The sequence below is a fragment of the Ranitomeya imitator genome, chromosome 3 (genome assembly GCF_032444005.1).
Source record: "Ranitomeya imitator isolate aRanImi1 chromosome 3, aRanImi1.pri, whole genome shotgun sequence".
Lineage (NCBI taxonomy): Eukaryota > Metazoa > Chordata > Amphibia > Anura > Dendrobatidae > Ranitomeya > Ranitomeya imitator.
The window spans coordinates 584,730,848-584,875,026 of record NC_091284.1 but is presented as its reverse complement, the minus strand read 5'-3'; the positions used below and the strand labels follow the sequence as shown (position 1 = coordinate 584,875,026).

The 144,179-nt window shown below is 44.9% G+C and overlaps 1 protein-coding gene across 1 annotated transcript; it reads left to right on the top strand.

Moving 5' to 3' along the window:
• Positions 1-66,713: 66,713 nt before the first annotated feature.
• Positions 66,714-124,694, top strand: DNAJC3 (DnaJ heat shock protein family (Hsp40) member C3). Its single transcript, XM_069758037.1, has 12 exons — positions 66,714-66,887; positions 70,220-70,330; positions 70,684-70,808; positions 71,108-71,182; positions 86,774-86,926; positions 87,674-87,855; positions 93,434-93,553; positions 99,152-99,257; positions 102,327-102,447; positions 119,370-119,502; positions 121,866-122,014; positions 122,354-124,694. Exons 1-12 carry the CDS (start codon positions 66,806-66,808, stop codon positions 122,506-122,508), a joined length of 1,512 nt encoding a protein of 503 aa, XP_069614138.1. The 5' UTR covers positions 66,714-66,805; the 3' UTR covers positions 122,509-124,694.
• The last annotated feature ends 19,485 nt before the right edge of the window (positions 124,695-144,179 follow it).

Genomic DNA, 144,179 nt, shown 5'->3' with positions numbered 1-144,179 from the left:
ATCACTAGGACAGGGCTGCAGTGTGATCATGAGCTTACACTATAGGGTGCGTCAATAGGACAGGGCTGCAGTGTGACCATGAGCTTACACTATAGGGTGTGTCAATAGGACAGGGCTGCAGTGTGACCATGAGCTTACACTATAGTGTGTGTCACTAGGACAGGGCTGAGTGTGACCATGAGCTTACACTATAGGGTGCGTCACTAGGACAAGGCTGCAGTGTGATAATGAGCTTACACTATAGGGTGCGTCACTAGGACAAGGCTGCAGTGTGATCATGAGCTTACACTATAGGGTGCGTCACTAGGACAGGTCTGCAGTGTGATCATGAGCTTACACTATAGGGTGCATCACTAGGACAGGGCTGCAGTGTGATCATGAGCTTACACTATAGGGTGCGTCACTAGGACAAGGCCGCAGTGTGATCATGAGCTTACACTATAGGGTGCGTCACTAGGACAGGGCAGCAGTGTGATCATGAGCTTACACTATAGGGTGCGTCACTAGGACAGGGCTGCAGTGTGATCATGAGCTTACACTATAGGGTGCATCACTAGGACAGGGCTGCAGTGTGATCATGAGCTTACACTATAGGGTGTGTCACTAGGACAAGGCTGCAGTGTGATCATGAGCTTACACTATAGGGTGCGTCACTAGGACAGGGCAGCAGTGTGATCATGAGCTTACACTATAGGGTGCGTCACTAGGACAGGGCTGAGTGTGATAATGAGCTTACACAATAGGGTGCGTCACTAGGACAGGGCTGCAGTGTGATCATGAGCTTACACTATAGGGTGCGTCACTAGGACAAGGCCGCAGTGTGATCATGAGCTTACACTATAGGGTGCGTCACTAGGACAGGGCAGCAGTGTGATCATGAGCTTACACTATAGGGTGTGTCACTAGGACAGGGCTGCAGTGTGATCATGAGCTTACACTATAGGGTGCATCACTAGGACAGGGCTGCAGTGTGATCATGAGCTTACACTATAGGGTGTGTCACTAGGACAAGGCTGCAGTGTGATCATGAGCTTACACTATAGGGTGCGTCACTAGGACAGGGCAGCAGTGTGATCATGAGCTTACACTATAGGGTGCGTCACTAGGACAGGGCAGCAGTGTGATCATGAGCTTACACTATAGGGTGCGTCAATAGGACAGGGCTGCAGTGTGATCATGAGCTTACACTATAGGGTGCGTCACTAGGACAGGGCAGCAGTGTGATCATGAGCTTACACTATAGGGTGCGTCACTAGGACAGGGCTGCAGTGTGATCATGAGCTTACACTACAGGGTGCATCACTAGGACAGGGCTGCAGTGTGATCATGAGCTTACACTATAGGGTGTGTCACTACGACAAGGCTGCAGTGTGATCATGAGCTTACACTATAGGGTGCGTCACTAGGACAGGGCAGCAGTGTGATCATGAGCTTACACTATAGGGTGCGTCACTAGGACAGGGCTGCAGTGTGATCATGAGCTTACACTATAGGGTGCGTCACTAGGACAAGGCCGCAGTGTGATCATGAGCTTACACTATAGGGTGCGTCACTAGGACAGGGCAGCAGTGTGATCATGAGCTTACACTATAGGGTGCGTCACTAGGACAGGGCTGCAGTGTGATCATGAGCTTACACTATAGGGTGCATCACAAGGACAGGGCTGCAGTTTGATCATGAGCTTACACTATAGGGTGTGTCACTAGGACAAGGCTGCAGTGTGATCATGAGCTTACACTATAGGGTGCGTCACTAGGACAGGGCAGCAGTGTGATCATGAGCTTACACTATAGGGTGCGTCACTAGGACAGGGCAGCAGTGTGATCATGAGCTTACACTATAGGGTGCGTCAATAGGACAGGGCTGCAGTGTGATCATGAGCTTACACTATAGGGTGCGTCACTAGGACAGGGCAGCAGTGTGATCATGAGCTTACACTATAGGGTGCGTCACTAGGACAGGGCAGCAGTGTGATCATGAGCTTACACTATAGGGTGCGTCACTAGGACAGGGCTGCAGTGTGATCATGAGCTTACACTATAGGGTGCATCACTAGGACAGGGCTGCAGTGTGATCATGAGCTTACACTATAGGGTGCGTCAATAGGACAGGGCTGCAGTGTGATCATGAGCTTACACTATAGGGTGCGTCACTAGGACAGGGCAGCAGTGTGATCATGAGCTTACACTATAGGGTGCGTTACTAGGACAGGGCAGCAGTGTGATCATGAGCTTACACTATAGGGTGCGTCACTAGGACAGGGCTGCAGTGTGATCATGAGCTTACACTATAGGGTGCGTCACTAGGACAGGGCTGCAGTGTGATCATGAGCTTACACTATAGGGTGCGTCAATAGGACAGGGCTGCAGTGTGACCATGAGCTTACACTATAGGGTGCGTCACTAGGACAGGGCTGCAGTGTGACAATGAGCTTACACTATAGGGTGCGTCAATAGGACAGGGCTGCAGTGTGATCATGAGCTTACACTATAGGGTGCGTCACTAGGACAGGGCAGCAGTGTGATCATGAGCTTACACTATAGGGTGCGTCACTATGACAGGTCTGCAGTGTGATCATGAGCTTACACTATAGGGTGCGTCACTAGGACAAGGCTGCAGTGTGATAATGAGCTTACACTATAGGGTGCGTCAATAGGACAGGCCTGCAGTGTGATCATGAGCTTACACTATAGGGTGCGTCACTAGGACAGGGCAGCAGTGTGATCATGAGCTTACACTATAGGATGCGTCACTAGGACAGGTCTGCAGTGTGATCATGAGCTTACACTATAGGGTGCATCACTAGGACAGGGCTGCAGTGTGATCATGAGCTTACACTATAGGGTGCGTCAATAGGACAGGGCTGCAGTGTGACCATGAGCTTACACTATAGGGTGTGTCAATAGGACAGGGCTGCAGTGTGACCATGAGCTTACACTATAGTGTGTGTCACTAGGACAGGGCTGAGTGTGACCATGAGCTTACACTATAGGGTGCGTCACTAGGACAAGGCTGCAGTGTGATCATGAGCTTACACTATAGGGTGTGTCACTAGGACAAGGCTGCAGTGTGATGAGCTTACACTATAGGGTGCGTCACTAGGACAAGGCTGCAGTGTGATCATGAGCTTACACTATAGGGTGCGTCACTAGGACAGGTCTGCAGTGTGATCATGAGCTTACACTATAGGGTGCATCACTAGGACAGGGCTGCAGTGTGATCATGAGCTTACACTATAGGGTGCATCACTAGGACAAGGCCGCAGTGTGATCATGAGCTTACACTATAGGGTGCGTCACTAGGACAGGGCAGCAGTGTGATCATGAGCTTACACTATAGGGTGCGTCACTAGGACAGGGCTGCAGTGTGATCATGAGCTTACACTATAGGGTGCATCACTAGGACAGGGCTGCAGTGTGATCATGAGCTTACACTATAGGGTGCGTCACTAGGACAGGGCAGCAGTGTGATCATGAGCTTACACTATAGGGTGCGTCACTAGGACAGGGCAGCAGTGTGATCATGAGCTTACACTATAGGGTGCGTCACTAGGACAGGGCTGCAGTGTGATCATGAGCTTACACTATAGGGTGCATCACTAGGACAGGGCAGCAGTGTGATCATGAGCTTACACTATAGGGTGCGTCACTAGGACAGGGCAGCAGTGTGATCATGAGCTTACACTATAGGGTGCGTCACTAGGACAGGGCAGCAGTGTGATCATGAGCTTACACTATAGGGTGCGTCACTAGGACAGGGCTGCAGTGTGATCATGAGCTTACACTATAGGGTGCGTCACTAGGACAAGGCCGCAGTGTGATCATGAGCTTACACTATAGGGTGCGTCACTAGGACAGGGCAGCAGTGTGATCATGAGCTTACACTATAGGGTGTGTCACTAGGACAGGGCTGCAGTGTGATCATGAGCTTACACTATAGGGTGCATCACTAGGACAGGGCTGCAGTGTGATCATGAGCTTACACTATAGGGTGTGTCACTAGGACAAGGCTGCAGTGTGATCATGAGCTTACACCCTAGAGTGCGTCACTAGGACAGGGCAGCAGTGTGATCATGATCTTACACTATAGGGTGCGTCACTAGGACAGGGTAGCAGTGTGATCATGAGCTTACACTATAGGGTGCGTCAATAGGACAGGGCTGCAGTGTGATCATGAGCTTACACTATAGGGTGCGTCACTAGGACACGGCAGCAGTGTGATCATGAGCTTACACTATAGGGTGCGTCACTAGGACAGGGCAGCAGTGTGATCATGAGCTTACACTATAGGGTGCGTCACTAGGACAGGGCTGCAGTGTGATCATGAGCTTACACTATAAGGTGCGTCACTAGGACAGGGCAGCAGTGTGATCATGAGCTTACACTATAGGGTGTGTCACTAGGACAGGGCTGCAGTGTGATCATGAGCTTACACTATAGGGTGCGTCACTAGGACAAGGCCGCAGTGTGATCATGAGCTTACACTATAGGGTGCGTCACTAGGACAGGGCAGCAGTGTGATCATGAGCTTACACTATAGGGTGCGTCACTAGGACAGGGCTGCAGTGTGATCATGAGCTTACACTATAGGGTGCGTCACTAGGACAAGGCCGCAGTGTGATCATGAGCTTACACTATAGGGTGCGTCACTAGGACAGGGCAGCAGTGTGATCATGAGCTTACACTATAGGGTGTGTCACTAGGACAGGGCTGCAGTGTGATCATGAGCTTACACTATAGGGTGCGTCACTAGGACAAGGCCGCGGTGTGATCATGAGCTTACACTATAGGGCGCGTCACTAGGACAGGGCAGCAGTGTGATCATGAGCTTACACTATAGGGTGTGTCACTAGGACAGGGCTGCAGTGTGATCATGAGCTTACACTATAGGGTGTATCACTAGGACAGGGCTGCAGTGTGATCATGAGCTTACACTATAGGGTGTGTCACTAGGACAAGGCTGCAGTGTGATCATGAGCTTACACTATAGGGTGCGTCACTAGGACAGGGCAGCAGTGTGATCATGAGCTTACACTATAGGGTGCGTCACTAGGACAGGGCAGCAGTGTGATCATGAGCTTACACTATAGGGTGCGTCAATAGGACAGGGCTGCAGTGTGATCATGAGCTTACACTATAGGGTGCGTCACTAGGACAGGGCAGCAGTGTGATCATGAGCTTACACTATAGGGTGCGTCACTAGGACAGGGCAGCAGTGTGATCATGAGCTTACACTATAGGGTGCGTCACTAGGACAGGGCTGCAGTGTGATCATGAGCTTACACTATAGGGTGCATCACTAGGACAGGGCTGCAGTGTGATCATGAGCTTACACTATAGGGTGCGTCAATAGGACAGGGCTGCAGTGTGATCATGAGCTTACACTATAGGGTGCGTCACTAGGACAGGGCAGCAGTGTGATCATGAGCTTACACTATAGGGTGCGTCACTAGGACAGGGCAGCAGTGTGATCATGAGCTTACACTATAGGGTGCGTCACTAGGACAGGGCTGCAGTGTGATCATGAGCTTACACTATAGGGTGCATCACTAGGACAGGGCTGCAGTGTGATCATGAGCTTACACTATAGGGTGCGTCAATAGGACAGGGCTGCAGTGTGATCATGATCTTACACTATAGGGTGCGTCACTAGGACAGGGCAGCAGTGTGATCATGAGCTTACACTATAGGGTGCGTCACTAGGACAGGTCTGCAGTGTGATCATGAGCTTACACTATAGGGTGCATCACTAGGACAGGGCTGCAGTGTGATCATGAGCTTACACTATAGGGTGCGTCAATAGGACAGGGCTGCAGTGTGACCATGAGCTTACACTATAGGGTGCGTCAATAGGACAGGGCTGCAGTGTGACCATGAGCTTACACTATAGGGTGTGTCACTAGGACAGGGCTGCAGTGTGATCATGAGCTTACACTATAGTGTGTGTCACTAGGACAGGGCTGAGTGTGACCATGAGCTTACACTATAGGGTGCGTCACTAGGACAAGGCTGCAGTGTGATCATAAGCTTACACTATAGGGTGTAAACGATTTCCAAAAAGGTGCTTTATTCTGCCATACAAAGTTACAACGTTTCGGCCAAGGTGGCCTTTGTCAAGTATACAAAGCATCAAAAGTGGCCATCTTAAATAGTGTGGAGCCCACATGGGCACCAATCACCATCGAGGGGCGGCCTTTATTAAATCTACATACAAATAAAATATGTGCACAAATAATAAACATCATAACGTCCTAAGAACAATAACAAATCCTCCTCAATAATAAACACAATGGTTGACATAGAAAATCACAGATCGGGGTATAATATATTTACACAGCCCAGTAACTGTTTTTGTTGTTCCGTTGTCATGGCATAGATCCACCCAATCATCGGATCTTCATAGAGCACAACCCTTTTCTTCTCCAATCGCTGTGCTTCAAAGAAAAGGCGCACAATGTACAGTCACCCAATCAGCTAACTCGCGCTGGAAGGTGTGTCACCCACCCTAAGACGCCGGCGCGTGCGCACAGAAAGCACCGCTCGATGGTGATTGGTGCCCATGTGGGCTCCACACTATTTAAGATGGCCACTTTTGATACTTTGTATACTTGACAAAGGCCACCTTGGCCGAAACGTTGTAACTTTGTATGGCAGAATAAAGCACCTTTTTGGAAATCGTTTTCACCTGAGATGGATGCTGCTCTCTTTTCTTCTTTGAGTTTTCCTGGTCTGATTGGATCCTTGGACTTTGGAGCGTGCATCCTTCAAGCCGAGTGCTGATGGTTGAATTTACCTACTTTACACTATAGGGTGTGTCACTAGGACAAGGCTGCAGTGTGATAATGAGCTTACACTATAGGGTGCGTCACTAGGACAAGGCTGCAGTGTGATCATGAGCTTACACTATAGGGTGCGTCACTAGGACAGGTCTGCAGTGTGATCATGAGCTTACACTATAGGGTGCATCACTAGGACAGGGCTGCAGTGTGATCATGAGCTTACACTATAGGGTGCGTCACTAGGACAGGGCCGCAGTGTAATCATGAGCTTACACTATAGGGTGCGTCACTAGGACAGGGCTGCAGTGTGACCATGAGCTTACACTATAGGGTGCGTCACTAGGACAAGGCTGCAGTGTGATCATGAGCTTTCACTATAGGGTACGTCACTAGGACAGGTCTGCAGTGTGATCATGAGCTTACACTATAGGGTGCGTCACAAGGACAGGGCTGCAGTGTGATCATGAGCTTACACTATAGGGTGCGTCACTAGGACAGGGCTGCAGTGTGACCATGAGCTTACACTATAGGGTGCGTCACTAGGACAAGGCCGCAGTGTAATCATGAGCTTACACTATAGGGTTCGTCACTAGGACAGGTCTGCAGTGTGATCATGAGCTTACACTATAGAGTGCGTCACTAGGACAGGGCTGCAGTGTGACCATGAGCTTACACTATAGGGTACGTCACTAGGACAGGGCTGCAGTGTGATCATGAGCTTACACTATAGGGTTCGTCACTAGGACAGGGCTGCAGTGTGAACATGAGCTTACACTATAGGGTACGTCACTAGGATAGGGCTGAGTGTGACCATGAGCTTACACTATAGTGTGGGTCAATAGGACAGGGCTGCAGTGTGAACATGAGCTTACACAATAGTGTGCGTCACTAGGATAGGGCTGAGTGTGACCATGAGCTTACACTATAGGGTGCGTCACTAGGACAGGGCTGAGTGTGATCATGAGCTTACACTATAGGGTGCGTCACTAGGACAGGGCTGCAGTGTGATCATGAGCTTACACTATAGGGTGCATCACTAGGACAGGGCTGCAGTGTGATCATGAGCTTACACTATAGGGTGCGTCACTAGGACAGGGCAGCAGTGTGATCATGAGCTTACACTATAGGGTGCGTCACTAGGACAGGGCAGCAGTGTGATCATGAGCTTACACTATAGGGTGCGTCACTAGGACAGGGCTGCAGTGTGATCATGAGCTTACACTATAGGGTGCATCACTAGGACAGGGCAGCAGTGTGATCATGAGCTTACACTATAGGGTGCGTCACTAGGACAGGGCAGCAGTGTGATCATGAGCTTACACTATAGGGTGCGTCACTAGGACAGGGCAGCAGTGTGATCATGAGCTTACACTATAGGGTGCGTCACTAGGACAGGGCTGCAGTGTGATCATGAGCTTACACTATAGGGTGCGTCACTAGGACAAGGCCGCAGTGTGATCATGAGCTTACACTATAGGGTGCGTCACTAGGACAGGGCAGCAGTGTGATCATGAGCTTACACTATAGGGTGTGTCACTAGGACAGGGCTGCAGTGTGATCATGAGCTTACACTATAGGGTGCATCACTAGGACAGGGCTGCAGTGTGATCATGAGCTTACACTATAGGGTGTGTCACTAGGACAAGGCTGCAGTGTGATCATGAGCTTACACCCTAGGGTGCGTCACTAGGACAGGGCAGCAGTGTGATCATGAGCTTACACTATAGGGTGCGTCACTAGGACAGGGTAGCAGTGTGATCATGAGCTTACACTATAGGGTGCGTCAATAGGACAGGGCTGCAGTGTGATCATGAGCTTACACTATAGGGTGCGTCACTAGGACAGGGCAGCAGTGTGATCATGAGCTTACACTATAGGGTGCGTCACTAGGACAGGGCAGCAGTGTGATCATGAGCTTACACTATAGGGTGCGTCACTAGGACAGGGCTGCAGTGTGATCATGAGCTTACACTATAAGGTGCGTCACTAGGACAGGGCAGCAGTGTGATCATGAGCTTACACTATAGGGTGTGTCACTAGGACAGGGCTGCAGTGTGATCATGAGCTTACACTATAGGGTGCGTCACTAGGACAAGGCCGCAGTGTGATCATGAGCTTACACTATAGGGTGCGTCACTAGGACAGGGCAGCAGTGTGATCATGAGCTTACACTATAGGGTGCGTCACTAGGACAGGGCTGCAGTGTGATCATGAGCTTACACTATAGGGTGCGTCACTAGGACAAGGCCGCAGTGTGATCATGAGCTTACACTATAGGGTGCGTCACTAGGACAGGGCAGCAGTGTGATCATGAGCTTACACTATAGGGTGTGTCACTAGGACAGGGCTGCAGTGTGATCATGAGCTTACACTATAGGGTGCGTCACTAGGACAAGGCCGCGGTGTGATCATGAGCTTACACTATAGGGTGCGTCACTAGGACAGGGCAGCAGTGTGATCATGAGCTTACACTATAGGGTGTGTCACTAGGACAGGGCTGCAGTGTGATCATGAGCTTACACTATAGGGTGTATCACTAGGACAGGGCTGCAGTGTGATCATGAGCTTACACTATAGGGTGTGTCACTAGGACAAGGCTGCAGTGTGATCATGAGCTTACACTATAGGGTGCGTCACTAGGACAGGGCAGCAGTGTGATCATGAGCTTACACTATAGGGTGCGTCACTAGGACAGGGCAGCAGTGTGATCATGAGCTTACACTATAGGGTGCGTCAATAGGACAGGGCTGCAGTGTGATCATGAGCTTACACTATAGGGTGCGTCACTAGGACAGGGCAGCAGTGTGATCATGAGCTTACACTATAGGGTGCGTCACTAGGACAGGGCAGCAGTGTGATCATGAGCTTACACTATAGGGTGCGTCACTAGGACAGGGCTGCAGTGTGATCATGAGCTTACACTATAGGGTGCATCACTAGGACAGGGCTGCAGTGTGATCATGAGCTTACACTATAGGGTGCGTCAATAGGACAGGGCTGCAGTGTGATCATGAGCTTACACTATAGGGTGCGTCACTAGGACAGGGCAGCAGTGTGATCATGAGCTTACACTATAGGGTGCGTCACTAGGACAGGGCAGCAGTGTGATCATGAGCTTACACTATAGGGTGCGTCACTAGGACAGGGCTGCAGTGTGATCATGAGCTTACACTATAGGGTGCATCACTAGGACAGGGCTGCAGTGTGATCATGAGCTTACACTATAGGGTGCTTCAATAGGACAGGGCTGCAGTGTGATCATGATCTTACACTATAGGGTGCGTCACTAGGACAGGGCAGCAGTGTGATCATGAGCTTACACTATAGGGTGCGTCACTAGGACAGGTCTGCAGTGTGATCATGAGCTTACACTATAGGGTGCATCACTAGGACAGGGCTGCAGTGTGATCATGAGCTTACACTATAGGGTGCGTCAATAGGACAGGGCTGCAGTGTGACCATGAGCTTACACTATAGGGTGCGTCAATAGGACAGGGCTGCAGTGTGACCATGAGCTTACACTATAGGGTGTGTCACTAGGACAGGGCTGCAGTGTGATCATGAGCTTACACTATAGTGTGTGTCACTAGGACAGGGCTGAGTGTGACCATGAGCTTACACTATAGGGTGCGTCACTAGGACAAGGCTGCAGTGTGATCATAAGCTTACACTATAGGGTGTAAACGATTTCCAAAAAGGTGCTTTATTCTGCCATACAAAGTTACAACGTTTCGGCCAAGGTGGCCTTTGTCAAGTATACAAAGCATCAAAAGTGGCCATCTTAAATAGTGTGGAGCCCACATGGGCACCAATCACCATCGAGGGGCGGCCTTTATTAAATCTACATACAAATAAAATATGTGCACAAATAATAAACATCATAACGTCCTAAGAACAATAACAAATCCTCCTCAATAATAAACACAATGGTTGACATAGAAAATCACAGATCGGGGTATAATATATTTACACAGCCCAGTAACTGTTTTTGTTGTTCCGTTGTCATGGCATAGATCCACCCAATCATCGGATCTTCATAGAGCACAACCCTTTTCTTCTCCAATCGCTGTGCTTCAAAGAAAAGGCGCACAATGTACAGTCACCCAATCAGCTAACTCGCGCTGGAAGGTGTGTCACCCACCCTAAGACGCCGGCGCGTGCGCACAGAAAGCACCGCTCGATGGTGATTGGTGCCCATGTGGGCTCCACACTATTTAAGATGGCCACTTTTGATACTTTGTATACTTGACAAAGGCCACCTTGGCCGAAACGTTGTAACTTTGTATGGCAGAATAAAGCACCTTTTTGGAAATCGTTTTCACCTGAGATGGATGCTGCTCTCTTTTCTTCTTTGAGTTTTCCTGGTCTGATTGGATCCTTGGACTTTGGAGCATGCATCCTTCAAGCCGAGTGCTGATGGTTGAATTTACCTACTTTACACTATAGGGTGCGTCACTAGGACAAGGCTGCAGTGTGATCATGAGCTTACACTATAGGGTGCGTCACTAGGACAGGTCTGCAGTGTGATCATGAGCTTACACTATAGGGTGCATCACTAGGACAGGGCTGCAGTGTGATCATGAGCTTACACTATAGGGTGCGTCACTAGGACAGGGCCGCAGTGTAATCATGAGCTTACACTATAGGGTGCGTCACTAGGACAGGGCTGCAGTGTGACCATGAGCTTACACTATAGGGTGCGTCACTAGGACAAGGCTGCAGTGTGATCATGAGCTTTCACTATAGGGTACGTCACTAGGACAGGTCTGCAGTGTGATCATGAGCTTACACTATAGGGTGCGTCACAAGGACAGGGCTGCAGTGTGACCATGAGCTTACACTATAGGGTGCGTCACTAGGACAAGGCCGCAGTGTAATCATGAGCTTACACTATAGGGTTCGTCACTAGGACAGGTCTGCAGTGTGATCATGAGCTTACACTATAGAGTGCGTCACTAGGACAGGGCTGCAGTGTGACCATGAGCTTACACTATAGGGTACGTCACTAGGACAGGGCTGCAGTGTGATCATGAGCTTACACTATAGGGTTCGTCACTAGGACAGGGCTGCAGTGTGAACATGAGCTTACACTATAGGGTACGTCACTAGGATAGGGCTGAGTGTGACCATGAGCTTACACTATAGTGTGGGTCAATAGGACAGGGCTGCAGTGTGAACATGAGCTTACACAATAGTGTGCGTCACTAGGATAGGGCTGAGTGTGACCATGAGCTTACACTATAGGGTGCGTCACTAGGACAGGGCTGAGTGTGATCATGAGCTTACACTATAGGGTGCGTCACTAGGACAGGGCTGCAGTGTGACCATGAGCTTACACTATAGGGTGCGTCACTAGGACAAGGCTGCAGTGTGATCATGAGCTTACACTATAGGGTACGTCACTAGGACAGGTCTGCAGTGTGATCATGAGCTTACACTATAGGGTGCGTCACTAGGACAGGGCTGCAGTGTGATCATGAGCTTACACTATAGGGTGCGTCACTAGGACAGGGCTGCAGTGTGACCATGAGCTTACACTATAGGGTGCGTCACTAGGACAAGGCCGCAGTGTAATCATGAGCTTACACTATAGGGTTCGTCACTAGGACAGGTCTGCAGTGTGATCATGAGCTTACACTATACAGTGCATCACTAGGACAGGGCTGCAGTGTGACCATGAGCTTACACTATAGGGTACGTCACTAGGACAGGGCTGCAGTTTGATCATGAGCTTACACTATAGGGTGCGTCACTAGGACAGGGCCGTAGTGTGATCATGAGCTTACACTATAGGGTTCGTCACTAGGACAGGGCCGCAGTGTGATCATGAGCTTACACTATAGGATGTGTCACTAGGACAGGGCTGCAGTGTGATCATGAGCTTACACTATAGGGTGCGTCACTAGGACAGGGCTGCAGTGTGATCATGAGCTTACACTATAGGGTGCACCACTAGGACAGGGCTGCAGTGTGACCATGAGATTACACTATAGGGTGTCACTAGGACAGGGCTGCAGTGTGACCATGAGCTTACACCATAGGGTACGTCACTAGGACAGGGCTGCAGTGTGATCATGAGCTTACACTATAGGGTGCGTCACTAGGGCAGGGCTGCAGTGTGATCATGAGCTTACACTATAGGGTGCGCCACTAGGACAGGGTTGCAGTGTGACCATGAGCTTACACTATAGGGTGCGTCACTAGAACAGGGTTGAGGTTACACTTTAGTGTACGTCACTAGGACAGCGCTGCAGTGTGAACATGAGCTTACACTATAGTGTGGGTCACTGGGACAGGGCTGCAGTGTGACCATGAGCTTACACTATAGGGTGCGTCACTAGGACAGGGCTGCAGTGTGAACATGAGCTTACACTATAGGGTGCGTCACTAGGATAGGGCTGCAGTGTGAACATGAGCTTACACTATAGGGTACGTCACTAGGACAGGGCTGCAGTGTGATCATGAGCTTACACTATAGGGTGCGTCACTAGGACAGGGCTGCAGTGTGAACATGAGCTTACACTATAGGGTGCGTCACTAGGATAGGGCTGCAGTGTGAACATGAGCTTATGGAGCGTCCCCAAACGCAGGGCCGCGGGGTACTCGGTCCGGGGTTGTCACGGTGGCTAGACCCGGTCCGTGACCCTGCTAAGGGGCGTCCAATGAAAGGTGATGGTGCGTGGTGTAAGGTGCGAGGAATAACGAGGACGCAGGGTTGCAGTCTCTTTACCTTTTTACTGAAGGCTTCGGGGTCCGAAATCCAGAGCACTGCTAACAGGGCTGGCTGAGACCGGCCGGTCCGAAGGCACATCCAGAGTTCCCTTTGCAGGTGGGAATCAGTGTCTACCTTCTAGCACCTGTGTGTTGTAGTCCTTCCCTGCTGAGCACCACGGGATAGTCCTCACAACTGTCGTACCTGTTCTTTCTCTCTCCATCCCCCAGATAATATGGCTGGGACGCACCTTGTTGTGAATTCTGTTGTTGGGCTCCCTCCTGTGGTCATGAATGGTACTTCGGCTGGTTCTGTCCATGGACTTCCTCTGGTAGGTGTTTCTGAGTTTCACAGGTGACGAGGTTAATTCGTTAGCTGCTGCTCTATTTAACTCCACTTAGAGCTTTGCTCCATGCCACCTGTCAATGTTCCAGTATTGGTCTGTTCACTCCTGGATCATTCTTGTGACATGTCTTCCCATCAGAAGCTAAGTTCCAGCTTGTATTTCTTTGGTTTGCTATTTTTCTGTCCAGCTTGCTATTTCATTTGTTGTCTTGCTTGCTGGAAGCTCTGGGACGCAGAGGGAGCGTGGAGGGTCTTTTTGCGCCCTCTGCGTGGTCTTTTTGTAGGTTTTTGTGCTGACCACAAAGTAACCTTTCCTATCCTCGGTCTGTTCAGTAAGTCGGGCCTCACTTTGCTAAATCTACTTCATCTCTGTGTTTGTATTTTCATCTTTACTCACAGTCATTATATGTGGGGGCTGCCTTTTCCTTTGGGGAATTTCTCTGAGGCAAGGTAGGCTTTATTTTTCTATCTTCAGGGCTAGCTAGTTTCTTAGGCTGTGCCGAGTTGCATGGGGAGCGTTAGGCGCAATCCACGGATATTTCTAGTGTGTTTGATAGGTTTAGGGATTGCGGTCAGCAGAGTTCCCACGTCCCAGAGCTCGTCCTTATTATCAGTAACTATCAAGTCATTCCGTGTGCTCTTAACCACCAGGTCCATTATTGTCCTGACCACCAGGTCATAACAGCACCTGTATGACAGGTAGGCCTGGAGTTATTCTGGGACTCTAGAGACACCCCTCTCCCACAATTGTCTCCTATGTCCGTTTAGGTGATTTAGGTCAGACAGCCAACCTGTAATTAACTGTCCTACCGCTGTTTGAAGTAATGCGTGGAGTCTGTTACTTCCTCGGTGCTCCGGCCACGCGCCTCAGAAGGATGTTGCCACAGTCTTAGGGACATGAATCCTTCTGGTTCTATCTCCTTCGTACTATGATCCCGCTTCTCACTTCTCCACAATATACTTTGCTTCGTGTCTTTCCTTGAGATGCCACCGCAAGGTAGTGCAGGCGCGGCTCCGTAACAATCTGTACTTTCTGCTAGGTACCTGCCAGGTTCCCACTTCTGACAGGTCCTCCATGGAGCTCTTCCTGGCTGCGTTCTCCCTAACTTCCTGTCCAACCCCCAGTTTTACCAGAGTGTCAGGAGTGGCCTAATACATAGAGCCTTTTGCTCCCCCTGGTGGCCGGAGTGTGAAGTGTAATGTGTGACTGTGATACCTGGTCAGGTGAACTCCTTTAGTGCAATCAGACATAACATCACTCCCCTTAGTGGCAGAGCGACATTACTGCAACGACCAGGACTCTGGGGCGCTGCACTTACACTATAAGGTGCGTCACTAGGACAGGGCTGCAGTGTGAACATGAGCTTGTACTATAGGGTGTATCACTAGGATAGGGCTGCAGTGTGACCATGAGCTTACACTATAGTTTGTGTCACTAGGACAGGGCTGTAGTGTGAACATGAGCTTACACTATAGGGTGTGTCACTAGGACAGTGCAGCAGTGTGAACATGAGCTTACACTATAGGGTGTCACTAGGATAGGGCTGCAGTGTGATCATGAGCTTACACTATAGGGTGCGTTACTAGGACAGGGCAGCAGTGTGATCATGAGCTTACACTATAGGGTGCGTCACTAGGACAGGGCTGCAGTGTGATCATGAGCTTACACTATAGGGTGCGTCACTAGGACAGGGCTGCAGTGTGATCATGAGCTTACACTATAGGGTGCGTCAATAGGACAGGGCTGCAGTGTGACCATGAGCTTACACTATAGGGTGCGTCACTAGGACAGGGCTGCAGTGTAATCATGAGCTTACACTATAGGGTGCGTCACTAGGACAGGGCTGCAGTGTGACCATGAGCTTACACTATAGGGTGCGTCACTAGGACAAGGCTGCAGTGTGATCATGAGCTTTCACTATAGGGTACGTCACTAGGACAGGTCTGCAGTGTGATCATGAGCTTACACTATAGGGTGCGTCACAAGGACAGGGCTGCAGTGTGATCATGAGCTTACACTATAGGGTGCGTCACTAGGACAGGCCTGCAGTGTGATCATGAGCTTACACTATAGGGTGCGTCACTAGGACAGGGCAGCAGTGTGATCATGAGCTTACACTATAGGGTTCGTCACTAGGACAGGTCTGCAGTGTGATCATGAGCTTACACTATAGGGTGCATCACTAGGACAGGGCTGCAGTGTGACCATGAGCTTACACTATAGGGTACGTCACTAGGACAGGGCTGCAGTGTGATCATGAGCTTACACTATAGGGTTCGTCACTAGGACAGGGCTGCAGTGTGAACATGAGCTTACACTATAGGGTACGTCACTAGGATAGGGCTGAGTGTGACCATGAGCTTACACTATAGTGTGGGTCAATAGGACAGGGCTGCAGTGTGAACATGAGCTTACACAATAGTGTGCGTCACTAGGATAGGGCTGAGTGTGACCATGAGCTTACACTATAGGGTGCGTCACTAGGACAGGGCTGAGTGTGATCATGAGCTTACACTATAGGGTGCGTCACTAGGACAGGGCTGCAGTGTGATCATGAGCTTACACTATAGGGTGCATCACTAGGACAGGGCTGCAGTGTGATCATGAGCTTACACTATAGGGTGCGTCACTAGGACAGGGCAGCAGTGTGATCATGAGCTTACACTATAGGGTGCGTCACTAGGACAGGGCAGCAGTGTGATCATGAGCTTACACTATAGGGTGCGTCACTAGGACAGGGCTGCAGTGTGATCATGAGCTTACACTATAGGGTGCATCACTAGGACAGGGCAGCAGTGTGATCATGAGCTTACACTATAGGGTGCGTCTCTAGGACAGGGCAGCAGTGTGATCATGAGCTTACACTATAGGGTGCGTCACTAGGACAGGGCAGCAGTGTGATCATGAGCTTACACTATAGGGTGCGTCACTAGGACAGGGCTGCAGTGTGATCATGAGCTTACACTATAGGGTGCGTCACTAGGACAAGGCCGCAGTGTGATCATGAGCTTACACTATAGGGTGCGTCACTAGGACAGGGCAGCAGTGTGATCATGAGCTTACACTATAGGGTGTGTCACTAGGACAGGGCTGCAGTGTGATCATGAGCTTACACTATAGGGTGCATCACTAGGACAGGGCTGCAGTGTGATCATGAGCTTACACTATAGGGTGTGTCACTAGGACAAGGCTGCAGTGTGATCATGAGCTTGCACCCTAGGGTGCGTCACTAGGACAGGGCAGCAGTGTGATCATGAGCTTACACTATAGGGTGCGTCACTAGGACAGGGTAGCAGTGTGATCATGAGCTTACACTATAGGGTGCGTCAATAGGACAGGGCTGCAGTGTGATCATGAGCTTACACTATAGGGTGCGTCACTAGGACAGGGCAGCAGTGTGATCATGAGCTTACACTATAGGGTGCGTCACTAGGACAGGGCAGCAGTGTGATCATGAGCTTACACTATAGGGTGCGTCACTAGGACAGGGCTGCAGTGTGATCATGAGCTTACACTATAAGGTGCGTCACTAGGACAGGGCAGCAGTGTGATCATGAGCTTACACTATAGGGTGTGTCACTAGGACAGGGCTGCAGTGTGATCATGAGCTTACACTATAGGGTGCGTCACTAGGACAAGGCCGCAGTGTGATCATGAGCTTACACTATAGGGTGCGTCACTAGGACAGGGCAGCAGTGTGATCATGAGCTTACACTATAGGGTGCGTCACTAGGACAGGGCTGCAGTGTGATCATGAGCTTACACTATAGGGTGCGTCACTAGGACAAGGCCGCAGTGTGATCATGAGCTTACACTATAGGGTGCGTCACTAGGACAGGGCAGCAGTGTGATCATGAGCTTACACTATAGGGTGTGTCACTAGGACAGGGCTGCAGTGTGATCATGAGCTTACACTATAGGGTGCGTCACTAGGACAAGGCCGCGGTGTGATCATGAGCTTACACTATAGGGTGCGTCACTAGGACAGGGCAGCAGTGTGATCATGAGCTTACACTATAGGGTGTGTCACTAGGACAGGGCTGCAGTGTGATCATGAGCTTACACTATAGGGTGTATCACTAGGACAGGGCTGCAGTGTGATCATGAGCTTACACTATAGGGTGTGTCACTAGGACAAGGCTGCAGTGTGATCATGAGCTTACACTATAGGGTGCGTCACTAGGACAGGGCAGCAGTGTGATCATGAGCTTACACTATAGGGTGCGTCACTAGGACAGGGCAGCAGTGTGATCATGAGCTTACACTATAGGGTGCGTCAATAGGACAGGGCTGCAGTGTGATCATGAGCTTACACTATAGGGTGCGTCACTAGGACAGGGCAGCAGTGTGATCATGAGCTTACACTATAGGGTGCGTCACTAGGACAGGGCAGCAGTGTGATCATGAGCTTACACTATAGGGTGCGTCACTAGGACAGGGCTGCAGTGTGATCATGAGCTTACACTATAGGGTGCATCACTAGGACAGGGCTGCAGTGTGATCATGAGCTTACACTATAGGGTGCGTCAATAGGACAGGGCTGCAGTGTGATCATGAGCTTACACTATAGGGTGCGTCACTAGGACAGGGCAGCAGTGTGATCATGAGCTTACACTATAGGGTGCGTCACTAGGACAGGGCAGCAGTGTGATCATGAGCTTACACTATAGGGTGCGTCACTAGGACAGGGCTGCAGTGTGATCATGAGCTTACACTATAGGGTGCATCACTAGGACAGGGCTGCAGTGTGATCATGAGCTTACACTATAGGGTGCGTCAATAGGACAGGGCTGCAGTGTGATCATGATCTTACACTATAGGGTGCGTCACTAGGACAGGGCAGCAGTGTGATCATGAGCTTACACTATAGGGTGCGTCACTAGGACAGGTCTGCAGTGTGATCATGAGCTTACACTATAGGGTGCATCACTAGGACAGGGCTGCAGTGTGATCATGAGCTTACACTATAGGGTGCGTCAATAGGACAGGGCTGCAGTGTGACCATGAGCTTACACTATAGGGTGCGTCAATAGGACAGGGCTGCAGTGTGACCATGAGCTTACACTATAGGGTGTGTCACTAGGACAGGGCTGCAGTGTGATCATGAGCTTACACTATAGTGTGTGTCACTAGGACAGGGCTGAGTGTGACCATGAGCTTACACTATAGGGTGCGTCACTAGGACAAGGCTGCAGTGTGATCATAAGCTTACACTATAGGGTGTAAACGATTTCCAAAAAGGTGCTTTATTCTGCCATACAAAGTTACAACGTTTCGGCCAAGGTGGCCTTTGTCAAGTATACAAAGCATCAAAAGTGGCCATCTTAAATAGTGTGGAGCCCACATGGGCACCAATCACCATCGAGGGGCGGCCTTTATTAAATCTACATACAAATAAAATATGTGCACAAATAATAAACATCATAACGTCCTAAGAACAATAACAAATCCTCCTCAATAATAAACACAATGGTTGACATATAAAATCACAGATCGGGGTATAATATATTTACACAGCCCAGTAACTGTTTTTGTTGTTCCGTTGTCATGGCATAGATCCACCCAATCATCGGATCTTCATAGAGCACAACCCTTTTCTTCTCCAATCGCTGTGCTTCAAAGAAAAGGCGCACAATGTACAGTCACCCAATCAGCTAACTCGCGCTGGAAGGTGTGTCACCCACCCTAAGACGCCGGCGCGTGCGCACAGAAAGCACCGCTCGATGGTGATTGGTGCCCATGTGGGCTCCACACTATTTAAGATGGCCACTTTTGATACTTTGTATACTTGACAAAGGCCACCTTGGCCGAAACGTTGTAACTTTGTATGGCAGAATAAAGCACCTTTTTGGAAATCGTTTTCACCTGAGATGGATGCTGCTCTCTTTTCTTCTTTGAGTTTTCCTGGTCTGATTGGATCCTTGGACTTTGGAGCATGCATCCTTCAAGCCGAGTGCTGATGGTTGAATTTACCTACTTTACACTATAGGGTGTGTCACTAGGACAAGGCTGCAGTGTGATAATGAGCTTACACTATAGGGTGCGTCACTAGGACAAGGCTGCAGTGTGATCATGAGCTTACACTATAGGGTGCGTCACTAGGACAGGTCTGCAGTGTGATCATGAGCTTACACTATAGGGTGCATCACTAGGACAGGGCTGCAGTGTGATCATGAGCTTACACTATAGGGTGCGTCACTAGGACAGGGCCGCAGTGTAATCATGAGCTTACACTATAGGGTGCGTCACTAGGACAGGGCTGCAGTGTGACCATGAGCTTACACTATAGGGTGCGTCACTAGGACAAGGCTGCAGTGTGATCATGAGCTTTCACTATAGGGTACGTCACTAGGACAGGTCTGCAGTGTGATCATGAGCTTACACTATAGGGTGCGTCACAAGGACAGGGCTGCAGTGTGACCATGAGCTTACACTATAGGGTGCGTCACTAGGACAAGGCCGCAGTGTAATCATGAGCTTACACTATAGGGTTCGTCACTAGGACAGGTCTGCAGTGTGATCATGAGCTTACACTATAGAGTGCGTCACTAGGACAGGGCTGCAGTGTGACCATGAGCTTACACTATAGGGTACGTCACTAGGACAGGGCTGCAGTGTGATCATGAGCTTACACTATAGGGTTCGTCACTAGGACAGGGCTGCAGTGTGAACATGAGCTTACACTATAGGGTACGTCACTAGGATAGGGCTGAGTGTGACCATGAGCTTACACTATAGTGTGGGTCAATAGGACAGGGCTGCAGTGTGAACATGAGCTTACACAATAGTGTGCGTCACTAGGATAGGGCTGAGTGTGACCATGAGCTTACACTATAGGGTGCGTCACTAGGACAGGGCTGAGTGTGATCATGAGCTTACACTATAGGGTGCGTCACTAGGACAGGGCTGCAGTGTGACCATGAGCTTACACTATAGGGTGCGTCACTAGGACAAGGCTGCAGTGTGATCATGAGCTTACACTATAGGGTATGTCACTAGGACAGGTCTGCAGTGTGATCATGAGCTTACACTATAGGGTGCGTCACTAGGACAGGGCTGCAGTGTGATCATGAGCTTACACTATAGGGTGCGTCACTAGGACAGGGCTGCAGTGTGACCATGAGCTTACACTATAGGGTGCGTCACTAGGACAAGGCCGCAGTGTAATCATGAGCTTACACTATAGGGTTCGTCACTAGGACAGGTCTGCAGTGTGATCATGAGCTTACACTATACAGTGCATCACTAGGACAGGGCTGCAGTGTGACCATGAGCTTACACTATAGGGTACGTCACTAGGACAGGGCTGCAGTTTGATCATGAGCTTACACTATAGGGTGCGTCACTAGGACAGGGCCGTAGTGTGATCATGAGCTTACACTATAGGGTTCGTCACTAGGACAGGGCCGCAGTGTGATCATGAGCTTACACTATAGGATGTGTCACTAGGACAGGGCTGCAGTGTGATCATGAGCTTACACTATAGGGTGCGTCACTAGGACAGGGCTGCAGTGTGATCATGAGCTTACACTATAGGGTGCACCACTAGGACAGGGCTGCAGTGTGACCATGAGATTACACTATAGGGTGTCACTAGGACAGGGCTGCAGTGTGACCATGAGCTTACACCATAGGGTACGTCACTAGGACAGGGCTGCAGTGTGATCATGAGCTTACACTATAGGGTGCGTCACTAGGGCAGGGCTGCAGTGTGATCATGAGCTTACACTATAGGGTGCGCCACTAGGACAGGGTTGCAGTGTGACCATGAGCTTACACTATAGGGTGCGTCACTAGAACAGGGTTGAGGTTACACTTTAGTGTACGTCACTAGGACAGCGCTGCAGTGTGAACATGAGCTTACACTATAGTGTGGGTCACTGGGACAGGGCTGCAGTGTGACCATGAGCTTACACTATAGGGTGCGTCACTAGGACAGGGCTGCAGTGTGAACATGAGCTTACACTATAGGGTGCGTCACTAGGATAGGGCTGCAGTGTGAACATGAGCTTACACTATAGGGTACGTCACTAGGACAGGGCTGCAGTGTGATCATGAGCTTACACTATAGGGTGCGTCACTAGGACAGGGCTGCAGTGTGAACATGAGCTTACACTATAGGGTGCGTCACTAGGATAGGGCTGCAGTGTGAACATGAGCTTATGGAGCGTCCCCAAACGCAGGGCCGCGGGGTACTCGGTCCGGGGTTGTCACGGTGGCTAGACCCGGTCCGTGACCCTGCTAAGGGGCGTCCAATGAAAGGTGATGGTGCGTGGTGTAAGGTGCGAGGAATAACGAGGACGCAGGGTTGCAGTCTCTTTACCTTTTTACTGAAGGCTTCGGGGTCCGAAATCCAGAGCACTGCTAACAGGGCTGGCTGAGACCGGCCGGTCCGAAGGCACATCCAGAGTTCCCTTTGCAGGTGGGAATCAGTGTCTACCTTCTAGCACCTGTGTGTTGTAGTCCTTCCCTGCTGAGCACCACGGGATAGTCCTCACAACTGTCGTACCTGTTCTTTCTCTCTCCATCCCCCAGATAATATGGCTGGGACGCACCTTGTTGTGAATTCTGTTGTTGGGCTCCCTCCTGTGGTCATGAATGGTACTTCGGCTGGTTCTGTCCATGGACTTCCTCTGGTAGGTGTTTCTGAGTTTCACAGGTGACGAGGTTAATTCGTTAGCTGCTGCTCTATTTAACTCCACTTAGAGCTTTGCTCCATGCCACCTGTCAATGTTCCAGTATTGGTCTGTTCACTCCTGGATCATTCTTGTGACATGTCTTCCCATCAGAAGCTAAGTTCCAGCTTGTATTTCTTTGGTTTGCTATTTTTCTGTCCAGCTTGCTATTTCATTTGTTGTCTTGCTTGCTGGAAGCTCTGGGACGCAGAGGGAGCGTGGAGGGTCTTTTTGCGCCCTCTGCGTGGTCTTTTTGTAGGTTTTTGTGCTGACCACAAAGTAACCTTTCCTATCCTCGGTCTGTTCAGTAAGTCGGGCCTCACTTTGCTAAATCTACTTCATCTCTGTGTTTGTATTTTCATCTTTACTCACAGTCATTATATGTGGGGGCTGCCTTTTCCTTTGGGGAATTTCTCTGAGGCAAGGTAGGCTTTATTTTTCTATCTTCAGGGCTAGCTAGTTTCTTAGGCTGTGCCGAGTTGCATGGGGAGCGTTAGGCGCAATCCACGGATATTTCTAGTGTGTTTGATAGGTTTAGGGATTGCGGTCAGCAGAGTTCCCACGTCCCAGAGCTCGTCCTTATTATCAGTAACTATCAAGTCATTCCGTGTGCTCTTAACCACCAGGTCCATTATTGTCCTGACCACCAGGTCATAACAGCACCTGTATGACAGGTAGGCCTGGAGTTATTCTGGGACTCTAGAGACACCCCTCTCCCACAATTGTCTCCTATGTCCGTTTAGGTGATTTAGGTCAGACAGCCAACCTGTAATTAACTGTCCTACCGCTGTTTGAAGTAATGCGTGGAGTCTGTTACTTCCTCGGTGCTCCGGCCACGCGCCTCAGAAGGATGTTGCCACAGTCTTAGGGACACGAATCCTTCTGGTTCTATCTCCTTCGTACTATGATCCCGCTTCTCACTTCTCCACAATATACTTTGCTTCGTGTCTTTCCTTGAGATGCCACCGCAAGGTAGTGCAGGCGCGGCTCCGTAACAATCTGTACTTTCTGCTAGGTACCTGCCAGGTTCCCACTTCTGACAGGTCCTCCATGGAGCTCTTCCTGGCTGCGTTCTCCCTAACTTCCTGTCCAACCCCCAGTTTTACCAGAGTGTCAGGAGTGGCCTAATACATAGAGCCTTTTGCTCCCCCTGGTGGCCGGAGTGTGAAGTGTAATGTGTGACTGTGATACCTGGTCAGGTGAACTCCTTTAGTGCAATCAGACATAACATCACTCCCCTTAGTGGCAGAGCGACATTACTGCAACGACCAGGACTCTGGGGCGCTGCACTTACACTATAAGGTGCGTCACTAGGACAGGGCTGCAGTGTGAACATGAGCTTGTACTATAGGGTGTATCACTAGGATAGGGCTGCAGTGTGACCATGAGCTTACACTATAGTTTGTGTCACTAGGACAGGGCTGTAGTGTGAACATGAGCTTACACTATAGGGTGTGTCACTAGGACAGTGCAGCAGTGTGAACATGAGCTTACACTATAGGGTGTCACTAGGATAGGGCTGCAGTGTGATCATGAGCTTACACTATAGGGTGCGTTACTAGGACAGGGCAGCAGTGTGATCATGAGCTTACACTATAGGGTGCGTCACTAGGACAGGGCTGCAGTGTGATCATGAGCTTACACTATAGGGTGCGTCACTAGGACAGGGCTGCAGTGTGATCATGAGCTTACACTATAGGGTGCGTCAATAGGACAGGGCTGCAGTGTGACCATGAGCTTACACTATAGGGTGCGTCACTAGGACAGGGCTGCAGTGTAATCATGAGCTTACACTATAGGGTGCGTCACTAGGACAGGGCTGCAGTGTGACCATGAGCTTACACTATAGGGTGCGTCACTAGGACAAGGCTGCAGTGTGATCATGAGCTTTCACTATAGGGTACGTCACTAGGACAGGTCTGCAGTGTGATCATGAGCTTACACTATAGGGTGCGTCACAAGGACAGGGCTGCAGTGTGATCATGAGCTTACACTATAGGGTGCGTCACTAGGACAGGCCTGCAGTGTGATCATGAGCTTACACTATAGGGTGCGTCACTAGGACAGGGCAGCAGTGTGATCATGAGCTTACACTATAGGGTTCGTCACTAGGACAGGTCTGCAGTGTGATCATGAGCTTACACTATAGGGTGCATCACTAGGACAGGGCTGCAGTGTGACCATGAGCTTACACTATAGGGTACGTCACTAGGACAGGGCTGCAGTGTGATCATGAGCTTACACTATAGGGTTCGTCACTAGGATAGGGCTGCAGTGTGAACATGAGCTTACACTATAGGGTGTGTCACTATGACAGGGCTGCAGTGTGAACATGAGCTTACACTATAGGGTGTGTCACTAGGACAGGGCTGCAGTGTGACCATGAGCTTACACTATAGGGTACGTCACTAGGATAGGGCTGCAGTGTGAACATGAGCTTACACTATAGGGTGTGTCACTATGACAGGGCTGCAGTGTGAACATGAGCTTACACTATAGGGTGTGTCACTAGGACAGGGCTGCAGTGTGACCATGAGCTTACAGTATAGTATGCGTCACTAGGACAGGGCTACAGTTTGACCATTAGCTTACACTATAGGGTGTGTCACTAGGTTAGGGCTGAGTGTGAACATGAGCTTACACTATAGGGTGTGTTACTAGGACAGGGCTGCAGTGTGAACATGAGCTTACACTATAGGGTGTGTCACTAGGTTAGGGCTGAGTGTGAACATGAGCTTACACTATAGGGTGTGTCACTAGGACAGGGCTGCAGTGTGAACATGAGCTTACACTATAGGGTGTGTTACTAGGACAGGGCTGCAGTGTGATCATGAGCTTACACTATAGGGTGTGTCACTAGGACAGGGCTGCAGTGTGAACATGAGCTTACACTATAGGGTGTGTCACTAGGTTAGGGCTGAGTGTGAACATGAGCTTACACTATAGGGTGTGTCACTAGGACAGGGCTGCAGTGTGATCATGAGCTTACACTGTAGGGTGTGTCACTAGGACAGGGCTGCAGTGTGACCATGAGCTTACAGTATAGTATGCGTCACTAGGACAGGGCTACAGTTTGACCATGAGCTTACACTATAGGGTGTGTCACTAGGTTAGGGCTGAGTGTGAACATGAGCTTACACTATAGGGTGTGTTACTAGGACAGGGCTGCAGTGTGAACATGAGTTTACACTATAGGGTGTGTCACTAGGTTAGGGCTGAGTGTGAACATGAGCTTACACTATAGGGTGTGTCACTAGGACAGGGCTGCAGTGTGAACATGAGCTTACACTATAGGGTGTGTTACTAGGACAGGGCTGCAGTGTGATCATGAGCTTACACTATAGGGTGTGTCACTAGGACAGGGCTGCAGTGTGAACATGAGCTTACACTATAGGGTGTCACTAGGTTAGGGCTGAGTGTGAACATGAGCTTACACTATAGGGTGTGTCACTAGGTTAGGGCTGAGTGTGAACATGAGCTTACACTATAGGGTGTGTCACTAGGTTAGGGCTGAGTGTGAACATGAGTTTACACTATAGGGTGTGTCACTAGGACAGGGCTGCAGTGTGAACATGAGCTTACACTACAGGGGGCATCACTAGGACAGGGCTGCAGTGTGAACATGAGCTTACACTACAGGGGGCATCACTAGGACAGGGCTGCAGTGTGAACATGAGCTTACACTATAGGGTGCTTCATTAGGTCAGGGCTGCAGTGTGATCATGAGCTTACACTATAGGGTGTGTCACTAGTACAGGGTTGAGTGTGATCATGAGCTTACACTATAGGGTGTGTCAATAGTACAGGGCTGAGTGTGAACATGAGTTTACACTATAGGGTGTGTCACTAGGACAAGGCTGCAGTGTGACCATGAGCTTACACTATAGTGTGCGTCACTAGGACAGGACTGCAGTGTAAACATGAGCTTACAGTATAGGGTGCTTCACTAGGACAGGGCTGCAGTGTGAACATGAGCTTACACTATAGTGTGCGTCACTAGGACAGGACTGCAGTGTAAACATGAGCTTACACTATAGTGTGCGTCACTAGGACAGGACTGCAGTGTAAACATGAGCTTACAGTATAGGGTGCTTCACTAGGACAAGGCTGCAGTGTGACCATGAGCTTACACTATAGGATGTCACTAGGACAGGGCTGAGTGTGACCATGAGCTTACACTATAGTGTTCGTCACTAGGACAGGGCTGAGTGTGATCATGAGCTTACACTATAGTGTTCATCACTAGGACAGGTCTGCAGTGTGATCATTAGCTTACACTATAGTGTTCGTCACTAGGACAGGGCTGAGTGTGATCATGAGCTTACACTATAGGGTGTCACTAGGACAGGTCTGCAGTGTGATCATTAGCTTACACTATAGTGTTCGTCACTAGGACAGGGCTGAGTGTGATCATGAGCTTACACTATAGTCTATAGTAAACAAACAAGTCCTCAATTAACAAGTCCTCAATTAATAAGAACGCCAATAATCAGGGGCCAACACTTCCTACTAGTTTAACAACACAACTTTATTTTTCATGCACCATGTTCAAGTAATATGGTGCAGAAAAAAAAAATTTGGAAGTTGACACGAAATTTAGTAAAACTGTAATAGTTTATTAATTTGCACAAAACATGATTAAAATGTTCAGGAACATGCAAATAATGGAAAAATGGAGGTTGAATGAAGGATCACTACTGAGAACTGACATATACGGCAGACAATTTTGAATATAGCAGTACTTAATAATAAAATATAACCAATATGTGAATGTCAAATTGTTTGCATGAGTAGAAATAAATATCAACACCAAAATGTTATGTAAAGTGTTTACTGCCGAAAAAATCATGTGCAGGCATTTAGTACGGAGGACAGAGAATGAACTTCAATCCAATATTGCAGCCAGCGGGTAAGGAAAGGGTGAATCAAAAACCCCACCTCCATGGCTGAAGATTGTTCCCTCCAAATTCAGGTGACAGTGTCCCTTTAATGCCAGAACTATTAGAATTAGCCACCAGATGGTGCTATAAAAATTGAAAAAGATGAGCTTGAAGTATATTTGCTGCCAAGATCAAGCCAACACAGCTGTAAGAGCGTCTCATATATTGATCCTAAGTTACATTCTTCAGACAATGATGTTTAGGCTGTATAAATATTTTAAAATACGATATCTTATCAGAATATATACTTACAGTACAGACCAACAGTTTGGACACACCTCATTTAAAGGTTTTTCTGTAGTTTCATGACTATGAAAATTGTACATTCACACTGAAGGCATCAAAACTATGAATTAACACATGTGGAATTATATACTTAACAAAAATGTGTGAAACAACTGAAATTATGTCATATATTCTAGGTTCTTCAAAGTAGCCACTTTTTGCTTTGATGACTGCTTTTCACACTCTTGGCATTCTCTTGATGAGCTTCAAGAGGTGGTCACCGGAAATGGTTTTCACTTCACAGGTGTGCCCTGTCAGGTTTAATAAGTGGGATTTCTTGCCTTATAAATGGGGTTGGGACCATCAGTTGTATTGAGCAGAAGTCTGGTGGATACAAATCTGATAGTTCTACTGAATAGACTGTTAGAATTTGTATTATCGCACGAGAAAAGCAGCTAAGTAAAGAAAAACGAGTGGCCATTATTACTTTAAGAAATGAAGGTCAGTCAGTCTGAAAAATTGGGAAAACTTTGAAAGTGTCCCCATGTACAGTTGCAAAAACCATCAAGTGCTACAAAGAAACTGGCTCACATGAGGACCGCCCCAGGAAAGGAAGACCAAGGGTCACCTCTGCTTCTGAGGATAAGTTTATCCGAGTCACCAGCCTCAGAAATCGCAGGGTAACAGCAGCTCAGATTAGAGATCAGGTCAATGCCACACAGAGTTCTTGCAGCAGACACATCTCTACAACAACTGTTAAGAGGAAACTTTGTGCAGCAGGCCTTCATGGTAAAACAGCTGCTAGGAAACCACTGCTAAGAACAGGCAACAAGCAGAAGAGACTTGTTTGGGCTAAAGAACACAAGGAATGGACATTAGACCAGTGGAAATCTGTGCTTTGGTCTTATGAGTCCAAATTTGAGATCTTTTGTTCCAACCATCGTGTCTTTGTGCGACGCAGAAAAGGTGAACGGATGGACTCTACATGCCTGGTTCCCACAGTGAAGCACGGAGGAGGAGGTGTGATGGTGTGGGGGCGCTTTGCTGGTGATACTGTTGGGGATTTATTGAAAATTGAAGGCATACTGAACCAGCATGGCTACCACAGCATCTTGCAGCGGCATACTATTCCATCCAGTTTGCGTTTATTTGGACCATCATTTATTTTTCAACAGGACATGACCCCAAACACACCTCCAGGCTGTGTAAGGACTATTTGACCAAGAAGGAGAGTGATGGGGTGCTACGCCAAAGTCACCAGACCTGAACCCAATCGAGATGGTTTGGGGTGAGCTTGAAAGCAGAGTGAAGGCAAAAGGGCCAAAAAGTGCTAAGCATCTCTGGGAACTCCTTCAAGATTGTTGGAAGACGATTTCCGGTGACTACCTCTTGAAGCTCATCAAGAGAATGCCAATAGTGTGCAAAGCAGTCATCAAAGCAAAAGGTGGCTACTTTGAAGAACCTAGAATATAAGACATAATTTCAGTTGTTTCACACTTTTTTATTAAGTATATAATTCCACATGTGTTAATTCATAGTTTTGATGCCTTCAGTGTGAATTTATAATTTTCATAGTCATGTCAATGCAGAAAAATCTTTAAATGAGAAGGTGTGTCCAAACTTTTGGTCTGTACTGTGTTAATACATAAAACAGCCCGAATTGTGCCCTGCAAGCTTGAAAATGCAAGTGGCTGATAAGATTAATAAATACCGTAGGATTTTAAACGCCGCAAATGATAATTACCTGGATATCTCTGTGCCCGCTGCTTGTGTTGCTGTCAGGACCTAAACCTCCCGCCTGGACTCATGGAGTCGGTTTCTAACCGTTGTGCAGACACATGGACATTTGTGGCCTGCTGGAGGTCATTTTGCAAGGCTCTGACAGTACTCCTCCTGTTAATCCTTGCACAAAGGCTGAGGTAGCGGTCCTGCTGCTGGGTTGTTGCCCTCCTACGGCCCCTTCCACTTCTCCTGGTATACTGGCCTGTCTCCTGGTGGCGCCTCCAGCCTCTGGATACTACGCTGACTGACACAGCAAACCTTGCCACAGCTCGCATTGATGTGCCATCCTAAATGAGCTGCACTACCTGAGCCACTTGTGTGGGTTGTAGAGTCCGTCTCATGCTACCACGAGTGTGAAAGCACAACCAACATTCAAAAGTGACCAAAACATCAGCCAGAAAGCATTGGTACTGAGATGTGGTCTGTGCTCCCCAGCTGCAGAACCACTCCTTTATTGTGTCTTGATAATTGCCAATAATTTCCATGTATTGTCTATTCCATTTGCACAACAGCATGTGAAATTGATTGTTAGACTGTGTTACTTCCTAAGTGGACAGTTTGAGGTCTCAAAAGTTTGATTTACTTGGGGTTACAGTATATTCTGTTGTATAAGTGTTCTCTTTTTTTTTGAGCAGTGTACTTCAGGCTCAATAATTTACTTTTTCAATTGTTTGAGCTATATCACCATCTAGTGGCTAATTTTAATAGTGATGGCAATAAATGACGCATTCGTAAATTATTTTTTCTGCACTAAGCACTTTACTTTAAATATTTTGGTTGATATTAGTTTCTACTCATACAAACAATTTGCCATTCACATATTGGTTGTTACTAATTACTGCTATATTCAAATTTGTCTGCCATACATGTCATTACTTAGTAGTGATACTTCATTCAACCTCCATTTTTCCAGTATTTGCATGTTCCTGAACATTTTAATCATGTTTTGTATAAATTAATAAACTATTATAGTTTTAGTAAATTTCGTGTCAACTTCCAAAAATTTTTATCTGCACCACATTTTTTGAACATGGTGCATGAAAAATAAGGTTGTGTTGTTAAACTAGTAAGAATTGTTGGCCCTTGATTATGGGCGTTCTTTTTGATTGAGGACTTGTTTGATTTAACTATAGTGTAAGCTCATGGTCACACTGCAGCCCTGTCCTAGTGATGCACCCTATAGTGTAAGCTCATGATCACTCTGCAGCCCTGTCCTAGTGACGCACCCTATAGTGTAAGCTCATGTTCACACTGCAGCCCTGTCCTAGTGATGCACCCTATAGTGTAAGCTCATGATCACTCTGCAGCCCTGTCCTAGTGACGCACCCTATAGTGTAAGCTCATGATCACTCTGCAGCCCTGTCCTAGTGACGCACCCTATAGTGTAAGCTCATGTTCACACTGCAGCCCTGTCCTAGTAACGCACCCTATAGTGTAAGCTCATGATCACACTGCAGACCTGTCCTAGTGACGCACCCTATAGTGTAAGCTCATGTTCACACTCCAGCCCTGTCCTAGTGACACCCTATAGTGTAAGCTCATGATCACACTGCAGCCCTGTCCTAGTGACGCACCCTATAGTGTAAGCTCATGTTCACACTCCAGCCCTGTCCTAGTGACACCCTATAGTGTAAGCTCATGATCACACTGCAGCCCTGTCCTAGTGACGCACCCTATAGTGTAAGCTCATGTTCACACTGCAGCCCTGTCCTAGTGATGCACCCTATAGTGTAAGCTCATGATCACTCTGCAGCCCTGTCCTAGTGACGCACCCTATAGTGTAAGCTCATGTTCACACTGCAGCCCTGTCCTAGTAACGCACCCTATAGTGTAAGCTCATGATCACACTGCAGACCTGTCCTAGTGACGCACCCTATAGTGTAAGCTCATGTTCACACTCCAGCCCTGTCCTAGTGACGCACACTATAGTGTAAGCTCATGTTCACACTGCAGCCCTGTCCTAGTGACACCCTATAGTGTAAGCTCATGTTCACACTGCAGCCCTGTCCTAGTGACACCCTATAGTGTAAGCTCATGTTCACACTGCAGCCCTGTCCTAGTGACACCCTATAGTGTAAGCTCATGTTCACACTGCAGCCCTGTCCTAGTGACACCCTATAGTGTAAGCTCATGATCACACTGTAGACCTGTCCAAATGACACCCCATAGTGTAAGCTCATGTTCACACTGCAGCCCGGTCCTACTGACACCCTATAGTGTAAGCTCATGTTTACACTGCAGCCCTGTCCTAGTGACACCCTATGGTGTAAGCTCATGTTCACACTGCAGCCCTATCCTAGTGACCCCCCATAGTGTAAGTTCATGGTCACACTGCAGCCCTGTCCTAGTGACACACCCTATAGTGTAAGCTCAGTTTCACACTGCAGCCCTGTCCTCACTTGTTTATTTTCACCAGGTAAACCAATATAGCTGCACAAAATTTAGAAATAAACATTTCTGACATGCAAAAACAAAACCCCCAAAATTAGTGCCCAATATAGCCACCTTTCTTTCTGGAGACACTCACCAGCCTTCCATCCATAGATTCTGTCAGTTGCTTGATCTGTTTACGATCAACATTGCGTGCAGCAGCCACCACAGCCTCCAAGACACTGTTCCGAGAGGTGTACTGTTTTCCCTCCCTGTAGATCTCACATTTTATGAGGGACCACAAGTTCTCTATGGGGTTCATATCAGGTGGACAAGGGGGCCATGTCATTATTTTTTCTTCTTTGAGACCTTTACTGGCCAGCCACGCTGTGGAGTAGTTGGAGGCATGTGATGGAGCATTGTCCTGCATGAAAATCATGTTTTTCTTGAACGATACCGACTTCTTCCTGTACCACTGCCTGAAGAAGTTGTCTTCCAGAAACTGGCAGTAGGTCTGGGAGTTGAGCTTCACTCCATCCTCAACCCGAAAAGGTCCCACAAGTTCATCTTTGATGATACCAGCCCATACCAGTACCTCACCTCCACCTTGCTGGCGTCTGAGTCGGAGTGGAGCTCTCTGCCCTTTACTGATCCAGCCTCTGGCCCATCCATCTGGCCCATCAAGAGTCACTCTCATTTCATCAGTCCATAAAACCTTTGAAAAGTCAGTCTTAAGATATTTCTTGGCCCAGTCTTGACGTTTTATCTTATGTTTCTTGTTCAAACATGGTAGTTTTTCAGCCTTCCTTACCTTGGCCATGTCCCTGAGTATTGCACACCTTGTGATTTTTGTTACTCCAGTAATGATGCAGCTCTGAAATATGGCAAAACTGGTGGCAAATGGCATTTTGGCAGCTTTACGCTTGATTTTCCTCAATTCATGGGCAGTTATTTTGCGCCTTTTTTGCCCAACACGCTTCTTGCGACCCTGTTGGCTATTTGCCATGAAACGCTAGATTGTTCGGTGATCACGCTTCAAAAGTTTGGCAATTTCAAGACTGCTGCATCCCTCTGCAAGACATCTCACAATTTTGGACTTTTCAGAGCCAGTCAAATCTCATTTTGCCAAAGGAAAGGAATTTGCCTAATAATTAAGCACACGTTATATAGGGTTTTGATGTCATTAGACAACACCCCTCCTCATTACAGAGATGTGCATCACCTGATTTACTTAATTGGTAGTTGGCTCTCAAGCCTGAACAGCTTGGAGTAGGACAACATGTATAAAAAGTATCATGTGATCAAAGTACAACTTGCCTAATAATTCTGCACACAGTGTATGACAAATGGTAGTGCAACTCTAGAGCAGCTGTGACATGCTGCGCCGTGACGTGCCAGAGCGAGGATGACGTCAGCGCGCTAGCATTTAGAAGTGGAACCTCGGGGTCCAGAGCAAAATCACCAGGGCAATGGGAGAGAGATAAGTATCTTTTTTTTAATTATTATGTGTATGTGATGTGAGTACTGTATATGGCAGGCTATATGGGGCTCACACTGTATACAAGAGGCTATGTGCGGGCTCATACTGTGTGCAGGGGGCTATATGTTGGCTCATACTGTATAAAGGATTTTATGTTCAGGTTCATAATGTATATAGGGGGCTATGTGCAGGTTCATACTGTATTCAGGAGGCTATGTGGGGGATCATACTGTATATAGGAGGCTATATGGGAGCTCATACTGTATATAGTGCTCCATACAGTATAATGGGCCATACAAAATAATGGGCCCATATAATGTTTCACACAGTATGATGGGCCCCATGTAGTGCTACTCTCAAAAATATATATATAAAGTACGAGGTATACGGCTTAAATCATAAAGTAGACCTCAAAAAATATATAAAACAACTATTTATTGTTAAAATCAAGGCGACGAACCCAACCCTAAGTGACCAATAAACACAAACAAACCAAAAAGCACAAAAACACGTGCTATAAAAACATACTTGAGCTAATGGGGATGGCTATATACCCCTAGTCCGAAAACTAGATGCTCCCCTACCTAGCTGCGGAGGTTGACACCCTAGGGGGAACGTACTGGCGCCCCCGCTCAGCGATGACTATCCCTAGGGTCCCTGGTGTGCCCTATATCACTAGATGTTCACCTCTACCCAGCAGCTAAAGGGTCCTCTGGTACTATACAGAGATCGACTACATTAGGGAAAACCTATACCCCAAAATTCACAAGGAAAATGTAAATGATAGACACTAATGACGGTAGGTGACATGCCAATATTCATATAACAGATGGTATCGTAAAAATAGCTGGACTAAAAGCAGGTAGCTGCCAAAAATAGGGTATAATTGCTACCAGACAAAAACAACTCGTTCATATTCACTGGAGCATCCTCAATAGGTATCCCTGATGTAACACCAATTGCTATGTCATCTCAAAAATATTAATATATAGAAAAACTGTCGGTACTCATCTGCTGGCATGTCAGCACTGCCGCCATCTTAAAAAGAACGCCTCAATGCGTTTCGCCTGCCACGGCTCTTCAGGAGGCCAGATACGATGATAGGTAGTGTCACTTATGATGAATGATAACATAAACGCCCAGTCTCACCTTCCCTCCTTATATAGCTGCCGTCAGTCATGCTTCCCCACGGTGCTGTCTTGCCACTTCCTGTGGCGTGCCCCCAGATGCACTGCGCATGTCAGAGTCGACCTGCGCACTTCAGGGCACCAGCCGTTGCCCACTGCGCAGACATACCGGCCCGGGTCCTGGATAGAGGAACACATGTCTATTACTGCGCATGTCCGTAACGATCTGCGCACTCAGGGCATATACTGCAGCCTACTGCGCAGTCATCTTCCCGTGCGTCCTGGACAGGACCCATGTAGTGCTCCATACAGTATAATGGCCCCATATTTGCTCCATACAATATAATGGGCCCCATATGTTTCTCCATACAGCATATAATGGGCCCATATAGTGTTCCATAAAATATATAATGGCCCCATATATTGTTCCATACAGTATAATGGCCCCATATATTGCTCCATACAGTATAATGGCCCATATATTGCTCCATACAGTATAATGGCCCCATATTTACTCCATACAATATAATGGGCCCCATATGTTTCTCCATATAGTATATAATGGCCCCATATAGTGTTCCATACAATATATAATGGCCCCATATATTCCATACAGTATAATGGCCCATATATTGCTCCATACAGTATAATGGCCCCATGTATTGTTCCATACAGTATAATGGCCCCATATATTGTTCCTCACAGTATAATGGCCCCATATATTGTTCCATACAGTATAATGGCCCCATATATTGTTCCTCACAGTATAATGGGCCCCATGTAGTGCTCCATACAATATAATGGCCCCATATTTGCTCCATACAATATAATGGGCCCCATATGTTTCTCCATACAGCATATAATGGCCCCATATATTGTTCCACACAGTATAATGGCCCCATATATTGCTCCATACAGTATAATGGCCCCAAATATTGCTACATACATAAAAAAAATAATCAAATATTCACCTCTCCTCATTCTCTGCTGCTGCAGCATCTTCTGATAAAAAAAGAACACACGTTTTTATGATTTTTGCTAGGACACAGGGTCAGCAAAACAACATGAACATGAGAACAGCCCCATAGACAATAATGGGTTTGTGTTCTACCCTTGAAAATCACAGCAAACAGACATCTGAATGAGGCCTAAAGAGCCGTAAACATTCAGTATATGTCATTGTGGATTATTAAATACCGGAATTAAGGAAAGTTCATGGTAATATGGAAGGCAATCAAATGAATAGTTAGCAAATTAGGTTTGTCTACAATGTATTTTGCTAGGTTCATATCTGTTCCAGAACTTCAGTCCTGTTGCATAAATCTTCTCACACTGGTGCCAACACTAAATCCTAGTTTCCCTTCTTGGTAAAGTCTCTGTTGTCCCTGCAGACTTGGCGATCTTCTGCATTACTCCATGCAGCCAGAAGGAACTTCTCTCTTTACTCCTTGTTTCCGTTTTCCTAGCAGGATGTCAGCGACGTTCTTGTAAATTATGATGGTGGTACAGCAGGCGGGATAACTTGGGGGCAATTTTCTTGTAGAAGTCATTTTAGGCTTTTTTTCCTTTAAGACAGAAGAAATAAAACTATTAACTCTTGTTCTAAGGTCTGACTGCGAGCTCTGACCCTCCCCGGCTATTTGTTAGGGGGACTCCAGGCTACGGGACCACACGGCAATGCTGTTTTATTGCAGAGTTCCTGCAGATTTGTGCCACTGAATTCCAATATATGAAAACTGCTGCAAAAGTCAAATCCCACCCAATTAAGGGGGAAGAGCCGGGTAATTAGCCACATGTGTCTTTACTGAGCCCACAGTTGTTACCCATCTTTTGTAGGAAGCTGAAGGCCCACAGTGGGTTGCGCCATCGCAAGAAAGCCCGAGGTGACAACCTTCCTGGCTGCTGTAAAAATTGGTCACATGGTCAAGTTATGGCACATACATAGATTAGTAAAAGTGGGAAATGGTTGCGCAACCGAATGGCATACAGAGGGTACGGAAAGTATTCAGACCCCTTTACATTTGTCACTCTTTGTTTCATTGCAGCCATTTGGCAAATTTAAAAAAGTTCATTTTTTTCATATTAATGTACACTGTGCACCCCATCTTGACTGAGAAAAACAAATGTAGTAATTTTTGCAAATTTAATAAAGAAAAACTGAAATATGACATGGTCATAATAAGTATTCATACCCTTTGCTCAGCCACTCATATTTAAGTCACATGGAAATTATGGAAATTAATCAATTTATGAAATTAAAATCTATCGGTGGCTATTGCAATGCACAGCATTAGTTTGTGAAACAGAACATGTAGTTAAAGGGTCTGTCTCATCAGTGCATTCCCTGACCATAAGCTTTAGGGCAGATGTCAGCAGAATATGGGCATAGTATATGGACTTCCCCCTCTCAGGAATCCTTCCCCCAGATTTGCTATGGCTACATACCACTGCAAACAGCTAAAGAGATTTGAGGCAGACTATTAACAAGAGGAGTTTTCCCATACAGGTCCTTCTCAAAAAATTAGCATATAGTGTTAAATTTCATTATTTACCATAATGTAATGATTACAATTAAACTTTCATATATTATAGATTCATTATCCACCAACTGAAATTTGTCAGGTCTTTTATTGTTTTAATACTGATGATTTTGGCATACAACTCCTGATAACCCAAAAAACCTGTCTCAATAAATTAGCATATTTCACCCATCCAATCAAATAAAAGTGTTTTTTAATAACAAACAAAAAAACCAACAAATAATAATGTTCAGTTATGCACTCAATACTTGGTCGGGAATCCTTTGGCAGAAATGACTGCTTCAATGCGGCGTGGCATGGAGGCAATCAGCCTGTGACACTGCTGAGATGTTATGGAGGCCCAGGATGCTTCAATAGCGGCCTTAAGCTCATCCAGAGTGTTGAGTCTTGCGTCTCTCAACTTTCTCTTCACAATATCCCACAGATTCTCTATGGGGTTCAGGTCAGGAGAGTTGGCAGGCCAATTGAGCACAGTAATACCATGGTCAGTAAACCATTTACCAGTGGTTTTGGCACTGTGAGCAGGTGCCAGGTCGTGCTGAAAAATGAAATCTTCATCTCCATAAAGCATTTCAGCCGATGGAAGCATGAAGTGCTCCAAAATCTCCTGATAGCTAGCTGCATTGACCCTGCCCTTGATGAAACACAGTGGACCAACACCAGCAGCTGACATGGCACCCCACACCATCACTGACTGTGGGTACTTGACACTGGACTTCAGGCATTTTGGCATTTCCTTCTCCCCAGTCTTCCTCCAGACTCTGGCACCTTGATTTCCGAATGACATGCAAAATTTGCTTTCATCAGAAAAAAGTACTTGGGACCACTTAGCAACAGTCCAGTGCTGCTTCTCTGTAGCCCAGGTCAGGCGCCTCTGCCGCTGTTTATGGTTCAAAAGTGGCTTTACCTGGGGAATGCGGCACCTGTAGCCCATTTCCTGCACACGCCTGTGCACGGTGGCTCTGGATGTTTCCACACCAGACTCAGTCCACTGCTTCCTCAGGTTCCCCAAGGTCTGGAATCGGTCCTTCTCCACAATCTTCCTCAGGGTCCGGTCTCCTCTTCTCGTTGTACAGCGTTTTCTGCCACATTGTTTCCTTCCAACAGACTTACCATTGAGGTGCCTTGATACAGCACTCTGGGAACAGCCTATTTGTTGAGAAATTTCTTTCTGGGTCTTACCCTCTTGCTTGAGGGTGTCAATGATGGCCTTCTTGACATCTGTCAGGTCGCTAGTCTTACCCATGATGGGGGTTTTGAGTAATGAACCAGGCAGGGAGTTTATAAAAGCCTCAGGTATCTTTTGCATGTGTTTAGAGTTAATTAGTTGATTCAGAAGATTAGGGTAATAGGTCGTTTAGAGAACCTTTTCTTGATATGCTAATTTATTGAGACAGGTTTTTTGGGTTATCAGGAGTTGTATGCCAAAATCATCAGTATTAAAACAATAAAAGACCTGACAAATTTCAGTTGGTGGATAATGAATCTATAATATATGAAAGTTTAATTGTAATCATTACATTATGGTAAATAATGAAATTTAACACTATATGCTAATTTTTTGAGAAGGACCTGTATATTTATGTCATATCCATAAAACATTCTATAAATGTCTGATAGGAGCAGGTCCCAGACGTGAAAACCGCATCAGACCTGGGGAACTATGATGGAGAGATGGCCATTCACTGTTGTGGAAGTCCAAAAAGATCTGAGCACTCAGCCTTGTGTTTGGTTATTTTCATAGACCTTGACAAGAGCGGCAGGGTACATATGAAGCCAGTGCTGCACCCCATTCCTCCTGAAGCAATTATGTGGCGGATTCGAGACCCCTGGGCTATTGATTTGAGGCTTCCTGAATGGTTTGACCCCCACATCATTCTATTGTATTAGAGATGTTGTACCCTCCCAAGAAAAGTTCAGAGGAAAATACAGTACCTTCAGCAAAAGTGCTGGTTGAGTCGGATGTCGATTTCTGTGCCACTTGGTTTGTTGTCTCTTAGGGCAGGCCGCAGAGCAAAAACATAATCCATTGCGCAAGCCGAAGTCAGGGCAGGCTGCAGAGCAAAAACATAATTGGAAGCAAGCAGAGGTCAGGGCAGGCGGCAGAGCAACAACATAACCGGAAGCAAGCAGAGGTCAGGGCAGGCGGCAGAGCACAAACATAACCGGAAACAAGCAGAGGTCAGGGCAGGCGGCAGAGCAAAAACAATCCATTGAGCAAGCTGAAGTCAGGGCAGGCGGCAGAGCAAAAACATAATCCATTGCGCAAGCCGAAGTCAGGGCAGGCGGCAGAGCAAAAACATAACTGGAAGCAAGCAGAGGTCAGGGCAGGCGGCAGAGCAAAAATATAACCCATTGAGCAAGCAGAGGTCAGGGCAGGCGGCAGAGCAAAAACATAACCGGATGCAAGCAGAAGTCAGGGCAGGCGGCAGAGCAAAAACAATCCATTGAGCAAGCTGAAGTCAGGGCAGGCGGCAGAGCAAAAACATAATCCATTGCGCAAGCCGAAGTCAGGGCAGGCGGCAGAGCAAAAACATAACTGGAAGCAAGCAGAGGTCAGGGCAGGCGGCAGAGCAAAAACATAACCCATTGAGCAAGCAGAGGTCAGGGCAGGCGGCAGAGCAAAAACATAACCGGAAGCAAGCAGAGGTCAGGGCAGGCGGCAGAGCAAAAACATAACTGGAAACAAGCAGAGGTCAGGGCAGGCGGCAGAGCAAAAACATAATCCATAGAGCAATCCATAGTCAAAACCAGAAAATCTGTCTGAGCAGCAGCCGTACAGAAGATGTTATGGTGGGCATGCTGCAAACCACTTGCCACTACAGTCTCCTCTCACTAAATGATATTGGGCTGCAACTTTCTCTTCCCAGGAGAATGACATTCCTGGTGCTTGGAAGGTTGCCCTTATTTCTCTCTTGTAGGTCAAGCGTACTTCCTGAAAGCTCATCAGCATGGCTTGCATGTTACTTCTAGCAGCATAGCTGATGTTTGGCACAGAATTGTAGGCTTGATTAGGAGTCACCTTAATACGCGGTGGATAGGAGTAAGGCATACTGAAGACTTTACGTGTTTGAGGTAACGTTGGCTTCTTCCAGGTAGATGGACTCCTGGGCAACGTGGCTGTTTTCTGTACTTCACCTAATGTTTTGGTGAGTTTCAGGCATTTCCTCATATCCTCTGGCTCTGCACTGATGTTTGCTGCAGGTTGTAGTGGTGACCCTTTCAGTTTTACAGATTGACCTGTTTCAGGTGGTGGACTTTTCAGTCTCATATATCGGCCCATTTCCTGTTCTGGTGTTTTGAACAAGCATTTAAAAAATTGCACGATATGATTAAGTGCTGCCATCAGATATCCAGTAAAGCCAGTTTGCCTTTGGTGGTGTTCAGGCCTCTGGCTGTATGGGGATGTCCTGGCATGTGGAAGACGTCTCCGTGGTTGGATCTTTCCTCCAGCTACGGGTGCAGCCATTAGGCTGCTTTCCCCTCCACACACACAAGGTATGTGTGGATGGTAGAAAACGCTCCCAAACAAAGAAATTAAGTAATAAAAACTAAAATAAAAGAAAAAAGTATGATACAACTCTCTGGATTAGTGCTCAGCTCTCCTCTCTACCTCTGTTTGCCTCGCACTGACCGTTCTTGCTGAACATTCCATGACTCGTGGACAACGCTTCTGTGATGTTATAAAGCCGAACATAGCAACGGGGTCTAATATAGGAAAGCTAGTTATGTTACCCATGGCAGACACTCCAATACCAGCGGTCACAGTACGACTAGGGGTCAGCTGGATGAAATGTATAAAAACTTTCTAGAGCACAAGTTATTGCTTTAAGTAACTGTCTGATTTCTTTTTACCTGTTTACAGGTAAATATTTCTATTTCATATTTTCAAACTTGTATAATTCTGCAGCTTCATATGAGATCCAATGTGATCTGTATATTGTCAGCTGCTTACTCACTTCCTGGTAACACGGATCACTCATGATGCGCATGGATTTATCTGAATTATTTCATCTTGTTTTAGAATAAATGTTAAACAATATATTTTTTCCATATAATTGGTTCAGGTCAATCTGTTTTAATTTCTCTGTAATTTCAAGTAGTGATCGAAAAATAAATAACCACAAGTGTGAACGTAGTCTAGAATGTACAAATTGTCCAGAGTCACTCTTGGGCCATGTTCACGCATGCAAAAGTGCTGTATTTTGTCCATAGGTATTCGCAGCAAAAGAATCAAAACTTTTAATTGCGTTTTTTTTGTGCAGTTTTTTTCGAGTGCATTTTTTAGTAAAGGAATGCCTCAATTCCACAATTGGAGACTTCACTGCAATTTTGCATGTGTTTTTATGCTATCCAGATATGGCTATAATGAGAAAGAAAAAAAAAGCATCAAAAAGTTCAAAGTTCTGCTGCATCATTAGTCACTGTATGTAGTACAGCTTAGGGAGCAATAAATACAGTGAAAAGAAGTAAAGACAACAAAAAAAGTTGTTAGGAGGAGCCAGGTACAGAGTGATGGCGGCACGCACATTTAATTAAAGGCACATGGCACAGCACAGGGGCTGACACTGACAGCTTGGGGCTCCTGTGTAATGTCTGGGTCCCCTCCTTTTATGACGAGAAAGCTATGTATATATAAATATATATACAGGGTGGGTCATTTATATGGTGCGGCATTGCGCCTACTGTTTGTGTTGGGGAACACTCGCTCGGCAGCGGATTAATGTAGTGAGGTATGTTTTTTTCACATAAAACAGTCCATACGGTTTTTTTAAACATCATAAACCACTCCTTGAGCCAGGTTGCATATCACCGACTTAAACATAGTCCATTATTTCATCACGTATGGCCAGTGGCGTAACTAGAGTCTCATGGGCCCCTGTGCAAGAGTTGGACCGGGGCCCCCCATCCTGAATAAATTGTGTGTATATAGAGTACACTGTGTGCAGAATTATTAGGCAAGTTGTCGTACTCCAAGATGTTCAGGCTTGAGAGCCAACTACCAGTTATGTAAATCAGGTGATGTGCATCTCTGTAATGAGGAGGGGTGTTGTCTAATGACATCAAAACCCTATATAAGGTGTGCCTATTAGGCAACTTACTTTCCTTTGGCAAAATGGGAGATTTGACGGGCTCTGAAAAGTCCAAAATTGTGAGATGTCTTTCTGAGGGATGCAGCAGTCTTGAAATTGCCAAAGTTTTGAAGCGTGATCACCGAACAATCAAGCGTTTCATGGCAAATAGCCAACAGGGTCGCAAGAAGCGTGTTGGGCAAAAAAGGCGCAAAATAACTGCCCATGAATTGAGGAAAATCAAGCGTGAAGCTGCCAAGATGCCATTTGCCACCAGTTTTGCCATATTTCAGAGCTGCAACGTTACTGGAGTATCAAAAAGCAAAAGGTGTGCGATACTCAGGGACATGGCCAAGGTAAGGAAGGCAGAAAAACGACCACGTTTGAACAAGAAACATAAGATAAAACCTCAAGACTGAGCCAAGAAATATCTTAAGACTGACTTTTTAAAGGTTTTATGGACTGATGAAATGAGAGTGACTCTTGATGGGCCAGAGGCTGGATCAGTAAATGGCAGAGAGCTCCACTCCGACTCAGACGCCAGCAAGGTGGAGGTGGGGTACTGGTATGGGCTGGTATCATCAAAGATGAACTTGTGGGACCTTTTTGGGTTGAGGATGGAGTGAAGCTCAACTCCCAGACCTACTGCCAGTTCCTGGAATACAACTTCTTCAAGCAGTAGTACAGGAAGAAGTCGGTATCGTTCAAGAAAAATATGATTTTCATGCAGGACAATGCTCCGTCACATGCCTCCAACTACTCCACAGCGTGGCTGGCCAGTAAAGGTCTCAAAGAAGAAAAAATAATGACATGGCCACCTCTCGGAACAGTGTCTGGGAGGGCTGTGGTGGCTGCTGCACGCAATGTTGATCGTAAACAGATCAAGCAACTGACAGAATCTATGGATGGAAGGCTGTTGATTGTCATCATAAAGAAAGGTGGCTATATTGGGCACTAATTTTTGGGGGTTTTGCTTTTGCATGTCAGAAATGTTTATTTCTAAATTTTGTGCCGTTATATTGGTTTACCTGGTGAAAATATATAAGTGAAATGAGAATATATTTGTTTTTTATTAAGCTGCCTAATAATTCTGCACAGTAATAGTAACCTCAACAAACAGATATCCTCTTAAGATAGCCAAATCTAAAAAAAAAAAAAACACTGTAACTTCCAAAGATATTAAGCTTTGATGTTCATGAGTCTTTTGGGTTGATTGAGAACATAGTTGTTGATCAATAATAAAAATAATCCTCTAAAATACAACTTGCCTAATAATTCTGCACACAGCGTGTTTCTATCTATATATATATATATATATATATATAAATATATATATATATATATACTGTACAGACCACAAGTTTGAACACACCTTCTCATTTAAAGATTTTTCTGTATTTTCATGACTATGAAGATTGTACATTCACACTGAAGGCATCAAAACTATTAAATAACACATGTGGAATTATATACTTAACAAAAAAGTGTGAAACAACTGAAATTATCTCTTATATTCTAGGTTCTTCAAAGTAGCCACCTTTTACTTTGATTACTGCTTTGCACACTCTTGCCATTCTCTTGATGAGCTTCAAGAGGTAGTCAGGGGAATGGTCTTTCAACAATCTTGAAGGAGTTCCCAGAGATGCTTAGCACTTGTTGGCCCTTTTGCCTTCACTCTGCGGTCCAGCTCACCCCAAACCATCCCGATTGGGTTCAGGTCCGGTGACTGTGGAGGCCAGGTCATCTGGAGTAGCACCCCATCACTCTCCTTCTTGGTCAAATAGCCATTACACAGCCTGGAGGTGTGTTTGGGGTCATTGTCCTGTTGAAAAATAAATAATGGTCCAACTAAACGCAAACCGGATGGAATAGCATGCCGCTGCAAGATGCTGTGGTAGCCATGCTGGTCCAGTATGCCTTCAATTTTGAATAAATCCCCAAAGCACCCCCACACCATCACACCTCCTCCTCCTACATGCTTCACAGTGGAGCATCTTATGGGGCCAACATTTACCTTTGTGCAGCATTATACGGGGCATATTTTTTGTATGGAGCATCTTATGGGGTCCATCATGAACTGTATGGAGCATTATATGGGGCTCCTGATTCAATATGGATATTCAAAAACATTTAACCTACTGATGTCTCAATTAATTTTACTTTTATTGGTATCTATTTTTATTTTTGAAATTTACCAGTAGCTGCTGCATTTCCCGCCCTAGGCATATACTCGAGTCAATAAGTTTTGCCAGTTTTTTGTTGCAAAATTAGGGGTCTCGGCTTATACTTGGGTCGGCTTATACTCGAGTATATATGGGTATATACCAGAATGGGGTCAGGATAAGGCACATATATACCAGGATGGAGGGTGCATATATATAATTTATTCAGGATGGCAGGGGGTCCAGTCCAAGTCTTGCATCGGGGACCATCATACTCTAGTTGCGCCACTGACTGTATGTATAGGTGTATATCATATATATATATATATATATATATATATATATATATATATATATATATATATATATATGTGTGTATATATATATATACAGTACAGACCAAAAGTTTGGACACACCTTCTCATTCAAAGATTATTCTGTCTGTATTTTCATGACTATGAAAATTGTACATTTACACAAAAGGCATCAAAACTATGAATTAACTCATGTGGAATTATATACTTAACAAAAAAGTGTGAAACAACTGAAATTGTCTTATATTTTAGGTTTTTCAAAGTAGCCACCTTTTGCTTTGATTACTGCTTTGCACACTCTTGGCATTCTCTTGCTGAGCTTCAAGAGGTAGTCACCGGGAATGGTCTTCCAACAGTCTTGAAGGTGTTCCCAGAGATGCTTAGCACTTGTTGGCCCTTTTGCCTTCACTCTGCGGTCCAGCTCACCACAAACCATCTCGATTGGGTTCAGGTGTGGTGACTGTGGAGGCCAGGTGAGCAGGCGTAGCACCCCATCACTCTCCTAATTGGTCAAATAGCCCTTACACAGCCTGGAGGTGTGTTTGGGGTCATTGTCCTGTTGAAAAATAAATGATGGTCCAACTAAACGCAAACCTGATGGAATAGCATGCCGCTGCAAGATGCTGTGTTAGCCATGCTGGTTCAGTATGCCTTCAATTTTGAATAAATCCCCAACAGTGTCACCGGCAAATCACCCCTTACAATATCACACCTCCTCCTCTATGCTTCACGGTGGGAACCAGGCATGTAGAGTCCATCCGTTCACCTTTTCTGCGTTGCACAAAGACACGGTGGTTGGAACTAAAGATCTCAAATTTGGAATTATAAGCCCGAGCATAACCATATCATTATGGGCTTACAGCTCAGAGAACCTGTGCGACATATACTTGCCATATCATAATTGTGCCTCAAAGTGCATCCTGAAGCGCACACACAGCGCCCCCTAGCTGTAACAGGGGTCACTGCTTCACAATGGATACACCTAAATAATATGGGAATGGTTGGTGATATCAACTTCCTGTTTGTAGCACATTAGTTTATGGGAGGGGATAAACATTTCAAGATGGTTGATAACCATGGCGGCCATTTTGAAGTCAGCTATTTTGGATCCAACTTCATTTCTTCTAATGGGAAGAGGGTCATGTGACATCAAACGTCATGAGAATTTCACAAGAAAAACAATGGTGTGCTTGGTTTTAACATTACAAGGGTTAAAAGTTGACCAGCAATTTCTCATTTTTCCAACACCATTTTATTTTAGGGACCACATCTCATTTGAAGTCATTTTGAGGGGTCTATATGATAGAAAATACCCAAGTGTGACACCATTCTAAAAACTGCACCCCTCAAGATGCTCAAAACCACATTCAAGACGTTTATTAACCCTTCAGGTGTTTCACAGGAATTTTTGGAATGTTTAAATAAAAATTAACATTTAACTTTTTTCACAAAAAATTTACTTCAGCTCCAATTTGTTTTATTTTACCAAGGGTATCAGGAGAAAATGGACCCCAAACGTTGTTGTACAATTTGTCCTGAGTACGCCGATACCCCGTATGTGGAGGTAAACCACTGTTTGGGCGCATGACAGAGCTCGGAACCGAAGGAGCGCCATTTGACTTTTCAATGCAAAATTGACTGGAATTGAGATGGGACGCCACGTTTCGTTTGGAGAGCCACTGATGTGCCAAAACATTGAAACACCCCACAAGTGACACCATTTTGGAAATTAGACCCCCTAAGGAACTTATCTAGAGGTGTGGTGAGCACTTTGACCCACCAAGTGCTTCACAGAAGTTTATAATGCAGAACCGTAAAAATAAAAAATCATTTTTTTTCACAAAAATTATCTTTTCGCCCCCAATTTTTTATTTTCCCAATGGTAAGAGAAGAAATTGGACCACAAAAGTTGTTGTACAATTTGTCCTGAGTATGCTGATACCCCATATGTGGGGGTAAACCACTGTTTGGGCACATGGGAGAAGGAACTTATCTAGAGGTGTGGTGAGCACTTTGACCCACCAAGGGCTTCACAGAAGTTTATAATGTAGAGCCGTAAAAATAAAGCAAAAATGTTTTCCCACAAAAATTATTTTTTAGCCCCCAGTTTTGTATTTTCCCGAGGGTAACAGGAGAAATTGGACCCCAAAAGTTGTTGTCCAATTTGTCCTGAGTGCACTGATACCCCATATGTAGGGGGTGGGGGGGAACCACCGTTTAGGCGCATGGGAGGGCTCGGAAGGGAAGGAGCGCCATTTGAAATGCAGACTTAGATGGAATGGTCGGCAGACGTCACATTGCGTTTGCAGAGCCCCTAATGTACCTAAACAGTAGAAACCCCCCACAAGTGACCCCATATTGGAAACTAGACCCCCCAAGGAACTTTTCTAGATGTGTTGTGAGAACTTTGAGCCCCCAAGTGTTTCACTGCAGTTTATAACGCAGAGCGGTGAAAAAAAAAAAGGTCCCCCCAAAATTATTTTTTAGCCCCCAGTTTTGTATTTTCCCGAGGGTAACAGGAGAAATTGGACCCCAAAAGTTGTTGTCTAATTTGTCCTGAGTGCGCTGATACCCCATATGTGGGTGTAAACTCCTGTTTGGGCACAAGGGAGAGCTCGGAAGGGAAGGAGCACTGTTTTACTTTTTCAAAGCAGAATTGGCTGGAATTGAGATCGGACGCCATGTCGCATTTGGAGAGCCCCTGATGTGCCTAAACAGTGGAAACCCCCCAATTATAACTGAAACCCTAATCCAAACACACCCCTAACCCTAACGGTAACCCTAACCACACCCCTAACCCTGACACACCCCTAACCCTAATCCCAACCCTAATCCCAACCGTAAATGTAATCTAAACCCTAACCCTAACTTTAGCCCCAACCCTAACTGTAGCCTTAACCCTAACCCCAACCCTAGCCCCAACCCTAACCCTAATGGGAAAATGGAAATAAATACATTTTTTTAATTTTTAAATTTTTTCCCTAACTAAGGGGGTGATGAAGGGGGGTTTGATTTACTTTTATAGCGGGTTTTTTAGCGGATTTTTATGATTGGCAGCCGTCACACACTGAAAGACGCTTTTTATTGCAAAAAATATTTTTTGCGTTACCACATTTTGAGAGCTATAATTTTTCCATATTTGAGTCCACAGAGTCATGTGAGGTCTTGTTTTTTGCGGGACGAGTTGACGTTTTTATTGGTAACATTTTCGGGCACGTGTCATTTTTTTATCGCTTTTTATTCTGATTTTTGTGAGGCAGAATAACCAAAAACCAGCCATTCATGAATTTCTTTTGGGGGAGGCGTTTATACCGTTCGGCTCTGAGCAGGCACTTGGTAAGCCACCTCCCCCCCTGCAGGACCCGGATGCGACTCTGGTAGATATCATCCCGGGTAGACCCCAGATCACCTTCCGTAGAGGACGGTCTTTGAAAGATCGACTTGTACACAGCCATTATAAAAGACCTAAACAGGAAGGAACCTGGCTTGATAGACGTATCAATGGTACGTTTAGGTGCGGAAACTGTTCATTTTGTGATTACCGTATATACTCGAGTATAAGCCGAGATTTTCAGCCCAAATTTTTGGGCTGAAAGTGCCCCTCTCGGCTTATACTCGAGTCAATGTGGGTGGCAGGGTCGGCGGGTGAGGGCGCTGAGGTATACTTACCTAGTCCCAGCGATCCTCGCGCTGTCCCTGCCGTCCCACGGGCTTCTGTGCTGCAGCTTCTTCCCCTCTTCAGCGGTCACGTGGGACCGCTCATTAGAGATATGAATAAGCGGCTCCACCTCCCATAGGGGCGGAGCCGCCTATTCATTCCTCTAATCAGCGGTGCCGGTGACCGCTGACAGGAAGAGCTGCGGCACCGAAGACCAGGCAGAGGGACAGCGCGAGGATCGCCAGGACTAGGTAAGTATAGCATATTCACCTGTCCTCGTTCCAGCCGCCGGGCGCCGCTCCATCTTCCCGGCCGGCGCCTCCATCTTCCCGGCGTCTGCGCTCTGACTGTTCAGGCAGAGGGCGCGATGACGCATACAGTGTGCGCGGCGCCCTCTGCCTGATCAGTCAGAGCAGAGACGCCGGGAAGATGGAGGCGCCGGAACGAGACGCCGGGAGCTGCAATCAAGGGAGGTGAGTATGTGTTTTTTTTTTTTATTGCAGCAGCGGCGGCAGAGATTTCTATGGGGCACAATGAACGGTGCAGAGCACCGTATATGGCACAGCAATGGGGCACAATGAACGGTGCAGAGCACCGTATATGGCACAGCAATGGGGCACAATGAACGGTGCAGATCACCGTATATGGCACAGCAATGGGGCACAATGAACGGTGCAGAGCACCGTATATGGGCACAGATATGGGGCACAATGAACGGTGCAGAGCACCGTATATGGGCACAGATATGGAGCACAATGAACGGTGCAGAGCACCGTATATGGCACAGCAATGGGGCACAATGAACGGTGCAGAGCACCGTATATGGCACAGCAATGGGGCACAATGAACGGTGCAGAGCACTGTATATGGCACAGCAATGGGGCACAATGAACGGTGCAGAGCACCGTATATGGCACAGCTATGGGGCACAATGAATGGTGCAGAGCACTATATGGGGCACAGCTATGGGGAAATAATGAACGGTGCAGAGCACTATATGGCACAGCTATGGGGAAATAATGATCTATTTTTATTTTTGAAATTCACCGGTAAATGCTGCATTTCCACCCTAGGCTTATACTCGAGTCAATAAGTTTTCCCAGTTTTTTGTGGCAAAATTAGGGGGGTCGGCTTATACTCGGGTCGGCTTATACTCGAGTATATACGGTATATAGCACCATGTAAGAGCTTTATTAGTGCATATAATGGGAGACACTTTTTTTGCAGGGACTTTGCTAATTGTAAGACCACTGGTGTGGTCTATATGGCTACGTGTACATGCCCGAAAAACTATATAGGGAAGACCAAAAGAGAACTGAGAAGGAGGATCGGGGAACACCTGGGAGATATCAAGAATGGTAGAGACACTCCCGTAGCACATCACATCTGGGAGATACACCAGGGTGACATTAAGGCTCTCTCTTTCTGTGTTCTGGAAGTGATAAAACAAAATGGTAGGAGAGGTGACTGGGATAGGGTTATCCTGCAAAAGGAAACCCAGTGGATATTTAGGATGGAGTCAGTGGTCTCGGGAGGACTTAATGAGCGGCTAACCTATGGTTGCTTTGTGTGAATTGTTTTCGTCAGGTTCCGTTTTTGCTCTCCTTCTCCCTTGGTATGAATGAGACAGCGTTGCAGACCTAGTAGACAGCTTAGAGCAAACTAGATAAGGACATAGGAGTTTGATGCTTAAAGGGACACTGTCACCTGAATTTGGAGGGAACAATCTTCAGCCATGGAGGCGGGGTTTTGGGGTTTTTGATCCACCCTTTCCTTACCCGCTGGCTGCAATATTGGATTGAAGTTCAGTCTCTGTGCTCCGTAGTAGATGCCTGCACAAGACAATCTTGCCTTGCGCAGGCGTGTACTATGGAGGACAGAGAATGAACTTCAATCCAATATTGCAGCCAGCATGCAGCCAGCGGGTAAGGAAAGGGTGAATCAAAAAACTCAAAACCCCGCCTCCATGGCTGAAGATTGTTCCCTCCAAATTCAGGTGACAGTGTCCCTTTAATATGTATACTCCGGATTATCAGTATATAATGGATTTAGGATAATATGGTTGTGGGTAGAGTTGAGCGACCTTGACCTTTTTAGAGTCGAGCCGGGTTTCGCGAAACCCGACTATCTCAAAAGTCGGGTCGAGTGAAATCGGCCGATTATGACGTAAAGTCGGGATCGACCGAAACACGAAACCCAATGCAAGTCAATGGGGCAGCATAGTCGGCAGTGAGTGGGGGCCAGGAAAACACCTAGAGTGCCCATTTTAATGTCAAAACCATCCATTCTTCTTAATGAAGCTTGTCAAGCGTAATTTACCTTATAATAATTGGATGGCATTTGAAATTGGGGGTCATTTGGCTAAAGTTGTGGTGGGTAGGGCTGGTTCAAGTAATTAGTGGGCCCAGGAAATCTGGACCACGTCACGGCAGTGGAGCAGGGAGAGGTAAGTATTTCAACTTTGCAAGTGCTGTGAACCTGAGCAAGCAGGGGGGGCCCACTCGTTGGCATTGGCACTGGCACAGGGCCCCTCAAAGTACAGCGGTGTGTTTGCACGGCAGGGGCGCCTCCCACCGGCAGCAACACTTTTGCGTACTATGAGAGGCCCTGTGCCAGTGACGTCGCCAACTAGTATTCCTCCCCCCCACCTGATGAAGGAACCTGCACTTTCATCTGCACCTTCCTCTTTGTCCCCGTGTAAGGTGGTATGGTATGCGGGAAGAGCAACCTGACTTTCAGCAGGGTCACAATGTTGTTGTGTAGCGTGCACGGGGAATGTTGCGTTATGGGTCAATGTACCAGCAGACTCATCTATCACTGGCTGGGCAATGGGCAGGATGAGGAGGAAACACAGATATAGGCCCAAAGAATAAAGTTGGCTAAATGCAGTTCAAAATTGGTAACACAGGAATAACCAGGGGGCATTGCAGTGGAGGACAACTGGAATGAGAGGCTGACACAGAGAGTAGGCCCAAATCAGTAAGTAGTCGAAATGCAGTTCAAAATTGGCAACCGTAGTAAACAGGCGGCACAGCTTTGTTCAGTGGAGGAGAACAGCAAGGAGTGGCAGACACCGATAGTAGGCCCCAACCCAACTAGTAGGCAAAATGCAGTCTAACATTAACAACTACTTAACGAGCGCCTGAAAACGGAATTTCAGGACAGGAAACCAGGAGAACAGCAAGGAGTGGCAGACACCGATAGTATGCCCCAAACCAACTAGTACGCCAAATGCAGTTGTTCCGTTTAACCACAATTTAATGAGAGCCTGAAGATAGAAGTTCAGGAAAGGCAACCTGGAGAACACCTTGGAGTGGAACACACCATCTCTCTACACCCCATACCCAATTTGTAGGCCTAATGCAGTGTAGCTTCCAAGAACTACTAAACGAGAGCCGGAAGATCGAAGCTCAGGAAAGGCAACCTGGAGAACACCTTGGAGTGGAACACTCCATCTCTCTACACCCCATACCCAATTTGTAGGCCTAATGCAGTGTAGTTTCCAACAACTACTAAACGAGAGCATGAAGATCGAAGCATTGGCGTGGAAACCTGGGGAACACCTTGGAGTGGAACACACCATCTCTCTACACCCCATACCCAATTTGTAGGCCTAATGCAGTGTAGTTTCCAAGAACTACTAAACGAGAGCCGGAAGATCGAAGCTCAGGAAAGGCAACCTGGAAAACACCTTGGAGTGGAACACACCATCTCTCTACACCCCATACCCAATTTGTAGGCCTAATGCAGCGTAGTTTCCAACAACTACTAAACGAGAGCATGATGATCGAAGCATTGGCGAGGAAACCTGGGGAACACCTTGGAGTGGAACACACCATCTCTCTACAGTGGAACACACCATCTCTCTACACCCCATACCCAATTTGTAGGCCTAATGCAGCGTAGTTTCCAACAACTACTAAACGAGAGCCGGAAGATCGAAGCTCAGGAAAGGCAACCTGGGGAACACCTTGGAGTGGAACACACCATCTCTCTACACCCCATACCCAATTTGTAGGCCCAATGCAGCGTAGTTTCCAACAACTACTAAACGAGAGCCGGAAGATCGAAGCTCAGGAAAGGCAACCTGGGGAACACCTTGGAGTGTAACAAACCCTCTCTCTACACCACGGAAGGGCTGATTCTTAGGAAGGAAGGCTGTCGGAAAGAAGCAGGGCGCGTCCGAGGGTGATTATATTCTTATTAGGTATATACTCACCCTCGGACGCGCCCTGCTTCTTTATTTGTAATGAATGTTTATTTGCAATGTGGTTTTGACTTACTCTATTTTTTTGGTAAATAATGATTTTATTATTTTCATTGTTTTGCATCTTCTTGGCAATAATATAAAGAAGACGCGACAGGACAACACTCGGTGGATGCCATATCTGTGTTTAAAATTGAAAAAACCTTTCAGTTAACTACTTGCAGGAGAAAGTTATTGTAGCTGGTGGCCATTTTTAGTACTGTACCAGATTTTTGTTGTATGTGTTTGTTTTTAATGTTAAAATGTCTGCATTTGATATCTCTCCAGTATTTTCTTTTTTATAAGCAAAATACTTATTTTTATATTTTCTGATGTTGGTTCCAGGGGTACACGGGCAGCAGTGGTGTGGTCAGTGGAGGCCTAGTGGAAGGGGTGACCGCAGACAGGCATCGAAGGCCTAAAATAATAACACATGGCTGTAGGCAATTTTAAATTGGTTCCAGGGGTACACGGGCAGCAGTGGTGTGGTCAGTGGAGGCCTAGTGGAAGGAGTGACCGCAGACAGGCATCGAAGGCCTAAAATAATAACACATGACTGTAGGCAATTCTAAATTGGTTACAGGGGTACACGGGCAGCAGTGCCCTGGTCAGTGTAGTAGTAGTTGAAAGAATGGACCGCAGACAGGCATCGAAGGCCTAAAATAAAAAAATTGGGCTGGCTGTAGGCAATTTTAAATTGGTTCCAGGGGTACACGGGCAGCAGTGGTGTGGTCAGTGGAGGCCTAGTGGAAGGAGTCACCGCAGACAGGCATCGAAGGCCTAAAATAATAACACATGGCTGTAGGCAATTTTAAATTGGTTCCAGGGGTACACGGGCAGCAGTGCCCTGGTCAGTGTAGTAGTAGTTGAAAGAATGGACCGCAGACAGGCATCGAAGGCCTAAAATAAAAAAATTGGGCTGGCTGTAGGCAATTTTAAATTGGTTCCAGGGGTACACGGGCAGCAGTGGTGTGGTCAGTGGAGGCCTAGTGGAAGGAGTGACCGCAGACAGGCATCGAAGGCCTAAAATAATAACACATGGCTGTAGGCAATTTTAAATTGGTTCCAGGGGTACACGGGCAGCAGTGCCCTGGTCAGTGTAGTAGTAGTTGAAAGAATGGACCGCAGACAGGCATCGAAGGCCTAAAATAAAAAAATTGGGCTGGCTGTAGGCAATTTTAAATTGGTTCCAGGGGTACACGGGCAGCAGTGGTGTGGTCAGTGGAGGCCTAGTGGAAGGAGTGACCGCAGACAGGCATCGAAGGCCTAAAATAATAACACATGGCTGTAGGCAATTTTAAATTGGTTCCAGGGGTACACGGGCAGCAGTGGTGTGGTCAGTGGAGGCCTAGTGGAAGGAGTGACCGCAGACAGGCATCGAAGGCCTAAAATAATAACACATGGCTGTAGGCAATTTTAAATTGGTTCCAGGGGTACACGGGCAGCAGTGGTGTGGTCAGTGGAGGCCTAGTGGAAGGAGTGACCGCAGACAGGCATCGAAGGCCTAAAATAATAACACATGGCTGTAGGCAATTTTAAATTGGTTCCAGGGGTACACGGGCAGCAGTGCCCTGGTCAGTGTAGTAGTAGTTGAAAGAATGGACCGCAGACAGGCATCGAAGGCCTAAAATAAAAAAATTGGGCTGGCTGTAGGCAATTTTAAATTGGTTCCAGGGGTACACGGGCAGCAGTGGTGTGGTCAGTGGAGGCCTAGTGGAAGGAGTGACCGCAGACAGGCATCGAAGGCCTAAAATAATAACACATGGCTGTAGGCAATTTTAAATTGGTTCCAGGGGTACACGGGCAGCAGTGGTGTGGTCAGTGGAGGCCTAGTGGAAGGAGTGACCGCAGACAGGCATCGAAGGCCTAAAATAATAACACATGGCTGTAGGCAATTTTAAATTGGTTCCAGGGGTACACGGGCAGCAGTGGTGTGGTCAGTGGAGGCCTAGTGGAAGGAGTGACCGCAGACAGGCATCGAAGGCCTAAAATAATAACACATGGCTGTAGGCAATTCTAAATTGGTTACAGGGGTACACGGGCAGCAGTGGTGTGGTCAGTGGAGGCCTAGTGGAAGGAGTGACCGCAGACAGGCATCGAAGGCCTAAAATAATAACACATGGCTGTAGGCAATTTTAAATTGGTTTCAGGGGTACACGGGCAGCAGTGGTGTGGTCAGTGGAGGCCTAGTGGAAGGAGTGACCACAGACAGGCATCGAAGGCCTAACATAACAAAAATGTCAATACAATGGTATTGTCAGTGGCAGGCATTGAAGGATGTCAGCGCATAGACTAAACATTGGTGGAGCTGTGAGATAATTTTGCAAGTGGTAGAGCACTGTTTGAGCTGGGGTGGGGGGAAACTGTCTTGTGGCCGGCGGTACAGGCCCAGGGCCCCTCATATTACAACGGTGTGTCTGACGTTGGGTGCGCACCACCACCGCCAGAGACACTTTATTGTACTAGGAGGGACCCAGTGGCAGTGCCGTCGACCAAAAGCGGGCTCACCCACCTCTTCAGACAAACTGCACTCTCACGGGTGCTGTCACCAAGTGTCGATACCACGGCCCCGTGTGGGGAGTTTGGCCATTTAGTGAGGTGTAAACATGTCGTATGCTGGACAATCAGGTGCAGAAAATTACGAGATTGGAAAAGGCATTCAGAATAGTCCACAGGCAAGACCTTTTCATAGGAAAGCTAGGTGTCAGCCGGGCAAGGTGGGGCAAAAGATTTCGAAATCCAGTTGTGGTTCATTTTAATGAAGGTTAGAACATCTACATTTTGGGTAGCCAGACGAGTCCTTTTTTCTGTTAGTATTGAACCTGCAGCACTGAATACTCTTTCTGATAGGACACTAGCTGCCGGGCAAGCAAGCTCCTGCAATGCATATTCTGCCAATTCTGGCCAGGTGTCTAATTTTGATGCCCAGTAATCAAATGGGAATGACGGTTGAGGGAGAACATCGATAAGGGATGAAAAATAGTTTGTAACCATACTGGACAAATGTTGTCTCCTGTCACTTTGAATTGATGCTGCAGTACCTGTCCTGTCTGCGGTCATAGCAAAATCACTCCACAACCTGGTCAGAAAACCCCTCTGGCCAACGCCACTTCTGATTTCTGCCCCTCTAACTCCTCTGGTCTGCTGGCCCCTGCAGCTCGTGTGAGAACGATCACGGGCGCTGTGTGCAGGGAATGCCAGAAGCAAACGGTCAACAAGAGTTGATTGTTTGGTTGCTAATATTAGTTCCAAGTTCTCATGTGGCATTATATTTTGCAATTTGCCTTTATAGCGAGGATCAAGGAGGCAGGCCAACCAGTAATCGTCATCATTCATCATTTTAGTTATGCGTGTGTCCCTTTTGAGGATACGTAAGGCATAATCCGCCATGTGGGCCAAAGTTCCACTTCTCAAATCTGCGGTTGTGCTTGGTTGAGGGGCAGTTTCAGGCAAATCAACGTCACTTGTGTCCCTCAAAAAACCAGAACCCGGCCTTGCCGCGCCACCAATTTCCAGTGGCCCCGGAAAAGCTTCCTCATTAAAAATATAATCATCCCCATCATCCTCCTCCTCCTCTTCGCCCGCTACCTCGTCCTGTACACTGCCCTGGCCAGACAATGGCTGACTGTCATCAAGGCTTTCCTCTTCCTCAGCTGCAGACGCCTGATCCTTTATGTGCGTCAAACTTTGCATCAGCAGACGCATTAGGGGGATGCTCATGCTTATTATGGCGTTGTCTGCACTAACCAGCCGTGTGCATTCCTCAAAACACTGAAGGACTTGACACATGTCTTGAATCTTCGACCACTGCACACCTGACAACTCCATGTCTGCCATCCTACTGCCTGCCCGTGTATGTGTATCCTCCCACAAAAACATAACAGCCCGCCTCTGTTCACACAGTCTCTGAAGCATGTGCAGTGTTGAGTTCCACCTTGTTGCAACGTCTATGATTAGGCGATGCTGGGGAAGGTTCAAAGAACGCTGATAGGTCTGCATACGGCTGGAGTGTACGGGCGAACGGCGGATATGTGAGCAAAGTCCACGCACTTTGAGGAGCAGGTCGGATAACCCCGGATAACTTTTCAGGAAGCACTGCACCACCAGGTTTAAGGTGTGAGCCAGGCAAGGAATGTGTTTCAGTTGGGAAAGGGAGATGGCAGCCATGAAATTCCTTCCGTTATCACTCACTACCTTGCCTGCCTCAAGATCTACAGTGCCCAGCCACGACTGCGTTTCTTTCTGCAAGAACTCGGACAGAACTTCCGCGGTGTGTCTCTTGTCGCCCAAACACTTCATAGCCAATACAGCCTGCTGACGTTTGCCAGTAGCTGCCCCATAATGGGAGACCTGGTGTGCAACAGTGGCAGCTGCGGATGGAGTGGTTGTGCGACTGCGGTCTGTGGACGAGCTCTCGCTTCTGCAGGAGGACGAAGAGGAGGAGGAGGGGGTGCGAACGGCTACAGGCAATTGTTTCCTAGACCGTGGGCTAGGCAGAACTGTCCCAAACTTGCTGTCCCCTGTATCCACCACATTTACCCAGTGTGCCGTGATGGACACGTAACGTCCCTGGCCATGCCTACTGGTCCATGCATCTGTTGTCAGGTGCACCTTTGTGCTCACAGATTGCCTGAGTGCATGGACGATGCGCTCTTTAACATGCTGGTGGAGGGCTGGGATGGCTTTTCTGGAAAAAAAGTGTCGACTGGGTAGCTCGTAGCGTGGTACAGCGTAGTCCATCAGGGCTTTGAAAGCTTCGCTTTCAACTAACCGGTAGGGCATCATCTCTAACGAGATTAGTCTAGCTATGTGTGCGTTCAAACCCTGTGTACGCGGATGCGAGGCTAAGTACTTCCTTTTTCTAACCATAGTCTCATGTAGGGTGAGCTGGACTGGAGAGCTGGAGATCGTGGAACTAGCGGGGGTGCCGGTGGACATGGCAGACTGAGAGACGGTGGGAGATGGTATTGTTGCCACCGGTGCCCTAGATGCAGTGTTTCCTACTACGAAACTGGTGATTCCCTGACCCTGACGGCTTTGGCCTGGCAAAGAAACCTGCACAGATACTGCAGGTGGTGCGGAAAATGGTGGCCCTACACTGCCGGAAGGGATGTTGCGTTGATGACTAGCTTCATTGGCCGAGGGTGCTACAACCTTAAGGGACGTTTGGTAGTTAGTCCAGGCTTGCAAATGCATGGTGGTTAAATGTCTATGCATGCAACTTGTATTGAGACTTTTCAGATTCTGTCCTCTGCTTAAGGTAGTTGAACATTTTTGACAGATGACTTTGCGCTGATCAATTGGATGTTGTTTAAAAAAATGCCAGACTGCACTCTTTCTAGCATCGGATACCTTTTCAGGCATTGCAGACTGAGCTTTAACCGGATGGCCACGCTGTCCTCCAACAGGTTTTAGCTTTGCCACGCGTTTTGGGCAAGATACGGGCCCGGCAGATGGAACCTGTTGCGATGTTGATGCCTGCTGCGGCCCCTCCTCCTCCGCTTCAGAACTGCTACCGCCTGCACCCTGTTCCCCCAATGGCTGCCAATCGGGGTCAAGAACTGGGTCATCTATTACCTCTTCTTGTAGCTCGTGTGCAACTTCGTCTGTGTCACCGTGTCGGTCGGTGGTATAGCGTTCGTGATGGGGCAACATAGTCTCATCAGGGTCTGATTCTTGATCAGCACCCTGCGAGGGCAATGTTGTGGTCTGAGTCAAAGGACCAGCATAGTAGTCTGGCTGTGGCTGTGCATCAGTGCACTCCATGTCAGATTCAACTTGTAATGGGCATGGACTGTTAACTGCTTCACTTTCTAAGCCAGGGACGGTATGTGTAAAGAGCTCCATGGAGTAACCCGTTGTGTCGCCTGCTGCATTCTTCTCTGTTGTTGTTTTTGCTGAAGAGGACAAGGAAGCGACTTGTCCCTGACCGTGAACATCCACTAACGACGCGCTGCTTTGACATTTACCAGTTTCATGAGAGGAGGCAAAAGAGCTAGAGGCTGAGTCAGCAAGATAAGCCAAAACTTGCTCTTGCTGCTCCGGCTTTAAAAGCGGTTTTCCTACTCCCAGAAAAGGGAGCGTTCGAGGCCTTGTGTAGCCAGACGACGAACCTGGCTCCACAGCTCCAGACTTAGGTGCAATATTTTTTTTCCCACGACCAGCTGATGCTCCACCACTACCACTACCCTCATTACCAGCTGACAATGAACGCCCCCGGCCACGACCTCTTCCACCATACTTCCTCATTGTTTTAAAAACGTAAACAAACTAACGGTATTTGTTGCTGTCACACAAATTACACGGGGAGAATTTAGAAAACAAATAAAACAAAAAAAGGCTTTCTATGGCCCACTGAGTGAGAGATGACGCACACAGGAGTCAGGAGTGGCACACAAGCCCAGAGGCCAATATTTATCTCCCACTGATTGATGTAGTGATTTTTTCAGGTAGATTTTGGAACCCAAATCAAGCTAAAAAAAATAATAGGCTTTCTATGGCCCACAATTGGAGAGAGAGAGAGAGAGAGAGAGAGAGAGAGATGGCACACCCAGGAGTCAAGACTGGCACACAAGCAGAAAGGGCAATATTAATCTCCCACTGATTAGTTTTTTTTTGTTTGTTTTTTTCAGGGAGACTTTAGGAAAAAAAAATAGAATAAAATGATTTTTTCAGGAAGAATTTAGAAACCAAATAAAATAAAATGATTTTTTCAGGGAGAATTTAGAAAACAAATAAAACAAAAAAAGGCTTTCTATGGCCCACTGAGTGAGAGATGACGCACACAGGAGTCAGGAGTGGCACACAAGCCCAGAGGCCAATATTTATCTCCCACTGATTGATGTAGTGATTTTTTCAGGTAGATTTTGGAACCCAAATCAAGCTAAAAAAAATAATAGGCTTTCTATGGCCCACAATTGGAGAGAGAGAGAGAGATGGCACACCCAGGAGTCAAGACTGGCACACAAGCAGAAAGGGCTATATTAATCTCCCACTGATTTGTTTTTTTTTTTTTTTTTTCAGGGAGACTTTAGGAAAAAAAAAAAATAGAATAAAATGATTTTTTCAGGAAGAATTTAGAAACCAAATAAAATAAAATGATTTTTTCAGGGAGAATTTAGAAAACAAATAAAACAAAAAAAGGCTTTCTATGGCCCACTGAGTGAGAGATGACGCACACAGGAGTCAGGAGTGGCACACAAGCCCAGAGGCCAATATTTATCTCCCACTGATTGATGTAGTGATTTTTTCAGGTAGATTTTGGAACCCAAATCAAGCTAAAAAAATAATAGGCTTTCTATGGCCCACAATTGGAGAGAGAGAGAGAGAGATGGCACACCCAGGAGTCAAGACTGGCACACAAGCAGAAAGGGCAATATTAATCTCCCACTGATTTGTTTTTTTTTTTTTTTTTTTCAGGGAGACTTTAGGGAAAAAAAAATAGAATAAAATGATTTTTTCAGGAAGAATTTAGAAACCAAATAAAATAAAATGATTTTTTCAGGGAGAATTTAGAAAACAAATAAAACAAAAAAAGGCTTTCTATGGCCCACTGAGTGAGAGATGACGCACACAGGAGTCAGGAGTGGCACACAAGCCCAGAGGCCAATATTTATCTCCCACTTTTTTTTTTTTGTTCCAGGGAAAATTTATAAACCCAATAAAAAAAATAATAAATAGGCTTTCTATGGCCCACTATCTGAGAGACAGAGAGAGATGGCACGCTTAGGACTGGCACACAAGCCCAAAGGCCAATATTAATCTCCCTTTTTTTTTGTAAGGGAGAATTTATAAAACCAAAAAAAAATAAATAAATAGGCTTTCTATGGCCCACTATTTGTGAGAGAGATGGCACGCTCAGGACTGGCACACAAGCCCAGAGGCCAATATTAATCTCCCACTTTTTTTTTTTTTTCCAGTGAAAATTTATAAACCCAATAAAAAAAAAAATAAAAATAAATAGGCTTTCTATGGCCCACTATCTGAGAGAGAGAGATGGCACGCTTAGGACTGGCACACAAGCCCAAAGGCCAATATTAATCTCCCACTGATTGATTTATTGATTTTTTCAGGTAGAATTTAGAACCCAAATAAAGCAAAAAAAAAAAAAAAAAAATGGGCTTTCTATGGCCCACTGAGTGAGTGATGATGCACACAGGAGTCAGGAGTGGCACACAAGCCCTGAGGCCAATATTTTTCTCCCACTGATTGATGTAGTGATTTTTTCAGGTTGATTTTATAACCCAAATCAAGCAAAAAATAAATAGGCTTTCTATGGCCCACTGAGTGAGAGATGACACAGACAGGGATGGCACTCTAGCAGAAATTTCAATCTTAATCTCCCACAAAAAAAAAAAAAAAAAAAAAACAGGGACTGTCCTACAATTACTATCTCCCTGCAGTAATCTCAGCCAGGTATGGCAGGCAGCAATAAGGAGTGGACTGATGCACAAATTAAATAAAAAGTGTGTACAAACCAAAAAGATAGCTGTGCAGAAAGGAAGGAACAAGAGGATTTGTGCTTTGAAAAAAGCAGTTGGTTTGCACAGCGGCGTACACACAGCAATGCAGCTATCAGGGAGCCTTCTAGGGCAGCCCAATGAGCTACAGCGCTGAGGGGAAAAAAAAAAATGTAGCTTCCACTGTCCCTGCACACCGAAGGTGGTGTTGGGCAGTGGAAATCGCTACAGCACAAGCGGTTTGGTGGTTAATGGACCCTGCCTAACGCTATCCCTGCTTCTGACGAAGCGGCAGCAACCTCTCCCTAAGCTCAGATCAGCAGCAGTAACATGGCGGTCGGCGGGAACTCCCCTTTATAGCCCCTGTGACGCCGCAGACAGCAAGCCAATCACTGCAATGCCCTTCTCTAAGATGGTGGGGACCAGGACCTATGTCATCACGCTGCCCACACTCTGCGTTTACCTTCATTGGCTGAGAAATGGCGCTTTTCGCGTCATTGAAACGCGACTTTGGCGCGAAAGTCGCGTACCGCATGGCCGACCCCGCACAGGGGTCGGATCGGGTTTCATGAAACCCGACTTTGCCAAAAGTCGGCGACTTTTGAAAATGAACGACCCGTTTCGCTCAACCCTAGTTGTGGGTGTTGGGTTTCGCTGACTGACACCATATGTTATTGCATACTTACCATGTGTGTGCACGTTGGTCCCCTATTCAGAGGGCACTTTCCCTAATATTAATATCTCGTGGTGTCGCTATATGCATGATTCTGACAAGAGCATATCTGTATGTACTGTTACTTTTAAATATATGTAATGCGCCTCCATAGAAATTCATAAGATTTAATGTTGGTGCGCACTGTAGTTTACTACCATTTCAGTATTTGGGTGATATTTGGAGGCCCACTATAAATGTGTACGAGAAATGTGTCACACACGGATGGGAATATGGTACCGGGAACCAATTTGACTTGCGGATGTGATCGCTCTGTGCGATTTTCACACGGAGCCTAACTGTGGTACAGGCCGCTGTATCTAATGGGGCCGAGTGGAGTTGTCCGCGATATAATGTAGGCGGATAACACATATGTGGCTGTGGAATCAGTGGTCAGACCTATATGGTCTTCTAAGCGGCACCTGTATAGTTGAAATATGCCAGTCCGCCATGCTTTGATCACGCTGAGTGTGCTGGAAACAAGGCGGAGCATGGTCGGATGATGGACGTGAGCGCTATTTATTATGGGCGGAGTTTTCAGCCGGTGTCACGGCACTTGTGCAGTAGTCTTCGGGACGTAACACGATCCACAAGAAAATGGCGCCCCAGCACATGCGCAGTTGGAAATCTGGTAATTAGACCTCTAGGGTCAGAAACCTGCGCGTGCGCAGAGAGGAGAGGACGCCGAGAGGCAGGAATAATGGCGGCCATAACGCTGAATCAGATAGTCCGGAGCCCGGTAACCAACCCCACGTCTGGGACATTTTTAGAGCAGTACATACAGGTAGGAATGAGCCCTTTAATTCTTTATCTTAAAGGTGGGGTCTATTTAATGGTGGTTTTGCCAGTGTATTCCCTGCACCTGCAACCAGGCACAGCATGCATCTCCGATGTGATTCAACCACACGGAACTCTATTTTCCCATATGCCTCCTGAGGAACCACATCATGGGGGGGAAACGCGTAGAGGCGAAACTTGAACACAGATAAGTGTATCAGGTTTTTTAATTGTTTTTTGCTTTTTGTTTTTTTCACCATTTGTGCATTTGTAACCAGTATACATGTATATATGAGTACTTGACCATCTGTGATACAACTTTAAACTGTACCTGCTAGTCACTAGGTATATCCTAGCTATTGCTGGTTTAAGTGTTTTCAAACAATCTTGATATTGCTCTATGGTCTGACCGAGTTACAGGGGTTCGTCACTACAGGCACCACCCGTGTACAGAATCCCTAATTTTTGCAGGGATTCAGTGAGGGTGAGCAGGGGCAGCCGCCGAGGAGCGGGGGCGCCATTTGCGTTCAAGAGGGTGCCAACCCCCGCTGATAGGCAGGGATGTTCGGCTAGGGACTTTATAGGGTGTACTAGCCTTAGGATTAGGCCGGGGACACACACAACGTATAAAAAATCGGTCCGTTTTTGACGGACGAGAATCGCACAAATTTTTACAAAACAGTGATCCGAGTGCAGTGCGAGGATGCGATTTTCTCGCATCAAATGATCCGTGTGACATCCGTATGGCATCCGTACTGCGTGTTTTTATCGCAGGCTTGCAAAACCAACATACGCCAATACAAGGGATCCATGTGTCAAAAAAAAACAAACATATATACTGTCTATATATATATATATATATATATATGTCAGTAGACACATATATGTATATATATTAATATTTCATCCAGCGCGATATAGCAGAAAGCCGGTAATTCAATTGCCGGCTTCTGCTTTCTCCTTCCTAAAACCCGACATGATTTGAGACCTGGTTTACATACAGTAAACCATGTCTTCTCCCCATTTTTTTTGCATATTCCACACTACTAATGTCAGTAGTGTGTCTATGCAAAATTTGGCCGTTCTAGCTATTAAATTAAGGGGTTAAATGGCGGAAAAAATTGGCGTGGGCTCCCACACAATTTTCTCCGCCAGAGTAGTAAAGCCAGTGACTGAGGGCAGATATTAATAGCCTGGAGAGGGTCCATGGTTATTGGCCCCCCCCCCCTCGGCTAAAAATATCTGCCCCCAGCCACCCCAGAAAAGGCACATCTGGAAGATGCGCCTATTCTGGCACTTGGCCACTCTCTTCCCATTCCCGTGTAGCAGTGGGATATGGGGTAATGAAGGGTTAATGCCACCTTGCTATTGTAAGGTGACATTAAGCCTAATTAATAATGGAGAGGCGTCAATTATGACACCTATCCATTATTAATCCAATTGAATGAAAGGGTTAAATAAAAGACAAACACATTATTTAAAATTATTTTAATGAAATAAAAACAATGGTTGTTGGAGTATTTTATTCTACGCCCAATCCAGTCACTGAAGACCCTCGTTCTGTAAGTAAAAAAACATAATAAACCAACAATATCCTTACCCTCCGCAGATCTGTAACGTCCAACGATGTAAATCCATCTGAAGGGGTTAAAATATTTTGCTGCTCCTTGCTGCAAAACCCCGGGGAATGAGTCTAAATATAGATCAATGATCTATATTTAGCTTCATTTGCGGTGAGGCGCCCTCTGCTGGCTGTTCATAGATCGTGGGAACTTTCCTAGAAAACCTGGGAGCTTTCTATGTAAGTTCCCACGATCTATGAACAGCCAGCAGAGGGCGCCTCACCGCAAATGAAGCTAAATATAGATCATTGATCTATATTTAGACTCATTCCCCGGGGTTTTGCAGCAAGGAGCAGCCTGCATTAGCGGAACTGTTGGTTTATTATGTTTTTTTACTTACAGAATGAGGGTCTTCAGTGACTGGATTGGGCGTAGAATAAAATACTCCAACAACCATTGTTTTTATTTCATTAAAATAATTTTAAATAATGTGTTTGTCTTTTATTTAACCCTTTCATTCAATTGGATTAATAATGGATAGGTGTCATAATTGACGCCTCTCCATTATTAATTAGGCTTAATGTCACCTTACAATAGCAAGGTGGCATTAACCCTTCATTACCCCATATCCCACCGCTACACGGGAATGGGAAGAGAGTGGCCAAGTGCCAGAATAGGCGCATCTTCCAGATGTGCCTTTTGTGGGGTGGCTGGGGGCAGATGTTTTTAGCCAGGGGGGGGCCAATAACCGTGGACCCTCTCCAGGCTATTAATATCTGCCCTCAGTCACTGGCTTTACTACTCTGGCGGAGAAAATTGTGCGGGAGCCCACGCCAATTTTTTCCGCCATTTAACCCCTTAATTTAATAGCTAGAACGGCCAAATTTTGCATAGACACACTACTGACATTAGTAGTGTGGAATATGCAAAAAAAATGGGGAGAAGACATGGTTTACTGTATGTAAACCATGTCTCAAATCATGTCGGGTTTTAGGAAGGAGAAAGCAAAAGCCGGTAATTGAATTACCGGCTTTAAAGCTGTCTAGCGCTGGAACAAATATTAATATATATATATATATATATATATATATATATGTGTCTCACTGACATATATATGTATCTACACCTATTCTATGTGTACACATTTATTCGACCTATTCTATTCTAAGCTGTCAGTGTGATTTTACTGTACACCACACTGAATTGCCGGCTTTTCTCTCTAACAGCGCTGCGTATTCCTCGCAAGTCACACTGCTGGTCCGTGTGTGATCCGTATTTTTGGGGCTTCCATAGACTTTCATTGGCGATTCTCGGCCGCGAAACGCTGACAATCGCAGCATGCTGCGATTTCAGTCGGATCCTGAATACGGCCGAGAAAATATCGGATGATGGGAGCTGCCCCATAGATTAACATTGGGACGAGTGCTATGCGATTTTTTATCGCATTGCACTCGTCCGTATTACGGTCTAGTGTGACCCCGGCCTTAGGCGGTGTATAAAAGTGTATAGGGCTTTGTACGGTCAGACCAGTTGTTTTGTTGGTGAATTACCACCTGGCATTTGTTTGGTGTGTTTATTATTATTCTTTGGGCCCTAGGCTGTGGGCTATTAGCATTGGTAGGGGTATAGCATTCCCACGTGGTTATAGGGACTTATAGGGTTTGAAGGGTCAGCCGAAGAGGAGCGGGGGCGCCATATTGCGTTCAAGAGGGTGCCAACCTCCGCAGACGGGCAGGGAGTATCTTAGGGACGTATAGTATTTGTATTTCGTCCATTTACCCCTACCCTTTGCCCTTGATTTTTCGGGCCAGGTTTTTTATTGACCCACTCCCACTACAAGGGGTTTGGGTGTTGCGTCAGTTTTTAATCCCAGTTTGTTTAAATAAAGTTATTAGATATATTAGTTTTTTCGTTTTCTTTGTTACATACTAATTTGGACTATCAGACAGTGTACTTTTTTCTGATATTTCGTTCTGCCAACAACTTAAGACATGGGCCTCGGATAAGTTGGCTGATCAGTCAACATCTTTCAAGGATGTCACGCAGGAATCGGTGGAGAGATATCGTGCTAGCCTAGCTCAAATGTTTAATGACCTTGGCTTCAGTAACCAAATAAACGTTCAACGGACACTGCTCGCCTGCTCTTTTGTTGAAGGCAATCTTGCCTTGCGCAGGCGTGTACTTAGGACACAGCTTGAACTTCAACCCAATATTGCGGCCAGCATGCAGCCGGCGGGTAAGGAAAGGGTTAATCAAACACCCGAAAACTCCGCCCATGTAACCGCAAATCGGTCCGCCAAATTCAGGTGACAGGTTCCCTTTAAATGATTGGCCGCACCACGATACACTTGGGACGCTCCCTGTAAGAACAGAGCACCGAACACTACACCAGCTGTTCCTGCAGCCCCGGCGGGAAATGTCTGTCAGTGATTGTAATGGAAACCTGCTGCTGCCGCCAGCAATACCGTATTCCCGGCGCACAGCGGCGTGACCACAGTGCACAAAGCGGAACATCCTGCTCCATGGCGCCTCATTGAGGGCCGCCTGTGCACTGCACCAGCACAAGGGCAGCGCTCGGCCATGACGTCGGCACACGTCGGTAGTATGAGCCGGAGGAGGCGTGATTTGCTCAGCAAAGTAACGTGCCGGAAGCTGGGTAGAGGGCGGGGCTACACGCTTAGCTCCTCCCCTCTCAGCGGCCAACGCTCCACGTTCTCCAATAGGAGAAGAGGGGTGGGGCTATTGGCTTTCCGTCCAATTGCAGCTCACCACGACCAGGGCTCAACTTACTGGGAACTAGTTGAAGTGGAGCAGGACAGATCCCTGTCAGTGACCCGGGGACAAGCGGTGTCCGTGCGCTGTGCAGACATGGTGGCCCCCAGCGCCTGCGCCCACAAGCTGCTGTCCTTCTTCCCCTTCCTGCTTGTCTTGTTTGATCTACAGTATGAAGGTAAGAGGAGAGGCTGTCCTTCCACTGGGCCGTGCGGTCCTGTTACCCGCAGGCTGGTATGGTACGGTCCTGACCTGCCCGGCTGGGCTCCCCATGGACCCTCCACATTACTGTGTCTGTACTCCAGTGGTAGTGCCTAAGGCATCCAGTAGGGTCTGTACCCCAGGGGCATTGTCACTGCCGTCCAGCAGCGTCAGTGCGTCGGGGACCGTGCCGTCCAGCAGCGTCAGTGCGTCGGGGACCGTGCCATCCAGCAGCGTCAGTGCGTCGGGGACCGTGCCGTCCAGCAGCGTCAGTGCGTCGGGGACCGTGCCGTCCAGCAGCGTCGGGGACCGTGCCATCCAGCAGCGTCAGTGCGTCGGGGACCGTGCCGTCCAGCAGCGTCAGTGCGTCGGGGACCGTGCCATCCAGCAGCGTCAGTGCGTCGGGGACCGTGCCGTCCAGCAGCGTCAGTGCGTCGGGGACCGTGCCGTCCAGCAGCGTCGGGGACCGTGCCATCCAGCAGCGTCAGTGCGTCGGGGACCGTGCCGTCCAGCAGCGTCAGTGCGTCGGGGACCGTGCCATCCAGCAGCGTCAGTGCGTCGGGGGCCGTGCCGTCCAGCAGCGTCAGTGCGTCGGGGGCCGTGCCGTCCAGCAGCGTCAGTGCGTCTGGGACCGTGCCGTCCAGCAGCGTCAGTGCGTCGGGGACCGTGCCGTCCAGCAGCGTCAGTGCGTCGGGGACCGTGCCGTCCAGCAGCGTCAGTGCGTCGGGGACCGTGCCGTCCAGCAGCGTCAGTGCGTCTGGGACCGTGCCGTCCAGCAGCGTCAGTGCGTCGGGGGCCGTGCCGTCCAGCAGCGTCAGTGCGTCGGGGGCCGTGCCGTCCAGCAGCGTCAGTGCGTCGGGGGCCGTGCCGTCCAGCAGCGTCAGTGCGTCGGGGGCCGTGCCGTCCAGCAGCGTCGGGGGCCGTGCCGTCCAGCAGCGTCAGTGCGTCGGGGACCGTGCCGTCCAGCAGCGTCAGTGCGTCGGGGGCCGTGCCGTCCAGCAGCGTCAGTGCGTCGGGGGCTGTGCCGTCCAGCAGCGTCAGTGACCGTGCCGTCCAGCAGCGTCGGGGGCCGTGCCGTCCAGCAGCGTCAGTGCGTCGGGGACCGTGCCGTCCAGCAGCGTCAGTGCGTCGGGGGCCGTGCCGTCCAGCAGCGTCAGTGACCGTGCCGTCCAGCAGCGTCAGTGCGTCGGGGGCCGTGCCGTCCAGCAGCGTCAGTGCGTCGGGGGCCGTGCCGTCCAGCAGCGTCAGTGCGTCGGGGGCCGTGCCGTCCAGCAGCGTCAGTGCGTCGGGGGCCGTGCCGTCCAGCAGCGTCAGTGCGTCGGGGGCCGTGCCGTCCTGCAGCGTCAGTGCGTCGGGGGCCGTGCCGTCCAGCAGCGTCAGTACATGGGGGGGCCCCCATGTCCCACACACACTCGTTCACTTACCTATCTCAAAAGGCTGACAATGAGCCGTGTGCCCTCACAGCCGCCTCTCGCCCGCACAGCCGCCTCTCGCTTCCACCATTAGTGGTTTTGATCGGCTACTGAGACACTTGCACTGGGGTACACCTGCCACCCAGCTTTCCACACACCTGATGGGTACTCTTCTTGCGCTCTGACGTACACAGGGTAACCCAACCACGCTACACTCTTCCTATTCAGGGTTTGTTGGTGCATTTAGAGCAGCAAAGACCAAACTTATTACATTTTAGATTTAGTGTACAAAAATAGTACAGTGCTTAAAAAGGTTACAAAAGATGAAATAATAAAAAAGCCGCACATAGAAGTAAAAAAATAAATTAAAATTAATAGGGATAAACTACAGATACGTCCAATAAATTGGATCTGTGAGCGTTCTTGGCGGAGGTAGAACACTGCGGGAAATACTCATTGCTTCTCCTGGGCTCTGACAATTAAATTTGGTAATGAGATGTTATAAAGGGTCTCACGGGACCCCTCACTCCTCCCTTTACGGAGGTAACAGAGGGAGAGCTGATTAGATTCAATTCCAATCCAGTTTTAGGCCATATTTCTACTGTCGGCCACATTTGTCCACAGGATCCTCGTAGAGAAACAATATGGCCGTCGTCTTGCCGAGCATCCTTCAAGCAATCTATACATGCCACACAATAATATATCCATAACTCGCCAAGATAATGCATGCCTGTGAGTTGCCAGGTACCAAAACTTTTGCAAGTTTTCCCACAGATGCAAACATGTTCCCTGATTATGGATATATCCACGGATTGTGTCAAATTTGGATTTTATAGACACGGCTGGAAAATATTGTACTTCCATTGTCATGTGAGAGCTCTGATCTTCTGGCAGATGTCTACTCCATGGTTTGATTACCACCTCTTCGTTATTGTGAATAGTTGTAATAGTTTTGCTGGGGGTGTTAGTACTCGTGTAGCAGCCCGCAGGTACTGGAAGTGTAATGCCGCTAATGAGAAGATTTCTCGGTGCCCATATGCCAGTTGTTAGCTTCTGCCTGTGTGTACAAGGGGTAGTTCTTACCTACGCAGCGATACCGCCCTGCCAACCCTTGGAGATATTGGGTGTCATTAATTATAGAAAGCATATCTTGTTTTACTGACGCCGTGCGTTCAGGCTGGTGAGAAGTGAAGTGACCAATTCTGTAATGAGAACCTGCTAAAAACATGAAAGTCTTTTACATTATCTTCAGCTTAACTGAAAGAAATGTTAACAAGAAATGGAAAGAGCAGTAATTTGCCGAATACCAAAGTGGCTTTAGTGCAAAAATGTCTTTGAGATGGGAAGTGTTGGCTAGGCCATGGAGGAGGCGCAGCGTATGTGTATTCTATGTTAGCAATAATAGCGTATAAGCCAGGGAGAGTCCTGGTGTGTACACCAAGCACATCCAGAGCCCTATTCACTAGGGAAGGGCAGAATGTCTTTGTTTTTGGCAGTCGCGTATCTACAGTCTGACCTGTGGACAGCAGGGTAAAGAGAAGCTGGGGAGAATGATATATAGATTTGTGGGAAAAGATTCTGTATATTTAGTATTTTATTTAGTGACATCCCTGGTGTTTGTGTGTATGAGTCCAGTGGGCGGTCCTACTCAGTGATTGACAGCTGTCTCTGCATGCAGTCATACAGGGAGGACGGTCAGTCACTGTGTAGGCCCCAACAGGGATTTCAATAAATGAAATACAAGCTTTACTGATATCCTGCCTGCCGATCGGATACCACATGTCAGGAAACACCAGTATAGATTGTAATAATGGTGGCAGTGTGGGGCTTCCGGAGCAGAGGCCATGTCCTCCAGCACCATGATTAACATGCAATGTGCTAATATCCTCTCACACAGGTGTGCAATGCGGAATAAACGCAGATGTCGACCAACACCTTGAAATGGGGAAGAAGTTGTTAGCGGCTGGACAACTTGCCGATGCGTTATCCCATTTCCACTCCGCTATCGGTGAGTATTGGGCAGATGATGGAGCTAGTGCTGTCGATGGTGACCATACGTGTCACAAGGGGTTGTTTAACAGATTTGTTGTGGCACATACTAATATCGAAGTCTTACAGGTTCTCCTGCCCTTCCCCTGGTGCGCCTCTGGTAATTGTACTTGGTCCATTCTAGTGGTGTCTGAGCGTGTTCTCCACTCCTCCACGTGACCTCCGTGGTGGATCTTTACTCGTTACCAATGAGGCCTCATATATTCCGCTGCCCACGTATCGCACTTGCTCTATACTATGGCTTAGAATCATTTCAGAGTGTTGTTGGATTTCAGCTCCGTGTTTTGCTGTAATTCTTTGTTTTCTTTTTAGATGGTGATCCAGATAACTACCTCGCATACTACAGAAGAGCGACTGCGTACCTGGCCATGGGCAAATCAAAAGCCGCGATTCCTGACTTGAGTCGAGTGATTGAGCTGAAACCAGACTTTACCTCAGTACGTACCGCCATACTGAGCTGCAGGGCAGGAGATACGGCCTCCTCCTGCGTATTCTTCACAAGGCTTTCCTCAAATATGTGACACAGAGCTAGGGAGTATTCAAGTACTGGTGGATGTGACCGAAATGAGATGTGGACACTGGTCAGCCAACGTGCATATTACACCACTACAGTACATTTATATTGACACCTTAGTTTCTAGTTAGAATTTTAATTAGGATCACTTGGGACTTTGACTAAAAGTAATCTATTTTTTTTTAATCTACTTTTTTTTTTTTTTTTTTTTTTTTTTTAAAGGCAAGATTACAGAGAGGACAATTACTACTGAAACAAGGGAAGTTGGATGAAGCAGAAGAGGACTTTAAAAAAGTGGTACGTCTATTCCTAAATACGGAGGTTTATCAGGGTTTAAAAAAAAAAAAAAAAAAAAAAAAGCATGACTGCTTTCCTCCAAAAAATGGCAACTTTCCTGTCCATGGCTTTTGTGCAGTATTGCAGTTCCCTCTATGGCAGTACTAGGCACAGACCATGGATAGTGGTATTTATTGTTTTGGGGGGAAAAGCAGCCATATTTTTCTACTTCTATACAAAATTTTTTGAAGAGGTCCTTTCACCAGATTTTTCTTTTATTTTATTCCCTCTGTTCCCCTGAGTATTCAGGATTTTTGTTACTTGCTATACAGTTCTAGAAATATAGGGACTTTTCACTTAGTGGAAATTTTATGGCCTTTACAAGGGACTCACAGGGTAATAATGATGTAGAACAGCCTAAAAAATGCCCCAGAGAATCCTGTGAGCTATGCCCCCTTGGTTAAGACAATAAAAATTAGCAATATATTAAAAAAAATAAAACCACAGGGGAGCAGTAGGAATATAGTAACAGCAAAAACTGGACCTTCTGGCGACAGTTCCATCCTATTTAACCAGTTTAAGACCAGACCATTTACTTAAAATCTGTTTTATTTTGTTAGCACGCTTTATTTTCCCCTGTAACTGGAGCAGGGATATTAGCCCAAGTTACAGGGAAAGCTCAGCCATTTGCCTGCATTGCAGAGCTGATAGGTTCTCCTACAACGGAGCAGCTTTCACACCCTCGCTATATACAGTGATCACTATCTACTGATAAAGCAGCGGTGTCAGAGCTTCCTAGTCGGTATATACAGCGTTTGTTCAGCGCGGTGTACACGGTCATAGAGAAGGTAATAAACCCTCTCTGCATTCTCTATGGAGTCCGACTGTGTCTAACATTCGGCTGCCACAACTGCACAATCTTTTGCAGCTGCTATTTAGGGCATCACTGCAGAGTCGATTGCAGATTGCTCAGATGTTTATAGTCTATTGGCGTTCATGAAGTAATTAAAGGGAGTTTGTCAGCACAGAATAATTGTTCAAACCCAGTACAGGAGCTCAGTGCATGCTTGGCGTGACCAAACATTTGGGTGCACCTTCCCACTTACCGTGTATACAGTACTTGTGTATAAGCTGAGTTTTTCAGCACAGGGGGGATAAGGAGCCATGCATACAATGACTGGGGGGGATAAGGAGCCATGCATACAAGGACGGGGGAGGGGGGGAAGGAGCCATGCATACAGGACGGGGGAGGGGGGGAAGGAGCCATGCATACAAGGATGAGGGGGGGAGATGAGCCATGCATACAAGGACTGGGGGGATAAGGAGCCATGCATACAAGGACAGGGGGGATAAGGAGCCATGAATACAAGGACAGGGGGGATAAGGAGCCACGCATACAAGAACGGGGGATAAGGAGCCATGAATACAAGGACAGGGGGGATAAGGAGCCATGAATACAGGGATGGGGGAGCCATGCATACCAGGATAGGGGGGATAGGGGCCATGCATACAAGGACGGGGGGGGGGGATAAGGAGCCATGTATACCAGAATGGGGAATAGGCGACAAATGCATACCCAGCTTATACTGGAGTCAATACGTTTTCCCAGTTTTTTGTGGTAAATTTAGGGGTCTTTGCTTATACTCGGTCGACTTTTATACATGACTATATACGGTACTTGTTTCCCATTTTGTGCTGTCTATATAATGCCAGAGCTGTCAATCAAAGAAGATGGGGCAGTTGAGATGGAGGGGAGAAAAACAAGTAGTTGGGAAGGTGCAATGAAATGTTTGGCCATGTCATGATGCATCGGGAACCTGTATTTGGTTTACAGTCATTGTGTTATGGCAGACTCCATTTAAAGGGCTATTATCTGCACAGAATGACTGCTCAACCAAGTACAGGTTCTCGGTGCATCATGGATCATGGCAGGGCCAATCATTTATATACACCTTCCCACCTGCATGGTTACCATTTATCACCACACTTATCTGGCCTTATGAAGCCAGAGCTGTCAACCAAAGAAGATTGGGGTGGAGATGGTGGGAAGGTGTAATTAAATTGGTTACACCTTTTGTGCACCCTGCTCCTATATTTTGCCTGCACAAATAACTTTTTGGAGACCCTTTAACCTCCCCAAACCTGCAGTACAAGTTATCCTGGGCTCAGTGTTAAAATCCTACAGGGTGTTGTAATGTTAATGTGAAGTTTGCTTTTACAATAGAAGAACAGAATACTTGGATCTCCTACCAACTCTTATCATTGCTGAAGATCTTTGAGATAAGGGCATGATAAAGCCTTTTCTGTCAGTTATGCTATTGCTGGGCCTTGTAATCAGCCTGTAGGAAATGTACTGGGAGCCTATGAAGGTTTGTCAAATTATTATTGTCTATTTTAGATTTCGCCTGCATTGTTCCATTGAATAAACGCAGGTATAAATATAGTTTTCAGACTATAGGAAGCACAAGGGTTTCACTAAAAAAAAGAAAATCTATTAATCTGTTATTCATGAATAGGTGAATATTAGAATAGCCTAAGTATTATTAATACCATAGTTATTACAATCAGAGGGCAGATAACAATCCTGAGACAGAACTAGCATTACGGGCTGCCGAGATGCACTGATCCAGCTGTTGAAACTGGTGACTAAGACCCTGGCTGATCATAAAGGTGGCGGCGAGGGACGGACTGTAAAGGTACCTTCACACTCAGCAACTTTGCAAAGAGAACTAGAAGTCCAGAACTTTATTTCGTCGCCAGGTCGGCGTGTATCGTCATGTTTGACATCAAAAGCAACGACGCCTGCAATGTTTTACATGGAGCTAACAACCAGCGAGAACGATAAGTGAGTCGCCGTTACGTCACTGGATCGCTCCTGCATCGTTCTGGAGTTGCTGTGTTTGACGTCTTTACAGCGACCTAAACAGCGACGCTGCAGCGATCTAGTTTAGGTCGACTCGTTGTCTATATCGCTGCAGCGCCATTGAGTGTGATGGTACCTTAAAGGGAACCTGTCGCCCCGAAAATCGCGGGTGAGGTAAGCCCACCGGCATTAGGGGCTTATCTACAGCATTCTGTAATGCTGTAGATAAGCCCCCGATGTTACCTGAAAGAGGAGAAAAAGACGTTAGATTATACTCACCCATAGTAACATAGTTAGTAAGTAAGGCCGAAAAAAGACATTTGTCCATCCAGTTCAGCCTATATTCCATCATAATAAATCCCCAGATCTACGTCCTTCTACAGAACCTAATAATTGTATGATACAATATTGTTCTGCTCCAGGAAGACATCCAGGCCTCTCTTGAACCCCTCGACTGAGTTCGCCATCACCACCTCCTCAGGCAAGCAATTCCAGATTCTCACTGCCCTAACAGTAAAGAATCCTCTTCTATGTTGGTGGAAAAACCTTCTCTCCTCCAGACGCAAAGAATGCCCCCTTGTGCCCGTCACCTTCCTTGGTATAAACAGATCCTCAGCGAGATATTTGTATTGTCCCCTTATATACTTATACATGGTTATTAGATCGCCCCTCAGTCGTCTTTTTTCTAGACTAAATAATCCTAATTTCGCTAATCTATCTGGGTATTGTAGTTCTCCCATCCCCTTTATTAATTTTGTTGCCCTCCTTTGTACTCTCTCTAGTTCCATTATATCCTTCCTGAGCACCGGTGCCCAAAACTGGACACAGTACTCCATGTGCGGTCTAACTAGGGATTTGTACAGAGGCAGTATAATGCTCTCATCATGTGTATCCAGACCTCTTTTAATGCACCCCATGATCCTGTTTGCCTTGGCAGCTGCTGCCTGGCACTGGCTGCTCCAGGTAAGTTTATCATTAACTAGGATCCCCAAGTCCTTCTCCCTGTCAGATTTACCCAGTGGTTTCCCATTCAGTGTGTAATGGTGATATTGATTCCTTCTTCCCATGTGTATAACCTTACATTTATCATTGTTAAACCTCATCTGCCACCTTTCAGCCCAAGTTTCCAACTTATCCAGATCCATCTGTAGCAGAATACTATCTTCTCTTGTATTAACTGCTTTACATAGTTTTGTATCATCTGCAAATATCGATATTTTACTGTGTAAACCTTCTACCAGATCATTAATGAATATGTTGAAGAGAACAGGTCCCAATACTGACCCCTGCGGTACCCCACTGGTCACAGCGACCCAGTTAGAGACTATACCATTTATAACCACCCTCTGCTTTCTATCACTAAGCCAGTTACTAACCCATTTACACACATTTTCCCCCAGACCAAGCATTCTCATTTTGTGTACCAACCTCTTGTGCGGCACGGTATCAAACGCTTTGGAAAAATCGAGATATACCACGCCCAATGACTCACCGTGGTCCAGCCTATATCTTACCTCTTCATAAAAACTGATTAGATTGGTTTGACAGGAGCGATTTCTCATAAACCCATGCTGATATGGAGTTAAACAGTTATTCTCATTGAGATAATCCAGAATAACATCTCTCAGAAACCCTTCAAATATTTTACCAACAATAGAGGTTAGACTTACTGGCCTATAATTTCCAGGTTCACTTTTAGAGCCCTTTTTGAATATTGGCACCACATTTGCTATGCGCCAGTCCTGCGGAACAGACCCTGTCACAATAGAGTCCCTAAAAATAAGAAATAATGGTTTATCTATTACATTACTTAGTTCTCTTAGTACTCGTGGGTGTATGCCATCCGGACCCGGAGATTTATCTATTTTGATCTTATTTAGCCGGTTTCGCACCTCTTCTTGGGTTAGATTGGTGACCCTTAATATAGGGTTTTCATTGTTTCTTGGGATTTCACCTAGCATTTCATTTTCCACCGTGAATACCGTGGAGAAGAAGGTGTTTAATATGTTAGCTTTTTCCTCGTCATCTACAACCATTCTTTCCTCACTATTTTTTAAGGGGCCTACATTTTCAGTTTTTATTCTTTTACTATTGATATAGTTGAAGAACAGTTTGGGATTAGTTTTACTCTCCTTAGCAATGTGCTTCTCTGTTTCCTTTTTGGCAGCTTTAATTAGTTTTTTAGATCAAGTATTTTTCTCCCTATAGTTTTTTAGAGCTTCAATGGTGCCATCCTGCTTTAGTAGTGCAAATGCTTTCTTTTTACTGTTAATTGCCTGTCTTACGTCTTTGTTTAGCCACATTGGGTTTTTCCTATTTCTAGTCCTTTTATTCCCACAAGGTATAAACCGCTTACACTGCCTATTTAGGATGTTCTTAAACATTTCCCATTTATTATCTGTATTCTTATTTCTGAGGATATTGTCCCAGTCTACCAGATTAAGGGCATCTCTAAGCTGGTCAAACTTTGCCTTCTTAAAGTTCAATGTTTTTGTGACTCCCTGACAAGTCCCCCTAGTGAAAGACAGGTGAAACTGTACAATATTGTGGTCGCTATTTCCTAGATGCCCGACCACCTGCAGATTTGTTATTCTGTCAGGTCTATTAGATAGTATTAGGTCTAAAAGTGCTGCTCCTCTGGTTGGATTCTGCACCAATTGTGAAAGATAATTTTTCTTGGTTATTAGCAGAAACCTGTTGCCTTTATGGGTTTCACAGGTTTCTGTTTCCCAGGGGCAGTCCCGCTGCTGGTCCGGTCGGATGGGCATCTCTGGTACGGTCCGGCGCCTCCCATCTTCATTCCATGACGTCCTCTTCTGATCTTCAGCCACGGCTCCGGCGCAGGCGTACTTTGTCTGCCCTGTTGAGGAAAGGTCAGAGGGGCCCGGCGCCTGCGCACTGCAGTGCTTTGAGCAAAAGATTTTTTTTTTCTTTTACTTTTGATCCAAAGTTTATGGTAATCCTCTTAGATTCCCCTTTTAAAATTGTGAAAGGTTTACCAAATTGTTTTTATTTCTTTTCTTTAAGAAGTTGGGTTACGACTTGTCTGGCTGTTATTTTAATTTCCACTCCACTTTCCTAAATGAATGCTAAATCGGCCAAGTAATCTATATAACAAGACACATGCAACTAACTTATTGTATATTCTGGTGATCGTGGCATTGTCAGTGCCTTTATGATGGGCTGGACGGTATGTGTTGCTTTTACAGTAATTTCTGATTACTCTGTATTTGGTTCCTCATACGTTGTCTGGTTAATAATACATGATAAACTCCGGGAATGCGAGTTACATTCTTTTTATTTGGTGTATACTAGTATTACTTTATATAGTCTGCTATACTAATGGTTAATCAATCAGGGAAAGGCACCAAATATAAAGTGTTTCCCGGCATTTTCTTCCCTGTAATCAGGTCACCATCTTTTGTAAATCATCATCAAGGAATGATAGATTAAGAAGAGCAGCAACAACAGACATCACTTAGAGAGGAAAAGTTCACCAAAGTCTTCAAAACAAGTAATTACCTGGGGAAAATTCAATATCTTAACTTTGAGCTCCTCCGTTAAGCCTGTCCCTGGCAGTGGTGGGCTGCGTGTCTCCTAGCACATCTAGGTCATTCTTCTTAGGCCCGCAGAATGTCAGCAGATCAAAAGTGACATCGGAAGGGAGGAGGTAAATCACTAGACAATTGCATGGAGTGAAGCCAGACAGCCGGAAAATGTCTACGTGCAGCCCAGGTTTCTTCTCTTAAGGGGCATTTACACTGCACAATTAAGGATCCCCCGGAAAGCTCATTCGCGGGAATCGTGCAAAGTCAACTGGCTGCCGATCACCCGACAAAGAAGAGCACAAAAAGATTGTTCTCGGCAGCTCATTGTCCCGTGTAATGTCTGTACTGAATGATCGATATCAACTGGTCACTGCGCCTCTGATGGGCGTTGGCACATTTACACTGTACCACCCACCAGAACCATGTTTGCTGGGCGTCAGGTGTTTAATACCCTGATTACACAGGCCACGCTTCAGATGTGCACTGGTCTGCAGTAGACCCTTCGGTGCGTATAGGCTGCCATTGTTATGTTTGCACAGGACAACGTGTGGCTGAGAATGATGACCTGTGCAAACCACAAGCTCATTTCACCCGACGATGGAGCATTTAGCTCTTTGGCTGATCGGCATCCTGTTTTACACTACACGATTATGGTGAAAGAAGCATTCCTGGGAATACTTGTTCATGATGATCGTTCCCTGTTGATTAAGACAAAGCTTAATATGTCTCTAGGTGCATTTACTAGAAGGCTCCTTCAGGATTATTGTGCAGTGCCACTGTCCCCTCCGCAGCCACCATCTTGTCCGTTAGCACATCTTCGAAGAGCATGCTGACCACGTGTCAGGATTAGTTGTCCAAGATTTATTACTGGTCTGCTAATGTGCAAGTAATGAGTAGTGATGAGCGAATTTGTTCAGGAATCGATCGCCAAACATAGATTCTGCACGAATATGGCACATTCGGATTCGTGATCGGAAACATGAGCAAAATTTTATAAAATCGGTAAAAATCAGTAACATTCAGTAAAAAGAGCAGGAAAATATTTGCGTTGCCACTAAAGTGTTTTCAGCACTTTGGCTATGATATGGCGGTGTATCGTGAGCGTCTGGCACGTGTTTGACGAGGGGAGGGGGATTGCAGAGCTCAGAGGCGCGGTGTGCTTGTAAACAGTCCTTTTTTTTTTTTTTTTTTTTTTTTTTTACTTTGTGTGCTCATTGCAGCTAGCCAATCAGAGCCCAGGAAACCTCCACACTGTCCTGACACAACAGCTCGTCATTGGCTGCTGAAATAACATGTCCCTCTCCATATAAATAGCGGACATCTTGTTTTAGTGCCATTTTGACACTGTAACAGCGCAGAGAGGCTGCTCCTGATGCTGGCAGTCTTAGGCTAGTTTCACATTTGCGTTAAAAAACGCAGCGTTTTTTAGACGCATGCGTTTTTGCATGTGGTAAACAAATCGCGGCGTTTTGACGCGTTTGCATGCATTTTTTTTACCGCGTCTGCGTTTTTGAAACGCATGATAAGTGTGTGACAGTTGCCAATCATCAAAAACAACTAGAAGACCCACTATAAACAGAAATAGCTAGGGTTAGGATCCCTAGGGTTAGGGTTAGGATCCCTAGGGATCCTAACCCTAGGGATCCTAATGTCTGATTCCTCCCCCGAACAGAGTCTGTCTGGGTGGGAAAAAAAATGCAGTATGCTAGATTTGGATCTGCTCGGCCATGCAAGTCAATGAGTCTGTGGGGGGGGGGTTAGAATCGGACTGCATTCTGATGACCTCTGAGTGCAGCCTGATTTTCACAAACTAACAGAATTGAGAAGGAGTGGAGGCTTCTTTTTTTTTTTTTTTACATCTTCTACTCATCCCAAAATAATCGGATCGGAGTGTAGTTACCATAACTAGCCCAATTCTCTGGCATGAGAGAAAATAATATGACCCTAGCCTTTTTTGTTTTTTCTTTGTGTTAGGAGTGCAGTTGGCACAGAGGTTAGCCTGTCCTATATTGCTACTAGCTATTGAACCCGTTCTACGCCCGGGTGGCGAGCATTTATATTGGTATATGGTCTCCATCCTGGTATGTGCTGCTCCATCCTGCGCCCCCATCCTGTCATGTGCTGCTCCCATCCTGCGCCTCCATTCTGTCATTTGCTGCTCCCATCCTGTCATTTGCTGCTCCCATCCTGCATCCCCGTTCTGTCATTTGCTGCTGCCATCCTGCGCCCGTTCTGTCATGTGCTGCTGCCATCCTGCGCCCGTTCTGTCATGTGCTGCTGCCATCCTGCGCCCGTTCTGTCATGTGCTGCTGCCATCCTGCGCCCGTTCTGTCATGTGCTGCTGCCATCCTGCGCCCGTTCTGTCATGTGCTGCTGCCATCCTTCGCCCGTTCTGTCATGTGCTGCTGCCATCCTGCGCCCGTTCTGTCATGTGCTGCTGCCATCCTGCGCCCGTTCTGACATGTGCTGCTGCCATCCTGCGCCCGTTCTGTCATGTGCTGCTGCCATCCTGCGCCCGTTCTGTCATGTGCTGCTGCCATCCTGCGCCACCATTGTATTATATGCCCCCCGCTCCAGTGTGTATGCCCCCGAATGCTGCTGCCATAAAAAAAAAAAAAAAAAAAAAATACCATACTCACCTATCGTCCGGCTCCACTGCAGGTATGTCTTCAAGAAAATGGCGCCGGAAAGCGGGGACTGCGCAGGCGCCGATTCCGGCAGCAGGAATCGGCGCCTGCGCAGTCCGCGCTTTCCGGCGCCATTTTCTTGAAGACACACCTGCAGTGGAGCCGGAGTGTGTCTTCAAGAAAATGGCGCCGGAAAGCGTGGACTGCGCAGGCGCCGATTCCGGCGCCTGCGCAGTCCGCGCCCTCCGGAGCCGGGAGCAGAGGAGCCGGGAGACGGAGCCGCAAGCAGCGCTGGAACCGGGAAAGGTGAGTATACTTACCCTCCCTCCTGGCGGTCCCTGACTCTCCGGTGGAGATCGCGGTATGCGTTCAGTGCTTACGCATACCGCGATCTCCCAGGAGCGTCGCTCTGTGAGGCCCAGACTGCGCCGGCGCTTGCGCTTGCGCAGTCTATAGAGGCTTCGGACAGAGTGACGCTCCCAGCGTTATATTATAGATACTGCTTTCCAGTAGTGCTGACGGATGGCGGCTGCTGTTTGTGTAGATCTGAGATATGAGAAATGGGGCTAGATATTATCTAGGAAGTGAGAATGCAGTAAATGTATTTTACACCTCTGGAATGTGTATTTCTGTAAAACCTCAGAGTAGGACACTAGTGGCCTGGACTAGAGAATGCCATGTCTCCTAAGCACATGAGGTACTGTACACTGGTGAGAATGGGGTTTCTCATGATGCCACGTGCCAGAATATTTGTGGCTGGTGTGATAAGAACTAGGAAGTTGGGCTGACTGTACATGTGTACTGGGAATATGGGCTGATTATATGGAAACCTGATATGTATTAAAGCTTTTCACTAATAAAGTGTCTCGTCATTTGCAGGGGTTTGTAGACTTCTGACTGATCGGATGTCTGAGGTAACGGTCACAAGCTCTGTGTCAGTTCATGAGAGATTTGTTTGGCCTGGTCCTGGCTGTCGAAGAGTTCGGCTATGTGCACACGTTGCGGATTTTGCTGCGGATCTGCATCTGCAGGTCCGCAGCAACTTTCCATGCGTTTACAGTACAATGTAAACCTATGGAAACCGCAATCCGCAGTGCACATGCCGCGGAAAAAACGGGCAGAAACGCTGCGGGTTACATTCCGCAATATGTCAATTCTTTGTGCGGATTCCACAGCATTTTACACCTGCTCCATAATGTGGAAAAATCAGCAGAGCTCCAAAATACGTGTGCACATACCCTTACAGCGAGTAGTTTCTTCCGGATTACCCAGCAACACTGGAGCGATCCGTCAAGTAACAAACTGCTGGAGACTGACAGGAATGGCTGTGATAAAAGATGATGACAGCAGCTGGTAAGGATAATACTGGGGGCAGGGAACTTAGATGAGTGACACCACTCCAGTGCGAAAATACAATGCCAAAACGTGCTGGAGTGGTGCTGTAAAGACGCACTCCAATGAATAGCTTTTCCCATTAAATATGTATGCAGTATGCGTGTATTAATATACTCATTCAGCGCCGCCCCACTCCTCTTAACTTGATTGAAAGTCAAAAATCATCTTTTTTTCTTCTTCCTTGAATTGTTTTTTACTTCAAAAATCACACGTTCTGCAAAATAACGCAAAACAAAATGTGTCAAAATATTATCATGCTCAAAATTATGCCAGGGGAGATGGGGGACTGGTGTGAAATTGTGCTATATTTTGAGTCTTTTTTTTTTTTTTTTTTTTTAAGTCACAATTGCTGAATTTGGTGAAAAATCTCAACTCTGCCCCCAAAGTAGAAAACATAAAAAAACAAAATGGATTGGGTGCAAACAAAAAACCTGGCGCGAAGGCAACGAGTCGGGCTTTAGACTGTTCTGAATGATAAATATATTTTCAGACCATTTTTATTTTATTTTTAAAGCAATTTCTTATTAATTTTGTAAGAATGCTGTGTGTATATAGAGCCTGGAAGGTGTTTTCCACTAGTTTTTATAAATAAAAAATCCTTCCCTACCGGCCTCTGCCATTACTCCCCAGTGGGGATGTTACATGAATAGTCAGTCTTCTATCTGACTCTTCCACCTCGGACAGAATGTCTTTTTTGGCTCGGACGGCAATATTATGACTTTGGTCGATAACATCAATCAGCTACTAATCTGTTAATGTGTTCTCATTTTGTGTTTTTCAAGATTAATTGACAGGAGACTGTTGGCTTTTGTTTCAGCTTTTTGATAATATTCCAGCTTCCTTCTATATATACTCTCCCCTCTGTACCAGTCTGTCACTGTAAACCTGTTTACTGTAAACGATATCTATAACCCTGTATGTAACCCCTTTCTCATTTATAGTACCATGGAATTAATGGTGCTATATAAATAAATAATAATATATACAAGACTATGCATCACCCATGTGGAAAGAAATTTAATTTTAAAAGTATCTCCTCTCCGCATGGTGCAGTTTGCATTATTTTCCAGCAGATGGCGCCAGGACCCTAGTGGCTGCGCTGCTCTGCAGATTGCTGCACTGGTCTGATAATTCTTCTTTCCAGTGACCTATAGTGATCACCGGTCTCTGTCAGCCGAACTTCAGTCACAGGTCCAATTATACAGGCGGATCAGATCTCTATTTATCGGAGGGTGTTGAAAATCAAACTATGCACTTATTGTCGGATTTCCTTTATTAGGGCTGAGAAACCAACGCATTTGGGAAATATTTATCCTGAATAAATTGACATTTTAATGAAAAAACTTGTGTTGCTTGTGTTTTACCACTTGGCGGGAATATTTACCGGTTTCTTGATTTTGTGTGGACAAAGACCTTTGTAATGAATCAAAGTCTAGTAATTTTTCTTGCTAGGGTCTTAGAACTTGTTTTTCTTCTGTGCTTGAGCAATAACTGGCCGCGTACAGAGGGGTTTTATTTATTCTGTTTTAAGTTGGCTTTGAGTGGCCCTGGTTTATGGAGCCCCGGCCTACCGGCTCTCCCAGATATCACCTCTCACCTGCCTGTGGCAAAAGGGTCCTTCATACTTTGATGTGTGGGACAAGGCAGCCTCCGAAGTGTCGACAAATCCATGGATGTCATGTTACAGATTAATGTCATTCATTCTGCTGCGATGAAACATGTCTCCTAATATTCCAATGGAGAGTATGAAAAGGCTGAAAGAACTTTCTGCCTGACAATGTGCAATGGCCACTCATCAGTGTGTGGATTTGTAGAAGATTGTACTGCTCCATAACTGTATGGAGGATTGAATGATGGCACTGTATCCGGCTCACCCAGCAAACACTATTCCTGTGCGCATCGGGCGCCGCCTCCTCTTGCTGCATTATTGTCCCCGGCGCCTGCGCTGTAAGTACAAAGGGCAGCGCAACTGTGCATACCCGGAAAAAAAACTTACAGCGCAGGCGCCGGGGACGACAATGCTGCAAGAGGCGGCAGCGCCCGGCTATGCTGCGTCTAATTAGGAAGAAAGGTCCCACCTCTCTGGCGATTTCAGAGTATGTGGGGGCACATTTTATAAGGGTTTATTTCAGCGTGTGCAGGCGTTTGTAACTAAAAAGCCACCTTGTCAGAATGCAGCATTAGGCCGGCGTCATACTCGGCGTAAGGCTACTTTCACACTAGCGTTAACTGCAATCCGCCGCAATGCGTCGTTTTGCAGAAAAAACGTATCCTGCAAAAGTGCTTGCAGGATGCGTTTTTTCCCCATAGACTTGTATTGACGACGCATTGCGACGGATTGCCACACGTCGCATCCGTCGTGCGACGGATGCGTCGTGCTTCTGCGGACCGTCGGGAGCAAAAAACGCTACATGTAACGTTTTTTGCTCCTGACGGACCGCTTTTTTCGACCGCGCATGCGCGGCCGGAACTCCGCCCCCACCTCCCCGCACCTTACAATGGGGCAGCGGATGCGCCGGAGAAATGCATCCGCTGCCTCCGTTGTGCAATGCGTTAAACGCTAGCGTCGGAATCTCCCCGACGCATTGCGACGGGGAGATTCCGACGCTAGTGTGAAAGTAGCCTAAGACAATACGGTCCGTATATTACGGCCGTAATACGCTGAAAAGTCCCCAAAATAGTGGTCCGTAGCTCCTCCGTAGGCAGGGTGTGTCAGCGTATTTTGCGCATGGCATCTTCCGTATGTAATCCGTATGGCATCCGTACTGCGTGTTTTTCTCGCAGGCTTGCAAAACCGACATACGGCTATACAACGGATCCATGTGTAAAAAAAAAAAAAATAAAAACATATATACTGTAAATATATAAATATTTTACAGCCAGGAGCTCTGCTAATGCAGCTCCCAGCATTGCGGTGAGGCGCCCTCTGCTGGTTGTCCTCATATAAGCTCGAGCCTGGGAGCTTTCTAGGAAAGTTCCCACGCTCGAGGAACAACCAGCAGAGGGCGCATCACCGCGAATAAAGGTAAATATAGGTCATTGACCTACTTTACCTTCATTCCCTGGGGTTTTGCAGCCACGAGCACCACTGCATTAGCAGAGCTCCTGGCTGTAAAATATTTTAACCCCTTCAGATGGATTTACATCGTGGGACGTTACAGATCTTCGGAAGGTATGTATATTGTTGGTTTATTATTTTTTTTTCTTTGTTACAGAGCGAAGGTCTTCAGATGGATTGAGCGTAGAATAAAATATTACAACAACCTTTATTAAAAATTATTTTAATGAAATAAAAACAATGTGTTTGTGTATTTTTTAACCCTTTACTAGTATTGGATTAATTGACGCATCTCCATTATTAATTTGGCTTAATGTCACCTTACAATAGCAAGGTGGCATTAACCCTTCATTACCCCATATCCCACCGCTACACGGGAATGGGAAGAGAGTGGCCAAGTGCCAGAATAGGCGCATCTTCCAGATGTGCCTTTTCTGGGGTGGCTGGGGGCAGATGTTTTTAGCCAGGGGGGTGGGGGGGCAATAACCATGGACCCTCTCCAGGCTATTAATATCTGCCCTCAGTCACTGGCTTTACTACTCTGGCGGAGAAAATTGCGCGGGAGCCCACGCCAATTTTTTCCGCCATTTAACCCTTTAATTTAATAGAACGGCCAAATTTTGCAGATACACACTACTAACAGTAGTGTGGAATATGCAAAAAAAAAAGGTGATATGAGATGGTTTACTGTATGTAAACCATGTCTCATATATTAATATATATACATATGTGTCTCAATGAGAGATATATATATGTGTATGTATATATATATATGTGTATGTATATATATATATATATATATATATATATATATAATATATATTCATTTATTCTACCTATTCTACTGTAAGCTGTCAGTGTGATTTTACTGTACACCGCACTGAATTGCCGGCTTTTCTCTCTAACACCAATGCGTATTTCTCGCAAGTTACACTGCTGGTCCGTGTGTAATCCGTATTTTTCTGGCTTCCATAGACTTTCATTGGTGTTTTTTTTTTTTTTTTTTTGCGCAATACAGTGACAAACGCAGCATGCTGCGATTTTCGACGGCCGTAGAAAGCTGTATAATACTGATCAGTAAAATACGTCAGATAGGAGCAGGGGCATAGAGAATAATTGGGACGTTTGTTAGGCGTGTTTTACGGACGTAATTTATGCGCTCTTACGTCCGTAAAACTCGCTAGTGTGACGCCGGCCTTAGTGCTGCACAAACGCCTGAGGGGGGGTGACAGGTTCCCTTACAGCAGGATCCTACCTACCCATATAAGTGTAAGCTATCAGAGGAAACACATTAGGTTCTTGGCAAAGGAGATCACCTTGAGCTAAGTATCGTCATCTTAACCTTTTAAGGCCGGGGTCACACTTGCGAGTGCAATGTGAGAAACTCGCCCGAGTCTCTCGCATCAATACCTGGCACAGCCGCCGGCACTCGGGAATGGAGCGTACAACTGCATAGAAATACATGCAGCCACACTCTCTGGTCCTGAGTACCGGCGGCTGTGCCGGGTATTGATGCGAGAGACTCGGGCGAGTTTCTCACATTGCACTCGCAAGTGTGACCCCGGCCTTAAAGAGAGACTATCGGCACAGAATCACTTAGTACAGGCGCTCGGTGCACCCTTGGTGTGGCCAAACATTCCGTGCGCCTTCCCCATCTATTTGTTTTCTCTCTCCTTTGATTGACCGCTCTATTTTCCTTCCCTCTATTTATAACCTGAGTATGACCAATCCCTGGGGTTGTTACATTTCTTTTCACGTTTCCAGGCTCGCTGCTTTGTAGCAACGTTTTATTCCAAATAAAGCTTGAAATCCCGTAGTCCCGGTTTAGACCAATGGGCTGCAATGTCTCAGTGTATGGATCCAGTCCTGGATGTTTCATGCATGTTTTCCCCAAGACCAGTCCGGCCTCCTCCCCTTCGGCTTTATTATTGGGAAGCCTACATGACTACTGCACGATTATGTTAATTTTTCCTTTGTTTAATATTATCTTGAGGAATCCTAACTTTGGGAGCCTTGTTGATATTTGCCACGTAGTGTGCTGTGTGAATCATGATCAGACATTTATTTATTTATTTTTTAATTTTCTCACTTTCTGCTTTGATCTTTTTTGTTTTCTTAAAGCTGAAGTCTAATCCAAGCGATCACGAAGAGGAAGAAGCCACCGCGCAACTCGCAAAGTCAGATGAAATGCAACGCATGCGGTCACAAGGAATAGCCGCCTACCACCAAAAAGATTACACAACTGCAGAAAGCTTGCTGAACGTGGTCTTAGAGGTAAGTGGCCATCAGTTGCTGGATGACATTGCCCCGTGGCTGAAGGGTTTCACTGGTTGCACTTTGAAATGAGCGGATAGTGGAATCTGGTCCAGTATGCAGTTGATTGGTTCCCGGTGGATAGATGGGAGACCTTCTGGCGTCCATTTTATTTGTCAGGGCTTGCTGTGTCATCTGGCCAATCAAACACTGCACTGGAGACGTCTTAAGGTAAGAGATCTGCGGGCCTCCCGTATAGCCGCCGGGCACCACTGAACTGGATACTGGGCCGGAGACCTCCGCATCGAGCCGCTCATCTCTAGTTGCATATTTTTTGTGTTGTTAATATTTATTTGTAGATATTCCCTTGTATCCATAATTGCATTCTCCTGGCGGCAGCCCAGGTCTGTAGATACCTGTGCTCCGTATACTATGTATCATTTATCCTGATTCCTAGACATCGGCGGCTGCCGCCAGTCTCTGGAGGAAATGTGCGCTGCATTTAGCTAATAGACCTTGAGTGTTCCATGTGCTGAAATGGAGAAACTTTCAAATTGTTGTTTTTGTTTGTCTCAATGTTTTTTTTTTCTCAAGGTCCTTCCTGAGTGCGTCTCTTCTTGCTTCTCCGACATTGCAGTAATTGCTCGCCAGTTATAGAGACGCTGTAGTGTTCTTTTCCCAGTATTGTGCTGATTCTTGATCAGATGTATGCCGGGATGTTACCAGCGCTCTGCATAGGTGAATAATGCCGGTTTTGTTTTCTTTAAGACTTGTGTGTGGGATGCAGAGTTGCGAGAGCTGAGGGCAGAATGCTACATCAATCAAGGCGAGCCCGGGAAAGCCATCAGTGACCTGAAAGCTGCCTCTAAACTGAAGAGCGATAATACCGCAGCCTTCTACAAAGTCAGCCGCATATATTATAATCTGGGGGACCACGAGATGTCGCTCAGGTGGGTCTCTACTTTGTTTGCACATTGATCGGTTTTATTGCTGCATTGCTTAAAGTGACGTCTACTGCTGCTGTGACATTTAAAGGGGTGTTCTCATTATTACCTTTATGATAAATGCTTGGTTGCTGGTTGTCCTGAGATGCTGAAGGGAATGGAGCAGCAGTGTGTATTCACAGCATATACTCCATTCACTTTTAGGAACTGATGGGGCACGTTGAGCTGTCGCTCCTATAGAAGAGCATGCATTAGTGGTCACTTATTCACACAAGAATGTAGGGGACCTCTGTTCTCGGAATCAGTGGAAGTTCCAACAGTTAGACTTTTCATCACAGGCAGGATTACAGTGACAGATAACACCTCTGTTCACAATGACTTTTGCACATGCTTATTAAGTACATCGATAAAACGCATAGAGACTGAGTCAGCTTATTCCTGCTAATGTACATGTGGATTTTCTGAAGGATCAGGAAATAAGTATACAAATCACAATATGAATAAGAAAATAAGAAAAAAAAATCTATATATATTTTACAAAAAATACATTTCCCATTAAAAACAATTATTTTCAAATGTATTCTGTTTTAAAGAGGATTTGTCATTTGATATATATATATATATATATATATATATATATATATATATATATATATATATATATATATATATATATAATTATATACAGTGCCTACAAGTAGTATTAACCCCCTGCAGATTTAGCAGGTTTAATAAGATGCAAATAAGCTAGAGCCTTCAAACTTCAAACAAGAGCAGGATTTATTAACAGATGCATAAATCTTACAAACCAAAAAGTTTTGTTGCTCAGTTAAATTTTTATAAACATAAAAGTGTGGGTCAATTATTATTCAACCCCTAGGTTTAATATTTTGTGGAATAACCTTTGTTTGCAAATACAGCTAATAATCGTCTTTTATAAGACCTGATCAGGCCGGCACAGGTCTCTGAAGTTACCTTGGCCCACTCCTCCATGCAGATCTTCTCCAAGTTATCTAGATTCTTTGGGTGTCTCATGTGGACTTTGATCTTGATCTCCTTCCACAAGTTTTCAATTGGATTAAGGTCAGGAGACTGACTAGGCCACTGCAACACCTTGATTTTTTGCCTCTTGAACCAGGCCTTGGTTTTCTTGGCTGTGTGCTTTGGGTCGTTGTCTTGTTGGAAGATGAAATGACGACCCATCTTAAGATCCTTGATGGAGGAGCGGAGGTTCTTGGCCAAAATCTCCAGGTAGGCCATGCTATCCATCTTCCCATGGATGCGGACCAGATAGCCAGGCCCCTTGGCTGAGAAACAGCCCCACAGCATGATGCTGCCACCACCATGCTTGACTGTAGGGATGGTATTCTTGGGGTCATATGCAGTGCCATCCAGTCTCCAACCGTCACGTGTGTGGTTGGCACCAAAGATCTCGATCTTGGTCTCATCAGACCAGAGAACCTTGAACCAGTCAGTCTCAGAGTCCTCCAAGTGATCATGAGCAAACTGTAGACGAGCCTTGACATGACGCTTTGAAAATAAAGGTACCTTACGGGCTCGTCTGGAACGGAGACCATTGCGGTGGAGTACGTTACTTATGGTATTGACTGAAACCAATGTCCCCACTGCCATGAGATCTTCCCGGAGCTCCTTCCTTGTTGTCCTTGGGTTAGCCTTGACTCTTCGGACAAGCCTGGCCTCGGCACGGGAGGAAACTTTCAAAGGCTGTCCAGGCCGTGGAAGGCTAACAGTAGATCCATAAGCCTTCCACTTCCGGATGATGCTCCCAACAGTGGAGACAGGTAGGCCCAACTCCTTGGAAAGGGTTTTGTACTCCTTGGAAAGGGTTTTGTACCCCTTGCCAGCCTTGTGACCCTCCACGATCTTGTCTCTGATGGCCTTGGAATGCTCCTTTTGTCTTTCCCATGTTGACCATGTATGAGTGCTGTTCACAAGTTTGGGGAGGGTCTTAAATAGTCAGAAAAGGCTGGAAAAAGAGATAATTAATCCAAACATGTGAAGCTCATTGTTCTTTGTGCCTGAACTACTTCTTAATACTTTAGGGGAACCAAACAGAATTCTGGTGGGTTGAGGGGTTGAATAATAAATGACCCTCTGAAAAGACTTTTCACAATTTAAAAAAAAATATAAACAAAGAAATAACATTCTTTTTTGCTGCAGTGCATTTCACACTTCCAGGCTGATCTACAGTCCAAATGTCACAATGCCAAGTTAATTCCAAATGTGTAAACCTGCTAAATCTGCAGGAGGTTGAATACTACTTGTAGGCACTGTATATGTGTGTGTATGTATGTACACACACACACACACACACACACACACACACACACACACACACACACACACACACACACACACACACACACACACACACACACACACACACACACACACACACACACACACATATATATATATATATATATATATATATACTCGAGTATAAGCCGACCCCCCCTAATTTTGCCACAAAAAACTGGGAAAACTTATTGACTCGAGTATAAGCCTAGGGTGGAAATGCAGCATTTACCGGTGAATTTCAAAAATAAAAATAGATCATTATTGCCCCATAGCTGTGCCATATAGTGCTCTGCACCGTTCATATTTCCCCATAGCTGTGCCATATAGTGCTCTGCACCGTTCATATTGCCCCATAGCTGTGCCATATACTGCTCTGCACCGTTCATATTTCCCCATAGCCCTGCCATATAGTGCTCTGCACCGTTCATATTGCCCCATAGCTGTGCCCCATATAGTGCTGCACCGTTCATATTGCCACATAGCTGTGCCCCATATAGTGCTGCACCGTTCATATTGCCCCATAGCTGTGCCCCATATAGTGCTCTTCACCGTTCATATTGCCCCATAGATGCTCCACATATATCTCTGCCATTGCTGCTGCTGCTGCAATAAAAAAAAAATGCCATATGCCACTTTTTTTCTGAAAAGTTTAATGTTCTATTCCTCTCTGGTTCACTTCTTGTGCCTTGACACCTGCTCTTGTCATAGCAATCGCTTCCTCTTCTCGCTTCTGGCTACGTTTCCCATCATTCCTTAGGCTGGACTGCAAGCCAGCAGTGAGCGCAGACCAGTTACTCTGCCTACACCCCTCCCGCTTCTCATGTCACACACAGGCCCAGCACCTCCTGTATATGGTACCGCAAGAAATACAAGTAATGGACTATTAAACCAGCCCTTACAAGAAAGATTGTCTGTCTACTACTTCTACCTCACTGAATTGATGGTGAGAGATCTGAGTAAAGAATCTCTGCATTATTGGTATAATGAACACTGCCTAAAGGCAACACCATACACTAAAGACCACTGCTTTAAAAGAAGCAACCTGATAAGTTACTACCAATAGCTGAAATTTTTTAAAAAGTACCTCATAGGAAAATGGTGGCTGTTTCACAGATTTAAATAGAAAAAATGTTGCTAAATAGAACAGAAAATAAATGGAAAACTATGGTAAGTAAACTGCCCTCACCATATGTGTTATAGTAGTTCAGCGAGTGTCCATAGCATGACAGATCCTTTGAGCCAGTGTGGTCACCACTGCAGGTACAGTGGTCTGAAGAGACAAAAAACATGTGGTGTCATCACCTGCTCTGCGGTGCCATATGGACTGTATTCACGAGATTGCTGTGAACACTGCTGGCTGGGGCGCCATAGCATGGAAAAGCTTTTCCTCTAGAAATCCAGGATACACTTCATCTAATCTTACAAGTGGGATTGAATCTAAATGCTATATCCTCGGGACAACAATTACGGATCTGCCATGATATGGACAGTCACTGACTACTATAACACATATGGTCAGGGCAATTTCCTTACTACTAGTTGACCCGTGCAAAGTTTTCACACATTGATTGTCAGGGGCGCAGGCAATTTCGGGAAAATCAAGCTGGTCAAATGTTAATGTATTTAATGAGATGATGAACACACAGGTATTTATATATTGGTTTATTAAATAGAGGCTAAAAAAATGTCTTGAGGTTGTGGTGCCACCTGCAGGTTGTTTTTTTTTTCTGAAGGTTTCTGAAAATGAATGTTTATTGATTGAATCGTGAATGTGTGGTTTGTTTGTGTGTTTTCTTGCTGAAGGAGGCAAGTTTACCTTTCAAATGGTGTATTACTTGTGTGTGGGGCAAAGTAATCACCGAAAAAGCAATGCATGTTTACAAATGTGTTTGCATATGTGACTCTCACCTGCAGTGAAGTGTGCAATCCTAGAATTTGCATGTAATAGGCTGGGCAAGCACTTCCGCAAGCTGGAAAGTCCCTAAGGCAAATGCCACATGCAGGTAATTTGACCTTTGAAATGGTGTATCATTTGTGTGTGTTGGTGGAGTATAAACAGAGCAAAGTGTGCAATTGAATAGGCAGTGCATGTTTACGAATGTGTTTGCATATATGACTCGCCTGCAGTGAAGTGTGCAATCCTCCAATGTGCCTGAAATCGGCTGGGCAAGGAGTTCAGCAAGCTGGAAAGCCCCCAAGGCAAATGTTAGGATTTGTTTGTGATGTCTGTAAGCAGCTTTGGGGTAGTGTGGGGCCACCTGCAGGTCATTTTTCCTTACTGCAGGTTTATGAAAATTAATGTTTAAACTGTATTTTGTGATCACATCGGGGATGTGTGGTTTGTTTGGCTATTTTCTTGCTGAAGGTGGCACATTTACCTTTCAAATGGTGTCTCATTTGTGTGTGTGGGTGCAGTATGAACGGAGATACAGAGCAATCACCGAAAAAGAGTGTTTAGAAATAATATATAAGGATTTCTCACCTTTTAGTACGCTCTATTTCTGTCTATTTAGCAACCTTGTTTTTTTTTATTTAATCTGCGATACAGCCATCATTTTCCTACAAGGTACTGTTAAAATGTTCTGATAGTGTTAGCAATTTAATCACGTTGTTGCTTTTAAGCAGTAGTCTTCATTATACAACTAGCACAGAGATTTTTTGCATGCTGTACACTAGTCATTGTTAAACTACCTCGGGGTGTACAGAACCATAATTTGTCTCCAGCAGTGAACAATATTTTCTCACATTTATAAAGTGAATACAGCAGGGTGCATGTGTAGACATACAAATCTATGGGAGAGCTGGGCCTGCAGGGAGAGTTGGCAGCTTTAAAAGAAACGGTGAGCTCTGCTGAATACAGGCCCGCCCACTGATGTAGCAAGCCCCGCCCACTGATGTAACAAGCCCCGCCCACTGATGTAACAAGCCCCGCCCACCCCATCAGTTTTCAGAGCCCGGAAGTGATAAAGAATCTGACACCACATCACAGGAAGTCAGAGGATTCTCAGCCAGAGATATGTGACAGGAGAGCAGCACAGGTTACTGAAAGATTTCACAAAGCAAAGTATTTGAACTGCTTTTTTTATGGCAGTTAGTTCACATGAAAGGGACATGTAAGTAGTGGCCATCGCCTTTAAGGCTAAAGACAATTCTTCCATCTTCAGTGAACATTGTATAGACTTATAATTTGTATTGCCTTAATTTGTCGGCTCTTTAATTATAATTGGGTAATTCATAAAAATATATCTTTTTTAATTTGCAGTGAAATCCGGGAGTGTTTAAAACTTGATCCTGACCACAAAGATTGCTTTTCACATTATAAACAAGTGAAGAAGCTGAGCAAACAGATTCAGACCGCCGAAGAGCTTATACAGGAAGGAAGGTACATGATGCGGACGGAAATAAAACTTCTGTGTACATTAGTGTGTGTTCACACATGGCGGATTCCTTACAGAACATTAATAGAAAATCGACCACAAACTTTAGATTTACAAAGCACGATTAACAGTGGAAAAAAAACACTTCTTTTGAGAATTCATTTATGACATGGATTTACTGCTAATTTCTGCCATGTGTAGTTGAAAAGGAAGAATCTGCATGTAACACAAACATGACAACTCGTCAGTTCACACTATAAATCTAGCATCTTAGAAAATTCATTAACCTACTAAATCGTGAATGATCAAAATTATGATACATTGTTTTTTTTTTTTGTGATTTAAAGGGAATCCGACACTAGGTTTTTCCCATATGAGATGAGGCCAGTACCTGTAAGCCCTTATATACTGCATTCTAATATGCTGAATATATATATATAGGAATAAGCGTCAGTTAATAAAATACATACGGCGACTCAATCATAAATTATTTATACCGGAGAAACATGAGTCAAAATTGGCCACAAAGCAGCAAAACATTACATTTATTGAAAATTCATATAATTAATTTTCACCTAAAACATACATAAAATGTATAGCGAATAACAGTTCATAGAAAATACATTGTGACTATATCCGTGGATGCAACCAATGATCCAGGTATACAGAACAGGACACAGGTAAATCAAGTGTTAACACAGAGTGCATGTTACCTACACATGAATACTAGTAAGTCAGATATATGGTTCATAGAACACATGGTATAATCACATAAGTACAGGCTATGCTGGTAAAATCGCCATACACTATAAGTGTGCAGACCGAGACATGTGGGATAAAGTGGGGAGGTAAAAAGGCTAATTACCCGTATATATTAAAGTGTCCTGTCTGGATCCTGGTCCTGTACCCCAACGCGCGTTTCGCGTTCATGTGTTGCCGCTTCCTCAGGGAAGCTTTGTGGCCAATTTTGACTCATGTTTCTCCGGTATAAATATGCTGAATATATAGCTGTGTGAAAAGTAATTTCCTATTCTTTTGCATGTTTGTCACACTTAAATGTTCGGACCACCAAACAAATTTAAATATTAGATAAAGATAACACAAGTAATCACAAAATGCATTTTCTTAATAAAGGTCTTTATTCGTAAGGGAAAAAGAAATCCAAACCTACAGGGCCCTGTGTGATAAAGTGATTGCCCCTGAACGTAATAACTGGTTGAGCCGCCCTTAGCCGCAACAGCTGCAATCAAGAGTTTGTGATAACTGGCAATGAGTCTTTTACAACGGTCTGGAGGAATTTTGGCCCACTAATCATTTTAGAATTGTTGTAATTCAGCCACATTGGAGAGTTTGCCAGCATGAACTGCCTTTTTAAGGTCATGCCACAGCATCTCACTAGGATTAAGGTCAGGACTTTTCGACTTCGGGGTCTTAATTTTGTTTTTCTTAAGCCATTCAGAGGTGGACCTGCTAGTGTGCTCATTGTCCTGCTGCATAACCCAAGTGCACTTCAGCTTGAGGTCACAAACAGATGGCTGGACATTCTCCTTCAGGATTGTTTGGTTGGCAGCATAATTCATCATTCAATTTACCACATCGTCTTCCTGGTCCTGAAGCAGCAAAGCGGCCCCAGACCACCATACTACCACCACCATATTATATTGTTGGTATGATGTTCCTTTCCTGAAATTATGTTACTTCTATGTCAGATGTAATAGGACATACGCCTTCCAAAAATTCAAATTTTGTCTTGTCCATCCACAGAGTATTCTTCCAAAATCTTGTGGATCATCAAGATGTTTTCTGGCAAAACTGAGACAAATGTTAATGTTCTTATTCTCAGCAGTGGTTTTCATCTTGGAACTCTGCCAGCAGGCCATTTTTGCCCAGTCTTTCTTATGGTGGAGTAAGGAACACAGACCTTAACTGAGGCAAGTGAGGCCTGCAGTTCTTTGGATGTTGTTGTGTGGTCTTTACTGACCTCTTGGATGATTCGTCGCTTCGCTCTTGTGTTAATTTTGGTTGGCCGTCCACTCTCTGAAGGTTCACCACTGTTCCATATTTTCTCCATTTGTGGATAATGGCTCTCACTGTGGTTCGCTGGGGTCCCAAAGCTTTAGAAATGGCTTTATAACGATTTCCACAGTGATTCATCTCAATTACTTAGTTTCTCACTTTTTCCATAATCTCTTTGGATTGCGGCATGATCTCTAGCCTTTGAGTGTATTTTTTTTATACTTCACTTTGTCAGGCAGGTCCTATTTAAGTTATTTCTTGATTGAGAACAGGTTTGTCAGTAATCAGGCCTGGGTGTGGTTGGGGATTTTGAACTCCACTTCTCTAAGATGTGATAAATCAATTAATTTGCGTTTTAAAGGGGAGTGGGGAGGTGCAAACACTTTTTTTTTTTGCACAGGGCCCTGTAGGTTTGGATTTATTTTTTATTTACTAATAGGGACATTCATTTAAAAACTGCAGTTTGTGTTTACTTGTGTTATCTTTGTCAAATAATTATTTGGTGATCTGAAACCTTTACCTGTGACAGACATGCAAAAGAACAAGAAATCCGGAAGGGTTCAAACACTTTTCACACAACTGTATGCCCCCAATTTGGCCTGCAAGATGAGAAAAAAAAAAGCTTTTTATTATACTTGGCGGACTGGTCCATCTTCCTTCCCTGCTTTGTGTGGGACTCATCCTACATCATCCCCACACTGTCCAGCTTCGCGCTCCCGCTCAGGCGTACTTCATTCCGTCCTGTAAAGGCAAAGTATGTGCATGCGCCGGCACTTTGGCCTTTTCCTGCGCATGTGTATTGCCGTACTTTGCTCTGCTCTCGACAGGGCAGGGAGAAGGACGCCTACTCGGAAACACAATGCTGGACCTTGTGTGGATGACATAGGATGCGTCATCCACACGAAGCATGGGGTAGGAGGACTGTGATTGCAAGAAGAGAGGACGCACCAAGACCAGCAGCGTCCATTGGACAGAGGCATCCCGTAGGCCAGTGTAATAGGTCTCTTTCTTGTCCTGCAGGCCGGATTGGGGGCATATATATAGCATATTAGAATGCACTATATGCAGGTTTATGTCATATGGGAAAAGCCTGGCAACGGTTTCCTTTTAAAGGGCTTGTCCTTCTAAGGATATTTATTATCCACAGGATAGGTAAATGTCTGATCCCTGGGGACTCATTTGTTCAGTCTTCATTAGTCACAATCGGGCTAAAAGCAGCCTGTTTTTTTTTCTTTGTGCACAACCACAATGAAGAGCGCATTAAATGGAGCAGTGCTTGAGTATTCTTGTTACTTCTCCATCCAGAGTCGGTGGCACTGCTGGAGACATTGGAGTTTTAGGGCACGTCCTCCACTGCTGCTTCATTCAGACTCCTTGCTGTAATCGTACAATGAAGAGAAATGGTGGGAGGGTGGGAAAGCAAGAACACCCATTCTAGTGATGGCGCCCCCTCCTGACAATCCGGGCAATTGTAGTTCACTACTAGCCATGGCAGACCAATGTTTATTTAGGAAAAGAATCCAGAATGAAATGCCTGGGAACCAGAGTTGCTAACCCACCAGAAATGCCAAGACTGTCCGTAAATATAGGGCACTTTTTTCCTCTGCCCTTAAGGCCATGTGCACACACTGCGGAATCCGTTGCGGAATTTTCCGCAGCAGATTTGATTAAATCCGCAGTGCAAAAAGTACTGCGGATTTATCGCGTTTTTTTTGTGCGGTTTCCACTGCGGTTTTAGGCACCTGCTCCATATTAAAAATCCGCAGGTGTCTAAAACCGCAGTGGAAACCGCACAAAAAAACGCGATAAATCCGCAGTACTTTTTTTTTGCGGATTCCGCACAAAGAATTGACATGCTGCGGAAAATAAACCGCAGTGTTTCCGCGCGTTTTTTTCCGCAGCATATGCACAGCGGTTTTTGTTTTCCATAGGTTAACATTGTACTGTACACCGCATGGAAAACCGCTGCGGATCTGCAGCGTCAAAACCGCAACGTGTGCACATACCCTAAAAAGTAATGTGTCAGTGATTCACTTGAAGCTGAAGACACTTATACAGATTAGTTTGACCGTAATTATCATTTTACAGTGACTACAGCTGATGTCTACACATCAGAATTATGGGCTGTAGACATGGATCACTGATGATCATAAGGATTTATTGAGGTTTTCCAATATGTCCATAAAAATATTGCCTTTCCAGGATTTTTCAATAAGCTGTCCATAAAATATAAAAAGTGAAGTTGGCAACCCTGCTAGTAATACTGTTCTGAATAAAGCATGGTATCTAAAGGTCCTCCAAGAGCAACTTTTCCCAAAAGCCTGACGTTTTGGGCTTATTGCCAGGACTGCCCCCACCAGATCTCAGTCCCACTGAGAACCTATTGTTAAGGTACCGTCACACTAAGCGACGCTGCAGCGATACCGACAACGATCCGGATCGCTGCAGCGTCGCTGTTTGGTCGCTGGAGAGCTGTCACACAGACCGCTCTCCAGCGACCAACTATGCCGGTAACCAGGGTAAACATCGGGTTACTAAGTGCAGGGCCGCGCTTAGTAATCCGATGTTTACCCTGGTTACCAGCGTAAAAGTAAAAAAAAAACAAAAAAAAAAACACTACGGTGACGTCACCGCTCTGCTTTCCGGCCGCTGTGCTTACACAGGGCAGAGAAGCAGAGCGCCGAGGACAGACAGCGGAAGGTAAGTATGTAGTGTTTTTTTTTTTTTTTTTTTTTTAACTTTTACGCTGGTAACCAGGGTAAACATCATGTTACTAAGTGCGGCCCTGCGCTTAGTAACCCGCTGTTTACCCTGGTTACCAGCGAAGACATCGCTGAATCTGCGTCACACACGCCGATTCAGCGATGTCAGCAGGAAGTCCAGCGACTAAATAAAGTGCTGGACTTTCTGCAGCGACCAACGACATCACAGCAGGATTCTGATCGCTGCTGTGTATCAAACTGAACGATATCGCTAGCCAGGACGCTGCAACGTCACGGATCGCTAGCGATATCGTTTAGTGTGACGGTACCTTTAATCCTTAAAGCAGGTGGACAAACACACAAATTGTGATAAACTCCAGACACTGATTAGATGAGAATAGGTTACCATCAGTCAGGATCTGGCCCATAACTGATATCCAGCATGCCAGGACGGAGTGCAGAAGTCTTGAAAAATAAGGGACCATGCAGTAAATATTAAGTCTGGGCAAAAACTTGATATATATTTGTCAATAAAAAATAACGCATGAAATGCTAATTGTACTCCAGTAACCATAGAAACATCCGACCAAAATCTCTAAAAACACTGGTGCTGCAAACTGAGAAACCCAAAGTTTGTGTCAGTCTCCAAACCTGATGAGACTGTGTGAATACTCGACATGTGGTTCCATCAGGAAGGCGCACGGGCTTGATGGCCGATCACCATAGGACATGTCGCCATTGGAAGTGAACTAGATAGCTTAGATATACATATATAACAGAGGAGGCTTTCTCTGGTGCAGAACATGGATGGTGTATATCCCATTGTACAGAATTATTAGATTTTACTCGCAGTCTGGATTTAAATATTAAGGAATTTTCTTGCAGGTACGAAGATGCCATTGGTAAATATGGAGCCGTTTTGAAAACTGAGCCCAATGTCCCCATTTATTCTGCACTGGTTCAGGAACGTCTGTGTCACTGTTACTCAAAAGTAAGTGATGACCAAGTACGGTGACCATACAGTGATGGCTCTAATGCTGGAAAGCCTCTGATCGGCTGCAGTGTTCACATTTTGTCCAAGTAGCCATGAGCATGGAGTAGGGCCAAAAGTGGGGGAGCGAAGTATTTAATTTTTCTTTCCACCTCCTGGACCCAGTTATAAGGGGTTATCCAGTGAGCAGCACCCCTTTTATCTTCTATGCAGAAAAACATGGTGGGGTTCATTCATTGAAGAAAAAGTGTATTGTAACTCTTTGTAACAGGGGTGGGGAACCTCAGGCCCCAGGGCCATTTACGGCCCTCAATGACCTTTTATCAGGCCCCCGAGCAGATTATCAGGGACCGCATTCGTGGGCAGTGAGGTGTATTTTGATTACAACCAGCTCATTAATTTCTTCTTGCTCTGTTAGCACACACATGGTGCTCACTACTGAACACTGAAGAGCATGCAATGAAAGATTACGTCCTGACAACAGTGCCAGAGTCAGGATGTACTTTGTGGGCGGAGTGTGTACGGCCCCCGAAGGATGGTATACATATCCAAATGGCAATTGGCAGGAAAAAGGTTCCCCACCCCTGGTTTATAAAATGAGAGGTGCCCTGTTATCGACCTCTCACTCCCACACACTTTTTCCATAAATTGCTATCTTAATTACCATTAAAGTTCTATATTCTTGCCATTCATCATAGCAAACTTTATGGCTGAAGCATCTGTGACAGACTGTAGCCTTTATTGTAAGCTTTCTGACAAGCAGCGAGGTGATCTACATTGCTGGCCAGTGTCGTGACATTTGTTTTTTGTAGTGGTGTTTTATTTATTTATTTTTTGCGTTCAGTTTTCTCTAAATGCAACATTAGAATATTGGGAAAGTTGCTTACATTTCACATTTTGTACCGTTTTGCTAGTGTGGATGCAGCGGCATGACGGGGAAGGAGGATGTATAGAAAATAAGTGGATGTGGAAGTATGTGAGTCGCCCGCCAGGGCCGTGGGGTACTCAATACCGGGTCCGGTACTTAAAGGGGATGTCACGGTGGCTGCAACCCGGTCCGTGGCCCTGGGCGCCCAAATAAAGGGAAAAGTCTTTTAGGGGTTTGTGTTCGTGACGCCACCTGTGGTATTCGGTCAGTGGGGACCGACACTGCTTAAAGGGGTCCTCTGGTGTGATGTTATGGCAGCTAGATGGTATAACTTCCCACAGGTGAAGTTGGGTCCCCAGGGCTCCTGGTGATGGTGGGTAGTGTATAAAGAAACGGAGGACAGTGGTTTGCCGTCTCTTTACCTGGTTTACCGAAGGCTTCAGGCAGCCACTGTCCAGGGCACCAGATCACAGGTACAGGCAGGGTCCGGCCGGCTTGGAAGCGAGTTCAAAATGCCCTTTACCAGGTGGAGTTAGAAGCCTTCCTACCAGCTGCCTGTGGCTTCAATCAAGGTCCTCACTGTTCTCTCTATCCTCCATAAAGGTGGGACACTAACCCGTATGACAAGTGACTCGAGCCTTTTCACAGGGTCTCTATCACGACCCGGGCTCTGTGTCACTGTGTCTCCTGGGTATTAGGGCGGACAGGTTATGTGTAATAATCCAGCTGTCCTACCGGTTTCTGCTGTGCCTCCTAGAGTCTGACACAACCTTGGTCTTCCGGCTACCGGAATCTGAGCTCGGCCAGGGAGGTAGCCCAAACGCTGCTATGCTCCCCTGGTGTCACTCTCCTGCACTTCGCTCTCCTGCACACTCACTATACGCTGTTCTTCCTTCTCTGTTTTCCTGTCCAGGAGCTGGAGCACCTCTGGCTGCACGGCCCCTCACACATCTCTTCCTGCCAGGAGCTGCAGACCCCCCACGTCTGCTCAGCTATTCTCCTTTCGTACCAGCTCTGCCTCAGCTGATATTCCATGACAAGCTCCTCTCTGGCTTTTTCCAACTCTCCTTCTGGCCTCAGACTGCTCCAGTCTGCTGTCTGGCCTTCTCTTTCCGCTCTGTCCCCCTGACAGTATATAGGAGCCACCCACAAACTGGGTCAGGGCTCCCCCTTCTGGCCTGGAGTGTGAACCTGTTGTGTACTTTGTGGTTACCTGATAGAAGAGATCTTCCCTTGCTTCCAAGCGTGACATCACTCTCCCCCCTGAGGAAAGCAATGCCACTGTGACAACCAGGACACTGGGGTGTCACATATGCAAGTCTTAAGGGAGAGCAGATCACAGAGGCTGTACTGTACCACAGTGTCGATGGGGAGATAAGCACACACAATTATTAGAAGGACACTATCAGTAGACTAGTAAATCTGTTGCAGTGTCATCCACCACTTTGACTGTTTTCTGCCTGTGCACAGTGTACACAGAAAGCTGCCAATCAGTGGAGTAGACGAGGTTCTACAGACCTCAGCATTCATAGAACTTGTAGATCTGTAGGAAATAAAACAGGCATTTTATAAAAGAAAGAAAAAAAAATACAACTCACAGCCCAGTAAATGACACATTGCTGGAATCGGGGTCTCTGTCCCTACATTATGCTGCTCTCAGATGCCGTAACAAAAACATGGTGACAGATTCCCTTTAATGACCAAGAAAATGATACAGATATCATGTAATTATATACCTCCTCGTCTGTTTCTCTATTTCTTTTGGCTTGACACATCTGCTTTTTATGTACCAGCGTGATATCTGTCACGTTTTCCCGCTGACAGTTACGATCTTGCAAAACGTGTTAACTGAGGCAGCGCTGGCAGACGCGGCTGGATTCCTCCGCTCGGTGTTGCCTGACATCTGCCTTGACAAGCAGCCAGTGTACCTGCTAATTTCACAGTGGTACTCACTCAGCCGGTTGTGTCACTTATTCTGGGTGTGTATGGTCTATGCGGTCTAGGTAAGGGTGTGATGAGCAGAATTGTCAATGTAGCCTCGTAGTCCAGTAATATTATTCTCCGTTGCTATGACTGGTGTTTTGGCTGACCTAGACCGTATACCCTTCTAAATGTATCACTGTGGTAATAAGATTTATCAATGCCTTTCTGCAATACACTATTCACTATAGGAAAATGTGCTATATTCCTGTTCATTTCAGAATCAGCAGCCCCCCGAAGCCATTAAAGAGTGCACAGAATTCCTGCAGCAAGAACCCAATAATGTGAATGCACTGAAGGACCGAGCAGAAGCGTACATACAGGAGGAGATGTACGAAGAAGGTACGGCTATCATTTAATTTTTTTTGTTTTCTTAGATTTCTCTCCAGTGTATTCAACAAACAGGATTAATACCTTGTTTTATCAGACACCCTGTCACAGTAGGAGCATCCGTAATGTCATCACTTCTCAATCTGTGAAATAAGGCTGGGTGAGCACATTAATTTGATTATTCACCATTTTAATGAACCACAATTCTCATCTTGGTCAGAATAACAAATTATTTGAGGCCTTCCGCCACGGCTGTAACCTCTAATTGTACGCGGGAGCGAGTCCTGCAGGGAGACACGGTAGAGAGATGAGCTGCCGCGTGTGTATACTAAGGTGGACAGAGCGGTAAGTCCGGTGTAGACTCCACATGTTCCTTTAAGTGTCTGAAATTATTTTCAAAAGCTCCATTGCCAATAAATCTGTATAGAAGATGGGGTGAACCATTGACACTAGTTCTTGTATTGACCGAGAGTACAGATTATTCCTTCCTATGTGGCTATACAGATATGGTTAACCACTCCTAATTGCCCAATGCAATAATTGACCTCTCCTATAAAGGTCACTAATTAGAACTAAATGAATTACCGTATATACTTGAGTATAAGCTGACCCCCCCTAATTTTGCAACAAAAAACTGGGAAAACTTAATGACTCGAGTATAAGCTCAGGGTGGAAAATGCAGCAGCTACTGGTAAATGTCAAAAATAAAAATAGATACCAATAAAAGTAAAATTAATTGAGACATCAGTAGGTTAAGTGTTTTTGAATATACATATTGAATCAGGAGCCCCATATAATGCTCCATACTGTTCATTATGGCCCCATTAGATGCTCCATACAAAATAGGCCCCATATAATGCTCCATAAAGTTCATCATGGCCCCATAAGATGCTCCATATACAAATATGCCCCATATAATGCTCCAGTTCATTATAGCCCCATAAGATGCTCCATATACAAATATGCCCCATATAATGCTCCATGCAGTTCTTTATGGCCCCATAGATGCCCCATATAATGCTCCATGCAGTTCTTAATGGCCCCATATAATGCTCCATGCAGTTATGTCCCCATAGATGCCCCATATAATGATCCATGCAGTTCTTTATGGCCCCATAGATGCCCCATATAATGCTCCATGCAGTTATGGCCCCATAGATGCCCCATATAATGCTCCATGCAGTTCTTTATGGCCCCATAGACGCTCCATATAGCATTGTGCCACATGTAATGCTGCTGCTGCACTAAAAAAAAAATGACATGCCCACCTCTCGTCGCTGCTCCTCAGCATCCCATCTCTCCGCACTAACTGTTCAGGCAGAGGGCGACGCGCACACTAATACGTCATCGCGCCCTCTGACCTGAACAGTCACTGCAGAGGACGCGGAAGACGAGGCGGCGGTGGAACGCGGAAAGGTGAATATGAAATACTCACCTGCTCCCCGGCGCTCCTGGCACGGTCCCTGTATGTCCCACGTCTCTGGGAGCGGCAGCTTCTTCCTGTAGTGAGCGGTCACGTGGCACCGCTCATTACAGTAATGAATATGCGTCTCCACCCCTATGGGAGTGGAGTCCATATTCATAACTTTAATGAGAGGTACCAGTGACCGCTGAACAGGGGAAGAAGCTGCCGTGCCCGGAGACAGTGGGACATGCGGGGACCACGCCAGCGCTCCGCTGGGAGCAGGTGAGTATTTGACAGTCGTCGCTCCCCCTCACCCGCCGACCATGACTCGAGTATAAGCCGAGAGGGGCACTTTCAGCCCATTTTTTTGGGCTGAAAATCTCGGCTTATACTCGAGTATATACGGTAATAAACCATCACTAATATGTATTGGTCAGACACCCAGCATAAAAGGAAAATCCAGGTGGTGACAAACCGGATCTTCACTCCCCTTGTTTGAATTGATGAATTACGTGTTACTCTGAAATGTCTGATATTGCTTGGCCATTTACGCACTGCATTGTAAGGTGCTGCAGAAAATATTGCATTAAATATACTGTTATTTTTTTAACAAAATATCCTAAGTAGGGCAGAGTTTAGTTATATTCTGGGTTATAATTTATTTGAGAAACTTTCTTGTATATAATTCCTTTTCTTGAAGGGGTTGTCTCAGGATCATTCTTCAGGAGCCCACTGCTCCTCTACCTCCCAGCTTCATGATTACCAAGGAGTTTGCGCTCTTGAAGGTTGACAGTTTGGGACGATGTGATAGTTGCACCACATGCTGAAACTATGCCCTCTCTCATGCAGATAGGGGCATCTTTTCCTCTGTGGCATTGGCATAGACCAAGTAAACAACAAGGTTAGAAGCAGCTGAAATGGAGCTGCTTGTTTCTGACCAGCATAGAAAGAGTCGTTAACTTCTTCAGCACCAAAGGAAGCCAAATTCATTTAATATGGGCTCCAAATACACAGGCTACATGTAAAATCTGAGATTCACAATATGCAGTGATCTTCTACCCCCAGATCTCCCAGGTTGGAGTGACACATTCGTGACAGATGAATCTAGAAAGCAAATAGATTGTTTCTGTGAAATCTGTATACTTTTTGTCAGGCTTGTATAGCTTGATGGGATGTCATTTCACATTTAGGCGACAAAGCAGGGCTGTGGAATTGGTAAGCCAAAACTTCAACTCCTCAATTTCCCTGACTCTGACCCCACAGCGCTGGTCACTACTGAGCATGTATATGAGCAGCACAGATTCATCTCCCCTAAAACAGACATTTATAGGACATTTCATCATAACTTTCCCAAATTCTAAAGAAAAAATTTTCAGCAAATCTTGCACTCTACTGCCATACCCAATTTATTATATATTTTCGGAGTCAGTCCATTTTATACCGACTCCACCAAAATTGTCACCGACACAGACTCCATGACTCCACAACAATGGTTCTGAGTGCTGCGATTGCTGACCCACAGAGGAAGGATAGGATTGTATAGACTTGAAAGAAAATGGGGAAAAAAAGGCGCCAAATGTAGTGCACACACCAGATAGATTAAAATAACAAGGCTTTATTAGAAAACATAAGTGCCAACATGGTTAAAAACTTTTAACAGAACACAACCACCAAATGAATGACTGTATAGTGAATATAGGCAGACACAGTAAGGTAAATACCCCCCATCAGAATAAAAAAAATTGAGGATAAAAATATAACAGAAACCATGGAAAGTCTACTTCTAAAGCAGATAGATGAAGCTGCAACCCATAATGAGGTCCTGGTTATGGGGCACTAACTACCCGGATATTAACTGGGAAACAGAAACCTGTAAAACCCATAAAGGCAACAGGTTTCTGCTAATAATTTTTCTTGTTTATCTTTCACAATTGGTGCAGAATCCAACCAGAGGAGCAGCACTTTTAGACCTAATACTATCTAATAGACCTGACAGAATAACAAATCTGCAGGTGGTCGGGCATCTAGGAAATAGCGAACACAATATTGTGCAGTTTCACCTGTCTTTCACTAGGGGGACTTGTCAGGGAGTCACAAAAACACTGAACTTTAGGAAGGCAAAGTTTGACCAGCTTAGAGATGCCCTTAATCTGGTAGACTGGGACAAGATCCTCAGAAATAAGAATACAGATAATAAATGGAAAATGTTTAAGAACATCCCAAATAGGCACTGTAAGCGGTTTATACCTTGTGGGAATAAAAGGACTAGAAATAGGAAAAACCCAATGTGGCTAAACAAAGACGTAAGACAGGCAATTAACAGTAAAAAGAAAGCATTTGCACTACTAAAGCAGGATGGCACCATTGAAGCTCTAAAAAACTATAGGGAGAAAAATACTTGATCTAAAAAACTAATTAAAGCTGCCAAAAAGGAAACAGAGAAGCACATTGCTAAGGAGAGTAAAACTAATCCCAAACTGTTCTTCAACTATATCAATAGTAAAAGAATAAAAACTGAAAATGTAGGCCCCTTAAAAAATAGTGAGGAAAGAATGGTTGTAGATGACGAGGAAAAAGCTAACATATTAAACACCTTCTTCTCCACGGTATTCACGGTGGAAAATGAAATGCTAGGTGAAATCCCAAGAAACAATGAAAACCCTATATTAAGGGTCACCAATCTAACCCAAGAAGAGGTGCGAAACCGGCTAAATCAAATTAAAATAGATAAATCTCCAGGTCCGGATGGCATACACCCACGAGTACTAAGAGAACTAAGTAATGTAATAGATAAACCATTATTTCTTATTTTTAGGGACTCTATAGCGACGGGGTCTGTTCCGCAGGACTGGCGCATAGCAAATGTGGTGCCAATATTCAAAAAGGGCTCTAAAAGTGAACCTGGAAATTATAGGCCAGTAAGTCTAACCTCTATTGTTGGTAAAATATTTGAAGGGTTTCTGAGAGATGTTATTCTGGATTATCTCAATGAGAATAACTGTTTAACTCCATATCAGCATGGGTTTATGAGAAATCGCTCCTGTCAAACCAATCTAATCAGTTTTTATGAAGAGGTAAGCTATAGGCTGGACCACGGTGAGTCATTGGACGTGGTATATCTCGATTTTTCCAAAGCGTTTGATACCGTGCCGCACAAGAGGTTGGTACACAAAATGAGAATGCTTGGTCTGGGGGAAAATGTGTTTAAATGGGTTAGTAACTAGCTTTGTGATAGAAAGCAGAGGGTGGTTATAAATGGTATAGTCTCTAACTGGGTCGCTGTGACCAGTGGGGTACCACAGGGGTCGGTATTGGGACCTGTTCTCTTCAACATATTCATTAATGATCTGGTAGAAGGTTTACACAGTAAAATATCGATATTTGCAGATGATACAAAACTATGTAAAGCAGTTAATACAAGAGAAGATAGTATTCTGCTACAGATGGATCTGGATAAATTGGAAACTTGGGCTGAAAGGTGGCAGATGAGGTTTAACAATGATAAATGTAAGGTTATACACATGGGAAGAAGGAATCAATATCACCATTACACACTGAACGGGAAACCACTGGGTAAATCTGACAGGGAGAAGGACTTGGGGATCCTAGTTAATGATAAATTTACCTGGAGCAGCCAGTGCCAGGCAGCAGCTGCCAAGGCAAACAGGATCATGGGGTGCATTAAAAGAGGTCTGGATACACATGATGAGAGCATTATACTGCCTCTGTACAAATCCCTAGTTAGACCGCACATGGAGTACTGTGTCCAGTTTTGGGCACCGGTGCTCAGGAAGGATATTATGGAACTAGAGAGAGTACAAAGGAGGGCAACAAAATTAATAAAGGGGATGGGAGAACTACAATACCCAGATAGATTAGCGAAATTAGGATTATTTAGTCTAGAAAAAAGACGACTGAGGGGCGATCTAATAACCATGTATAAGTATGTAAGGGGACAATACAAATATCTTGCTGAGGATCTGTTTATACCAAGGAAGGTGACGGGCACAAGGGGGCATTCTTTGCGTCTGGAGGAGAGAAGGTTTTTCCACCAACATAGAAGAGGATTCTTTACTGTTAGGGCAGTGAGAATCTGGAATTGTTTGCCTGAGGAGGTGGTGATGGGGAACTCGGTCGAGGGGTTCAAGAGAGGCCTGGATGTCTTCCTGGAGCAGAACAATATTGTATCATACAATTATTAGGTTCTGTAGAAGGACGTAGATCTGGGGATTTATTATGATGGAATATAGGCTGAACTGGATGGACAAATGTCTTTTTTCGGCCTTACTAACTATGTTACTATGTTACATAGAGAATAAAACAATGAGGAATGCGGTGAATACAAATAAATGTACAAGTGAATAAATAAATCACTGTGAACTCAAGTATAAACCAATAATTAAATGGTACCAAACCCTTAAATAGCTGTAAGTATTAACCAATCTGCTAAATAGTCAGTCACTTAATATATTATATATGAAAGTGAAATACTTTTAAAACCGTGATGTGGTATAGAAATGAAATGTCCCTACTTAGTAAGCGTCCTATTCAGAGGACAGCCTGTCCATATAATGATAAAGCAGCACGGGCCATGTATATAGAGGAACAATGATGGAAGGTAATATAGTTTATAAGCAATGACAATGTAATCAAGAAATTAAATACATCTCCATAATCCATTTTTTTCATTTCAATTAAATTTTTTTTCTTGCATTCATTGTAGCCCCTTGGGCGCCATAAGTTGCACCCCCTTTCGTATCTTTGATTATTGTTGGTGGTGCCCACTCCTTGTACAGACTTCTCACAGCAGTGTAAGGGTGGATGCATTCCCAATCTATCTGAGCTGCCTTGAAAAATGCTGTAAATACATCACCATATTACCCTTGGCCGTGAAAAGACAATTGCTCCCCCTGTGTTTCTTCCCAAAGGGAGGCTGCTATAACTGCTATTCATTCAGTGTCTGACCTGTGATGGCTCTTTCAGACGTCCGTTCTTCTCGTAAGGGTTCTAGCCGTGCTTTTATAGGTAGACTATACTAGGCACAAGTTCTGTGGTGCTGTTCACATGTTCATGTGTTTTTTGAGACCTACAAAAAATTAGAGACACTGTCTGATATTGATCTGCAAGTCGATGAGTTCTTGAAAAATAAATCTGGTAGCTCGCAAATGCCATCCAAGTGTTGTCTGTTTTTGACGGAGTAAGTTGTTTTTTTTTTTTTTCACATACGATAAACTGAAGAAACTCTGATGATACTTGGGTGAAAACCTGATGAAATGCTGAACAAAACCACTGATGAAACAGGACCGTTTTTATCGTACTTGAAAAAACAAACCAAATGTCTGACTGAGCCCCAAGTGCATGCTATGCGGAGCGTGACGCGGGAAGGTCGGACTGGGGACGTCCCCTACACGAGGCCTTCTAATGGTTGGTTGTCTCTTCTGAAAGTGTCGTTCGATTCTCTGCACAGAGGCCTGATCCTCGATGTTGTAGGAAAAGGTTAACGCTCCCAGCCGGCTAGATATGCTAATTTGAAAGATGTCGTATTGACATTTGAATTTTAAGCTGATTGATTCTCGTTAGGAAAATTGTGACTGGCTTACTCATGGGATTTGTGTGCATAATGCCAAATCGTATTTGTGCATAATGGATCTTTATTTGGCTTTGAGCCTTTTTCTTCGGCTTGTATGCAAGCCATGTCTAATCATTTCTCCGGTATGTTTGCTACACAAGGATGCGGCTTCTCCCCGTATAAGTGTATATTGTTCATTCTGAGCAAACGCTTATTATTATTATTATTATCAGTCCCTTTATAAATGATTCACACTGGCTTTGTCGGATATATTTGTCACCTCCGCTGTCACTAAATCAAGTCAAAAAGCTGTTTATATGGGACACCTAGTTTAGCACCCTCCAGCCGCGCTCTACTTTGAGAAATGGGCATGTAAGTCAGGATAAGACCGGATTTATGTCACCTTCAGATAATTCGCACAGAAATAACCTCTCAAATTGTGAATTATTAGAGGTGATCACAAGAAATTTTTTTTTTTTACTCAGCCGCTTCTTGAGACTAGATAAATAGGATCAGCATAGCTGAATTTATTATTCGTGATCCGGAGGTCTGTGCTGTTCTTTCTGTCCATGTTCCCTGGCAGAATATACGATGTGTTTGTAACTCCAGCGAAGAGCTATGGGTTATATACTGACAAGTGCGGGCTGTAATATTAAAAGTGGTGGTCTGATCTTTAGGTGCGCTACTCTGCCCAGCACCTTACATACTGTCCCCTTTGGCAGGGGACTCTGCTCCTTAGTGGAGATTTTAGAAAACTAGGTAGACCTTCTAGTGCGTGTTATAGTGTTCTGATGGAGCCGGCATCATTGGCGCAGAACGTGGTAGAAGTTTGAGGTGTAGTCGAAGAGAACCTGATCAGAGTACAGAAAGTTACTTCTAGTTCATGTAGTTCCTGTACAAATTATAGGGCACCTGTCATGCAACTGTGGGTATTCCATCAAGGCAAGGATGTAAAAGACTCAAAAGTGCTATCCTAGATGGCTGTCCTGCTCTACAGATGGTGACCATTGATGGGATGGAGAAACTGAAGCTAAAAATGACACTGTGCCGCTTTCAATGGTCATTAGGGCGGTCCTACAGTAACTAGTCACTATTTCCTCACTGGAAATGTGCCCACTGGTAAAACTAACAATTCACACTGATTTTCTATTCACTCATTCTGCAGCCAGCAATAGACAGAGGCTGTAGAAGGCAAACTGTGTTTTAGTTTCCAATTTAAGTGGCTAAAAATAAATTTTGGCAATTGAGAGCCTTTACAAATGTCGCAGAGTTCTCCAAACATGGACAATCCCTTTTACGAGAAACATTCAGTTTATTTTTAAACATGCTGCTCCTGTTATCTGTGGCCCAAGAGGCACGGTATCTCCGAGACATCCGAAGAAAGAAAGGGCATGCCTGTCACCCTCAATGCCATCATGCCGGAGCAGTGTGTCAGAGTGGAGGCCTCTCCTTCCCGTGCTGCTGAATCGCTGGTGGTAGGCGAATATGGAGAGGAGGGTTTTATTTAACTTCCTCCCGGCATCCACCATATGTGTACAATGAAGTAGGAGGGAACTTCCCACAACCCAGTGTACATGTAGGGAGCGATGATGGCTCCAGACTCACAAGTAAAGAGGGTGTCAGCTGTGTCATAGCTGTCACTTTGCTGTGAAGGCTACGGTAAATGTTAGGACAGATTGCTGCCATTTAACTCCTTACCTACCACTGTCGGTAGTGACATTGGCATTTAGATGGTTATTTGGTGGCTCTTTCTTTAAGCCTATTGGCACTCTTCAAATGTGAAGTGTCGTTGCCATGGCAACCAGAGGCCAAGAAATAACCTTTTAGTGGCCCATAAGGTCCTGCAATAAGCAGTGTCTAAGGCCCCTTTCACACATCAGTTTTTTGCTATCAGTCGCAATCCGTCGAATTTTGAAAAAAAAAAACTAATCCGGCGACTGATGCTGCCGGATCCGTTTTTTTCTCAAAGACTTGTATTAGCAATGGATGGCCTCACGTTTCATCCGTCGTCCTCCGTTTGGAGACAACGGTCAAAGTAATGTTTTTTGTGTACGTCGAAAAATCGGACAGCGGCGGATTCGTCGCCATCCGTCATTTGCTCGAATGGAAGCTTATGGGCACCGGATCCGTCAAATGACGGAATCCAGCAAATTATTTAGAATTGAGAGTCCTCAGTGGTTGATACCTTTTAATGGCTAACTGAAAAGATGGTAACAAATTGCAAGCTTTCCCCCTCGCCACGACAGCACCCTACTGGAGAGAGGGATCCGCCCCACAGGAACAGGAAACCTACAGAAAGATAAAAGGGGGCGGTCCGCCTCTCCTCAGTTTAGGGTTCCTGTGGGAAAGACAGGATTCTAGGACTACGGAAATACCTGGGCTATGCACGCCGCCTGTGGAGTGTCTCCGGAACGGATGGGGCTGCAGCCTGGAAGCAGCGTCGGGGGAGTTCCGCTAGACGGCTCCCTCCTCGTCTGGTAGGCATACAGATGGCCGGGTCCGGGGAAGGCCGCCCGGCACCTGTGTTATGCGGCGGCAGCGGCGCTGAAGATCCTTGTCCGACAGGAGTCGGATAAGTGAGAGCGATGTTTGTTGTGAATTCTGTGGCCAAGCTCCCTCCTGTGGTTCTGAGTGGTACTGCGGCTGGTTCTGTCTATAAGCTTCCTTTGGTGGATGAGTGGTACTGCGGCTTCTGAGTTTCCTTCCTCAGGTGATGAGGTTAAGTTGTTAGGTGCTGCTCTATTTAACTCCACCTGGTGCTTTGATCCTGGCCTCCAGTCAATGTTCTAGTATTGGTCTTGCTTCCTCCTGGATCGTTCCTGTGGCCTGTCTATCCTGCATAAGCTAAGTTCTGCTTATGTTATTTTTGTTTGCTATATTTTCTGTCCAGCTTGCTATATTGGTTTTTCTTGCTTGCTGGAAGCTCTGAGACGCAGAGGGAGCACCTCCGTACCGTTAGTCGGTGCGGAGGGTCTTTTTGCCCCTCTGCGTGGTTGTTTGTAGGTTTTTGTGTTGACCGCAAAGCTATCTTTCCTATCCTCGGTCTATTCAGTAAGTCGGGCCTCACTTTGCTAAATCTATTTCATCTCTGTGTTTGTATTTCATCTTTACTCAGTCATTATATGTGGGGGGGCTGCCTTTTCCTTTGGGGAATTTCTCTGAGGCAAGGTAGGCTTATTTTTCTATCTTCAGGGCTAGTTAGTTTCTCAGGCTGTGCCGAGTTGCATAGGGAGCGTTAGGCGCAATCCACGGCTACCTCTAGTGTGGTGTGATAGGATTAGGGATTGCGGTCAGCAGAGTTTCCACGTCTCAGAGCTCGTCCTATGTTTTTGGTAAATGTCAGGTCACTTAGTGTGCTCTGAACTTCAATGTCCATTGTGGTTCTGAATTACCTGTTCATAACAGATGTTCCAATGTTGGTCCGGTGCTAGAATGCCGGAGCGCGTATGCGCCGACCGCCAGAAATCAATTCACCCCGGAAGTAGACACTGAACTTCCGGGGCATGCAGGCTGAGATCAGCAGTGGGGGAAGCGCGGGTTCGCGCATGCGCAGTACCGTAAACCTTTGTCAGACTCCGATAGTGACCAAGCAGTACTCTCAGAGGCCTCCCAATCATCATCATTCATCAATCATCATCATTTGAAGGACGTTCATGTTTTCCCTTAGAAAGTGTGGACAATTTAGTAATACAGGCATATTCAAACCAGCAGTAGCTAGCACTTGCACCGCCAGGTCAATGCTCATCTGGATCGACCAGTTAGACCAACAAATTGAAAATAAAATTTCAAGGGAGAAATTACGGGCTGCTATCCCCTTAATACGGGGCGCAGCAGCCTTTATGGCGGACGCATCCGCAGATTCTCTCTGCTTGACAGCAAGATCTGCAGGTCTTGTAAACAATGCAAGACGGGTCTTATGGATGAAAAGCTGGAAAGGGGACGCACAGTCAAAATCTAAAATATGTGCAATCCCATGTGAGGGTGAGTTCCTCTTTGGTAAAACCTCAGATGAAATACTTAAAAAGGCAAAAGACAGGAAAAAAGCTTTTCCTGACTCCTCTATTCCCTTTTATAGGAGAGCCTTTAAAAGAAGGCCGTTCGGCAAGAGAAGGCAAACGGACATGTCGACAACATGGGCCACTAAAGAAGACAGACAGCTCGGTACCATGTTCAGAAGACCCAACCCCCCCAAAAGAAAACAAATACTGATGATGTAACCATTCCAGTAGGGGGCAGGCTAACATTTTTCGCCACTCAGTGGGAAAAAATAACAACTAGTTCGTGGATTTTAAGTATAATCAGAGATGGAATAAAATTACAATTCTGTCACTTTCCCCACGAATCATATATTATAACATCCCTCAGCTCGCCTATACAACAAGAGGCCCTTGAGGTTGAAATTCAAACCCTATTATTAAAACGGGTTTTAGTCCAAGTTCCTGAAGGACAGGAAGGTAGGGGATTCTAGTCTCCCTTATTCTTGATTTCCAAACCCGATAGTTCTTTCAGAACAATCATAAACCTTAAGAAGCTTAACTCATTTATCACAAATAATACGTTTAAAATGGAGTCTATTAGATCAACCATAAAACTACTTTTTCCAAACTGCATGATGGGGGACCTTGATCTATAAGATGCTTATTACCATCTCCCTATCCATGACAGATACCAGAAATTCTTCAGAGTAGCGGTGACAATCAAAGGCAAGATTCGTCATTTCCAGTACGCAGCTATGCCCTTTGGCCTCTCTACAGTGCCAAGGATCTTCACAAAAGTAATTCTAGAGGTGATGGCCTATCTTCGCCAAAAAGAGACATTAATTGTGCCCTACTTAGATGACTTTTTGGTCATCGGAAATTCAGTTTCTCAATGTGCTGACCGCTTAGCTCATGCAATTTCATCTCTACAGGATCTAGGTTGGATCATCAATATCAACAACTCCAGACTTACTCCACTGTCACTCCAAGTGTTTCTGGGGTTCCATCTAGACTCTATAACCCAAAAATGTATTCTCCCTCAGGTAAAAATATCTCTGATCAGACATAAAGTCACAGCTGCCATGGATAACCCACACATGTCCCTAAGGAGAGCTATGTCATTACTGGGATCTCTTATTTCCTGTACCCCTGCAGTCCAATGGGCACAATACCATATCCGGACACTGCAACACCAAATCCTCCAAGAGGAAAGACGACTGCATGGTCACCTGAATGCAAAAATAACTTTGTCCCAGGAAGTATTAACTTCCTTAATGTGGTGGCTAGATTCCAACCATTTGATTGGCCAAATGCCCAGGAGAGAAAGGCCATACAGTCTCTGAAAACCAACAAAGAAATCATCATCAAACCTGCTGACAAGGGTGGTGCAATAGTCATGAACACATCAGACTATATGAGGGAAGCAAACAGACAACTTATGGACACACGCTACTACAAAAAATTGGAGTCGGATCCTACACAGGACTATTACAAGGAACTAAACAAGTTGGTATCTTGTCTGCCCGACGAATTCATAAGAGCCAATGACCTGATACCAGAAAGTCCAAGAACAGGGACATTCTACATGCTTCCCAAAATCCACAAATCTGGAAATCCAGGAAGACCAATTATTTCATGTGTGGGCACCCTTACTGAGCAGGTATCTGGATGGGTAGAGGGTATTCTTAAACCCCTGGTAAAGGATACACCCAGCTTCATTCAGGACACAACTGACCTATTGAATAAACTATCAGCAATAGGTCCTCTACCAGAAGGGACCATCCTGGCCACAATGGATGTGGAATCTTTGTACTCCAATATCCCACACCAGGGTGGTTTAAATGCCTGCAAATTCTTTCTGGAAAACACAGGGACTGATGCATATTCTTTGGTGAAACATAAAATTCATCCTCACCCACAATTACTTTGAATTTGACAAGAAGATCTGTCTACAGGAGACTGGCCCAGCAATGGGAAGTAAAATGGCTCTACAGTATGCAAATCTTTTCATGGCCTAGCTTGAAAGCGAATTTTTGTCCTCATGTCTCATCAAGCCTCTGGCATACTACTGCTACATTGATTATATTTTAATCATCTAGACCAGTGTTCCCCAACTTCGGTCCTCAAGAGCCACCAACAGGTCATGTTTTCAGGATTTCCTTAGTATTGCAAAGGTGATAATTGCATCACCTGGACAGACAAGCATTCAATAACCTGTGCAACGCTAAAGAAATCCTGAAAACATGACCTGTTGGTGGCTCTTGAGGACCGCAGTTGGGGAACACTGATCTAGACGGAGCCTGAGCCACAGCTAAAGACGTTCCATGAACAGTTTAATCAATTTCCTCCTACCATCAACTTGACACTCAACTACTCCTGCACTGAAATTAACTTTTTGGACACCATCATTAAGCTGCAGAACAATAAAATAGAGACATCATTGTATCAGAAGCCAATCGACCGTCCAACATACGAGCTTAAATGGGACAGTTTCCATCCAAAACACATAAAAAACTATTGTCTACAGCCAAGCCATCAGATACAATCGTATATGTTCCAACCCAATGGATAGGGATGAACACCTTGGTCACCTCAGAAAGACCTTTTTGAATCAGGGCTACCATCCAAGAACAATTGAAAACCAGATTACAAGAGCCACCAGAATATCAAGGAATCACCTGCTACATTACAAAGCTAAAGAAGAAAATAACCGGTTACCTCTAGTAGTTACCTACAATCCAAATCTGGAGGTGCTAAGGGGAGCTGCATGGAAATTACAACCTTTACTACAAAAAGATGCCAGCTTACAATCCATTTTTCCAGACCCCCCACTACTGTGTTTTAGGCAGCCCCCAAATCTAAGAAGCATCATTGTCAAGAGCTCCCTGTCCTCTCCAACAGCTGCAGGTACCTTTCCTTGAAATCAGAAAAAATGTAAAACCTGTCCATTTATAATGACCACGGACAAAATAAAGATCCTCAATTCACATCAGGACTACAAGATACCAGGTACTTTCAGCTGCGTCACTTTTAATGTGGTGTACCTAATTATTTGTACTAAATATCCAACTGGGGGTCTGTATGTGGGGGAGACAGGGCAAGATCTTAGAACAAGAATGAATTCTCACCGCCACACAATTAGAGAAAAAAGAATGGATCTACCTGTGGCAATACATTTTTGTCTCCCAAATCATAACATTATGGACATGAAGTTACTTGTGTTAAAAGGTAGCTTCAAATCCAAACTGATGACGACCTTTGACAGTCTTAATGCAGGAATGAATGTGTCGCACGGATTTGTCTTTTTACATCAACTAAGGAACTTGCCCCTCAGACTATGAGGGGTCATCACAACAGAGTCTCTAATCAAAGGACAATAAAACAATCCTTATCTAAGAACTGGTCCAATATTTATGGACATAACTGTTTATCACTCATGGTAATTCTGCTTCATGTCACCTGTCTTATCCATGGTTTTTCCTTTTTTTTTTTCTGTGGTATGTTGTGCATAAATATGTGATTCTTCAGAATTTCTTTTAGTCTTTGCCTGATGAAGAGACCTGTGTAGTCTCGAAAGCTTGCAATTTGTTACCATCTTTTCAGTTAGCCATTAAAAGGTATCAACCACTGAGGACTCTCAATTCTAAATATTTTTCTATCCACTGGCTAACACGGTACCAAGATATATATCTTTCCGGAATCCAGCAATGGATTCCGTTTTTTTTAACTGAGCATGCTCCGAATTTTATTTATTTTTTAGGATCCAATTAGCCGGATCAGCTAGTCGGATCCTTCGCATCAGTTTTTCGCAATCTGCGACAGATCCGTCTGGTCAACTTATTGTGACTGATGGCAAAAAACTGATGTGTGAAAGGGGCCTAAAAGGCGAAGTGTCCATGTAAAATTGACAGCTCTAGTAGCCTGCGGCACTTCTGTACTACAGGATATTATTATTATTATTATTATTATACATTTTTATAGCGCCATTTATTCCATGGCGCTTTACATGTGAATACGGGGCAAATATAGACAAATACATTAAACATGAGCAGATAACAAGGCACACGAGTACATAAGGAGGGAGGACCCTGCCCGCGAGGGCTCACAGTCTGCAGGGGGTGGGTGAGGATACACTAGGAGAGGGAAGAGCTGGCTGTACGGCTGTTCAGTAGGTTGAGGATCACTGCAGGCTGTAGGCTGCAGTATTAGATCAGTGATCGCGCGAGTACAGATTAATGTCCCATATATGGCCTAAATGACTTAAAAAAAAAAAAAAAAAAAAAACTTGCCCCTAAAAACGCTGCTTTATATAAAAGTTAAAAAAAGCCCAAAAAGTGCATGTTTGGTATTAAAAAATGTAGCATTTTCGTTGTCCTGAAACACAAAAAATGGAAAAAAGTGATTTAAAAAAGTAATGTAGAAAAAAAAATGGCATCACTGAAAAATATCGTCATTTTGTCTCACAAGCAATGCAGGCAATTTTCACATTTATTCGTGGCCCATTTACCCGGCCAAGTTTGAGACCCTCTGATTTATACCATTAACTCCATAGTATCATCACAACCAGTTCACTTTCCTAGTAGGGGCGGCAGGTAGTCAGAGAAGTAGTGATGTCTCATCTCTGGGACCACCACTGATCACAAAAAAGTCGGGTGTTGTGTCCCAAATTTGAATGGAGCAATCAGTCATGTGCTGCTTTGTGCAACGTCTGTGTGACGGATGGTGATCGCCAGGTGCTGTTGTCCATCTGTGGGGTAGACATGTCTGCATGCACACGTTGCATTCTGCTACTCTGGGTGCTGGACATAAGATCACTGCTCTTGCGACCAGTAGGGCTCCGGATGTGCCTGCCCATCTCCTGCTGCCTGCTCATTGTTTCCCCCTGTAGACGTGCCTGTGCGCTGAGCATTGAGATACTCCGTGCTGCCTGACAGCATTCAGATATTCCAGACTGTAGAAATAGAAGCCTTTCTATGTGTTAAATGACTGCTAAACATCTGTGTGTCTGTGCTGACACGGCCGCAGATGGAACAGAGCTCGGCGCTTTATTCTTCCATTACACCCCCTTAGTACAAATGAAGTACTGGATTCGTACTGCGCTTAGAAGTAACTGGACAGTATATTAACTTGTCAAAACCCTCGGCGTACCTGCTGCTGACAAGTGGTAAATGTCAGCAATAGCATCTGCTTATCCACCTGATGGCGAACACCATTTTTTTTTTTTTTTTTTGCTTTGCCGTTTATCAAATCACTTGTTGGTGGAGAATACGACATATTAATAGGTATTGCTTGAAGCTTCCCAGGAAAGCTAGTTTTGACACTGATGCATGTTGATGTTGGCTCCAGCATGTAAAAAAAGCTTCTACTCGCAAGAAATTCAGATTTATTTTTTTCTTGTGCCCTTTCGGTTTTTTATTACCGGGATTTCAGATGTAATGTTTGCAGATTCATGTCATATTTCAGGACAGATTTGCACTAAGCTGTCAAGTGTCTAAGTAATATAAATTGGTTGCCACCTCCTGCTGTCTTGCTGGGAAACTGCACAAAAGACAAATGTAACACTTGCTGAGAGGGAACATCTGCTTAGAAATCATCTGATGCAAATACTTTGTCTTACTTAAGACACCTTGGCGTCAAAGGCCTAAAATAGAACGGAGTAGAGAAATGGTGGTTACGTGTCACATAGGAGACAACACAATACTGGGGATTTATATCAAATAACGCCTTTAATTTTATTCTCGGGGAGTGAAATGTGCCAAATCGGTGGTTGGCTTAGACTTAGATCTGGGTGGTAGGACAGTGCCTCTTATTTCTTGATGAGCACATCCGCTACATCTGTAGCATCATGAGGGTTCTGCCGGTGAGCCTCGCAACGTCAGCAGGAGCTGCTACTGCCGGAGCTGCTTTACTACGGCTCTGCTGCTGATATAACATGGGGAAATGTATTGAGCTTCCTTACCATTCTTCATGTTTCTTCTTACAGCTATTCGGGATTATGAAACTGCACAGCAGAACAGCGAAAATGATAAGCAGATAAGAGAAGGTCTAGAAAAAGCACAAAGGCTCCTCAAGCAATCGCAAAAAAGGGATTACTATAAGATCCTGGGGGTAAAAAGGTATGTTCTTTAATATCTCCGGGGCACATAATGGATGTTTAGAAATATCCTATTGATCTCTAAGAAAAGGCTGCTACAAGTTCATAGTGAGCCCAATAGGTATGTACAGTACTTTGCAAAAGTTTTATGCTGATAAAATACTTTAAAAAGTGTTGAATACTTTTTATCAATTAATAAAATGTAACATGAAGTAACTACAGAAGTTTAAATCAAGATATTATTTGGTATGACAACCTTTTGCCTTCAAAACATCATCAATCCTATGTACATGTCCACGTGGTTTTTGAAGAAACTTGGCAGGGAGTTTGCTCCAAACATCTTGGAGAACTAATCACAGATCTTCCGTGGATGTTGACTTGCACAAATCTATCTTTTCATACAGTGGGGGAAAATAAGTATTTAGTCAGTGACCAATTGTGCAAGTTCTCCCACTTAAAAAGATGAGAGAGGCCTGTAATTGACATCATAGGTAGACCACAACTATGAGAGTCAAAATGATAAAACAAATACAGAAAATCACCTTGTCTGATTTGGCAACATTTATTTTGCAGAGTATGGTGGAAAATAAGTATTTGGTTACCTAAAAACATGCAAGATTTCTGGCTCTCACAGACCTGTAACTTCTTCTTTAAGAGGCTCCTCTGTCCTCCACTCATTACCTGTAGTAATGGCACCTGTTTGAACTTATCAGTATAAAAGACACCTGTCCACAACCTCAAACAATCACACTCCAAACTCCACTATGGTGAAGACCAAAGAGCTGTCGAAGGACACCAGAAACAAAATTGTAGCCCTGCACCCAGCTGGGAAGACTGAATCTGCAATAGGCAAGCAGCTTGGTGTGATGAAATCAACTGTGGGAGCAATAATAAGAAAATGGAAGACATACAAGACCACTGATAATCTCCCTCGATCTGGCGCTCCACGCAAGAGCTCACCACATGGGGTTAAAATGATCACAAGAACAGTGAGCAAAAATCCCAAAACCACACGGGGGGACCTAGTGAATGACCTGCATAGAGCTGGGACCACCTTAACAAAGGCTACCATCAGTAACACACTATGCCGCCAGGGACAAAGAACCTGCAGTGCCAGACGTGTCCCCTGCTTTAAGCTAGTACATGTCCGGGCCTGTCTGAAGTTTGCTAGAGAGCATTTGGATTATCCAGAAGAGTATTGAGAAAATTTCATATGGTCTGATGACACCAAAGTAGAACTGTTTGATAGAAACAAAACTCGTCGTGTTTGGAGGAGACAGAATACTGAGTTGCATCAAAAGAACACCATACCTACTGTAAAGCAGGACCAGGACGGCTGATCTGTGTACATTAAAGAATGAATGGGGCCATGTATCGTGAAATTTTGAGTGCAAACCTCCTTCCATCAGCAAGGGCATTGAAGATGAAATGTGGATGGGTCTTTCAGCATGATAATAATCCCAAGCACACCGCCAGGTCAACGAAGGAGTGGCTTTGTAAGAAGCATGTGAAGGTCCTGTTGTGGCCTAGCCAGTCTCCAGATCTCAACCCCATAGAAACCCTTTGGAGGGAGTTGAAAGTCCGTGTTGCCCAGCGACAGGCCCAAAACATCACTGCTGTAGAGGAGATCTGCATGGAGGAATGGGCCAACATTCCACCAACAGTGTGTGCCAACCTTGGGAAGACTTACAGAAAACGTTTGACCTCTGTCATTGCCAACAAAGGTATATATAACAAAATATTAAGATGAACTTTTGTTAATGACCAAATAAATATTTTCCAAAATATTTTGCAAAAAAAGGCTTGCCAAATCAGACAAGGTGATTTTCTGGATTTGTTTTCTCATTTTGACTCTTATAGTTGTGGTCTCCCTATGATGTCAATTACAGGCCTCTCATCTTTTTAAGTCGGAGAACTTGCACATTTGGTCGCTGACTAAATACTTTTTTTCCCCACTGTATAAACCAAGACAAACACGTTGATGTTGAGATCAGGATGCTATGTATGATACCAAAGGTGGTCATACCCTTGTACGACACATGGTGTGATACCAGTTTTTTTTTTTTTAAACATTTGGACAACATATTGCCATATCAATCCTAATAGAAAAAAGGGGGTTACAACTGAAAGGAACTTTGCTTGTTGAAAGTGGGGTCATCTTGAAGGGGCAGCAATGATAAAGAATGGTGTCTGTAGCTTGTGAGATCGGTTTATAGACTTGTACGAAAATAGCGTGTGAATGTTTTGAATCCAAATTAGTTTTATCTTGTACTGGTTACTTGCAGAGCATGTCATTTCCTAGTCTGATGGTATTAGGAAAAGCAAGAGATGACTATACGAATATGAAAGCTGTTTCACGCTTGCCTTTTTCATGGAAATCCACAGGAATGCCAAGAAACAAGAAATCATAAAAGCTTATAGAAAGCTGGCTCAGCAATGGCACCCAGATAACTTCCAAAATGAGGAGGAAAAAAAGAAGGCAGAGAAGAAATTCATTGATATTGCATCTGCCAAAGAAGTGTTAACAGATCCAGGTGACCTTGTTTTGTTACGATCACTGATGCATCAGGTTACTTCATTATCCGGGCTTCCTACTGCTTTTGTGGCATTACTAATTTTTCCACATACACTGGATATTATTCCCATTATCGAGCTACACAAGGGGCCGAGATGGAAAGAATGTTGTGGATTTATTTGTTTAATGTGTTATGTAAAACTGCATAATTCACAGCATTATATGTATACATGCTGGATATTTTTCTCAGCTAAACATCAGAACTGCTGGTTTTCATGTGTGTTTTATGGTTTATTATGCGGTTATGGGAGTTTCTTGAGAAGTCCTAAATGTTGTGGTGTTTGTTTTATTTTTATAGAGAAGAGAAGTAGATTTGATGCTGGTGAAGACCCCTTGGACCCTGAGAGCCAGCAAGGAGGGGGTGGAGGACACTTCCATCGATGGAACCAGTGGCAGGGATTTAATCCATTCGGCTCAGGAGGACCTTTTAATTTCAAATTCCACTTCAACTAGAGACTAAAGTGGTGGCACTCTCACGCACCTTGCTAGCAGAGAAAATGAAATGTTTTGTTGCAGAGCTGTACAACGTTCCCAGGAGATTGCGTGGAATGGCTGCTGTGCAGGCTTCCAGTCAAGTGCAGTAAAGTCAACCAGACAATTGCTTGTTTGAATATGTTGTCAAGAAAACGTTATTTTCTGAGTACTGAAGACAGACTTGAATTAATGTTCAGCTTTTTTTTTTCTTCCCGATCTTTGCAAATGACAGCATTTCTGGAGAAATGGTGAATTTCTTTTCATTCAGGAATGATCTGTAAAAAGGGACAACTCCAAAGACTGTAGTCATTTAAGGACTGATAAGGGATGCCAAGTTACATTTAAGTGACAGTATCAAGCTGTGCCAAGACTTCATAACTAAGCCGTTCACAAAGGAAGTGCTGCATACATTACGCTACTTTCCAAACGTATGAAATGAGGGTAGATGTATGTGTAGATCTATTTCCCTGATCTTTATGATCCAGCATGCTCGCACTGGGGCTAATAAGCCTGTGTGTAGTTCCTCAGGGTGTTCCTGCACCCCATTACCAATGTGTTGTCAGATTGTAGTGTTATATTGAAGATTTATTACTCAGTGTTTGGGAATCTCATAACTAAGAGTCAAATATCATGAAAGTCTTAATTACATCTTAATCATGATCCTGATGTACTTGTCTGTAATCTACCACAGCGGCAAGGCAAAGTGGGAGAAATGTAGTAAGCGCCAAAGAGTTGGCGTACAGGGCATGTACTGAATTTATCATGCGGTTTTATACTTTTTTTTTTTTTTTTTTTAAGCCTCTTTGACTGCTTTAAATAATGTCTCAAAAATGTGACATGGCTAAGAGTTGTCATTAAGTGTGCCAAGTCTCATGTACATGGTGCAGTTCAGTTACCGCTGCCAGGTAGAACGTCAGCTGGCACCCAGTGCGGACTGCGGGGTGGCAGGACAGCGCCGGCTGCATTGCTGCAGGCACACACCTAACAGTTACCATATTTTTCCTGCTTCCAGCAGTTGCAGTGTGTGAAGCCGCTGCATGTGACCGGTCCAACAGTGGTGATTAGGTAGCCTTAGCATGTGATTATGGCATATTGTGCCTGGATCGTAACTTTGCTTATATGCGAGACCTGATCAGAAATCTTGCAGTTAATGAGCTAAAAGCCTCTGTATAGTTTTTGGCTCCACAGGCGGGGAGAGGCATGTGCGCACATTGCACACACCTGACTGTAGAGCTCCTCCATCTCCATGTGTGTTTGGCAGGGTGACATTTCCCTATTTACTTTATAGCTATAAGATGGCGCTTAATTCATGACTTACCGTAATTACGGTACTTATTGTTTTGAGGCTCATTAACTGCAGCTAAAAGAAAAACTGAATGACAAAGTTACATGATGGAGATGAGAAGTATGGATCCCTCAGTAATTTCTTCACAATGTATTTCCTACTAATCCAGTCTGAGTGGTGGGGGCTTGTATCTTACCGTATACATTTTTTTTTTCTTTTCCTTTTTTGCCTACGTAATTGTGTTTGTTACATTGTGGTTGTCGGCAGATGTTGACAGTTGCCAAATGTGCCTCAGACGGTGGACCCATTACCATGGATGATATCGGTTATAGATATTTTTGCAGTAGCTGATTTAATGGATTTGGACATTGTGCGGTGGCTTTTTTCTCCGCGTTCTGTCCGTGTAGAAGATGTCTGAGCTGTTTAAACATAATTTCTTTACAGCATCCATTAATGTGCTGGAATTCTACTTGAAGAACAAATAAACTCATAAATGGATTAAACCATACGTTTTGTCCTTACAGTTGTCCATGTGCATCGCCAGTTAAGTTATTATGAAAGATTGTCCAGTGTTCTTTCTTACCTTTTACCTTTCATATTCATGGGAAACTCTTGATACATGTGAATGAGCGTTTTAGAGCCTCGTTCGCATGTGTTGTACTGTACTTCCCATGCCTAATCCTCTCCAAAATTCTGCTAGTCACGCCACGTTCAAACTTGGCTACTGTAGAAAATTTGAAATTCTAAAAAAAATATTACTGTGATACCGCAACATCAAACTTGATAAAGAAACATTCTGTTATAGGGGAAAATGTCTTTACTGAATAATCTGCAATATTTATTAATGTATCGGTGGAGAAAATAAAACTGAAACACCTGATGTGTATGTGTTATACTAAATGTCCATCTAATGGGTTGTATAAAATGAAGTATGAAGACTCCGTGGATGGCTGATCCAGGGCCACCATATGAGAAGTCTGAATATCATGTTCTCAATTCCTAGAAAGATGCAGACCAGCCACAAAATGCTGCTGAACAGTCTCTCCCGCACCTACTGTTCAGGGTAGGAATGGTTGCTAATTATTTGAATTGTACTGCACTAAGCTCACTGTTATATGTAGTGCACCGCACCAACTAGCTGCTTTTCCACACTATATCAGGTACGCTGAACAGCCTCTTATTAGTTTACTACAGCAGAACTAGCACCCAACCATCACAGAGCCAGACTACATCCTGGTAAAATATGAGGGGCGTTAAAGATTTCCCCTGACCCACTTTTATTAATCACAGGACACTGAAACTTCACATGTGTAATGATATAAGTCTCTGTAGGTTATGTGCCAATTTGCATTTCAGAACTTAATGGTCTTGATTTTACAGATGCTGAAGTGGTGTGAGGTTTGATAATGGACCCAGCGGAAGCAGTCATCAAGTTCCTTTACGTGAAAGGCTACACACCGAAGGAGATGTTCGATGAGATGAAAAAGGTTTATGGGGATGATTCCCCATCATATGATGTAGTCAAGAACTGGCATAGTCCATACAAATGTGGTCGGGTTTCGGTGCTAACAGCTCCAATTCTAGGGCGACCCCACTCTGCTATTGATGAACACACCATCCAGCAAGTGGAGAGGTCCCCATTTTGGAAAATTGCTGTGTATCCATTCACCACCTAGCCCAAAATGTCAAGATTAGTGTGGGGTCCGTTGAAAAAATCAAATCCAAGACAATCTTCACATGCATAAGGTATCCACTTGCTGGGTTGCCTGGCTGTTAACACCTTTCCAGAAGCAGGAACGACTTGAATGTTCTCAGGCTCTATTGACGATGTGCCATGGAAACCAGGAGGACATTTTCAACAGACTGGTCACATCACTATGATCCTGAGACTAAAGTCCAGTCAATGCAATGAAAGCACCATGACTCACCACCTCCAAAGAAGGCATGTGCCCAACCCTCGGTAGGCAAGGTCATACTCACAGTATTTTGGGACCAGCACAGAGTAGTACTGATGGATTTCCTAGAATGGGTACCATGATCACTGGGGCATACTATGATTCACTGCTGCGAAAATTGCGGGAGGCCATCAAAACCAAGAGACGTGGCATGCTTACCAAAGGTGTACGCCTTCTGCAAGACAATGCACCAGGGCGCAACTCATATGTTGCCTAAATAGAAGCATGCTCCTGTGGCTTAGAAATTCTACCGCATCCCCCTTATTCACCCGACCTCGCACCATCTGATTTTCACCTCTTTCCAACAATGAAGTTCATTTTGAAGGGCAAGCATTTTCCAGATGATGAGACTCTGATTTCTGTAGTCACAACGTGGCTTTTGGAGAAACCTGTCAACTTCTACAAGCGAGGTGTTTTACAGATGCTTAAAGAGATGGGAGAAGTGTGTGTCCCTAGGTGGCACCTATGTAGAGAAGGACTAATAACTGTGCCAAGTCCCCTGCTGATTTTGTAAGTTTGCCCACTGACAAAGACATGAACAGTCTATAATTTTAAAGGTAGGTTAATTTTAACATTGAGAAATAGAGTATAAAAAAAAATCCAGAAAATCACATTGTATAAATTTATATACATTTATTTGCATTTTGCAGTGAGAAATAAGCATTTGATCCCTTCTGCAAAGAAGACTTAATACTTGGTGGCAAAACCCTTGTTGGTAAGCACAGCAGTCAGACTTTTTTTTAGTTGATGATGAGGTTTTGCGCACATGTCAGGAGGGAATTTTGGTCCATTCCTCTTTGCAGACCATCTCTAAATCATTAAAATTTTGAGACTGTCACTTGACAACTCGGAGCTTCAACTCCCTCCATAAGTTTTCTATGGGATTACGGTCTCGAGACTGGCTAGGCCACTCCATGACCTTAATGTGCTTCTTTTTGAGCCACTCCTTTGTTGCTTTGGCTGTATGTTTTGGGTCTTTGTCTTGCTGGAAGACCCAGCCACGATCCATTTTTAATGTCCTGGTGGAGCGAAGGAGATTGTCACTCAGGATTTTACGGTACACGGCTCCATTCATTCTCCCATTGATGCGGTGAAGTAGTCCTGTGCACTTAGCAGAGAAACACCCCCAAAACATAAGTTTTTCACCTCAATGCTTGACAGTGGGAACAGTGTTCTTTGGGTCATAGGCAGCGTTTCTCTTTCTCCAAACATGGTGAGGTTAAGTTAATGCCAAATTTAGAAAAACTGACAGTCACATCCAAACATAGATCAAGTGTGAACAGGTGCTGAACCTAGTCACCAACCCGTACACAGTCAAACAAACAAGGCAGCACACCGTAGCGCCAAAACATGCAAATATAAAATATGAAAGTTAGACTGCATTACTGCACTAGAAATATGAAAAAAATTAGAGCATTTAGCGCATAAATTGGCCAATTTACGTGTACCTGGTAGCCACTTTACTGCATCTCTCGTATACCAGGTCCTACGCTTTCCCTGCTGAGAATAAACGTCTTCATCTGAATGGGTACCTGTGAAACCTCTTCTTAGACTAAATTTCTCTCTCTCTGTGGAGGGGTAATGGACCTGCTGTGATTAAAACACCTGTCTGTGGCTAAGAGGCGGAGTGCTCGGTCAGAAGGCTAGTGAATACAAATTCAGCACCTGTTCACACTTGATCTATGTTTGGATGTGACGGTCAGCAGGTCCATTACCCCTCCACAGAGAGAAATTCCGGCACTTAGCCCCTCTCTTCCCACTCCCGTGTAGTGGTGGGATATGGTGTAATAAGGGGTTAATGTCACCTTGCTATTGTAAGGTGACATTAAGCTGGGTTAATAATGCAGAGGCGTCAATAAGAAGCCTATACATTATTAATTCTAGAGTAGTGAAAGAGTTAATAAATTAAAGACAGCCAGAAAAAAGTATTTTAATCTTAACCCTTGTCAGGCTGCATAATTTTACAACCTTAACAGGCTGCATAGGTACAATTGTACCTTCACATATACCTCCACTGTGGGAAGACTTTACTTGGTTTCAGAAACTAAAGTTCATTCAGCTACAAATGTTATGCTGATATCTATTGTTCAGTGTTGTTACTGGTCACTTATGTTGCTGTCAATTAAGTTAATTCAAACTGGGAGTGGCTTCTACTTGTCTTCCTGCCTCCCTCCTCTCATTAGCCATTTTGCTGTTCATCTCATTGCTGTGAGCACACATTTCTAGGCTTGTGAAGTCTTCAATTTCTTGGAAACGAAGGTAGGAAAGTCTCACAGCATCTAACAGCCAGTTATACCTTTATTCTCATTATGTGGGGACAGAACAGTCAAATTGTCTTTCAGCCTGGACTTGGCTTACATATATTTTGTATGAAACTTATCACTATAGGTATAATTTTTATACGAAAAATGGATAATAATTAGTATCTACATATTGTTTTACGATGTTTTATTTATATTCAGCACAAAATATGATGACTTGCTAGATGAATTTTGGCTTCGTGAGTGATAGTAATGCTGGATCTAGTTTCCGCCATAATCCAAGAAAACGTGTTTGCAGGTTAGTATAATTTTGTGAAAAGCCAATAATGTAGTATTTCGGAAAATTATTTATTTTACATTTTTTCATATTTACAGATTTACGTCTGACGAAATAATGCGAATGCTAGAAGAATCTGATTCTGAGCATGAGGATGAACCATATGTTCCATCTGATGATGAAAACTATGTACCACAAGTGGATGTTACTGAAGAAGATTCAGACATTGAACAAGAAATGGTCATAGAGCATGAAAATGAATACGAATCAGACGAAAGTGTTGAGGATGATTCTGTGCCTCAAAGTGCAGGCGACATTTGGACTGCTAAGGATGAAACTCAATGGTGCAGTAATCCACTGCCAAATGCACAAACAAAATCTCGTAATGTCCTACGACAAAGAGGTGGCCCTGCAGCAATCAGCAACCTATATACAGCAAAAGAGCTATTCAAGTCCATCATGACTCCCGAGATGTGTGACATCATATTACGGGAAACGAATCGAAAGGCCAAGAGAGTTTGTGATGCTTACAACAACGAACTGGTACAACGTTTTCCTGATTCTTCCAAACGGCCACCACAAAAAACATTCAAGCAATTTACTGAAACTGAACTTCATGCATTTTTGGGCATACTGATTGCTGCTGGTGTGCACAGAGCCAACAAAGAGAATCTGGAGGAAATGTGGAATGTTGCTGCTCTGCCTCTTATACGTGCAGCCATGTCTCGTGACCGCTTCAAGATGATACTCAGATTTATCAGGTTTGACAACGAAAATACACGTGCAGAACGTGTGCAAACAGATAAAGCTGCACCAATACGGGACATCTGGACAATGCTGAACAGTAATCTGGAGAGAGCCTACAAGCCATATCATTGTATCACCGTCGACGAGCAATTATTTCCATTTAGAGGTCATACTAAATTTACCCAGTATATACCTTCAAAACCAGCTAAATATGGCATAAAGATTTTCTGGGCTTGTGACTCATCAAATGCCTACCCTTTACAAGGTCAGCTCTACACTGGGAAACCAACTGATGGTCCTCGACAAGTAAACATTGGAGAACGAACAGTATTGGACCTAGTGAGCTCGTATAAAGGCTCTGGAAGAAATGTCACCACCGATAACTTCTTTACAACCATGGAACTAGCTAAGGTATTGAACTCCTGGAACATGACACTAGTTGGTACAGTGAGAAAAAACAAAAGGTTCCTACCTAACAACATGCAGCCTGCCAAAGAAAGGCCTGTATACTCGACAAATTTTGCCTACAATCATGATGCAACAGTCTGTTCATATGTACCAAAGAAGAACAAATCAGTCGTGCTTCTATCATCTATGCACATGACGGGAGAAGTTGAAGAGACACTAGCAGCCAAGCCAGAGATAATAAAATACTACAACATAACAAAAGGTGGCGTTGATGTTATGGATAAAATGTTGGGAGAGTACACTGTGAAACGACGAACATCACGTTGGACTTTGGCATTTTTCTACAATATGATTGATGTCAGTGGGTTAGCATCCTACATCATCTACAGAGAACACAATCCAAGCTTCAGGGCAAAGGATCAACGAAGAAAGTTCCTGAAAGATCTCGCAAATCAGCTGTGTATGATTGCAATTGAAGATCGTAGTACAAACAAAATGATAATGAGAAACCATTTTCTTCGAGGTGCAGTAGAAATGGTGCTTGGACGATGCATTGTGGTAGCATCGCAGCCAGCAGCTGGCCCCAAAATACCTCATGGTAGTCGTGGACCCTCCCCTGTTGTTGGTAGTTGCTATGTCTGCAGAGACCTGAGGCGAAAACAACGCAAGACTAGAAAGTCTTGTGTGGTTTGTGTGAAACCCATTTGCGATGAACACTCTGTAGCAAAGCCAACATGCATTACTTGCAAAGAAAATCAATAAAAAAAAGTTTCTTACATTTTCTTTTATAATGTAAATGAACAGTTTTTTACTTGTTTATAATAGTTAAATAGCATTATCATTAAAAAAAAATTTATGCTTTTTCCCTTGCATTATCTTCATTCAAAATATATGAGGTACATTTGTACCTATGCAGCTTGTTATGGATGCAAAAAGATCTCGACCCCTTATCTCGGAAGCGGGTGGAGATATTTTATTGAAATTTGGCCAATATATTCTGGACCAAAAATGTAGAGATGTCACGAAATTTCAGCCCTCTACGTCTCTTCAAAAAAAAGTTATTGCAATTTTAAAACGGAATAGTTACAATTGTACCTATTCAGCCGGATAAGGGTTAATTTAACCATACTTGCCCTACTCGATCACCTGCAAAAAATTAAAAATAATAAACCGTATACTACCTATCCGCCATAGTCCAATTAATAACGAGTGTCCCACGACGATCTCCCCTATAGAACAGTGACATCGGGTGATGTCACTGCTCTATAGGCCCTCCAGTGACAAACTGACAGGAGACAATGGCTCCTGCAGTGCATCACTGAGGTTACCTGAGTTCAGGGTCTCACTTTATGGCATTGCTGCGTGGGAAGTTTCTCACACAACAGTGCCACAAGTGAGACTAGGGACTATTTTTTTTTTACAGTGGCGGAGGAATACAGTGCGGAAGAATACGTTCCTTCATTGTATTCCTGGAGCCCCTGGAGAGCGGTCGCATCAGCTGATGCTGCTGCTCTCCACGGGAGATCGTCGTGGGACACTCGTTTTAATTGGATTTCTGTGGATCAGGGAGTATATTGTTTGTTTTAATATTTTTTACTGGTGACACTGGCTTCGGGGATCAAAGTGACAAGTGATGGTGAGTATGTAATCTATGTTTAATGTACTGTATGTCTATATGTATGTACTGCATGTATGTGTTGCATGTAGTCGCATGTAGTCGCATGTTGCATGTCATCAGACATGTGTAGTAATCTGCGTGTACGCAATTTCTACGCATGTGACTAATCATTAGATGCGATTTTTATCGCATCTAATGATAGTCTATGGTAAATTTACAGCTCGGCGACGGAGTGTCGCCGCTTTGTAAACAGACATGCTGCGTTCTGAAAAGACATGTCGCACGTCCGTTTCCCCGGGTCTGCTGCCTGCATGTTTTACCGCATAGTGGAGACGGGATTTCATGAAATCCCTTCCACTATGCTGTAACATCTGGACGCTGTGTGTTTGACACGGCGGCTCTACGCAGCATCAAACACACAGCGTTTCCTGAACGTGGAAACATACCCTTATACAACAAAATAGTCCAGGAGCAACATGTGGCAAACAGACTAACGGGCAACCAGATCTGCTGGTGCTCAGCCCAAAAAGAAGGCCGTGAATATACAAATTAATGGAGATGGATGCAATTGAAGACCGGGCTGTGGAGTCGGAGTCATGGAGTCGGAGTTAGGTTTGGTTGGAGTCGGTAGAAATGTACCGACTCCAGCTTTAAAAAAAAAAAATATTAATATTTCATAATTGAACTTGCATATGAATTTTATAATTGTTACTCAAATATATATGTTCTATCAAACTATGAACAACAGTGATAAGCAGTTCTGCTGGAGATACATTTCTTCTTGTGTGTCACTGTTCTCCACTGCCCTTATCTAATCTTATACTTGGTTAACCTCATGCTGCCCCAACCCCCCTACTTACAATGTATGAAACAAAGTGAAAATGTGTTGCAAATTCTTAGTAGTAAAGCTCCTCCTCTAGACTAGATGTTTGGTGTGCATCTTCCAAGCATCTCACAGCTGCTACTCAGAAGAGGAAGACTGTAAGAAGTATTATCCTTTCAACAAACTTTGCATCAGTTAACTGTGAGTACATGAGGAATAACAGTATTACTGACCACTATATCAGTTGTACGACCTGTCAATAATTTTGTACAATTGTTTTTAGGAAAAACAATTGTCATTTGGATTGTGAATGCAGAATTAAAAACCTGAAAATGTCAAAGAAGCGTCACATTAAATCAGCTGTATTTGAACATTTCACCATCACTGTATGACAAATGATCCAGACGAAACCAAATGCTGTGAAGCCAAGATCAGTGCATATTCAGGCAAAGATAAAAATGCTCCTACCAGAGCTTCTAATCTAAAGAGACATTTTCAGCGCTTTCATCCAGAAGTACTGAAAGCAGTGGATGAGAAAGACTGCATCCAAACCAATGAACCAGTGCCCAGCTCTTCCAGCCAAACAAAGGAGCAGAGAACTTTGCAGCCATCAGTTGCAAGATATTTTGTCTGTGACAATGACAGTAGATACATTTAAAAACAGATCATAGAGCTTGTTGTAAAGGATAGTGTGCCTATTTCATTATTTTCACGACCAGCTTTTATGTGTCTGAATAGGGAAATGGCCCGCAAGCTTGGTGTTTCTCTGGAGAGAGAGAGTATTAGAAAATTAGTAATCTAAGAAGCTTTTAAACAAAAGGAAGAACTTAAAAAAACTCTCAAGGGATGCGATCTGTTTCTTAAAATGGATGCCTGTACACGTCTCAGAGTGAACTATTTTGCCATCAATGTCCGATTTGTTTGTGACAAAAATGAAATAGTTACCAAGACATTGGCAGCAAAAGACACCAAAGCTCATCACACCAGTGAGTTTCTCCAGGTCTTGGTGGAAAAGGTTCTGCAAGACTATGAACTTAAAAAAGAGCAAGTTCTTTCTGTCGTAACTGACAATGCTTCAAATATGATAAGTACTGTTAAGCTAATGAATGAGCGTAATGATGGTGACCAGCAGCTAGAAGAACATTCTGGGTCCACAGACACAGAAATGTTTGAAATAGAGGAACACAGTATTGTAACTGAGGAGCAAACTGAAGTTGCTTCAGATGAACAGCAACATGATAGTTTAGATGATCTTGTTGAAACTGTCAATACGTTCTTTCATTCATCACATGCGCTGTGTTGTGCATACGCTACAGCAGGCTATAAGAGAAAGTCTGCAAGAAGGTCATGCTGCTGCACTGATTGGCAAGGTGAGAAAATTGGCTACTGTTGCCAGAACCCCTAAAGTTGACTCAATTTTGAAGAGATGTGCTGGAAAAGGGTCATTTATTGATCAAGCCACACGATGGGGCAGTACTTACTTAATGATTCAGCGCTTGGTTGAACTGAAAACCTTTTCTTGTAGACATGGCTAACCCTCAACTGACGCTAAATGAAAGTCTGGAATCAGGTGACTGAGCTGGAAAAATTGCTAGAGCACCCATTTACAGTGACTAAAAAATTACAAGCAGAGGACTTAACTCCAGGTATTTTCTTAAAGGAGTGGAAGAACCTGATGTTTCGCCTGTCCCAAAGAGGAGGGTTAATTGCAAGTGGCATTGCTACATCAATGAAACGGAGAGAGGAGCTACTATTACAAAATAACATTTTTTTGGCAGCTGTTTATGTAGACCCAATGCATCGGATTCTTCTAGATGATCAACAGCTAACTAAAGGAAAAGAATCTCTGTTTGAAATAGCAGTAAGGATGAAAGGGTTGCAGAACAGTCAGGAGGAACAAGAAGAATTTGGTCGTCCTGCTACATCTTCACCCTCATCAACTCATGAAGAATTTAATTTAAAAAAATATTTGGATCACAAGGACCGTGCAAAGCGTTCCCGCATAGAAGAGTCATCCCCATCAAAGAACTCAGCCAGTACATTTCAGCTGAATTTTTCATGTGCACTAAAAGAAATTGAGAAATTTTGACCGTTCATCAAAAATAGCAGTGCAACAAGCAATTCCTCTGTATCCTGACATTGTCAGAGATGTTGCCCGAGTGGTTACTGCTTTGCCACCAACCCAAGTTAGTGTGTAGAGAGGTTGTTCTCTGCTCTCAAAATAATTAGATCAGATTTGAGGGCATCCATGAAGGAGGATCTGACAGAGGCAATACTTTTTCTGAGGACAAATTTATAGATTTCTTCTTATTAACTGCATAAGTGTTTATTGCATATTTACTTACAAGAGTTTATAAAAGTTTAGAAAAGTTATTTGCTATATTCTAATTGTATTCTAATAAATATAGTTTTTGCTCTAAGTGGTTTACTGATTACTTGATGTTAATATTTGACAACAGTAAATTTATTGTTACGAATTGGCCATTTATGAAGGAGCCGGAGTCTGAGTCGGAGCCGGAACCTGATAAAATCCAGGAGTCTGAGTCGGAACTGTGGCTTACCGACTCCACAGCCCTGATTGAAGAGAGCGGCACTCACCACTGGTATGTGAAAAATCAGGCCCACGAGGAGAAGAGATCATCAAGCGACAATTGTTTCTAGCTCCATTAATTTGTATGTTTTAAATAAAGCTGCTTTGGTTTGGATACTTCCTGGTATTTGGCTTTGACAACTTTATTATTATTGTCATGTGTTTATTATATTGATGCATTTCCTTTGTGGAAATGCACTAAAAATGCATATGCATTTCTTTTCTTGTGGATTTTCAGCAGCTAAAGCAAGTGTATGGTACAAAATCTGCACATAAAACTCGGTGCACTCTCGAGATATTGATGTGTTACGGATTTGAAACACGCACCGCAGGTCAGTTTACGCCTAGCAGAAAAATTACAGTGGGCATGAGATTCCTATAAATCCCATCCACTTTGCTGGATCGAGTTTCTGATACAGCGAAAAAACTCTTGGGCAAACACCGCAACATTTTCTTTTCCAATATTTTTATTTTGGTTTCATTTTAATAACATGACTCATGTTTATGGGCATTGTTTGCCATTAAGTAATATATAACATATAATACAATATTTGACATATAATCATTGTCTATAATGCTTTGTTTTGTTATCAATTTTAAGCGTTTCAAATGCTTTATAATGCTTTAAAATTCTAATAGAAATACAATAAAAATAATCTAATATACTAAAATATAATAAACATTTTTAAGGTACGTATGTTAGATTTGTATCTTTGAGGACAGAAGCTAGGGATAGATATTGTCCCAGTGAGACCATTTATTTGTGAATTTGACTAGCTGGTTATTCGCTAAAGCGAAGGATATCTCATATGACCTATGGAGAGATAGGTTTTTATATTATATCTGAAAATGAATGAGGACGATGATGTTTCCAGTTAAAAGCTATGCTGTTTTTTTTTTACTACCAGTAATATTTGTATGATTATGTTTCTTTTATCCGGACTAAGATAACAGAGCAACATTTTAACAAAATTCTAGATTTTTGTAAAAAACAAAAAAAAAATTGAAGCCAATGTGGACTATAAATCAATAAGAAAAAATATATATAGTATTTTCTTGTGATTTTGCACAATTTGGGTTCTTTTTTTTTTTTTGTCCCTGCATAGGCATAAAGCTGCCAATCAGTGGCGGGATGGGGTATACAGAGCTCATGAATATGGAGGACTGCATGGCTGCAGGTTTACTAGTCCTCTAGTGATAAAAATCACTGTTTTATCAGCAGGAGATTATGAAAACTATAGCAAAAAGCCCATTAAGTTTCACATTGCTAGAATCAAGCTCTCTGTCCTTATATTATGCAGCACTTCTTTTTCTCCTTTCAAGAGGCTTCTGATTGCTTGTTGGAGTGTTCTTTGTTGGCAAAGCACTTTTTGATGTACATCTTTGTAATTGTCCTACTTGAAACCTGGTAGCGGTTCTTCAGCAGTATGGGTGTTGACTGCCTCCTCATCCTCTTGCTTCTTTGGGTCACATGCTTCCACTTCTCTTCGAACATTCTGAATAGGTAATTCTACTGTCATTAGCTTCTGCAGGAATGCTGAAAAGTTCTTCTCTTGCAACATTATGAAGACAGTCTTCTGCTCTGTCAAGGAATTCCTCATCTTTGATGACCTTCAGTGTACCAATATCTCTTGAAGACTTTGCACCTTTTCACAAGCTTGCATTTCTGGCACAATGTTTGTCTTTTGCTCTGGCATGTCTGTAAACCTATAGGACACCATATAGGTGATATCCTTCTACATGTTGAACAAAATGAATTGTTGCTGAACTGTTGAAAAAATGTGATGATTTCCTTCAAGCAGCTTGATTCAGCTACACCCAAAGATCTTCAGATTTGTGGAGACTCCTCCCAAAATGCACTGGAAATATGCCAATTACCTCCCTCGAGCTTCTATTCCTGATTGACCTACGTGTCTAAAGGTGGCTTATGAGACTGAAGTATAAGCTCTGTGTACATTTTTTCGGCATGTATGTCTGTGTAGTGGTAATGAGGTAGGCTTCCTAGGGAGGTATGTTAGGTAATAGAGTAATTATATATAGATGTATAGTAGACAATGAATAGATGTCCTGTAGATATATAATGTCATAAGCCCTTCTTGTTGAAGGAAGCCACTGTAAGGCCGGGGTCACACTTGTGAGTTCGATACTCGATAGCTCAGGACCGTAGCGTGCGGCTGCATGTATTTCTATGCAGCCGCACACTCCGGTCCCAAGTGCCGACGGCAGCGCCGGATTTTGAGGCGTGAATTTCTCACATTGAACTAGCAGATGTGACCCCTGCCTAACAGTCAGGTCAGCCATTAGAAATTAGGATGAGCATATTTGATGGAGAGGCAGTGGACATAAAACTAAAAATATGAAGCACAAACAGTTATTAACAGGAGAGATTTAATCTGCGGCAGGATGGGGTTGTAGCATCCCTTGAAAGCAAAGAAGACAGTCCAAGTAGTGATCCTTCATGAAACCTTAAAAATTAGATGATGATAAAGAAAACATTAACATGGTATCTGATGAATCAGTTATAGCCAATGAGCGAGGCAAATCGCTAAGAAAAGGAAAAAATGGTGGTGTGGGGGGAGTTTTGGTCCAGTGACTTGTAAAGAGAGTGGACAATAATAATAAAAAAAAAAAAGGATGGGTAAAGAAGAAGTGGTTGGTGAACCCCAGATCCTTATGTCAAAGGACAAATAGAAAGAGACGTTCTCCTAGGCTTCACGGAGGACGGTGTCTTGACACTTGCTTCCTAACCTTGGGAGCGGATTTTTTGCAAACGGTCCAGTCTTCCATTTTCTGTAATTGGGGGAAATCAAATCCAGCATCAAGTGGTATCCGGGAGGAGACTTCTACGGGGAAGATTTGTAGGGAATTCCAAGCTCTTTGAAGATCTTTTGGGGTTTCTATAGTGATTTGTCTCCCATCTTTAATTACAGCTAGTCCAAAGGGGAACAGCCATCTTGTTGACTCTTAAGACATTCAGGACTGGTTTAATTGAATTCTTTTTGCCAAGGTAAAGGGTACAATATCTTGGAAGGTTTAGATAGTAGTGCTTTCATAAGAGAGATGGTATTTCTCTTGCTTTGGCGAGGATAGCCGAGGTATCCACAAAACTTAGTAAACTGCATATCAGATCTTGTGGGGGGTGGGGGGGTCAGAGGCTTTCAGCTTGCGTTTAAAATTTCTTTGGACTTTCTAGATTACTATTTTTTGGCTCTTTCAGAGCCTATGGTGGAGGTGAACATTTCTTTAGTGACATTTTCCATGGATTCTGGGGCAAAGGACTCAGGGATCCCTTTAAGTCTAATGTTATTATATCTGCCTCTGTTTTCCTGGACTTCCTGAACTTGATATTAAGCGGATGTTAGATCACTTGTTCCCCTAATTTATTTGAGAAGTCTGTCTGAGACAATTCTAGTGATTCTGACTCTGTGTCTCATTTGTTTTACAGTAGATCCAATCTGAAGCCACAAAAGCTCAATTTTTATTTTTTAAAGGATCTAGAAATAGGAGCCGAGTTTGTGGATAGTGATTCACTCTCGAGTCGTCATTGCTGGAATCTGATCCCTCCACTGGTGCTGTATCAAGGGAGTGGGAAGATGTTTTTTTGGAGAGTGGTTGAGGGGTAGAAAGCTTTTTACTGTGGAATTTGTCTAATTCGCCATGTTGTTTACAAGGAGCTGGCTTTCCGGCGGAATCTTTTATGTGCTCATTGCTAGATTTGACCATTTTTGAATGCGAGTGCACGCTTGGAATAATTACCACTTGATCATAGATATTTAAACGTACATTTATTTTAGCTTGTTATTGCGGAGCAATGATATCATTCAGGTAATTTCTGAATTGTGCGTAGATATATCAGAAATATCAGATGTATCAGAACCGATATCAAATCTTTGTAGAGGATGAAGATGGCACACCTAAGCATGAAGCAATACCAGCAAGCAAAAAAAGAAAAGGGCACACAGCAACAAGTGACAGCAAAAAGTACAGCCAAGAAGCAACGAAGAGTGGTGGTGGTGGGAGACTCACTACTGAGAGGCACAGAAGCAGCCATCTGCAGACCGGACATAACCGCAAGTATGCTGCCTTCCAGGTGCGATGATCAAGTATGTGACCGATAGGATACCAAAGCTCTTCAGCTCCAAGGACGTCCACCCATTTCTTCTGATACATGTTGACACCAATGACATGGCAAGGAAGGACCTACCGACAATCTGCAAGGACTTTGAAGAGTTGGGGAAGAAAGTAAAGGAACTGGATGCACAGGTAGTTTTTTCTTCTATCCTTCCAGTAGACGGGCATGGCACCAGGAGATGGAACAGGATCCTTGATGCGACACAACTGTCTAAGACAATGGTGCAGACAGCAAGGATTCGGATTCCTGGACCACGGTGTGAATTACTTGTATGATGGACTCCTCGCCAGAGACGGACTACACCTCAACAAACCTGGGAAACACACATTCGGCAGAAGACTCGCTACACTCATCAGGAGGGCGTTAAACTAGAAGAAGAGGGGACGGGAAGAAAAACATTAGACTCGAACAAAGAAGACCCAGGAAAACATACTCAGAAGGGAGGTAAGAACATTTCTAAAACAATCCACAGCGAGGAGATTGGAACAAAACAAAATCCTCTAAACTGCATGCTTGCAAACGCCAGAAGCCTGACAAACAAGATGGAAGAACTAGAAGCAGAAATATCTACAGGTAACTTTGACATAGTGGGAATAACCGAGACATGGTTAGATGACAGCTATGACTGGACAGTTAACTTACAGGGTTACAGTCTGTTTAGAAAGGATCGTAAAAATCGGAGAGGAGGAGGGGTTTGTCTCTATGTAAAGTCTTGTCTAAAGTCCACTTTAAGGGAGGATATTAGCAAAGGGAATGAGGATGTCGAGTCCATATGGGTCAAAATTCATGGTAACAAAATTCTCATTGGGGTCTGTTACAAACCCCCAAATATAACAGAAACCATGGAAAGTCTACTTCTAAAGCAGATAGATAAATCTGCAACCCATAATGAGGTCCTGGTTATGGGGGACTTTAACTACCCGGATATTAACTGGGAAACAGAAACCTGTGAAACCCATAAAGGCAACAGGTTTCTGCTAATAACCAAGAAAAATTATCTTTAACAATTGGTGCAGAATCCAACCAGAGGAGCAGCACTTTTAGACCTAATACTATCTAATAGACCTGACAGAATAACAAATCTGCAGGTGGTCGGGCATCTAGGAAATGGCGACCACAATATTGTACAGTTTCACCTGTCTTTCACTAGGGGGACTTGTCAGGGAGCCACAAAAACACTGAACTTTAGGAAGGCAAAGTTTGACCAGCTTAGAGATGCCCTTAATCTGGTAGACTGGGACAATATCCTCAGAAATAAGAATACAGATAATAAATGGAAAATGTTTAAGAACATCCTTAATAGGCACTGTAAGCGGTTTATACCTTGTGGGAATAAAAGGACTAGAAATAGGAAAAACCCAATGTGGCTAAACAAAGAAGTAAGACAGGCAATTAACAGTAAAAAGAAAGCATTTGCACTACTAAAGCAGGATGGCACCATTGAAGCTCTAAAAAACTATAGGGAGAAAAATACTTTATCTAAAAAAACTAATTAAAGCTGCCAAAAAGGAAACAGAGAAGCACATTGCTAAGGAGAGTAAAACTAATCCCAAACTGTTCTTCAACTATATCAATAGTAAAAGAATAAAAACTGAAAATGTAGGCCCCTTAAAAAATAGTGAGGAAAGAATGGTTTTAGATGACGAGGAAAAAGGTAACATATTAAACACCTTCTTCTCCACGGTATTCACGGTGGAAAATGAAATGCTAGGTGAAATCCCAAGAAACAATGAAAACCCTATATTAAGGGTCACCAATCTAACCCAAGAAGAGGTGCGAAACCGGCTAAATAAGATTAAAATAGATAAATCTCCGGGTCCGGATGGCATACACCCACGAGTACTAAGAGAACTAAGTAATGTAATAGATAAACCATTATTTCTTATTTTTAGGGACTCTATAGCGACGGGGTCTGTTTCGCAGGACTGGCGCATAGCAAATGTGGTGCCAATATTCAAAAAGGGCTCTAAAAGTGAACCTGGAAATTATAGGCCAGTAAGTCTAACCTCTATTGTTGGTAAAATATTTGAAGGGTTTCTGAAGGATGTTATTCTGGATTATCTCAATGAGAATAACTGTTTAACTCCATATCAGCATGGGTTTATGAGAAATCGCTCCTGTCAAACCAATCTAATCAGTTTTTATGAAGAGGTAAGCTATAGGCTGGACCACGGTGAGTCATTGGGCGTGGTATATCTCGATTTTTCCAAAGCGTTTGATACCGTGCCGCACAAGAGGTTGGTACACAAAATGAGAATGCTTGGTCTGGGGGAAAATGTGTGTAAATGGGTTAGTAACTGGCTTAGTGATAGAAAGCAGAGGGTGGTTATAAATGGTATAGTCTCTAACTGGGTCGCTGTGACCAGTGGGGTACCGCAGGGGTCGGTATTGGGACCTGTTCTCTTCAACATATTCATTAATGATCTGGTAGAAGGTTTACACAGTAAAATATCGATATTTGCAGATGATACAAAACTATGTAAAGCAGTTAATACAAGAGAAGATAGTATTCTGCTACAGATGATCTGGATAAGTTGGAATCTTGGGCTGAAAGGTGGCAGATGAGGTTTAACAATGATAAATGTAAGGTTATACACATGGGAAGAAGGAATCAATATCACCATTACACACTGAACGGGAAACCACTGGGTAAATCTGACAGGGAGAAGGACTTGGGGATCCTAGTTAATGATAAACTTACCTGGAGCAGCCAGTGCCAGGCAGCAGCTACCAAGGCAAACAGGATCATGGGATGCATTAAGAGAGGTCTGGATACACATGATGAGAGCATTATACTGCCTCTGTACAAATCCCTAGTTAGACCGCACATGGAGTACTGTGTCCAGTTTTGGGCACCGGTGCTCAGGAAGGATATAATGGAACTAGAGAGAGTACAAAGGAGGGCAACAAAATTAATAAAGGGGATGGGAGAACTACAATACCCAGATAGATTAGCGAAATTAGGATTATTTAGTCTGGAAAAAAGATGACTGAGGGGCGATCTAATAACCATGTATAAGTATATAAGGGGACAATACAAATATCTAGCTGAGGATCTGTTTATACCAAGGAAGGTGACGGGCACAAGGGGGCATTCTTTGCGTCTGGAGGAGAGAAGGTTTTTCCACCAACATAGAAGAGGATTCTTTACTGTTAGGGCAGTGAGAATCTGGAATTGCTTGCCTGAGGAGGTGGTGATGGGGAACTCAGTCGAGGGGTTCAAGAGAGGCCTGGATGTCTTCCTGGAGCAGAACAATATTGTATCATACAATTATTAGGTTCTGTAGAAGGACGTAGATCTGGGGATTTATTATGATGGAATATAGGCTGAACTGGATGGACAAATGTCTTTTTTCGGCCTCACTAACTATGTTACTATGTTAGAAGACTACGGTATATAATAAACTTCAGTGCCTGAATGAGTTGCAGTATCCCCAGTTGGACAGTTGGTGGTGGTGTAGTTATAGAAGTAAAGTGCAGGAGATTCTATCGTGAGAGGCTGTCTATAATTATGCAGCCTTTTGTTTTCACAATGCAGGTTGTTATAGTGGTATATGGTATTACAGAGCGGAGTATTTTCCAGTGGGCTTCACGTGCTGTGGAGAAGGGGGGGGGGGGAGGAGGTGAGAGTGAAATGGGAGCTATAGTTACTACTCAGCCTCGCTTGTGCTTTTCTAAGATGGCGGATTTTGGCGCCAAAAGGCAAATTGAAGTTTTATTCCCTGTTTAATGCCTCCATGTCTCTTAAGTATCTGTCTCTTCTAACGTGTCCCCATCCCCTAAGTGCGGTCTCAGAGGTTGCCTGAGTGCTAGCACGATGCTGCAGCCCTGGTGTATCTGAGCTTTCGCCACCGCTGCTTCAATCTTCCACCCCCTCGCCGAGTATGGGCCCTTACTGATCCTCCTGCACCCACCTCAGATTTCCGTATGGTTGTGGCTCTGGCAGTCACGGTGCAGGGGAATCATGGGGATTGGCATTTGGGGTGGAGTCCGTGTGAGTAGGAGGGGACTGCTGGGGTTCCCCTTTCCAGAGAGTGTCTCTTCTCTTGGCGGTAGTGCTGGCCCGGATATAAATATCGCTCCCCCATTCTTCCCTGGGGAGATCTGTTGCAGGGCTAGGCAGCAAGTGTGTTCGGAGGGGCAAGGGAGTCTGTGGTGTGACTTTTAGCTCACTGTAGACATCAAGATTTTTTTTTTCAATCATATAAAACGAAGCCAAGGAGTGAGAGTGGTGCAAACACACGTCTTCTCTGCCCGGTGCCTTGGCCACACCAACACAATTTTTAAATAAATAGCTGTCGGTTTAGCCTTTGCTGGTTTGCATAGGGGATCTTATGTATTTGTTTTCTGGGGTCCTCCCCAGGAAAGGCTAAGCAAACAGCTGACAGCTGTTATTAATAACTCTGGAACCTTATGGGATATTGTCCCTTGTCACAGATTAACATCAGACCCCAGCGATGGGCTTTCCCATTTCTGCTGGTTATGAAAATTGCGCGGGAGCCCACGACATTTTTTAAATTTAATTTTTTAGTTTATACAGGTTGCATACGGTGCTGAATACAACTCACAGCATTGTCTTCTGATCGCGCTGATCTCAGCAAAACCAGGAGACAATGAGAGCCTTCAGAAGCCACTCGCACCTGGGATCAACGCGCACTGTACTGCTTGTTCCCAGGTGCCGACGGCTGAATATGACTCCCATCATTGTCACTTGGTCGGGCTGATCTCAGCGCAACCAGGAGAAAATGATGATCGCTGCCTTCAGCAGCCGGCCGGCGCCTGGAATCAGTGCGAATTGAACCGCTTTTTGCCAGGTGCTGGTACGTGCCACACTGATATCATCCATGTGTCATCAGTGTGTACATGTGAGGCACACATTTTTACCGTGCTGCACAAAAAAAAGAAACTGATATGCATTTGTTTCCTTCACAATAAAAAGAAAATCAACAAATAGGACAACATAACTGAAAACTTCAGTGTGCATTACTACACTCCCCTAAAGTCAGTACTTTGTAGAGCCTCCTTTTGTGGCAATTACAGCTGAAAGTCACTTTGGATAAGTCTCTATGAGCTTTCCACATTTTGCCACTGGGATTTTTGCCCATTACTCAATGCAAAACTGCTCCAGCTCCTTCAAGTTTGCTGTTCACCAGAGGAAACAATCTTGAAGTCTGACCACAGATTCTCAATTAAATTAAAGTCTGAGCATGACTAGGCCACGCCAAAATGTTTACATGTTTTCTCTTAACCCCTTAGCGACCGCCGATACGCCTTTTAACGGCGGTCGCTAAGGGTACTTAAACCACAGCGCCGTTAATTAACGGCGCTGTGGAAAAAGTCAATAGCGCCCCCCAGAGGCCGATTTTCTCCGGGGTCTCGGCTGCCGAGGGTAGCCGAGACCCCAGAGAACATGATTCGGGGTTTTTTTAACCCACCCCGCATTTGCGATCGCCGGTAATTAACCGTTTACCGGCGATCGCAAAAAAAAAAAAAAAAACGATCTCTTTTTAATTTCTCTGTCCTCCGATGTGATCGCACATCGGAGGACAGAGAA

What these genes read in the sequence shown, in the direction of transcription:
- DNAJC3 (XM_069758037.1), top strand. Translation starts at nt 66,806, where the DNA reads ATGGTGGCCCCCAGCGCCTGCGCCCACAAGCTGCTGTCCTTCTTCCCC. An exon ending in TGAAACCAGACTTTACCTCA is followed by an intron (nt 70,809 to 71,107) that starts GTACGTACCGCC and finishes TTTTTTTTAAAG; the next exon opens with GCAAGATTACAGAGAGGACA. An exon ending in TGCTGAACGTGGTCTTAGAG is followed by an intron (nt 86,927 to 87,673) that starts GTAAGTGGCCAT and finishes GTTTTCTTTAAG; the next exon opens with ACTTGTGTGTGGGATGCAGA.